Below are 125,085 nucleotides of genomic sequence, written 5' to 3' on the forward strand. Positions count from 1 at the left end.
GTCTCTTGAATTTTAAAAAGTGGGATATACATAAATCTTTGTATACATGGAACAATTCATTGTTATATCTTAATCTCCATCCATCCCTGTCTCTCACTGGTCCCCATATTCTTCTCAGAATTTTCCTTTCAAAAGTATCCAGGTCTATCTCAGATTTCTTATTGAACATCCAGCTCTCAGACAGTACAATGTGGTGTACAAAGCCCTTAACATATTGTATACAAAATTATCGCACCTAGAAACGACGATCTCAGAAGTTTTCCGACTCGTTCACAAATTACTTATTCTAGGTGACTTAAACGCAGATTTCCTTTTTCTCCATAAACCAGAAACAGTGTATTTAGAATCAAAAATCGACTCTTTCGACATGGTTCAGATCATTTACTGACCAACCAGAATAATGGCAACCACTCAATCACTCCTCGATGTAGTAGTAACGGATGACCCGGATCTTGTATGCTTATTTAACGTAACCACTCCTTTCGGAATGTCAGACCACTGTCTAGTAAATGCGACACTTGCTATCGAAAAAACAAAATTAATTAAACAGTTTATCAAATATCCAAACTTCTCTACCCTCGACAAAGAGATATGTGATAGGGATGTGCAACAAGTGAATGGATGCAAATAGATAGCTTTGACATTATCGACAATACAGTGCACTTCATTAGTCAAAAACTTAATAAATCTCTTCAACAAGCATGAGCCCCTTGAAATTAAATTAATAAAAACAAAAAACTGTAAACTGGGGGTATTATAAAGAACTGAGAAACTTTACCACCTCGGTCCAACGGCAGAAAAAGAAAGCCTATTTTAGTCATCACCTCCGCTGCAATAGTAAGAGCAAAGAGTTGTGGAAAAAATTAAAAACGTGGGGTGTAAAGAGTAAAAATATCAACAACGAGATACCATCCGTCTTGAGAAATGTGGATTCAATTAACTGATATTTTTCTAGCCTATGCAGCAAAACGGATGTTTCAGAAGATGCCGTTAACAAAACTTGAGACTTCTTTGATCGTAACACTTTTATCGAAAGTGCTCAAACTTTCCACCTGCAAGATATAAACAAAACCTAAACAATAAAAGCGATAAACGAAATATCATCCAATGCCTCTGGTAATGATGGAATATTCATAAAATTGATTAAACTATAATCACACATCTTACCTCCCCTGACACACATTGCAAATTTCTCATTCCAGACTGGAAAATACCTGGCCAGCTGGGAAACAGCAAGTGTTGTTCCAATACCAAATAAAAAAGTAATAATGTCCCTGAATGACCTTTGGCCAATATGTCTCCTACCTATATTTTCCAAAATCACTGAAAAAAACTGTTTACAAGCAAACTCGCAAGCACGTTAATAACCTAGATCTGCTTCCGAAATGTCAATCTGGTTTCCATCCATCAAACAGCATGGCAATGGCATCCCTTAATATCACCGACAATTTATTACAATCAATAGACAAGAGAATGACAGTAGCTTTAGTATTACTGGATCTCAGTAAAGCCTTTGACAGTGTTCATCATGACCTGTTCTTAAGCAAATTCAAATACTACAATTTTTCATCACCCGCTCTCCGATGGTTTAGATCGTATCTGAACAACAGACAACAGAGAGTATTTATAAACGCAGTCATGGCCCCTCCCTCTCTCACCCTGCCATTCGAAACTGGTGTCCCACAGGGATCCATTCTAGCCCCTCTCTTCTATACTATTTTTACAGCCTACACACCTACCATAATCAATCACAATACAGTTCATATTTACGCAAATGACACTCAACTACAAATTCTTTTTCCCTATATACAAGGATTGATTAAATGAAAAGGTACAAAACGACACTCTCGGTGTAAATGAATACTTTATTCAAAGTATCCTCCATAGGCCTGAGCACATTGACCCCATTGATGAACGAGCCGAATGATTCCTTTTTCCCAGAATTCTTTTGGCTGTGACGCGACCCAGTCCTTCACAGCGTCCTTGAGTTCATCATCCGAGGTGAAGCGCTTTCCTTTGAGATGCTTTTTCAGGGGACCAAACACGTGGAAGTCACAGTTGGATAAGTCCGGACTGTAGGGCGGATGGTCTAGCTGCTCCCACTTGAACCTGGCCAGTTCCGCGTGTGTGACCCTGGCCTAGTCTCGGGTCATCAAGCAAACTCTCACGGCCTGCACGAAAACGGGCACTCCATTTCCTCACTGATTTGCCAGACACACAGTCTTCCCTGTAAACGTTCACCATCCGGCGATGAATATCGGCCGGTTTAACAGATTCCGCTGTCAGAAAACTGATAACGCCTCGCTGCTCCTCAACAGTCGAATTTGCCAATGTTAACGCCATCCTGTCCGAACACGCACTGCAGCATCAATTGGACGGTGCTCTGTATCGGAGCCTCCGCTCTCTCGTGCGCATGCGCGTTCCCCTGCATGCTCTGATGCCACGTGGCGAACTCCAATCACACCCCTACATATCACGCTATGTTCTCCAATCACGGCATCGGTATTATATAAACGATTCCATTGTTACGACATTTCGTACCTTTTCATTCACCTTTCCTTGTATGAAAGAACAACGCAGCATGGCAGTATTGCATGCTTAAAGAATGCCTGAGGAAGGGGGCAGTTTCTTCCCTGAAACGTAGCTAACTTAAGGAGTAGACTCACAAATACAGAAGTAAAACAATTGTTATATGATATTTATATTGTGTTCATAATAGAAATATTTTTTAATATTCAATATTGTGAGTAATACACACCAAATCCAAAATGAATCCCTCAACAGTTGAAAGAATCCACAATTGTTCCTGTATTTAAAAAAGATGATAAAATTAAATGCAATAATTACCATGAAATTTCTCTACTCTCAACAACAAATAAAATATTATCTAACATTCTCTTAACAAGACTAACCCCATACGATAATGAAATTATAGGTTATTATCAATGTTCATTTAAAAGTAACAGATCAACTACAGATCAAATTTTTCAAATCAGACACTTGAGAAAGAGTGTGAATATAATCATAATGTCCATCAGCTTTTCATTGATTTCAAAAAAGCATATGATTCGGTCAAAGGATATAATTTATATAATATATTAGTTGAGTTTGGAATACCTAAGAAGCTTCATGATAAAAGCATGCACCAGTGAAACAGAAAGTAATGTTTCTGCCAAATTTACAATTCATGATGGAATAAAAAAAGTAGATGCATTATCTCCATTGCTCCTTAATTTTGCCCTAGATTATGCTGTTGGGAAGGTAAAAGAAACTAACAAAGGACTAAAATTAAATGGTGTGACTCAGTTGTTAGCATATGCAGATGATGTAGACTTATTAGGGGATGATATAAATACAATTAAGAATAATGCTAAAATATTTTTCAAAACAGGTAAACAGATAGGTTTGGAAGTTAGCAAAGAGAAAACTAAATATATGCTTACAGGCCAAAACCAAGTGTTATGTAATAATCAAAATATAATTATTGATAACAACTCATTTGAACCAGTTTCCAAATTCAAGTACTTAGGAATAATACTAACAAATGAAAATTATATTAAAGAGAAAATAAAAAGCAGGCTTAATTCAGGAAATGCATGTTACTTTTCCCTTCAGAAACTTTTCTCATCTCGTTTAATATCTGAGGAACTAAAAGTTAAAATATACAAAGAGTAATTTTGCCTGTAGTATTATATGGATGTCAAACTTGATCCCTTACATTGAAAGAGGAACATAAATTGAGAATATTTGAAAATAAGATCCTTAAGAGGGAGGTGGAGTTTGGCGAAGGTCGTCGTGGAAAGTGCTTAAATTTAACATGGGCTTTTTTGCATTTTGTTGAATATAACGTTTTAGGACAAAAATTTGCCGGAAAACACACAGTAGATGTGAACTTACTTTATGAAACTTTGAGTACATGACACATTTATGAAATTTCAGTTCGATAAATGTGCACAAATTCCATTATTTTTTTCAATTTCCCATAAGGAAATACGTAAATATGCACAGAATGGTAATACGATTTGTGGGTAGCACCAACGAAAATGGCCATTATGATGCATACTAACGTAATGCTCAATCCTTTTACGACTAAGCTGGGGAGGGCTTTTCTTTCAAAAGTCACTTGCACAGCCAAAAATGATTGTTTAAAAATGTCATGTATTATCGACGGCGAAAGATACGGCCGCTTCAGCCGAATTTCATTCATCATAGTTCGCCGCTTGGCCATTAGATGTCTCTGTTCGAATTGCCTCAGGCTGACGGTGAGAGCTAGTTCGCGCGGGTGTTTGAATCCTCTGCACAGCTGGGTTCCGTCCTCTCGTCAGAAGGTCCCGTAGCTGTCACAGCTTGATTTATTGCCTCTTTCCCAGGCAAGAAAGCAGGAAGGCCATGAGTTTGTGTATGTTTGAGTGTAGAGAAGCAGAGCATATTTACCGTGAATTGGAACCAGTGACACAGTAACTTTATCTCGACCCCTACCGCGGAGGACGTATTTAGGGGGTCCAGGTGTCCCAATCTTCCCCCGAAAGACTTACCAAGTACAAAAATTAAATAATGAAAATAATGAGATCACAAAATAACTTGAATTATGTAATGAAAATAAGGTTGTTGTTTAATCGCAAATTGTTTATTTCCACAAAAATATTGGTAAGCAATACGACTTTGAATGACAGTACCAAAGAAGATTTATGCAAGAATTATTACTACTTATAATAAAATGCAAAATATTACCAGGAATTTTACTTTCGTCAACTGAAAGTAACTTCATACTCAATAAATATTATATTCTTTATCTATTTGACATTAATTTCCTCGCCAGGGCAGTTTCTATTTTTTACAAATTTTGCCGACCTTAACTACGTGATGTAGTCACAAACTCATCCAAACTTCAACATATTGACCAATTTTCCCTACACAGGTATACATTCCATTATAGACTAGGTGTTGTGTCAACTAAGCAAGCTGATTTACAGGTTACTTCTGAAGTACAAAAATATCTTGCCAGCTGGGGAGGGCAGCGTGCATACTTTCTGTTGCCTATGAGTCTGTTTCTTGATTTTCAAGGATTTACCTGGAAGAAAAGCCAGTTTCTGTAAAAGTTTCAGAGAACCATATTGCTACCCAAACTTCGTTGGAGTAAGAAAAGGACTATAGAAGAGGAATGTAGATTTTTCAAGTGAAATGCTTACTTTTGTTGTGAAGTGAATACTGAAAAGCGTAGAAATTGTGTACCCTGATAAAGTAAAGATATTTTGAAGGAAGTGGAGGCCATTTTGCAAATTACAGTCTTTCGTTATATTAAAACTTTTTAATAAAGTTATAATTTGTCCTTCCCAACTTCTCAGGAATACCAGGAATGACAGGAATATTTGTCCACAGTAAAAATACTACGTGATGAAGTTGGAAACAGGTTTCAAGACTTCAGAGGGTGCGAAGGGCAATAATCTCTGCTCCCTTTTCTTTTGATGATGCGTGTGCAAGTCCTGACTTCGAATGGAACTTATTTAATTGCAGTGCAACTCGTAAAGGTGGGCTATCCTTGATTTTTCTTATATCTCCAATAGCAATATCCTCGAATAAGCTATTTTGCTGTAGAAATTTTATTAATTTTGGTTGCACTTGGCTTGGTGAAAAGTTGTTTTCCATAATTAAGATTAATGACACAGCCGAATGATCAAGAATGACTGACAAAACATTTGTTGTCTGCATTAAGAGTTTCATGCTAACAAAAAAACTTATTGCAGACTTTTGAGAAGCTTGTTAAAAAAAACAGTGAAATCTGTGCGAAACGAAACTATAATTGCAACAAACAGTTACAATTGTAACCAATTTATACTCGAAAGTAACATGTAAAATACTATAACCATGAAAAAATATGGGGGGAGGTCTATATAATTTACATATCGATGCTGCAATAATAATCACTGGAATCCCCCCCCCCTCGGCCCCATTGGGCCGAACCACTTAGTTCTGGATTTTAAGGTGTTGGGGTTCTAGATGTGTGGCCCGGATAGTTTTTAACATTATCGTTATGCGGCCCTACTCACGAATTGAGTTTGACATTGCTGGTCTATAGGACCTGTTGAGGAGATATGTGTGTGTGTGTGTGTGTGTGTCATAGAACATCACTACTTCCAAACAAACTTGATGTGGCTCTAACAGAAACATCTGTTTTTGGAGTGGAATGATTACGAAAAGGTTTACACTGGCCTCCCCGATGGTGCAGTGGTAGCGTCGTCGCCTTGTAATCAAGGGGTTCAAGGTTCGATACCCAGTGGAGGCACATAGTGGTTCGGATTCAACTTTAAACTGTAGGTCCAGTCCCGCTTAGCCTTACTGTGCATAAAGTGGACTTAGAACACTAAATCAATCAACCAACAAAAAGGTTTACTGTTTCTTTGCAAATCTTCAATTAATGTAAAATTTAGTATAAAAACATAATTTTTGCTGACTTTCTAACTTGAGATTTAAAGACAAATTATTACTTCGAATTCTTCATTAACAATAACAAAAGTGATATAAAATATTGGATAAAATTCTTGCCTTCGCTGAGAATCAAATTAGAGATGTACAGGTTAGGAAAGTGGAGGGAGAATTTCCTGGCGTCTTCCCCTTCAATGTGAACGGTGCCTCCTACGTTCTACATTCCATTCAAAATTTCTTCTTAGTTTCAGATATATTTTGCATCCCCTATAGCATAATGGTAAAGGTGACCCTTGTAATTTAAAATGTCCCGAGTTTGGTATCCGGTGGACGCCTAATAGTTAGTTCAATCGCACTATACATATAAATCCAGTCCCGATTAGTCTATCTGTATATAAAGTAGACTTAAAACAGAAACTCAAGATATTCAAACGATTATCATAAGGTTGGCGGCGGTTGGTGCAGTGAGAGAGCCCTCTCTGCTCAATCAAAATTGTGAAACATAAACTTTTCAGTCAGTAAAACCATCGTGGTACGAACATTAAAATTTTTGTTTCAATTACATATTCGACGTCGATCTTGTTCACCAGATTACCAATTGTGATAACTTTTCTCTGCTTTAAAAACTACACAAGGAAACAAGTTGAAAACGTGAATTGGACAAGGTTTCTTCTCTAGAACTGATTTTTAAAAGACCATGTCTTAGAGATGATCTGAAGGATATTCTATTCTTAAAACGCCAATCAGAATAAGGGATCAGCACTTATGTATATTTTCTCCCGCAGGCACGTGACCGGGGGGGGGGGGGGGGTGAGGCTGAAGACCGTTCCGAAATCCTACAAATATGTAATTAAAATAGGGTATAGCGGTGATTAATTTTACTTACATTAAACATCTTGTACAATAACTTGTAATATACTGAGAAATTCATCTTCAGGGGTTCTATTCCCCACTTTTTCGCCCTTAGATGGCAGCTGCTGATAAGGGATGAGCCTTCGCCCGCGAAATAAAATTCTGGCTACGGGCCTGCTGTTCTGCATTGTGACTGTATGGTCCGATGCATTATGCTTTGAGTTCCGTCTACGGGACGCGCGCAGGTTCGAGTCTCTTAGGGGAAACGTATCAACTTTTCTCCTGAGATTTCGGCCTGTGCATAGGACCGGTTGCCACCCACCATCGTGAGGAGATTGGGAAGCTATGGATGAGTCACGGAAACCTACAACAAAGATTAGGGGTTCGTCGTGCTGACCGCACATAACTGGTTGGACTGGAAGTGAGGCCGGCAGTCGGTAGGTGGGCTCTGGCCCTCAGGGGCTGTAGCACCACGGGTTTACTTACGTATATTGGCGTAGCCATGTGTGGGTCCACAGAGGCTCGGCCTCTCCTCAAAATTCTGTCACTTTATTTTGACCAATTCACTGCGATATTTTTAAGAGTACTTTGTAACACGTATAGTGCTGATCTTGAAGATCATACTATAATTAGTTGGACTGAAATTTCACTTGGGAAGCAATCAATTAACATTGGGAAAAATCACAATAGGAGAGAGCAACTAATGTGATGCAGGAACTGGTCATATGTTTCCACAGGGGATACCCATCACCACTGAGAGTTTGTCCCCACCCTTGGCCGATTAGCCGGCCCCGTGGCGGAGTACTTATCTCATTTCGTTACGACGCCAGTGGTCCCGGGTTCGAATCCGGTCTGGGCATACGTGTCCTTCGTGAGTGTCTCTTCATCGATTACATCATATCATCATTAGCCAAGAGTGGCAGAAAGGCGAAGTAAAATAAACAAAATCAATCAACCTTGGCCGATTAAAGCTGCTGTGAACTCCAACGATGAGAACTGTGCAAAGGGACTTAAGTCAGATCATAACAAAGAAAACTACTTCATCAAACTGTAAGTTCAACATTAAACTATTGTTTCCTGACATCTTTGTTACTACTGTACATTTTGTTACATTGTTTTGTCCGTATTTCTCCTTTTCAGTTTTTCCATATGTTATTACACATGTCCACGTTTCCCATTTTTAAATTCCAGGTAGTTTCGCTCCTGCCCATCTCTAATAGGGACTCGATTCGTTAATAGTTGAAATAATAATTGTTACTAATTCTTGCCTTACTATTATCATTATTATTATATATCGATTTTGTATAAAAAAACACCCCCTTCAAAAAAATACTTTCTTTCAACTGATATTCTCTACCTCCTTCTTTACTCTCAATTGATAATTCCAACCTCAACAAGAAAATTGAACAAAATTATAGTAGCCACTGTAATCAACCAAATTTATTCAATCAAAACTTCAGTGATGAAGGTTCTGTCTCTGGAGCCTGCCACTTCTCACTCCATGCAAGAGTCAGCCAGCAAGCAGTGAAATGCGAATTGCTTTGCCAGTGGAGAAATTTTAGCCTCCGAAACCAGAATGAAAAGAAACAGGTGGGTGTCCTTTTCCTGGAAACCTTACTGCGGGAGTCACGCGGAGGGGAGGGGGTGGTGAAGGGAGGAAGGTTCTCTTCCTAGTCCTCTGATATGTCGCTAGGTGTCTCTATATCGCATCGGGCCAGGAAACTACTTTCATGCCAACCTCCAGGCCACTCTTAAGAAAATATTTGGACCTAAAAGGGATGAGGAGACAGGTGAGTGGAGAAGGTTATATAATTATATAATTTGCATTCATGTCCAGATATTATTAGAATAATTAAATCTCAGAAGACTTAGGTGGGCAGGCCATGTTGCACGAATGGGAGAGGAAAGAGGAGTTTACAGGATTGTTGTTGGGAAACATGATGGTAAAAGACCTGTAGGAAGGCCAAGACGAAGATGGAGGGACAACGTTGAGATGGAACTAAAGGAAATGAGTAGGGATGGAAAAGAATATATAGATCTTGCTCAGAATAGGGACAGGTGGAAGGCCTGTGTTGCTGCAGCCATAAACCTTTAGGTTTAAGATGGCTAGAGAGTTAAAGTCAGTTAGTTAATACAATCATTGATCTTTCCTATACTAGACTACTGCAACGTAATTTACGGACCAAACCTATCTGTTCGAAACAAAACAAAAATTCATGTTTTAGTTTTGTGTACCATATAAGAAAATATGATCATATCCTTCTTCTTCTCTTCTCTTCCATTCCCTTATGCCGTTAAGCGTCGGGTACCTCGTTCTGTCCATCTCATCCACTCCGTCCGGTGTCGACTCATTCTTCTCATTTCGTTCTTAGTTTTTCCATATTTTAATCCTATCTTTTCTATTCTATCTTCCCATGTATTTCTTGGCCTGCCTCTTCCTACTCTACCCTCAACCCTCATCTCCATCACTTGCTTAGCTTTCCTATCTTCATTCATTCTATTTACATGTCCATACCACTTCAGCTGGCGTTCCTCTACTACTTCAGTCATTGTCTTCTTTTGTTTTACCTCTTCTCTTATTCTTTCATTTCTTATTCTGTCTCTTCGAGTTTTCCCCACTGTTCTTCTAAGATATTCATCTCTATTGCTTGAAATTTACTTAGATGTTTGTCTTGGAGTGCTAAGCTTTCTGTGCCATAGCCCATGATGGGAACTACAATTGAGTTGTAGAGTTGCATTTTTGTTTTTATACTGATCTCTCTTTTTCCCACTAAAGTATTACTCATTTGATAATATGCTGATGCTGCCTTCTTTGTCCTATTATCTCTTGATCAATTTTCCCACTGCTACTTATGATAGTTCCTAAGTATTCATATGTTTCTACTTTCTCTAGTTGCTTCCCTTCGCATATTATATTCAGGGCTTCATTTTCCTTGTCCTCTTTAGTCACCCGCATGGTGTTACTCTTTTCTATATTAATCTTCATGCCTTTCCTTTTAAGTTCTTCATACCATTCTTCCACTGCTTGCTGAAGTCTCTCAGGTGTATCTGATATCAGTACGATATCATCGGCATATAATAGTGCTTGGATATATACTGGCCTCAATCTCCACATACCTATCTTTGTTCTGTGTGTTCGTCGTTTGCATATTTTAGCAATTTTGTCTAAAAAGACATTAAGTAGGATTGGACTGAGGCTGTCTCCTTGTTTTATGCCTTTCTCAATGTCAAATTCACCTGAGTGTTCGCCATCTACTCTAATTGTTCCTACAGGATTATTATATACAATTTTTATTGCATTCAATAATCTTACTGGTACTTTCTTTGCCTCCAATGCTTCCCATACATATTGCCTAGGGACTGAATCAAAAGCAGCTTTTAGGTCTATAAAAGCTAGATATGTGTCCTTGTTCTTGGCAATTATTTTTTCCATAATCGTTCTTATGGTATATATATGATCTTGTGTTTGCCTTTTAGGGCGGAATGCTGCCTGCTCCTCCTCCATATCTTCCTCCACCACTTTTCTGAGACGTCGTTCTAGTATCCTTGTGTATAATTTATAAGCGACTGATGAGAGGCATATTGCTCTGTAGTTATTACAGTCATAGCTACTGCCCTTCTTATGTAGTGGGATAATGATATTTTTCCTCCATTCATTTGGTATTTTGTTTTCCTTCCATATTCTTTGAAACATCTTGGTTAGATTCTTAACTACTTCCATACCTCCATATTTTATTAATTCTGGATTTATTCCATCTGATCCTGCTGCTTTTCCTGTATTCATCAGTTCTATTGCTATTTGTACTTCATCTTCCTTTATTTCCCCTTCTATATCTGAGTCTTGTACCTCCATGTATGGTCCATATATCACCCCTACCTCCTCTGGGTTATTATTTTCTTTCTGGAATTTTTCACCATAGTGTTTCCGCCATACATCCAACACATCCTTTTTATCTGTGATCAATTTATCTCCATCTTTAATGGTTTTTATTGTTTTTCCATATTTTCCTCTCAAGTTCTTTACAGCTTTCCAAAATTGCCTTGTATTCTTTTCTCTAGCTTTTTCTTCAACCATATTTCCAAATTTTTCCCAGGATGTTATTTTAGCTTCCTTCACTATTTCCTTGACTTCATTTCTTTTTTCAATGTATATCCTTCTATGTTCTTCTGTCTGGGACATAATATATTTTTTCCATGCTTCCTTTTTGTTTTTTTACTTTTTGTTTCACTTCTTCATTCCACCAAGATGTTTTCTTTTTTCTTGTATCTACTATTTTCTTTCCGGACACTTCTTCTGCAGCTTTTATGAGTGCCTTTTTAATTCTCTTCCATATTTCTTCTATCTCTAGTTGTTCTACATCTGGTCCTTCTGTCAGTCTGGCTGTTACCTGTTCTTTATACTCTTCCTTCTTCTCTTTTTTCTGTAACTCATTTATCTTAATTGTTTGGTATTTTTTCATTCTGGGCTTTGGTGGTCTCGTGAAGCGTGTGTCCACTATTAGTAATCTATGGTCTGTACCCAGTTCAGCACCTCTTATAACTTTAACATCCATTATGTTTCTCCTAATACTACTGGTATATATTATGTAGTCTATTATGCTTTTAGCATTTCTTCCTTCCGCCTGGAAGGTTATTTTATGTGCCTCCTTATGTGGGAAGAAGGAGTTTCCAAGAAGCAACTGATTTTCTACACAAAACTCCAGTAATCTCTTGCCATTCACATTCAATGTCTTTTCTCCCCCATAGCTTCCCATACTACCATGGGCTACCTTCTTATCTTTACCTGTTCTTGCAATAAAGTCTCCCACTATCATTACATTTCGTCCCTCCATTACTTCTTTATCTACTGTCCTCTGGAGTTGTACATAAAATTCTTCCTTATCAAGCACAGAGGCATCTTCTGTTGGTGCATATACTTGGATATATGATATTTTATATTCTATATCAAATTTAACTACAATTATTCTTGAGTTAACTGGTTCCCAGCCACTGACCTTTGTTTCATATTCCTGACTTGTTACAATTCCTACCCCGTCTTTTGCTCTTCTTCCTTGTCCAACACCTGAATATCTCAAGGTATATCCCTCCTCAAGCCTTTGTATGCCATTTCCTTTCTTTCTTACTTCACTAATTCCCATTACGTCTATCTTACGTATCTTCATTTCCTGTTTTAATTCAACTTCTTTTCCTAATATAGCTTTAATGTTCCCATTCTCGTTTTCCTTTTCCAGTCCGGTCGTTGTTGTGTTGATCTGTCCATTCCGAGGCTCCTGTTTTTTCTCTGAATCCGTTAATACCCTTGTGTGGGGGATTGGCCCAACGCAGGGTGGATTTATTTAGGGTTTTCTCCCCTAGGGCAGATGGCTAGAGAGTTAAAGTCAGTTAGTTAATACAATCACTGATCTTTCCTATACTAGATACTGCAACGTAATTCAGAAAATTATTTAGATGTATTTGCCTGACACTTTCAACTAGTCACTATGTCCACTCCAATAAAATTTATTAGGAACAGATACGTGTTACCACTCCCCCTTCTCTTTCTTTACAATGCTTTCAAGATTGTAATTCCTTGGAGAATTACTTCTCTCTCATCTCTTTTCTTCCCTGTTCTTTCCTTTTTATTTTCTCTGAGAGAGAGAGATAGAGAGAGAGAGATTAGGAGAGAGAGAAAAAAGGGAGAGAGAGAGAGATTAGGAGAGAGAGAAAAAAGGGATAGAAAGAGAGAGAGAGAGAGATATCTTTCCTTCCCCCTTCTCTCTCTCTCTCTTTCGTCCTTCTTCTCTCCTCTTTCTCTCTCGAGAGAGAGACAGAAAGAGAGAGAGAGAGAGAAGAGAGTTAGAGAGAGAAAGAAAGAAAGAACCTCTACTCCTTTTGCTTTCTCTTTCCCCTCTCCTTGCTTCCTTCCTTCTTTCTTTCCTTTTTTCTTTCTTCTCTCTCTCTCTCTCTCTCTTCGGAGAGAAGAAGGAGACGGAGAAGAGAGAATGGAGAGAGAAAGAGAGAGAGAGAAGGGAGAAAAAAGTGAGAGAGAAAGAGATAGAGAGAAGAGAGAGAGAGAAAAGGGAGAGAGAGATAAGAGAGAAAGAAAAAAAGAGAGAGAAAGAGAGAGGAAGAGAGGGAGCAGAGAGAGAAAGAGAGAGGAAAAAGAGAGAGAGAGGGGGTAGGAGGGAGAGAGAGGGAGAAAGAAGAGAAACCTCTTCTTTTTTCCCTTTCTAGAGAGAGGATGAGAGGGAGAGAGAAAAGTAGAGAGATAGGGAGGCTCTCTCTCTCTCTCTCTCTCTCAGAGGGGGAGGAGAGAGAGAGAGAGCAAAAAAGAAAGAAGAAAGAAAGAAGAACGAAAAAAGAGTCCTTTTCTTTCACCTCTTTTCCTTTCTCTCTCTCTCGAGAGAGAGAAAGAGAGAGAGAAGAAAAACGAGAGAGAGAGAGAGAGTGGGAGAGAGAAGAAAAACGAGAGAGAGAGAGAGAGGGAGAGAGAGAAGGGAAATGAGAAGCGATGAGAGAGAGAGAGAGAGGGAGGGAGAGAGAGAGAGAGAGATAGATAGAGAGAGAGGGAGAGAGAGAGAGAGGGGAAGAAAAGAAGATATATATATATAGAGAGAGAGAGAGAGAAGAAGGAGGAAGGAGGAAAGATGAATGCCATACATATTACAAATTGCTTCTATAAATATTCTCTACATGTTTACAGATAAAATTAGAAAAACTCATTGTAGAAGTGCAAAATTCTTTTTAAAAATTCAACAATTAAAAAATGAAACTTCACATTTCAGGTTTTCTGAGTTTTCAACATGCCTGTACGTGCTCCTTATGTCCACTCCTCCCTCACTTCAAAATTCTGGATAAAGTATTGTGATATTTTAAATATTAGTGTAATTTTTTTTTTTTTAAAAAAAAAAAAGTCCTCAGTTTAGTGAAAAGATTATCAATCCATAAGTATCACATGTTTTTCTGGGCAATCTTAAAAATGGCCACCTCCGTAAGCTTACTCTTTTGTTATTACCTACTAGCAAATGCACTTGTCCTGCACTCTGGCTGTGTGGTCTAAGACATCAATCAGGCTTTGGGCTCCTGGGTAAGTGTAACAACTATTCTCATGAGATTTCCTCCAGTGAATGGGACCAAGGTCACCCAACATCGTGAGAAAATTAATGAGCTATGAGTGAGTAGCCTAACCCAGTCATCGAGACATGCAACAACGATTTGGGGTTTGTTGTGCTGACATATCATTCCGTAAGTGGTTGGATGATCACCCACCTCTGCTCAGGCATGTGGGAGTGAAGCAGGCAGTCATTATGTAGGCTCTGACCCTTACAGTCTGATGCACCACAAGTTGAGGAAAAAAAAGCAACTGCATTCAACGCAATTTTTATTGTTTAAATAAGCCAAAATTATATCATCTTTGAAGATATTATCAATGTACATTAAATTTTCTATTTGGTGTCTGTTGCCATTGAGAGTATCATGTTAATAAAAATTGAATCTATTATCTAGTAAGTACAAGTGCAAAGCGATTATTTTGAATACACATATGGTTTGTTTATTTCTTATGGAATAGTACTAAAGCAGCCTGTATCACATAGAACAAAGTGTCTTTTTGGTACATGAAGATGTAGCTACAACAAAGCTACATTAAATACGGAGAAACTAGTACTCACTTTTATCCGCGAAGCTGTTTTTTCTTCTTTTTCGATTAATTTCAGTGGCCACTGCCACCATCCTCGTTGGAACTTGCTGCGCTGTTGCTTGGCGTGCGTCTTTTGTTCGTAGTTCTCTGGCTGCCGTTAGGTGTGCTGCTAGGTGCGCTGTGCATCTTGGTGTGTCGTCTGCTATTTCCGGGCGATAACTGCTGCAGTAGTGGAATCCAAGCATGGTGCGCTTGCCCGCTATCGATGTTTAGTTCATGCGGGAAGTGCATTATGGCGTGCGTTTCCTTGATTTTGGTGTCTATGAGCATGTGGGCAGTGTGTTTGACTCGAACCTTTTGAATTTTATGGCTATTGTATTTGATATGTCTAGCAAGACCAGTAGTGGGTTGGGCTTTTTTCGCATCTGCTAGGTGCTGTTGGATTCTTTCATTGACAGATCTGATGGACCTGCCGACGTAATGAGCCTTGCATTCACACTCTGCATCATATACACCTGGGTTGTCAAGGGGGGAGAGGAAGTACCGTTTGTGCATGTTCAGTTTATCAGTTATTTTGGAGTTGGGTTTGTGCGCTACTTTGATGCCAAATGGGAGAAGGGCTTTGGCTATGCGGTTGGAAGTGGTGGGATGGTAGGGGAAGGCAAACCATTTATATTGGTCGCTGGGGGTTGGTTGTGGCTGGGTTGCTTGTGGCTGGGTTGATTGTGGTAGGTTAGGGTGTCTGACCTGTATTTCCGCCTTACTGCACCAAGTGGAAAGTTGTGATTCAGTGTAGCCATGTTTCAGGGCTATTTCTGTGATGGTGGCTATCTCCTCTCGTAGATCATCTTCTTTGCCACAGTAGGAGAAGGCTCTTCGATAAAAGTTTAGCCACACATTGGCTTTTTGCTTAGGGGGATGGCTAGAGAGAGCATGTATGTACTGGTTGCCTGCATCCGGTTTTCTGTAGACGGTGGTTGTGAATTTGTTAAGTGCACGGCTGATGGTGATGTCCAGGAAGTTGATTTTACCAAGTTTTTCATGCTCTACGGTGAAGTTGAGCCACCGTTTACAGAAAACCGGATGCAGGCAACCAGTACATACATGCTCACGCACCAAGATGCACAGCGCACCTAGCAGCACACCTAACGGCAGCCAGAGAACTACGAACAAAAGATTCACACCAAGCAACAGCGCAGCAAGTTCCAACGAGGATGGTGGCAGTGGCCACTGAAATTAATCGAAAAAGAAGAAAAAACAGATCGCGGATAAAAGTGAGTACTAGTTTCTCCGTATTTATATACTACTGCGTCTCTCTTTTCCCAATCATGAAAAGCTACATTTTTGGAAGATTAGCTGCAGTTGTAAAGAACCTACTCTTCAAGTGTAGCTTTCTGATTACTGCTAATATATTTGCTCAATACTGGTGCAGTACCAAAACAAAAATAGTAACAGGATAAAATTAAATGCTGTTTATTAATAAGATACAAATAAATTTTATAAAAATTCATAAAAATGAAAAGTGTGCTGCATTTGATGAAAGGATGAACCTAGATTTATAGCTCAGTGTAGGTGCGAGAACATAGAGCTTTACCCCCAACAGTGAAAATTGGAAAGGCCAGACTCCAGACTTATTACTGATCGTGAATGCTGAAACTAAAAAGCCTTGGAATCTTGCCACCTTTTGGTGTGGGGATACTCACCTTTGAAGTAAAGGAGTCGCTTGGTGGGGTTTATTGCCTCTGCGTTCTGTAAAAATTGTTCTTAATATGATGAACAGTAACATATGGTAAATTCCCAGTAAAAGCTGAGAAAGAAATGAAGACACATAAACTGGGAACCTTTTATCAAACAACAATATCATAAGACTTTATTGCTTAAGTCAAGACACAAAAGATTCAGAAAACGACAAAATCTTTAGTATGCTTCAAACAGCAGGGGTACCCATCCCCCAAGGCCTATGACAAACTCTTCCCAAAAATGGTAGAACATATCCTCCCTTTATGCCGAATCTCTTACTCAAATTATTTGGTAAGACAAATTTTTTTAAACAATGTAACACACACATTTAAGCATTATACCGTATGTTTACTTTAAGTATTGTTTACAATGAGTTTTCAATTTTACCATAAGGAAACATGCCCCACCGAACATATTCTATGGTCCTCAAAATTTAAACAGACTTCACTCGCAAGTGTAATGTGTTTTACATTGTTTCAAAAACAAATTAACTGAGCAGTATTGTTTCTCGATTTGTCACATGTTAAATTTTAAATTCCATTCAATCTTCTACATTTTCGGTAGAAAATGATTCTCATTGTGCATTTAGCAGAGCAACTTGTCAGTCATATGGAGAGCATTGTGTACAATACCTGCAAATTTGGAAAGGTCGAAAACTGGACAACAACACGGTATGGTTTAAGAAATCGATTCTTAACCTATTTCTGCTTATAAAAAATTTATTCAGAACCCGTCATGTCATCTGGACCAGAATTTTCTTTCTTTCTCAATCCCATCTTGCCAGCCCCCACGGTGGAGTGATTAACACATCGTGCTAAGATGCCAAGGACCCCAGGTTTGAACCCCGGCCTGGGCATGGATGTTTGTGAGTGTCCTTCATCAATTTCATCATATCATCACTCACAGGGTGACCAGACACACACATTCAAAAAAGAGGACAGAGCAGGCAAGAAAGGACGACAAAGTCATAAAAAAGAGGAAACTGCAAAAAATGGCAACACATTTGACATTACTCATAATTTAATCAGTATATAAAAATCTTAATAACACTTTGATTACAGAGACTTTTCAGGTGATCTCTTTCAATAACTTCCTCTTATCTTTAAGCAAAGAAAGCAATCTCCAAATCTGTCATTTAACAAATGACAAATAATATCTGAAATTTGAAGCACATATTTTTACTCCTTTTCTAATTCTTGGATATTACAATGAAATATCCCCACAAGTGAATACAAATGTAACAAGTAAGATTAGCTTTAACTTATTTCCAAACACAGAATTACAATTTTTAAGTTGTTAACACTGGGTAGAGAAATATGATTTTAATGCCATGAACATTTCTATCACTCTTTGAACAGCAGGGGAAAGTGACAGCCACTTTAGAGTTTACCTCATATTTGTTTCTTCCCCCATTCCTTTAAAAGCTGGATATTTTCTTGCAAGATAACTGTTGAATTTACACCTATGCTTCGTTATTTCATGAAAGTAAGCATTACTTAATCAAAATTCTCACTACGCGTTTCTGTATCGTGTATGTACAACTTGAAAAGGAACTGGCCGAACCCCCGTGGCAGAGTGGTTGGCACACCACGTCACAATGCCTGCAGTCACCGATTCGAATCCCAGCCTAGGCATCAGTTTTCTTTGTGAGTGCATGTTTCGAGACATATTCACTGCACAGTATTTCATAAATTGAATAAATATTATCGTAACCTTTCAATTTCTCCCATCATGCAGCAAATGCCGAATTCCAATTTGGTTTTTAAAAAATACAAGAACATTTTGATATGCAACTTACTTGCATATTAATAATTTTAAAAAATACAAAAAAGAGGATACGTCAAACGTTAAGGTAATAATTGTAAATAATTTGGAAATAATAATTAAGTAATTTGTAACCTTGTTCTCACACCTTCTTTTCATTTCGAACAGAAAATCAGAGAGCGACCGAAAAGACGTTTTGTTTTAATCACCTCAAAACTCTCAGCTAAAAACCAACTGACGTCAATGGTTTGTGGGACTAACGTCAATGTTTTTTGGGGCTAACGTCAATGGTTTAATAATTACTCTTTATGTCATAAATTGAACTTAATTCATGAAAAAAGCAAACTAGCACCTTGAAGAATCTTTCGCAATGCAGAATTGGTAAGTACAAATGTTATAAATGGCTAAATAAATGAGTGAGAGGCGTTGAGACGCTTTAGAAGTTCTATCGATTTAGGCTTTAGACAGGGATGGTGCGAGGAGGTGCTTGCGCAACCATTAATTTTCTTCTGCACCCCCTAAACAAAACCTATATTGTACCGAAAATATTACCTCTTACAGTGTCATATAATGTCATGTTGTTGTCATATTGAGGGACGAATGTTAGGGACTGAAGTGAGACTACTATCACTATTTACAACAGGCAAGCATTGATCCTACTCTCAATATAATTCGATATTGGGGACAGTGCGGTCCAAGGAATTATAACTAAGAAGTTGCTGTGCACTTATAGTCCTGACACCACAGTATCTGGGCAGACGAAAGGTAGGCAATGCATTATGTAAAACGAAAAGAGGGGTAACAAAGCAATGAAACCTTTTCAGAAAAGTGGGGAGAAAAAAAAAAGTGAATTTATAATTACATAAAAGTGACTACATGATTTCGTATGTGGCTCAGTCGGTAACGCGTCTGACTACCTTGCTAAAGGTCCCGGGTTCGATCCCTGGCTGGTTCAAATCCGGGAACATTTCTAACATTGGAAGCGGCCCAGGCGCCCACCCAGCGTCGAATAACATGGATACCTGGGGGAAACCCTGGGGGGTAAAGGCGGTCAGGGGCGTGATGCTGATCACATCACCCCCACTCACGACCAGATCAAGAAAGTGTGGGGTGTGACCCACACACCCCCTATACGCCTTCATGGCATGGTGCTATGCACAGGGGAGCACTTTACCTTTTTTTTGGTGTTATTTTAATTTTCAAATTGCAGAACTTTAGATTGCATACTACCGATTTCTTTCCATTACCCAAAGCAGGTAAACTGAACACTCAGCAGTTGTTGTTAATTATTTGACATTTGATTAATAACTGAATTGCGTACCTCAACTGCTTGAGCCATGTAATCAAGGGACACGGGGTTCGATTCGTGGTGGAGGCACATAGTGGTTCAGATCCCAATTTAAACTGTATGTCCACTCCCGATTAGTCTTATCAAGTGGACTTAAAACAATGGATGTCAATGTAAAGAGCAACGCTGTTGGGTGGGGGATATTCCTTTCGTGGAAAAAGGCTTTGCCTTGCTTGCCTTTCTATGAAAAAAATCCTCCAGTTCTCCATATATGCCATTGGCCTCCCTTGAAGATGCTGTTCTTTTCAAATTTCCAAATGTCGTCGTTGTGCTAAAATCAGGCAAAAATGAAGCAAGTCAGTAGCATTCTTCAGTTTCATTAGCATATTGTCATAGATGCTGCCTAATAAATGTTGATTATGTTTTCTTTATTTTCAATGCTGCACCACATACATTTCATTCTGTACCCCCTCAGCACACCCAGGTGATTAATCCTGGTGCTACCGCAGACTTTAGATTAGGGTTCCATACATCCTTGTTTTCGCAGGACAGTCCTTTGTTTAGACTGCTGTTCTGCAGTTCACAGTTCAACTCCAAAAACCAAAGAATGTCCTGCATAACATGACTTATGAGCTTGAAAAATTCCTTCTTTTCAGTAGGAAGTGCATTGTAAGTTTTAATGAAAATACAGTGTGAATATTTTACAGGAATTCTGTGAATTTGTAGAAAAAGAATATTCCAAATTATACAGTTACAGTAACAAGATTAGACTTGAGTGGAAATTTTTGAACACTTCCTTTTTAAAGAGGTTGGTTCTCACAATTGCTGAACTTAGTTTACGTTTACTAGACAAAGAACGGACGCAAGTGAGAGTCAGCCACAAATTCTCCCTTTTTTATGCTTCACCGTCTTATCGCAACTAAAATCCATTGTTGAGAGTGAATATTGTCCACACAATGCAGCCAGCTGATTGATTCTTTCGCCTAAATAACGGTTGCTTTACTGGCTATTTATAACAGAGTACATGTATTTTATTATATCAATTAATATGTTTTCGATATAGGCTTACATATATTTTAAGGAAGACTTTTAAAGGAAAAAATAGTTGTTACAAAAATAAAGAACCAGGGTGGTTCCAGGAGTTAAAGAAAAAAGTACCAGGGTGGCATCCTGGCACCACTAAACCCCTGTTTCTAGTGCCAATAAATCCGCACCCCATTAATGACTCAGTCGGGAAAGTGATCGTGTTGAGCTCCCACATGCTAGGTGAGCATTGCTCGAATACTTAACGCACCCCAACAGATATACCTTAAACGATGATCGTTACATGTAGAAGCATTCTCTAGGCAGCACATTGGCTACGGGCTTTGCTATAGCTACTCTTTCGAAAAAGGAAGACATTTACCAATTTCTGAAAAATCCACCCGGACGCCAGACAGACACCTAAAAAGGAGGACATCTCAGGACAAAAGAGGACGTCTGGTCACCCTATTCACTCATCCCGATCTTCGCAAATTAGCCAAAAGTAGCACAAAAAAGAAAAGTAAACACAAATCAAATCGATCAATCCCTTCTTCTCCATCACGATTAACCACAAGGTAGAAAAGCGATGTTAAATAACTCAGAGTGAATAATGTTTTCCATTGCAAAGCTTCAGAAACAGGATCCTCTCATTAGGCTGATTTTGTTAACCTGGTCCTTCAACCTGAACTTGAAGCACTTTCATCATTGGTGTGATTTTGCCAAGGCCCACTTCCAAATTTAAATTCCACAGTTTTGTACTTTATGGGAAGATTATTTTTAGTTTTATGCACATGTTTAAGTTCAGTGAGTTTCCACTTATCCTGGCGATGAATGGCATTACACATGCACTCCATACACATGTATTTGAACTGGCTTGCAAGACTCTTTGGAATGAATGTTCCCCTTTGAATTTACATAGTCAACAAAAAGTAAGCTTTAGACAACGAAAAGCCACATAGAAAACCCCAGACATTGTTTACGATTGGCCGAAAATGCCAACAATCGAAAGGCGCATGACACTTCAAACTTTTCATTGCAGTTCAAATTAAAAGACTAAATAAAGAAAAGCACACTCAATTTCATGTTTCCTAACATAAAACGTACAAAACTGCCTAGGCTCACTGCCATTCTTAGTGTACTTAACCGTATTTTTAACATTTTAACCTTGTATACATTGGCGGTGATTGAGTTCCAAAACTAGGAGGGCAAGGACAGTTTACTTTCCCTTCGTAGATCAGATTTAGTAGGACTGCGCAAGAAAAAGTTGCAAAAAGTGGGAGGTACTGCCCCCTCGCACCACTAATTGCCACCACTGCTTGTATAAATTGTGAAAAGCACACCCCCATTTCCAAACCGATTCTAAAGGCATAAGCGGTGGTGTTTCATTTTAACCCCATCGCAGCAATCACACACAGACAGGTAAAGAAAAACTACATAATATCCATAACAACAAATAAATAACAAGTCAATCAAATGAAACGATCCCCATTCTTGTGTGATTGCTAGCTAAACTATGAAATTTTGTCCCCCAAAAATTCCCATGATGCAGGCACATCATGAACTCCCCCTGTGGGCATCCCTGTCAAACACACAAGTACAGATCACCATCAGGATATGAATCTGTAATAACAGAATGCCTGTTATCAAGTGTTCTACACCTTCCAGAAGGAACTCCACTGGAACAAGTGTTCTCTTTTGGTTGTTTGTCTCAACCAAAGAACTAGAATGTCCATGGACTCACACTCCTTGGTTGACAGGCTGTCAGTGAGTGACCGTGAAAACATGCCGAACTCTTGAATACTATTGCCCTGACTGAAACATGACTCACTCCATCACCCCCATTCCATTAACAATTTTCTTCTTTGAAAAGGAAACTAACTGTATTTGTCTGTATTCAAGAAAAGATCGTTTTGCCTGTGGAAACCCACGTTTAGGGTACAGAATTGAAGAACAGGACTGATATTCAGAAATACATTATGTAAAAAAGTATGCATCTAATATGGTACTCCCTCCTTCACAATATAGGCAGAATGAAAATACAACTGATTAATATTAATCATACACTTCAAAGCTCATAGATCATTAAGAACATTTATCTCTGAACAATATCTGAGTAAAACCAAATTTCGAAAGGTGCAGTGCAGCTGGGTATTGGTAAAAATAAAATCTACTGGTGCAGATCTTGGTTCAAAAGTGATAAAGAGGAACTCTACTAGATCAATATACTAGGTGGTCACTCTAGGATCATGATAAAATTTAATATATATCCCAGTTTTGAAGGCAAACTTTCCAAAAATTCAAAGCTACAAGCTGATGCTTTCTCTATTTCAACCTTATGTATTACCACCTTTCACCACCCACACACAAACACATATATTAACAAACTAATGGGTTTGTGTGATTCCATTGAATCCAAAAATTCTAATTTAATTCAATGTAATGGTATGGTATATACAGTGTTTCATATTCAATTTAAGGTGTGGAGTTTTCATTTGCCGATTTTAGGCTCTAACTATTATCTTGAAAAAGTAAATTATGACACAATTAACATCAAAATGAAAAACCAAAACATCAATTTATGCATCAACGGTTAAAAATCTGGGAATTATTTTTGATCCAAATTTTTCCTGGTCAGCGCATATCTCAGCACAGTGCACAAAAGCACTAACAATAATGAGATCACTCTACAGGAGAAGATACTTTTTCACTAGAGAAACGAAATTATCTCTCATCGAAACTCTAATATATCCTATTTTTTATTACTGTGGTGTGGTGTACGGCATGAATTTACAACGTAAAATATCGAACAGAATGCAAAAAAATAAAGAATTCTTGCATTCGTTATGTTCTCTCGATCAGGAGAAATCAGCACATCCTACCCTTGCTTAATACATACAAAATTCTTAACATGTCTAGGTGACCTCTTCTACATCAATGTTCTACAATATATAAGGTATTAAAATTCCAAACACCTAGCTATCTCCACGAGAAACTGACATTTAGAAATTCCATACATTCATACAATACTAGAGGTCGGCGAAAAATCGACATTCCCTGCCACTCTGCTGTCAGTTTTGAAGGTTCCTTCTCCCTCTGGTCTGCAAAGGTTTGCAATGTTCTTCCCGATTATGTTCTTTTGCTACAACACCCCAAAACTTCAAACAAGTCGTATTATATTTATTGCAAAGACAACAATTGACCATTAGCTCATAGGGATAAGCAACAAGAATCAAGTAAAGTAAAAACATGTATTTTGCAAACACTTATCTGACACAACGAATATTTCAAACTGTGTGCATTCTATTTTAGTCTCAATTTGGAAATTGCGTATGTACACGTGTGTATGGGTGTGCGTTTGTGTGTGTTAATGTATGTCATTGCATTCTCTTAAAATTTTATTATTTTTCATTTATGTCAAATTCATTCATGTCATGTTATATATTTGATTCCAGTATTATAAATATATGTATTGTAACTTTTAATCACCAGAGTTACGTGATAGAACAGCCCAATACTGAATCTCGCTCTGTAGCAAATAAAAAGACTTTTCAATTCAATTCGATTCAATTTCCACATACTCAGGCTTCAAATACATCTACAAACAGAAGTAATAAATGTTACGGATTATTATATTCTACAAAAATTTGTTAATTATAGTAATTTCAAACTCAAATTTACACAATCAACTTCATGATATCTTGCAATAATAGATTTTTCTACAAAGGGCACTAACAAAGGAAACATATTGAGAGAGAATTCTGTTATATTTTCAACGTAGTTTTCTTTTCGTCCCTTCCTTGATAAACATAAAAGTTAAACTGTGAAAAACTTACCTCGGGGCATTTGTAAATGTATGAATTCATTTGGATTTTCAAAAGTTGCAATTGTTTACATAGAATTAACACATAATTAGCCACCCTGATTTAGTATAGTTGTTGCAGAAAACATATATTTCAGTATGTATAATGTATAAATGTTCTGAATGTGTATAATTGTTAAAGTATTGTACCATCACGATCAAGGGGGAGGAGGGACTATAAGATTATTGGAAGTAGTCTCAACTTTGTCCTAATTATGATATTCAATAAATCTGAGGCTCAAGTAAAGTATTCATTCATTCTGTTGAAACGTCATTACAGAAACTACACATGATGCTATAGAAAGATAAAATTGATAATTTTTGTATCATACTGCCCTTTCTCCTTGTGTGCAGGTCACATTTTTTCCATTTGAATTTATTTTCCTATGAAGTTGTAACCAGTGTTTTAAGCCAACCTCCTTGTGCAAAGAAATTTCTCCCCTCGGTGACAATGGATTGTTCGATCAACACTGGTTGGCAGTACGTTGAAAGATAAAAAAGAAAAAGAAGGAAGAAAACTGGCGGGAGAGCACCAATGGTTTCCTTAGTAAGTCCGCATGGTGAGCTTGCGCCGAATAAGTAATTGCGGTGTAGAGGTCTTTTATCGCGTGGACTTGAAATTGAACAAGACCTAGACAATTTAGTATTGTGTCTTGTTTCTAAGGTACTTTACAGACAAGATTACGTTCATAAAATATACTTTTGTGTGATCGTAATCACAAGAAGGAATCCGTATCAAGTTTACTACACAGTTAGTGAGGAACGGATCCAGCTTTAACACGTGTATAAAGCAAGAATAAATAATCTAATGAAGAGGAGAACAAGTACTTACCAGTGTTTAGTGTTAGTGTGAGTGCATGTGAAAGAAGAATAATACTTGATACATTAGAATGAAGTCGTAGTTTATTATTGTGAGTATACGCAGTAAAAATATTGTTTATTAATTGTAATCTTGAATTGTCTGATAACGATAAATAGCCAAAATTTCGGCTTAATCTACATATTTAGGAGGATCTCATAAACCGTAGAAAGCCGAGTATTAGGGTCCTTTATGTAAATAAATATTTGTAAGGGTATTATTTAAATATGTAAATATATAAAGAAACAAAATATACCTTTCTGCATTGTAAAGTCTCACATGTATACAAGGTAACCAAAAGAATTCTTGCCGATTTTGACGTCCCATTAATCATGCGCTCACAGAGAGGAAACGAAATTATGCACGTGCCTGCCAAGCGATCGGGAGATAGTCTGACCATCAACTGTCAGTAATACAGGCACGTTGCAACACACAGCAGTCATAGCTCATCCAGTGTCGAAGAGAAATGGAGGTATCGAAGCAGCATGTTCGCGTGTATTTGTTGTATGACTTTAAAGTGGCCCTGTCAGCTGCCGCATCAAGTCGCCGCATTTGCCAGGCATTTGGGGAGAATGCCGTGAACGAACGCACTGCCAGGCATTGGTTCCAGAAATTCTGTTCGAAAGATGTGAGCGTTTAACCTCGCAGTGGACGACCACATGTGTTGGATGACGAGGCCCTGAAAGCAGCCATCGAGGAGGTCAGTGGTCTAGCATGTGATGAACTTGCAGAAATGTTCCATGAACAGTCAGACTGCACCTGCATGGGATAGGGAAGTCAAACAAGTTAAGCAAGTGGGTAACCCACACATTGTAGGCACCCAACAAGGAACAACGAGTGACAGCCTGTTTGTCCATGCTCACTCCGCACCTGAACACAACCATATTTGATCCCTTGCTCACTGGTGACGAAAAGTGGGTCCTCTATGACACTCCCAAGCGTACCAGACATTGGTTGTCGCCACGTGACCCTGTTCCTCACATCTCAAGACCACCTCTGCACCCACGAAAGGTTATGCTCTCTGTATGGTGAAATTGTCGGCAAGTGGTGCATTATGAGCTCCTTCCACCTGGTCATACCATCACTACTAACCTCTACTCTCAACAGTTGCAAAGCGTGCACCATGCATTGCGGCAGAAGGAGCCGGCATAGGAGAATCGCAAGGGTGTGCTGTTCCTGCATGACAATGTCAAGCCATATGTGGCAAAGAGGACCCGGGAGACCCTTCAGCAACTTGGCTGGGAGACACTGTGCCATCCACCATACTCACCGGACCTTGCACCAACAGATTACCACCTGTTTCATTCCGTCGACAACCACTGGGAGATCCCTTGCAAATGAGGGAGACCTGCGGAACGCACTCACGGACTTCTTTGCATCCAAGCCCGCCGAGTTTTATCACCAGGGTATTGTGCAGATGCAGGAACATTGGCAAAAGGTGTTGGATGCTGATGGAGATTACTTCGAAACCTAAAGGTACCGCCCACTGTATTGCTCTTTGTTTATCACTGCTCTAGAACGACAAGAACTTTTCTTTGTTACCTTGTATTATGAATCTTCGTGAGTAAAATCTATCCTCAAAATAAAACAATTAAAAGGTGTCTAATTCATGTGAAACCTAATATGTAAATAATACGTGGAACTTTAAACTTGGGATTTAAAAGGGTTCTCATTGTGATGAATACTTAGAACTGTGTTTCAACATCAATCCTCTCAAGTATTCACAATACTACAAATAATACAATCATATATAGTGTTTTATTATAAAAAGACAGGATATTACATACAGAGTGCAAAATAGAAAACAAAACATATTTTTAAGGTTCTGCCAGTTCACATAAACCAGTGAAATTATATGGTGATTTCTCAAGAATGGAAATTTTTGAAATATACTCGTATTACATGTTATAACTTACAGAATTCTTCAACATGCATAAAACAATACACTAGCGTGCAAAAGTTTTTGCCCAAAGGTAATAACTGTCAAAAATGAACCCAATATATCGAAAAATGAGATAAACTTTATTTGAAATGTTATATTATATCACATTTGAACAAAATAGAAACGTAGAGGTTCATTAGTGTTCCGCTACACTCCACCCTTACCGGGCTGCTTCTGGCAGGAAAAACCCAAAGAAACAACTAAATAGGCTCGTTAGTCCTGGGTTCCCATCCCGTTCCTCACCAGAGCACTCGGAACAAAAGAATCAATCACAGGCAAGAACTTACTGACTTAATTTTGCAGGGTGATTGCTGAAAACTCGCAGAAATGGGCTTTATACATTTATTTACAATTTAACAAAACAAGGCTCGGATTCTTCCAATAATTCTCTAATTTACATTATTTACATTTCTCTAACTTCAGCCCCACGGCAGAAGTGCCAAGTGGAAGCTAAGCATCGGCAGAACTGCCTCGGGATGCTTTTTCTCAAGGAGGCCACTGGAGCCCGAAGATCGCTCTCCCTTCTGCTATCTAGTTAATAAACACATTCTCCCCTGTCCTCTGCCAGAGGCCATATTTATACTTCCTCCCTCGTCCCATGGGGGAGGGCTCAAAGTTCAAACCTTATTGGCTCTTTTAAACTACACAGAACCATGGAAGAAACCCAAGCATACACAATCATACACAAACAAAAAAAAAAAAGAAACAAAAAACAAATACTGTTTGTAACATTAGTTAACATAAACAACGTAAATAAACTTATATTTTGCTCTCATCGATATGACCCCTTTAGCACGTATCGTAGCTTGACATAACTTTGGCATTCGAGACACTAAATTTTGCAGTGTTTCGTGTCCAATATTTTTCCAGGTATCTTCTAAACACTGCCACAAAACTTTGAAGATTCGTTGGAGCCATCATACGAACCTTTCTGTCCAACTCGTCCCACAGTTTCTCAATCGGGTTGAGATCGGGTGATTGTGGAGGTCACGTCACTTTGAGAATTTTTTGCCTCTCCTTTGTTTTTAAATAGTTTGTACACAGTTTGGACATGTGTTTTGGGTCATTGTCCTGTTGAAATATAAATCCCTTTCCAATAGTCCGTTCCAGTTGGCACTGCATGACGTACTAAGATATTATGGTACAGGTTTTTGTCCATAGTTGACTTTATTTGCACCAAATCTCCAACTTTTCCTCCTCCAAAACCACCCCAGACCATGACATTACCTCCTCCATGTTTAGTAGTGTGACTCAAACAACTGTCAAGCATTCATTCTCTGACCTTTCTTCGAACGTATAATCGTCTTTTTGTTCCAAACAATTCAAACTTCGATTCATCAGTCCATAACACTTTGTTCCACTGTCTTAATGTCCATGGTTGATGTGTCAGCCCACTTCAGACGTTTTACTTTATTTTGAGGCCGCAAGAAAGGTTTTCGAAAGGATATTCGACCATTTAAACCTACGCTACGCAGTCTCCTCTTAACCGTATCAACCGAAATCAGAGTTTTTCTAATTCTGTTTATGTCTTCTACAATTGCAGTTGCTGGAATTCTTCGATTTTGCATGCTCATGACGATAATATGTTTATCTTCCATTTTTGTTGTGCTTTTGGGCTGTCCAGAACGTTTCTTCGTCATATTTGTCCCTGTTGCTTTCAGACGAGCTAACATATATATTCTCCTTGGAATATTCAAACGTTTTGCAATTTTCGCATGAGTAAAACCTTCTTCTGATAAAATTTGTATTTTACCACGAAATTCAGTTGAATATTCGTGTCTTTTCTTCATTTCGTGAATATTATATTATTTCACCTGGAATAAGAAAGATATAATTGCAAATCATATATTAAAATTACAAAATGTACATTAAAAGTAAATTAATGTTAAGCATATCTTTAAAAAAAGTGCAACATTCAGTATACACATACAGGTTCAACTCGTCGTCGTCATGACATCTGTCTGTCTGTCTGTGTTTTCATATAAAATAAGACTGTGTATGCTCCGAACTAAAATGTAGGCTGTTCTAACTTGTTGATATACATAAAGAACATCCCAGAATAGAGTCAAAACTGATATTTATTTGAGTTTCATAACATAAATCACAGATAATGACTTTGGGCAAAGACTTTCAACTTTACATCTTCAAATGGGAATAGGGGGCAGGTGACAGACACATCAAAATCATGTGAAATTTTCTGGCAAAGAGAATGGTGAAATCCATTTAACAATGTCTTTAATCATTATCAATTTATTCAATGTTAAGCATAAAACTGACATTGTTGTGTTGCATGCTATTCATAAATGTTTGTTCCTTGTTATGCAGTGAACCAAGATGACATTGATCAAAGAGCACATTGACACTAGCTTACAGTGTGGTGAACAGAGTGCAAGGAAAGTTGCACATTTCTTCAACTGCAGATACACTGAGAGGTGGCTGGCCAATTGTTCGTAGTGCAGTGGTGAAACTCGTCCACAAGTTAATGCAAAGGGAAAGTGTGTGTGGTCACTATCAAGCAGCACCATGATTCTGGCAATGTTTGTGAAAACAGTTCTGTAGGAATGCTGACATTGTTGATATTTAGCACATCTAAAAAGAAGTCAAAAGATGAAAATTAAATTCATCAATTTTAAGTTCAAATTAAATGTTACAATATTAATTTCTTTCAGTGAGAGAAACATCTACAACTACAATCAGTGGTTTATAAATATCATTTTAACATGTTGTATTATGTAATATGCTGAAACATGATCATGTGTACATACGTGACAATGTGCTCAGCTCAGGCCAATAAAATCCCTAGCCACAATGGTCACAACATACAGGGGAAAGTGCCTGCTATGACAACTTCCTTCTCTGTTTGGATTCTTGGATAAGGAATAGGCATAAGATATGGTTTGTCTGTTAAAAATCAAATATCGGTATTATCTTTCAACTACTGGTAACATGTTTGAAAGCATGGTTGAGATCCCTGCTGGATATAGAGACATTCCTCCTGATGTGCATACAATTGATTCTGATAATGCAGATCTCAAGATCCTAAAGCATGTGAGATGTGCACAGAGTCCAGAGATTTCTACTTAGAAATCCATTTAGAAACACAGAGGTATGATTTCTAAATATTCAATACAGATCATTGTTTGCAATACTACCTTAATGACTTCTGTTTGGTGTGTAATCTCCTCACATGCATAATAACTTTGTATTTGTAGACAAAATATTTGATTCAAATTAAACAATTTATAGATTTCCTTTTCTTGTGTGTGTCCCCGTATGTACTCTGAAGTATTTACAGGAAAATCTTGTCACAAATTTAGTTTCTCCTTTGAGATGAAACATCCTCATGTGCCTTTCCAGACAAAACAAATGTTACAAATTGAACAATTTAAAGGCTTCTGTTTAGCATGAATGTACATATACAAATTAAGACGTCCTTCATATCCAAAACATTTAATCAAATTAAACATTTAAAATATTACTCTTGACTGTCAAGCTTCATGTGTACATTAAGTGCACACCTCCAGACAAAACATCTTAGCAAATTCAACAATGGAAAAGCTTCTCCGTTTTATCAATGCTCACATGCTCATTAAGTTGGCCCTTAGGAGCAAAAACTTTGTTGTAAATTGAACAATTAAAAGGGTTCCCTTTTGACTGAACATTCATATGTACACTAAGATCTCTTCTACAGGCAAAATAGTTATTGCAAATTGAACCAATGGAAAGGCTTCCATCCAGTGTGAACCCTCACATGCCTATTCAGATGAACTTTACAGGCAAAATCTTTGTTGCAAATTGAACAATTGAAAAGCTTTTCTTTTGAGTGAACATTCAAATGTACACTAAGAACTTCCCTATGTGCAAAATCTTTGTTGCAAATTGAACAATTGAAAGGCTTCTCTTTTGAGTGAACACTCACATGCTGACTAAGATCTCCTTTACGGGCAAAATATTTATTGCAAATTGAACAACTGAAAGGCTTCTCTCCAGTGTAAACCCTCAGATCGTCATTAAGATGATATTTATGTGCAAAATCTTTGCTGCAAATTGAACAATTGAAAGGCTTCTCTGCAGTGTGAACCCTCACATGCACATTAAGATGAAATTTACAGGCAAAATCTTTGTTGCAAATTAAAAGGCTTCTCTTTTGAGTGAACATTCATATGTACACGAAGTTCTCCTTTACGGGCAAAATATTTATTGCAAATTGAACAATTAAAAGGCTTCTCTCCAGTGTGACCCCTCACATGCTTATTAAGATCTCCTTTACGGGCAAAATATTTATTGCAAATTGAACAATTGAAAGGCTTCTCATTAGTGTGAATTCTCACATGCTCATTAAGATGACTTTTACAGGCAAAATCCTTTTTGCAAATTGAACAACTGAAAGGTCTCTCTTTTGTGTGAACACTCATCAATGTTTTACGCTCAGCTTCATGGACAAAACTTTTCTTGGAAACTGAACAATTAAAAAGCATCTGTGGTTCATGGGTTATCAAATCTCCTTTGGCAGAGAAAGTGTTGTTGGAGATGGGACCAATACATTGATTTCTCCTGTTATTAGCTCTGGAACCATCAACATATGTCTTGCTTGGAAGGGTTTTTGGTGAAGGTTCAGACCCAAAATTTTCTTCTCTGCTGATACATTCTGCAATTTCTCTTGGCTGCTCTCGTTCACTTAACTTTCCTGCAGACACTGGCAAATGTGGAAGTGACCTTGGGACATCTTGTATCTGTTCCTCCACATAGTTCTTGATCAGGTAGCTGAAAAAAATATGATGCAAATGTAGTTTCACTTTCTGAGTAAATAATGAGAATGACTGACATGTGCAAATCAATCAAAAGAAAGGAGAATAAAATAGACTGTTGTTGGTGATGTACTCTTGAAAAAGTAAATACAAGTATATTATTATGTAGAACTTTCAGCAAAAAATGCAGGCTCCACCAGGACTCGAACCCAGGTCTCTGGCATTCCCTGCCATTGCTCTATCACTGAGCTACCGAGCCAGTCTGGTTTTGCCTGATTTTAACCTCAGTGGTCAAGGTCAAACTCTGGTCTTACACTCATAAGTCTCTTGCAGGCAGGGAACCAGTCTGGGGGTTGAACATTTGTAAGTAATTCATTCACAGTAGTTGGAATTGGGGGATGCTTGAAATAATTCAGAAAATGATGTATGTGTTGCATTCGCCTTACATATTCAGCTACACACTATGTCTGCTCCAATAACATTTATTAGGGACAAATAATTACCAAGATTTACCACCTCGGTACAATGGCAGAAAAATTAAGCCTATTCTAGTCATCACCTCAGCTGCAACAGTAACAGCAAAGAGTTGTGGAAGAAATTAAAAACGTGGGGTGTATATAGTAGAAAGTAGAAATATCAACAACGAGATACCATCCGACTTGAGAAACGTGGATTCAATTAACTGACATATTTCTAGCATATGCAGTAAAATGGATGTTTCAGAAGATGCCGTTAACAAAACTCGAGACTTCTTTGATCGTAATACTTTTAACGAAAGAGCTCAAACTTTCCACCTGCAAGAAATAAACGAAACCGAAACAACGAAAGCGATAAATGAAATATCATCCAATGCCTCTGGTAATGATGGAATATTCATAAAATTGATTAACTATTATTACCGCACATCTTACGTTCCCTGACACACATCGTAAATTTCTCATTCCGGACTGGACAATACCTGGCCAGCTGGAAAACAGCACGTGTTGTTCCGATACCAAAGGAAAAAGCAATAACACCCCTGAATGACCTTCGGCCAATAAGTCTCTTACCTAGATTATCCAAATCACTGAAAAAATTGTTTACAAGCAAACTCGCAAGCACGTTAGTGACCTAGATGTGCTTCTGAAATGTCAATCCGGTTACCGTCCTTCAAACAGCATGGCAACGGCATTACTTAAAATCACTGACGATATATTACATCAATAGAAGAGAATGACAGTAGCATTAGTATTACTGGATCTCACTAAAGCCTTTGACAGTGATCATCATGACCTGCTCTTAAGCAAATTCAAATACTACAATTTTTCACCTCCCGCACTCCGACGGACTAGATCATATCTGAACAACAGAGAGTATACATAAACGCTGCCATGCTCCCTCTCTCTCACACCCTGCCATTGGAAACTGGTGTCCCACAGGGATCCATTCTAGCTCCTCTCTTCTATACCATTTTTACAGCCGACATACCTACCATAAACAATCACAGTAAAGTTCATCTTTATGCAGATGACACTCATCTACAAATTACTTTTCCCTATATATATATATATATATATATATATATATATATATATATAGTTTTATCTGATAGCTTCTCCCCAATTCTACCCATTCAACCTTTCCTTGTATGAAAGAACGACGCGGCATGGTAGAATTGCATGCTTAAAGAATGCCTGAGGAAGGGAGCAGTTGCTTCCCCAAAACATAGCTAATTTAAGGAGTAGACTCACAAATACAGAAGTAAAACAGTTCTTATATGATATTTATATTGTGTTCATAATATAAATATTTTTTAATATTTAATATTGTGAGTAATACGCATGAAAATCCAAAATGAATCCCTCAACAGTGGAAAGAATCCATAATTGTTCCTGTATTTAAAAAAAAAGTGATAATATGAACTGCAATAATTACCGTGGAATTTCTCTACTCTCAACAACAAATAAAATATTATCTAACATTCTTTCAGCAAGACTAACCCCATATGCTAATGAAATTATAGGTGATTATCAATGTTGATTTAAACATAACAGATCAAATACAGATCAAATTTTTCACATCAGACAGACACTTGAGAAAAAGTGTGAATATAATCAAAATGTTCATCAGCTATTCATTGATTTCAAAAAAGCATATGATTCGAGTTTGGAATACCTAAGAAGCTTGATGATAAAAGTATGCACCAGTGAAACAGAAAGTAAAATTTGTGTGGGTATTAATGTGTCTGACAAATTTACAATTCATGATGGGTTAAAACAAGGAGATTCATTATCTCCATTGCTCCTTAATTTTGCCTTAGAATATGCTGTTAGGAAGGTAAAAGAAACTAACAAAGGACTAAAATTAAATGGTGTGACTCAGTTAACATATGCAGATGATGTAGACTTATTACGGGAATATATAAACACAATTAAGAATAATGCTAAAATATTTTTGAAAACAGGTAAAGAGATAGGTTTGGAAGTTAGCAAAGAGAAAACTAATTATATGCTTACAGGTCAAAACCAAATGTTAGGTAATAATCAAAGTCTAATTATTGATAACAACTCCTTTGAACCAGTTTCCAAACTCAAGTACTTAACAGTAATAATAACAAATGAAAATGATATTAAAGAGAAAATAAAAAGCAGGCTTAATTCAGGAAATGCATGTTACTTTTCCCTTCATAAACTTTTGTCTTCTTGTTTAATATCTAAGAAACTAAAAGTTAAAATATACAAAAAAGTAATTTTGCCTGTAGTATTATATGGATGTCAAACTTGGTCTCTTACATTGAAAGAGGAACATAAATTGAGAGTATTTGAAAATAAGATCCTTAGGAAAATATTTCGACCTGAAAGGGATGAGGAGACAGGTGAGTGGAGATGGTTACATAATTTACATTCATGTCCAGATATTGTTAGAATAATTAAATCAAGAAGACTTAGGTGGGCAGGCCATGTGGCACGAATGGGAGAGGAAAGAGGAGTTTACAGGATTGTTGTTGGGAAACATGATGGTAAAAGACCTGTAGGAATACCAAGACGAAGATGGAGGGACAACGTTGAGATGGACCTAAAGGAAATTGGTAGGGATCGAAAAGAGTATATAGATCTTGCTCAGGATAGAGACAGGTGGAAGGCCTGTGTTGCTGCAGTCAACAACCTTTGGGTTTAAGAAGCCTAGAGAGTTAGAGTTAGTTAGTTAATACAATCACTGATCTTTACTATACTAGACTACTGCGACGTAATTTATGGACCAAATCTATCCGTTCGAAACAAAAACAAAATTCATGTTTCCGTTTCATGTACCATATAAGAAAATATGATCATATCCTCCCAACCCTGAAAGGAAACAAAATTTTGAACATGACCAGATGACGAAAATTACATCTGTGTTGTTTTATTCATAATCTTTTAGAACCAAAACACCTAAAAACCTATTCCAGAAATTAAAATTCAGAAGGGAAACATATGATTACAAGACACGGGGAAAATCGAAACTTGAGCTTCCAATGCACACACTAGTGCTTTTCGAATCATTTACATATTTAGCTTCAAGAGCATGGAATGAACTTCCTCCTTCCATGACGTCCCTCACTAATTCCCTTTACCCCAAAAGGTTACACCTATGCTTATCTTCACACATAGTGAACAGAAATTTTGAATATTATACCTTAAAACATATTGTACTTCAGGCTTTGTGCTAAATACATAAGCATTTTTAATAAGATTAACTTTTAATGTCATTTGATGCAAATTATTTTTTATCACCCTGTCTCTGAACTGCCCATTCCAATTTTTTCATCAGGTATTAGTACACACTTTGAGCTACCTACATATAAAATTCGGGGCAAATTGAAGGGGGGGCATTACACGAAATTTGCTCTTGAAGTTAGTCATTTTTTCTTCTAAAAAAATACATGAAACTATACATAAAAATACATGGTTATTAATACAATCATCTGAAACCTTATTTAAGTGAAAGTTTACACTATTTTAAACAAAAGAAAAGAAACTTGAAGTTAATACGGCAAACCTGAAGGAAGATACCATCATTTATAACCTAATGCGTGTCATTCAAAGTGGAGCCGCAAGTGGCAAACACGGAGATTTTAAAAATTAAAAAAAAAATTAATAAAATTCATAAAAATTGGGGATGGTGGGAGACATTTTCACAAAATTCTGGATGATTTGACATGGAATGACCCTAATATCAGGGTTCCAGCACTCACAAATCTCTGAACCAACTTCCTAAAAACAAGTAATTTCATTTTCATTTTGCTTGTTTACTCCCCCCCCCCCCTACCATGTTGCCAATCCTTCATTCGAACCCAGGTCTCTGGCATTCCATGCCATTCCTTTGCCACTGAGCTACCAAGCCAGCCTGTTTTTGCTTGAATTTTCGCTTCCGCTTTTTTACCTGTGTGGAATTCATAGAATCCAGTCGAGTCTGCATTTTTCGCCTTAAGTTCTATGTAGTACATCTCCTGCATGTGCCTAATTTCATGTATATTATTCCTTCAAGAATGAATTCATAATATTTTTTTACCATTTAGTCAAAAAAATATTCATATTTTTGCTGTAATTCTTATTACATTGGTCATAAAGCTTTGTGCATATCAATAGTGTGACAATATGTTATCACTCCCTCTCACTTTTACATTCACTCATTCTACATTTTCTTCTTCTTTCTGTTGCAGGGTAAACATACATATCTACTTGTGACCAGTGATATAAATTTGACTAAGGGCTGCCACTGCACAGTGTCAAACTCAAGGTCAGCCTCCAGCATCACACCTCCTCAGCCTCTGAACTCCATTTAGGCCTGGTTGTCATTCTCAGTGCTCAAGGTCGACCCCTGGTCTTACATGGACTCACACTCATAAGTCTCATAAGGTTCTTGGGAACCAGTCTGAGGGTTGAATATTTGCAAGAGTAATTAATTCACAGTAGTCGGAATTGGGGGATGCCTCAAATAATTCAGAAAATTATTTAGATGTATTTGCCTGACATTTTAAACTACACACTATGTCCACTCCAATAAAATTTATTAGGCACAAATACCTGTTACCATTCACCCTTCTCTTTCTTTACAGTGCTCTCAAGATTGTAATTCCTTGGAAAGATGAATGCCATAGATATTACAAATTGCATCTATAAATATTCTCTACATGTTTACAGGTAAAATTAGAAAAACTCATTGTAGAAGGGCAAACTTCTTTTAAAAAATTTGACAACTAGAAAATGAAACTTCACATATTTCAGGTTTTCTGAGTTTTCAACATGCCTACGTGCTCCTTATGTCCACACCTCCCTCACTTCAAAATTCTGGATAAAGTATTCTGATATTTTAAATATTAGTGTGATATATATTTTTTTTTTTTTGAAAAAAAAATCTTAAGTTTAAAATGATTATCAATCCATAAGTATCACATGTTTTTCTGGCCAATCTTAAAAATGGCCATCTCCATAAGCTTCAGGATACTCCTTTGTTATTACCTACTAGCAAATGCATTGGTCCCACACTGTGGCTGTCAGGTCTAAAACATCAATCAGGCTTTGGGCTCCTGGGTAACCGTAACAACTTTTCTCATGAGATTTCAGCCAGCGAATGGGACCAAGGTCACCTAACATCGTGAGAAAATTGGGGAGCTATGAGTGAATAGCATAACCCAGTCATGGAGACATGCAACAACGACTGGGGGTTTGTTGTGCTGACAACACATCATTCCTTAAGGGGTTGGATGATCGCCCACCTCTGCTGAGGCATGTGGGAGTGAAGCAGGCAGTCATTATGTAGGCCCTGACCCTTACAGGCTGTTGCACCACAGTTTGAGAAAAAGAAGCAACTGCATTCAATGCAATTTGTATTGTATAAATAAGCCAAAATTATATCATCTTTGAAGATATTATCAATGTACATTAATATTTCTATTTGGTGTCTGTTGCCATTGAGAGTCTCATGTTAATAATAATGGAACCTATTATCTAGTAAGTACAAGTGCTAAGCGATTATTTTGAATATCCATATGGTTGGTTTATTTCTTATGCAAAAGTAGAAAAGTGGCCAATATCACATAGAACAAAGTGTCTACTTGGAAGATTAGCTGTAGCTGCAGGGAAGCTACTCTTAAAATGTAGCCATTTGATTACTGCTCATACATATATTTGATCAATACTGGTTCAGTACCAAAGCAAAAATAGTGACAGGATAAAATTAAATGTTGTCTATTAATTAGATACAACAAATTTTATAAAAATTCATAAAAATTAAAGTGTGCTGTATTTGATGAAAGATGAACCTAGATATATAGTTCAGTGTAGGTGCGAGAACATAGAGCATAACCCTTGACAGTCAAAATTGGACAGGACAGACTCCAGACTTATTAATGAATGTAAATGCTGAAAATTAAAAGCCTTGGAATCTTTCCACCTTTTGGTGTGGGGATACTCCAACTTTGAAGTAAAGGAGTCACTTGGTGGGGTTTATTGCCCCTGTGTTCTGTAAAAATTGTTCTTAATATGATGAACAGTGACATATGGTAAATTCCCAGTAAAAGGAGAAAGAAATGATGACATATAAACTGGGAACCTTTTATCAAACAACAATTTTAGAAGTCTTTATTGCTTAAGGCAAGAAACAAAAGATTCAGAAAACGACAAAATCTTTAGTATGCTTCAAACACACAAATACGGATCACCATCAGGATATGAATCTGTAATCACAGAATGCCAGTTCTCGAGTGTTCTACACCTTTCAGAAGGAACTCCACTGGAACAAGTGTTCTCTTTTGGTTCCTTGTCTCAACCAGAGAAGTAGAGTGTCCATGGACTCACACTCCTTGGCTGACAGGCTGTCAGTCAGTGACTGTGAAAACATGCCGAACTCTTGAATACTATTGCCCTGACTGAAACATGACTCACTCCATCACCCCCATTCCATTAACAATTTTCTTTTTTGAAAAGGAAACTAACTGTATTTGTCTGTATTCAAAAAAAGATCGTTTTGCCTGTGAAAACCCACGTTTAGGGTACAGAATTGAAGAACAGGAGTGATATTCAGAAATACATTATGTAAAAAAGTATGCATCTAATATGGTACTCCCTTCACAATATAGGCAGAATGAAATTACTATTGATTAATACTAATCGTGCACTTAATGCTCATGTAGCATTAAGAACTTTTATCTCTAAACAATATCTGAGTAAAATAAAATTCAGAAAGGTACAGTGCAGCTGGGTATTGGCAAAAATAAACTGTACTGGTGCAGATCTTGGTTCAAAAGTGTTAAAGACGAACTCGACTAGATCAATATTCTGGGTGGCCACTCTAGGATCATGATCAAATTCAAGTATAATTCCCAGTTTTGAAGGCAAACTTTCCAAAAATTCAAAGGTACAAGCTGATGCTTTCTCTATTTCAACCTTATGTATTACCACCTTTCACCACCCACACACGAACACATATATTAACGAATTAATGGGTCTGTGTGATTCCATTGAATCCAAAAATTCTAATTTAATTCAATGTAATGGTATGGTATATACACTGTTTAATATATTCAATTTAAGGTGTGGAGTTTAAATTTGCCATTTCACATACTCAGCCTTCAAATACATCTACAAACAGAAGTCATAAATGTTACGGAATATACTATTCTACAAAAAAATTGTTAATTGCATAAGAATTTCAAACTCAAATTTACACAATCAACTTCATGATATCTTGCAATAATAGATTGTTCTACAAAGCGCACTAATAAAGTAAACGTATTGAGAGAGAATTCTGTTACATTTTCAACGTAGTTTTCATTTCTTTCCTTCCTGGATAAAAATAAAAGTTAAACTGTGAAAAACTTACGTCTGGGCATTTGTAAATGTATGAATTCATTTGCATTTTCAAAAGTTGCAATTGTTTACATAGAATTCACACACAATTAGCCACCCTAATTTAGTATAGTTGCTGCAGAAAACATATATTTCAGTATGTATAAATGTTCTGAATGTGTATAATTGTTACAGTATTGTACCATCACGATTAAAGGGGGGCAGGCTGTAAGATTATTAGCATATCTGTCCCAATTATGATATTCAATAAATCTGAGGCTCAAGTATTCATTCATTTTGTTGAAACTTCTTTACAGAAACTACACAACACATGAATGCTATAGGAAGATAAAATTGATAAATTTTGTATCATGCTGCACTTTCTTCTTGTGTGCAGGTCACATTTTTTCCATTTGAATTTAATTTGCTATGAAGTCTCACATGGTTAAAATCTATGTTCAAAATTCAACAATTAAAAGGCTTCTCCTTCATGTGAAACCTAATATGTAAATAATATGTGGAACTTTAAAGTTGGGATTTAAAAGGGTTCTCATTGTGATGAATATTTAGAACTGTGTTTCAACACCAGTCTTCTGAAGTATTCATAATAAAATCATATATAGTGTTTTATTATAAAAAGACAGCATATTACATACATTTCTCAAGAATGGAAATTTTTGAAATATACTCGTATTACATGTTATAACTTACATAATTCCTCAACATGCATAAAAAAATATATTCATTCTCAATCACTCAGAGTAACTCAAAAACAAACCCAAAGAAAATGGTGAAATCCATTTAACAATGTCTTTAATCATTATTAATTTATTCAATGTTAAGGATAAAGACTGCCATTGTTGTGTGCATGCTATTCATCAATGTTTGTTCCTTGTTATGTAGTGAACAAAGATGCCATTGATCAAAGAGCACATTGACACTAGCTTACATTGTGGTGAACAGAGTGCAAGGAAAGTTGCACATCTCTTCAACTGCAGATACACTGAGAGGTGGCTGGCCAATTGTTCATAGTGCAGTGGTGAAATTCGTCCACAAGTTAATGCAAAGGGAAAGTGTGTGCGGTCACTATCAAGCAGCAACCATGGTTCTGGCAATGCTTGTGAAAACAGATCTGTAGGAATGCTGATATTGTTGATATTTACAAGCACATCTGGGACGAAGTCAAAAGATGAAAATTAAATTCATCAATTTTAAGTTCAAATTAATATATTGGTATTATCTTTCAACTATTGGTGACATGTTTGAAAGCATGGTTGAGATTCCTACTGGATATAGAGACATTCCTCCTGATGTGCAGACAATTGATTCTGATAATTCAGGGTTATTACAAATGATTTTTCCGATTACAAACTTGAATAACTCACGTTTAATACCACTCGGATACATGAAAATGGTATCAATAGAAAGGGAAATTCAAAAAGTCTTGTATTACATTTGGTATCACATCACATGTGCTCAATGTGAGCTCCCTGTGTCATGCGACACACATCGAGCCTGTAGTCCAATTCCTGCCATACACGTTGTAACATTGGACGATCCACTAATGCAATGGCGTCTGTGATGCAAACATGAAGATCCTGGATGGTAGGTGGTAAAGGTGGCCAATACACTTGTTGTTTGACAAAACCTCAGAGGAAAAAATCACAGTGTGTAAAATGGGGGGAACGTGGAGGCCAATGCAAATATTCACTATCATCATGCCCAGCATGTACAATGCATCTCTTTGGAAGTCGCCTATTCACTTCACGTCTGACATCTAAGTGGAAACGGGGTGGTGCCCCATCCTGTTGAAAAATTAAACATTCAATATCCTGTTCCAGTTGTGGAAGAAGCCATGGGCATAACATCTGTAGGTACGAAATCCCCGTGATTGTGTTCTCATCAAAAAAGAAAGGGCCATACACCTTGTCATGGATGATAGCACAAAAAACATTCAGCTTGGGGGAGTCGCGTACATGCTCCACATAACCTCTAGGATTTTCCAGACCCCAGATCCTGACATTATTTTTGTGCACTTTGTCCGACAGGTGGAAGGTTGCTTCATCACTGAACACCAATGATTCCGTGAAGCCATCAGTTTCCATTTCGATTTGCATATCCTCGCAGAAAGACAAGTCTCTTGGTTTGTCGACCAGTTTCAATGCCTGCAACAATTGCAGACGGTAAGGATGGAATCACAAACGTTTGTGTAAAATCTTCCACACAGTAAGTTGCAGGATGTCTAATTCTCTGCTGGCTGTGGTGGTGGATTTCTGTGGAATTCGTACGAAACTCTCTCTCACACGTTCCACAGTTGCCTCGCATACTGGTGAACGGCTGGTTGACTTTCACTTGCAGATGCATCCCCTTGCTTTAAGAATACCACTTACGGATACTGGTCCCACTAGGTGCATCTTCACCAAACATCCTTCTAAAATTACGTTGCACAGTGATAACAGACTGGCAGACGTAAAAATCCAGCACACAAAAGTCTTCCTGCCTTCGTTGGCAGCCATTTTCTCTCCTATTCTCCCTAGTGATGAAATCAATAACTACATGACAGTTGCACTAACCACTGAAACTTTTTGAGTTTCCCTTTCCATTGATAAACTTTCAGGTATCTGAGTGTTATTAAAAGTGAATTATTCAAGTTTGTAATCGGAAAGATTATTCGTAATAACACTGTACAGATGTCAAGATACTAAAGCATGTGAGATGTGGACAGTCAAGAGAAACATTTAGAAACACTGATGGTATGATTTCTAAATATTCAATACAGATCATTGTTTGCAATAATTACTTAATGACTTCTGTTTGGTGTGTAATCTCCACACATGCATAACAACTTTATGTTTGTAGAAAAAATATTTGATTCAGATTAAACAATTAATAGATTTCCATTTCATGTGTGTGTCCCCATATGTACTCTGAAGTAATCTTTACAGGAAAATCTTGACACAAATTCAGTTTCTCATTGAGATGAAACACTCTCACATGTCTGTTAAAGTTATCTTTCCAGACAAAACATTTCCTACAAATTGAACAACTAAAAGGCTTCTCTATAGCACGAATGCACATATGCGAATTAAAGTGTCTATAATTTCCAAAATCTTTGTTGCAAATTGAACATTTAAAATATTACTCTTCACTGTCAAACTTCATGTGTACATTAAGTATACACCTCCAGACAAAACATCTTAGCAAATTCAACAATGGAAAACCTTCTCCATTCTGTGAATGCTCACATGCATATATAGGAGCAAAAACATTGTAGTAAATTAAACAATTAAAAGGCTTCTCTTTTGAGTGAACATTCATATGTACACTAAGATCTCTTTTACAGGCAAAATATTTAGTGCAAATTGAACAATTGGAAAGCCTTCTCCTTAGTATGAACATTCACATGCATATTAAGATGATCTTTACAGGCAAAATCTTTGTTGCAAATTGAACAATTGAAAGTCTTCTCTTTTGAGTGAACATTCAAATGTACTCTAAGATCTCCTTTACGGGCAAAATGCTTATTGCAAATTGTACAATTAAAAGGCTTCTCTTTTGAGTGAACAATCATGTGTCCACTAAGATCTCTTTTACGGCCAAAATATTTATTGCAAATTGAACAATTAAAAGGCTTCTCTCCAGTGTGAACCCTCAGATGCTCATTAAGATTATATTTATGTGCAAAATCTTTGTTGCAAATTGAACAATTGAAAGGCTTCTCTCCAGTGTGAACCCTAACATGCTTATTAAGATGAACTTTACAGGCAAAATCTTTGTTGCAAATTGAACAATTGAAAGGCTTCTCTTTTAAGTGAACATTCATATGTACACTAAGATCTCTTTTACGGGCAAAACATTTATTGCAAATTGAACAATTAAAAGGCTTCTCTCCAGTGTGACCCCTCACATGCTCTTTAAGATGATATTTACGTGCAAAATCTTTGTTGCAAATTGAACAATTGAAAGGCTTCTCTCCATTGTGAACCGTAGCATGCGCATTAAGATGAACTTTACGGGCAAAATCCTTGTTGCAAATTGAACAACAAAAAGGTTTCTCTTTTGTGTGAACAATCATAAATGTATTAAGCTCAGCTTCATGGACAAAAGTTTTCTTCGAAACTGAACAATTAAAAAGCATCTGTGGTTCATGGGTTATCAAATCTCCATTGGCAGAGAAAGTGTTGTTGGAGATGGGTCCTATATATTGCTCTCTCCTGTTACTAGCTCTAGAACCATCAACATATGTCTTGCTTGGAAGGGTTTCTGGTGAAGGTTCAGACTCAAAATTTTCTTCTCTACTGATACATTCTGTAATTTCTCTTGGCTGCTCTTGTTCACTTAACTTTCCTGCAGACACTGGCAAATGTGGAACTGACCTTGGGACTCCTTGTATCTGTTCTTCCACATAGTTCTTGATCACGTAGCTGAAAAAAATATGATACAAATGTAGTTTCACTTACTGAGTAAATAATGAGAATGACTGACGTGCAAATCTATGAAAGGAAAGGAGAGTAGAATAGACTTGATGGGGACGTACTCATGAAAAGGTAAATACATGTATATTATTACGTGCAACATTCAGCAAAAAATGCAGACTCGATCATGACTCGAACCCAGGTCTCTGATGATCCTTGTCAGGATGCCATGTATTCCAGCAGAAACGAAAAATCAGGCGAAACCAGTTCAGCTTGATAGCTCATAGTAGTACATAGGCATAGCTACGAGGTGGCTGCTTTATCAAAGAGAATTAAAGACATATTTCAATAAGCATCTTTCTTTTTTCAGGACAAAATTATTAAAAGTAGAGATTATTTGAAATTTTGAACTCATTGAATTTATCCCCGAACCCCCCTCCCCTTTCTTCAATATTGGTCTAAAACTTACCTATATTTGTGGAAATGTGGAAACCGGTTCTTTTCTTTACTGAACGCTCGAAATTAAAAACTGATACAATACAGGGAAACAATATGTATAACAATAACAACAATGTCACAGTAACATATTTGCTGCCAACAATCACCTTCCCCTCCATTCTCACAATCAAATAATTATTGTATGCTTTCTGTGAGGCAGAAAGCTTATCAGTAAACATTTTGACAATGCAACTATATTGTTGGAAGTTTATTTATCAATGTCACTGGTGGCTGGTATTTAAATCTCTTTCCTGAACCGACTTGTTTACTTCGTTGTAACTGTCGTTGTACTTGGTTTTTTGGATTCTGTTGCAAATTCGTCTCTCGGAATGATCGAAGGAGCCATTATTTGATGGAAATTGCAGCTTGTGGACGTGATATTTCGTTCGTGTAAACTTACCGTACTTTTTTTAAATAGCGAGTTTATGCTCTAAAAGAAGATGGATCGTTTTGTCATAAGACTGAAAAGAAACTAAGGTGGTCCCGATCAAAAGCAGACAGTTGAAAGTTCAAATGCCTGTGATAGTGCCAGTTGTAGTGGTATCGTTGGACTTGTAAATAACAAACAATCCTGTTTTGATGCCACTGACGCTGAACAAACACCAGGTGGTCCTGATCGAAACCAGACAGTTGAAAGTTCAAGTGGTAGTGCCTGCGATAGTGCAAGTTGTAGTGATATTGGTGAACTTGTAAATAACAAATCATCCTGTTTCGATGCTCCTGACGCTGAACAAACACCAGGTAAGCCTATTGAGTAGTGGAAAGGTATTGTTTCACCGACCCTCCTTGTAGGTATGCCTAGTATTTAGCCTCAGTTGTGACATATTTTGATGATTTTGATGATTTTTTATGGATTTTATTGCGTTCGACCCTATTTTTTGCTCAATCTCATTTTTGAAGCCTCTTCTTTGTAGGTATGCCATGATCTTACGTGATATAACTTAACCTATTCACTTTTTTTACTGCCTTTTACGGGTTAAAATAACCTACAAAGTGTAAAATGATTGTTTCTATGCAACCCTTGTAGGTGGACCTAGTATTTAACCTCAGTTGTGACATATTTTGATGATTTTGATGATTTTTTTATGGATTTTATAGCATTTGACAATGTTCTAGCCCTATTTTTTGCTCAATCTTATTTTGGGACCTTTTTTGTAAGGTGGTGGGCCCTCAGCGTAAACGGCTACGAGCCCTCAGCGTAAACGGCTACGATGTGTGAGCCCCCCTTTTCACGATGTATGTCGTGGCCTTGGTTCAATGCCCCTACTACTACTTTTGGAGGGGGGCCCACAGTGGGGGGCTCGCAGTGTTGCCAACTTACTCCACAAAAATTTCACCATATGATATTTCACAGGCGAAGCTAACCTACAAATAGAAGTTGGCACTACTCAGTATTGTCATAAATTTCTATAGTATAGTGATTTTTTTTTTATGTGTGAAGAATGTTTGGATCTAAGATCGGTGTAATTTTTATAGAATTATCCATTTTTTTTTCTTGTATCTAAAACTGTTCAGTCACTCTTTCTTTCTTGACATCATACACAAAAGTTCTCTCTGCAATAAGAATAATGCTGCATAAAGTATCGGCAGGCAAGGCGTCATGGAACTCGCACACAAATTTGATGTTGGTAGAATCGTTAACAACCACCTGCTTTCTCTTCGATGTGTTAATGACGAACATGGGTCTGCGAGCTATGAACTCATTGGGGTTGTAGTACACGTCCACATTGCCGGAGGTCACTCTCTTGTAAGCTGTGTATGCCTCGTACAGTTTCAGGTAGTCGTTGTTTGCAATGTTCAGGTTGTAGTTCTCACGTGGGAATATCTCGTTCCTGCCATTTTTGAGGTAGATGTTCTTGATCTTGCAGTTGTCGAACTGACTCGAATCTTTTTCTTGGTTGTTGTCCTCCCCCGTCTCGAAGAGCATGACCACAAACTCTGGCATATCGTACTGGACGCTGTTAAACTGTGTGGTCACTTCAAATTCAAAATGGTTGCCGGAAGCAGGTTTCTGCACGCACTGGTAACCGTAAAATTGGATGGGTACTTGGGGATTCTTCAAAATGTCTGCTTTGTACTTGAGAGCGTAGTTAGTTTCGTATTCCACTACGGGCATGCGCAGCTCCATAGACTGGATGATGCACTTGGCAGGATCAGGTAGTGTGTTGGGAAGTGCTGAACCGTCTGCACTCAAAGTGCTGTAACGCATCAGCGCATTGTTGTCGTTGGCGCTTCTGCGAAAAGTGACGCGCAAACCACCCTTCCACATAATCTCTGTGTAGTCTGAGAAGAAGCCAGGAAGCAGACGCATGGGAAACAGTACTGTGTGACTTTGACTTTGAAGAAAACCTCAGCTGAACACGAATCCGATGACCTCCATCAGTTCTAGTTCCTGGCCTTTCACTCCATTCTCTCACATAGCTGAGATTTTTTCAGCTGTGGGTTTTCTTTAAGAGCATGATAAACTCAAGATCGTACAGTACTGATGTCTAACACATTCATCCCCATAATATTCCCTCAGTCTCAGATGAATGTCAATTTGTAGCACATTTTCTGCGGTTATAAACTCGATCACGGCACGCTACTTCAGGCGCTTCATCAACATTGCATGGTTACTTGCTGCCATTTTCCTCGCAATAGTTCAGCACCCCCTGGCGATAGAAGTTTGAAACCTTCAATTGAGAAGCGGGAAAGTCTTATAAGTGCAATGTATGGTTGCTCAAAATCCAAAATGCGTTTACAAGGTAACAAAGAAAATAAAAACATAGGAAGCGTTACTTTTCAGCACGCCCTCGTATATATACTTTATTGCAGAGCCATTTCAGGATTGTAATGTTGTTCAATGACATTCCAAATTACAGTTTGCAGAATTTCAACACAAAATGTTAATAAGAAATGAAATTAGGCATGCCTTATTTAATGCAAAATGTTGAATTTTTCACGAGTTTTGTATCTCCTAAACCAATTAAATCTCAAACTCAAAATTTTTAATGGAGTTACTTATCCTGAAGTACTGTATTGTGTACAAATTTCAGATTTTTAAACAACTGCCCACCAGAGATATTTAACCCTGAACTTGGATTTTTTTCACAAAAAGTACATGTTTATGACCCTGTAGAAAAACAAATATTAAAGTCTCAAGCTTCAAATAATTTTGACGTACTCTATTGGTACACAGGTACTTGCGCAAAAAAATTCAAGTGTCAAGCAAACTGCCTTCCCCCTCAAAAAAATGTCCGAAAATGTCATTTTGAGCGATTAAAATACACAATTTTAACCTTAAGATTTATTATGAAGGAATAATATTTAGAAAATTACACAGAAATATAAATGTAGCCAATAATGTGCTTAACATCACAGATTTTGTCTCATTACCAGAGCTGAGAAAAAAAAGTTGCCGCTGATGCTTACAAATGGAGAAAATTATGCGTGCCATGATAAAAAAATGCCCGCCATCTTCAAATCGGTGATAATAAAAATATATTAAGAGTGGTTCTGAACTGTCAATATATGAGGCTCACACCACTAAAAAAATAAACTTTTTTAAAAATGGTCAAGCAACCAGGTTGTATGATTTCATATGGATTGACCCCTATGCGATTATGAGATACAGGAAAGTATATCGGTGGGGAGGGTGTGTAGATAATTGGCTCCATGAACTCAGAGTTTGGTTTGAACGTAATACCTGTCTGCTTGTGACTCCCTGGGATGCCGTCCGAGGATTTGGTGATCATACCTTCTGCCACATTGCAATGTATGTTCAGTCTCGATAGCTAGAAATTTAGGAATGTTAGCACTGATGTGCTAGATGCCAGGTTCGAGCTTTGTGTTGTTCTCGAATCCCAAAAGCTCTCCGATAGTACCCAGGTCTACGGTTTCCGTGGCAGACACCAGTTCCACCCTGTGAGTTACAGAATTTTGCGACAGCAGTACACTTCTTGGCAATTGAGCCTGCAAGGTAGACAGATTGTACTGGCCAGGGGTGATGCTGATTATTTCGCTGCCAATTTTGATGGTATTGTTGTGTACCGTCACATTAGGTATCACGTACATGCTGTAGAATGCACGAAGAGCAATAGATTTAGGATAGATGATATCGTCATGCAATGGAACATCAACTTCAGGGGTCGGAATTGTTTTGGTCGCCATTTTGAAACCGGTCAGAGGATTACAAAATCATCTTCGCATCTTTTTCACGTTTTCTGTGACCTTTAAAAAGAGGTATTACTCGACCCCCTTGCCATTTGAAATTTTCGAGATCTTCCCTAACTTTAGACCCCCTTTTATGGGTAATGCAGTTTCATCCTTTTTTAGTCACACACTGATCATGTGGCATATCGTTGGAAAGCTTGAGTCCTGCACTTTCCGAAACTGTTATGGTGCTGTACTTATCTTAATTGTTAAGCTCGGCATACTCAATTTGGATCACCTTCCTTTTTTTGCAAAACCATTTTCTACACAGAAAACGGTAGGTGGTACAGACAAATGTTTCATATGACAATCATATTTTTTCCCTTTCCGAATCGGCATTCCAAACATACCCTTCCCATTTGAAAACCGCACGAACGGGGCATGTGCCCCCACTAAACCACAAAGGGTTTGAGCCAAAAAGACTAGGATGTCAAATCAGTCAATTCCCTTTGGCTTGAGCCAGTGTTGTTTGCTGGAGGATCTTTTCCAGAAACAGGGAATATTGAAGCCTAAAAATTACACAAAGGGGAAAAAGATGAAACACATAAAAATGAGCAAGTAAATCAGAAATACTAATTAGTGTTAGATATAACAGTAATATTAGTTATAATAATACTAATGTACTAAACATTTGCAAAAGTGGCATAAGGGTAAATGTAGTTAAAAAAAATTGAACATTTGTACAAAAAAATGGAGGAGGGAAGGGGTCGGAAGTATGGGGATAAATCGCTGACCACGCCTGTCCAAAAATGCAGAAATCAGTACAGCATGCAAAATGCTAGACAGAGGATTATCCAAAATTTTCCATCTGATGGGGTAAAAGTTTGAATTTGGGGGTAGGGGTAAAATGGTAAATTTAGAGCCAAAATGACCATAAATTAGGCCTCAGTAAAATTTTTTTAGGGAATGTGTGGTTAAATCACTGATGCTGAGCTTACAATGTTGGAAACGTGATAGATACTCCACCATTGGACTTAATATTTTGTTAAAAAGTCTAATTTTACAGTACTACATTAGAGCAAACTATGAATATGGACACTATTTAAAAACAAGGTACAAATATCTACATCAACTTATTAAATTTTATCAACATTGAAAAACGTAAAAACCACCCATTGAAAAATTTCTGTCCATGAACACTTATAATGTAACAAGAAAATTTCCCAAGTATACAGACTTAAAATTTGATTTGTATCTCTCGCAACATAAATTATCTACAGAGTTCTATAGCAATGCTGATTTTGTTGCTATTTATAGGCACACTTCAGGAAAAAGGTCAAAAGACAAAATTTAAGATTATCAATTTTAATTCAAATTAAATTATATAATATTAATTTATCTCAGTGCATCAGTAGACGAAGGAGCACAGCTTGAGTTCTATGTGGTGAGAGAAATATAGTTTCCAGGAGCTACATCAGTGGTTTTCAAAACACCATTTTAACATGCTGTATTATGTAATCAGCTCAATGAATCTTGTGTCACATAAGAACTACGACAATGAGTACATAAGAGACAGTACATGCAGCTTGATTAAATTCAAGTATAATTCCTGTTTTCAAGGCAAATTTTCAAAAAATTCAAGGCCACAAGCAGATGTTTTCTCTATTTCAACGTTGTGTATTACCGCCTCTCAACACCCACACACCTTGCGCCAGAGGTGCAACCATGAACCTTTGTCTGGGGGGGGGGGGGGGCAAGTATTAGGAAAAAAGTACCAATAATAATGACATTATTATGACTATTATTATTAGTAGTAGTAGTTGTGGTAGTGCCAAAAACATTATCATACTTGTAAATTACACAAAAAGAGGGGTAGAAGTCGGTGTTAAAGCATTTGTGTTGGAACAAACAATTTTAAACATTTTTTTTAAGAAACGTTCAATTTCACATTCATTAATAATAGAAAACAAGTACACAAAGTGTATTTTTGAATGACAGAAAATGCATGATAAATGCAGTCCGAATATTATTATTTTTGTATATATACGATATACAAGATAGCATCTGACTACCATGGGAGAGACAAGGGTTCATCCCCGGCGGGGGAGAACCGAGATTTTTTGCACCTGTTCAAGAGGTTCCGGCAACCACCCAGCATCATATAAAGTGGGTATCTGGAGGAAACTCTGTGGGGTAAAGGCAGCCAGTGGCATGGTGCTGATCACATCACCCCATCTTCGGCCATGATGAATAAAGTGGGGCCCTAACTCTACAACCCTTATGTGCCTTCATGGTGTGGTGCAAAGCACAGGGGAGCGCTTTACATTTTTTTTTTTTTGTATATATAAGATGTAAAACTTTCATGTACAACATATGTTTTACACATATTCAAAATGGAGTGATGTAAAATAAGAAAATACATGCCAACACTAAATTGTGCATGTATTCAACATTACTTTAATACATATATATATATATATACACACACACACAGCATATAGGACTATTATTTATATTTATTACATAATCAATTCATCCACCTCATAACAAACCAACTGCAAAAATTATATCAATTGTCTCTCAAATGTGCACGCTCCTTTTCCTACTAACAATTGTTCATGCATTTAAGACAAAATCAATTAAGAGAAGTCTTATTTCTCTCTATGGTAATTTACAATGCATTACAGAAAACAATCATATTGCGAGTGAAGCGAACAAGAACATTTTTAATCCATGTTCTTGCAAACTGAAAACAATATTGATTTAATAGAGCACAAATAATTTTTTAAGGTGCCATGGCACTCTCTCCTTTACAACTTTTATCATTTAGATTGTTTGGCGGCCAGGGCTCACTCCTGCCGCTCCCTAGCTATGGCTCTGAACTTGAGAAGACTAAGAAAAGCAGGCATGCGAGTGAGAAAATTTTATGAAATGTATTTTTATTTGCATAAAATTGAAATCGAGTGGGATAATTGCATCTCTGTGCTCTCTGAGGTGCCCTTGGCCATAAAGGTTTGCACCCTCGCCCTCCTTAGAACTGATTTCCATTCAAGGTTGAGGGGGGGGGGAAATGACACCCTGCCCCACTGTGATTGTGCCACTTATATGGACACAAGAATATAGTAACAATATGAAGTGCCTGTGTGATTCCAATGTATCCAAAAATTCTAATTTAATTTAATTAAACGGTACCGTATATTTAAAACATTTAAATTGAGGTCCTTAGTTTACATTTGTCATTTCACATACTCAGACTCCAAATACATCTACAAACACAAGTCAAAAAAATGTTACGGTGTATATTCTAACCTGCGAAAAATTGTAATTTGTGTAAGAATTTCAAACTCAAATCTACCTAATTATCTTCAAGAAATCTTATTTTGCAATAATCTTCCATTTGTCAGATTGCTCTACAAACGACAGAAAAAAAGTAAACAGATCAAGAGAATTCTGTTTTATTTTTCACACAACAATATTTTCCTTCTTCGGTAAAAAATAACTCAACTGTGAAAATCTCACCTCAGGGCATTTATCAATATGTATAAATTCAATAGGATTAGAATAATTAAAGTTGCAATTTTTTGCGTCTATGGAGAAAAATTCAACCAGAATTCACGCATAATTCCCAGAGCCAATAATTCATGCAAAATTCCTGGAATTCAAGGAATTTCCAGTGAGTAGCCACCCTGCTACCGATGTGTAGACATCAACAATTGATTTTGATAAAAGAGATGTTGAGATCCTAAAGCAAGTGAGATTTGTTGACAGTCAAAAGATCTCAATTTAGAAATCTACTTAGAAACACTAATAGTACGATTTCTAAAATTTCAAGAGATCACTGTTTGGCAAATCACTCCTTCCCGCATCCATACAGCCTTAATGACTTCTGTTTTATGTGTAATCTCCTCACGTGCATAATAATTTATATTTACAGACAAAATATTTTATGCAAATTGAACCATTACAAAGTTTATTTTTTGTGCATGTTCTCATATGCACACTGAAGAAACCTTAACAGGAAAGTCTTTGTCACAAATTCAACATTTAAGATGTTTCTCTTAGACATGAAACTTCCTCATATGTCTATTCAATTTATGTTTCCAGCCAAACATTTGCTGCAAATTGTACAATTGAAAGCTTTTCTTTAGTGTGAATGCACATATGCGAATTAAGACGTCCTTCATTGCAAAATCTTTGTTGCAAATTGAACACTTCAAAGATTTCTCTTGACTGTGTAGCTTCATATGTATATTGAGTGTATATCTCCAGACAAAACATTTATTGCAAATTGAACAATAGAAAGGCTTCTACTTAGTGTGAACGCTCAAATGTGCATTAAGTCGATCATTACGGGCAAAACCTTTGTTGCAAACCAAACAATTAAAAGGCTTCTCCTTGGAATGAACCCTCATATGCTGAATAAGATTACATTGACAGGCAAAATCTTTGTTGCAAATTGAACAACGAAAAGGCTTTTCTTGACTGTGAATTACCATGTGTGTATTAAGGATATATTTCCGGGCAAACGTTTTGTTGCATATTAAACAAATAAAAGGCTTCTCCTTGGTGTGAACTCTCATATGCACTCTAAGATCTCCTTTACGTGAAAAACTTTTGTTGCAAATGGAACATTGAAGAGCCATAAGTATATTAAGGTCAGCTTCATTGACAAAAATTTTCTTGGAAACTGAACAATTAGAAAGCACCTCTGGTGCATGGGATATCAAATCTCTCTTGTCAGAGAAAGTGGTGTTGTAGATGGGACCAATATATTGCTCTCTCCCGTTATTAGTCTTGGCATGGTCAATATGTGTCTTGCTTGCAAGGGTTTCTGGTGAAGGTTCAACCTCAAATCTTTCATCTCTACTGATACATTCTGCAATTTCTTTTGGATGCTCTTGTTCTCTTAACTTTCCTGCAGACACTGGCAAATGTGGAACTGACATTGGTACATCTTGGTACATCATCTTCGATCCTTGCATATAGTCTTTGTTCAGGTAGCTGAAAAAAATATGAGATAAAAATGTAGTTTCACTTTCGGAGTAAGTAACGAGAATGACTGATACTTTGAAAACATGGAAAAGAAAGGAGAATAGAAATGACTGTTAAGGACACATATGAATGAAAATATTAATATATTACTCGTTCAGCATTGAAAATTAAAACTTCCTTTGCAATAAAACTTAAACAAAAAATATTAAGGCCAGTCAATAAATATCCATATTGTTGCTGTAATTTTCATTAGGTTGGCCATAATGCTTTGAGTATGTGCAGATCAATAGTATGACAATTTGTTTTGATCATTTGATATTTATTATTCATTTATTTTCTTGTTGTTGCAGGGTAAACAAAAGTTACATTAATATCTACAAGTGACCAGAGATGTCCATTGAACTTAGGCCTGGCACTGGCACTGCCCAAACAAGCAGAAATGAAATTCCCTGACTTTTCCAGGTTATCCAGGACAAAATTTACATTTCTCCTTGACAATTACAAACTAAACTAAATCCTTGTTTTTGCAAATGGAAATAATAAACTCATACAGATCCAGGTATGGATTTGTTAAGTATGAAATTGACTTTATTTCTCTACTCTCTATGATTTGAATTCAAACTGCAAAATTGTGAATTTGGAAAATTATTGCAATTCACAAGGTAGGGAAGGTTTGTGGAATTTTATCATACGCAGTAAGTTTAAAAGTTCCACTGAGGTTTGGAACCCTCTACTTGCAAGATCCATGAGTGCGGACTCATTTTTCGATGCATAAAGCTATTTATCTCTTCTCTGTAAAGCAGTCAATTTAACTCTTGCATATAAGTGAAACAATTGAATTGTACAAAAGAAAGTGTCATATTTCCTTAATCAATGGGATTTCTGCTTCAGTATAGTATATCCAAGTGAAGTCTTGTGAAACTGACAACATGCAGTTATACCATTATTGCTGACGAAAAGGGTATGTAGGTATTAGATATTTAATGCAACCAATTTATAGAATTGCATTGTATAGGTACCTGATTTAGCTAACCAAATATTAAAACAGGACCACTCTGTTAATAACAGCATCTTAAAGTTCATATACGAGGGGCATCCTGAAAAAAAAGCTCCAATGGTGACTGTACGCAGCACTAGTGGCCAGAGAGTGGGCAGGAAGAAGTGGCTTATAGCTGTAATGTGGTACAGTCGCAATTCAGCAGTTTTAGGACAGTTCTAGGTTAAAGATTGCAGCTCTCATACAGTCTCCCACCGACTGCGATGTAGCCTACTTGTAGTAATCAGATTTTTTCATGCTCAGAATTTGGCACAGAGCCACCAGCAATGGTGTGAGGTGTGCAGACCGAAAGTCGTGAGTGATAGTACGGTCAGACAATGGTGCAGACAATTCACAGAAGGCCAATAGAATGTGCAAAATCCCATACGGCTGAGTACACGTGGGCCCTTTGCATCACTTCAGGTGAGAGATCTTGGATCACTCCGTGTACAGCCCTGGCCTTGCATGTACCGACTTTCATCTCCTTGTTCAATTAAAGAGGTTTCTGGCAGACAAGGATTTGACAGATACACTGCGGTAGAGATTGTTCCAGTCTTTGCTGTCAGACACATATGCCATTAGCATACAAAATTTAGTGCCATGCGACGACAAATGCCAGAACAAAGGTGGTGATTATGCCGAAAATTAGGTTAGGACTCACTGTTACTAATGCAATAAATTACAACTGATATTCTTGTTTTTTTTTTATGCCTAATCGGTAGGGACCTTGATTTTTGGGTTTTTATTTTTCAAATTGGTGTAATTTTTATTTTTTTTACTATTCGGTGTTATTTTCCCAAAATTCACAATTTCATTTTAGTGCATTTTCTGGCAAATACCTGAAATTATACCTTCATAGTGTTTTTAAACTACTGTTCCAAATTGTAAGTCACATGGCCTACTCCTCTTCATGAGAGTTTCATATCTTGGAAGTTATTTTAGGAAACTTATGTTCCATACCACCTTTTTAATTTTGTAAGGGTTTTAGATAATGGAATTTTCCCCATACATACTGAAGGGTGCATAATGACCATAATTGGCGACGCATCCAAAAATTTTGAATCAATCAATCTCAGGTGGCATTATCTTCTCTTGACTTGTTAGTGTTAAGTTTCCCAAAATTTGCGTTTTTGTTTTAGAACATTTTTCTGCCAAATATACCAAAACTTAATACTTCCATTGTGTTTTTAAACTATTATTTTAAATTGTAGATCACATGGTCTACGAATTTTCGTGACAGTTTGATATGTTAGAACAGATTTTTGAGGAAGTAAAAGTAAAGTGCTCCCCTGTGCTTAGCACCAAGTCATGAAGGCATCTAGGGGGTGTGGAGTTAGGGCCCCAAAACTTTCTTCATCACGGCAGAAATTGAGGGAGATGTGATCAGCACCATGTTCCTGGCTACCTTTACCTCCTCTCCCCCATTTCCTCCAGGTACTGGCTTGATACGACGCTAGGTGGGTACCGGAGCAGTTTGAACAGGTGGAAAAGATCCTGGTTCTTCCCCGCAGGGGATCGACCCCGGGTCTCTCGCATGGTAGTCAGTATTTCTCGCTCGACAAATGCCAATGGTGCCCACTTAGCTTGGTAATTCAAAACACATCTCGCGCGACAAATACTGAAGATGCAGGTCCCGTGTGATGGTAGATATGCACTCGATCTTCTGTTAGAACCCTGCCACTTTGATCTGTGATGCAAATTGTTTTCATAGAAGTTGAAAAAATCGTGGAAAATACATGATTTAATGTGGCTCTCTGAAGAATTCCATGCATAACAAACACTATAGTTTACTCTTGAATAAAATGTTGGAAAACTTGCACATTCTATGTACAAAAAATATGGCACATTTTGTTTCTTTAAGCCTAGAAAAAACAAGAATCTTGGATTTCACGGAATTTTTCATTGTTTTAGGACATTTAAAAAAAGTCGCTAAAAACGCAAAAAAAAAAAACATTTTATGCCAAATTTGCATTATTTCGATATTTTGAACAGGCGAAAAATGTGTCCAGACATCACAGTCATAAACACAACTTATCTTAATAATAAATTTTAAAAAAAAAGTCAATCAAGACTAAATTCCCTGACACCTCAAATTCCCTGACTTTTCCCAGTTTTCCAGGTCTCTTGCCACCCTGCCAATGTCAAAGCTAGCTCAAGGTCAGCCTCTGAGATCAAGGCCAGCTTCTAGTTTTGCATGGCCTCTGCTCAGACTCAGAACTCAAGGTCGACCTCTGGTCATACATGGTCTCACACTCATAAGTCTCTTGTAGGCTCGGTATCAGTCTCTGGAGGCTTAACATTTGTGTGAGAAATTCATTCACAGGAGTCGGAATGGGGGGATGCCTAATATTCAAAACATGATTCAGGTGTCGTATTTGCATGATATTTTCAGATACACACTATGTACATTCCAATAAAATTTATTAGGCACAAATACATAATACTGTAATTCCTTGTAAGCATGAATGCTACAGAAATTACAAAATGCTTTTGTAAATATTCTCAACATATTTACATGTAAAATTACAGAAAGTCATTCTAGAAGGTAACATTGGACAATTGGAAAATGGGAGCTCCACATTTAAGGTTTATGAGTTTTCATGTAAAGTGCTCCTTAATTTTTGCTCACCACTCTCCACCTGCATAAAGTATACTGATATTTAAAATGTAAGCATGACACTTCCTTCTTATTAAAATTCATATTTAAGTTAATTTATTTTTCAATCCACAATTAACACACGTTTCCTTCCAAACTTACAAATGGCTGTGAAAGGCATCAGGATTTGGGCTCGGGCTATGGGACGTATGCTGGTTCAAGTCTCCTGGGGGAAGTGTAACAACTTTTATCATGAGATTTCAACCCGTCCATGGGACTGTTGGCCACCCACAATTGTGAGAATATTTGGAAGCTAGGAATGAGTAGCATAACCCAGTCATGGAGACCTACAACAATGACTCGTCGTGCCCTCAAAACATCATCCTGTAACTGGTTGGATGATGGCCCACCTCTGCTGAGGCATGTGGAGTGAGGCCAGCAGTCAGTAAGTAGGCCCTCGACTTCACAGGTTGTTGCACCATGGGTTGAAATAAAAAGCAAGTGTATTCACTGCAATTGTATGTGCCGTGGTAGCTCAGTCGTTAGGGCATCTTTCTACCATGTGAGACACCCAGGTTCGATTCCCGGCAGGGGAGAACTGGGATTCTTTACACCTGTTCAAGCGGCTCTGGCACCCAACCAGCATCGTACAAAGTGGGTACCTGGAGGAAACTCTGGGGGGTAAAGGTGGTCAGGGGCATGGTGCTTATCACATCACCCACATCTTCGGCTGCGATCAAGAAAGTGTGGGGCCCTAACTCCACACCCCCTATATGCCTTCATGGCATGGTGCAAAGCACAGGGGAGCACTTTACCTTTTTACTTTTTTATTCACTGCAATTGATTGGCAATTTTTTATATAAAACTATAAGTAGCCAAAAGTAAATCATTTGTGAAGATTTTGTCAATGTACATTAAAATTTCTATTTGGTGAGGATTCTAAAGCCATGTTAAAGAATAGGCCCAAAATTCCCAGACACAACCGTAGCACTAATATAGATTCGGTAAGGAAGAAATTTTCTGATATGAAAGATTGTTTTATTCACTAGAACCTGGAATATCTATAATTTTGTTACAATTAAAGGCATTTAAGTAAATAAGAGAAAATATAATTTCTCCGTCAGGTTCAAACTGCTGCATACAGATGGTGTTGAAGTGGTAGTTCTTGTCAAGACTGGTGCATTTCTGTCTTTTATGACTAGTAAGGTAGATTTTGTTGTGAAACAACAAATCCAGTGTGTAGCCGCAAGTACCTGAAATACTATGTGAAAAGGTGAACACCTTTCATATCTTAAGAAAGTAGTGGTTATGTTCATGGTTTTTGAAGTGCCGTATCATCATGGTGCTAATTTTAACATACACTGTTGCCAAAATTTCACTCTGTGATTTCTAACGATATGATCAACTTTGTTATTCACTGCAATTGATTGACAATTTTTTATATAAAACTATAAGTAGCCAAAAGTAAATCATTTGTGAAGATTTTGTCAATGTACATTAAAATTTCTATTTGGTGAGGGTTCTAAAGCCATGTTAAAGAATAGGCCCAAAGTCCCAGACACAACCGTAGCACTAATATAGATTTGGTAAGGAAGAAATTTTCTGATATGAAACATTGTTTTATTCACAGAACCTGGAATACCTATAATTTTGTTACAATTAAAGGCATTTAAGTAAATAAGAGAAAGGTGAACACCTTTCATATCTTAAGAAAGCAGTGGTTATGTTCATGATGATCAATGCAAGTGCTCAAGTGCTTCATTGCCCGAAATTCAAACCAAGCTACCAGAGAATAACTAATGTAACTACCTCATATAGGAGAACAACAGGACAAATGTTTCAAGGAGTGAGAAAAATGGAACAACTTGAAAGTTAAGTCTTGTACTTAATTTCTTGTTGCTTGATATTATCCATTAAAAGCAAAACGTTTGTTATATGAAACAGATGAAGAATGTATATTTATTTAAAGTTGAGAAAATATGTGATCATTTCTGCAAGAATATCGCTTGAATGTATATGCACGCTTATTTTTTCTTCGAAACAAAAATAATAATTGATTGTATTTTAGGTTATACATGGTCCAGATATTTATCATGTTAGGATTCTTACTAGGGCAAGAAATATGCCTCTAATATGGATTACACATGTTATTATTAAATCAGTATTGCACGAAATTCTCCATCACCATTCTACCCATTCTATTTACATGTACATCGAATCATTTACAATTACAAATTAGGTGATTGTTTCACAATTTCATTTTGCCCTTGTACGTACATGGTTGAAAAAGTCGTTCTGACCTGTTTTCGACATTTTTTTCTTTCTATTTAGAAACTAGGAGGCAAATTATACAACTTGCAAATATTCATGTACACGTTAGTCTAAGAAAGATTGCATTCGAATAGATTTGGTACTAGATTTCTGAATGTTCTACAATTTATAGAAACCGTTCGGTTATCTTCTTTCACAGAAGCACGTCAAAAACTGGTTGTGGAAAGTGTATAACTCTGTTCTCTTGACCATTAAAAATTTAGGACAGCTCGTAGCAAAAATTTATCATAACTTCATGCTTTAAGTTTTATTCTTAAATTGTAAAATTACGACAGCTAAGAAACTAAAGTCTCACCATATACCAATCCATAGTTTTCATGTTTATGAAAAATTTACAAATTAGTATACTTGTATATTAGTCAATATTATTAGTTCTCATATTGTGGAAGTACAAGGGAAATTACATAATTGTGGATAGCATAGAGCATCCTGGAAATCATATTTTGTTTTGATCATGTACATTCATATCCTATTGAATTTAAGTAGTCGTTTGCACTTACAGTTTGCTTTGAATTACAGTTAGGTTTGAGTATGAAGCTTGACTACAACATTAAAATAATTATTGTCAAACCATCCTGCATTGCAAAAATGTTGTATTTCCAACTGTAAGGTACTTCTTGTTCTAAATAACAATGTAAATAAACTTGTGATTTTGCAAACTCGTTGCTAAAATATATTAATACAATTAAAAAAAACCAGTAGGAACTGAATGTTCATTTCATTACTTTTTTCGTTATTCTACCTCCATCTTCTACCTCTTGCGACAAAGAAGATGAATTATTAATTTATGAAATGAATGATGAGGATCAAGACAATGAAACCAGGGTTCGAACCTGGACGAACCTGACCCCATAAAGCATTGTACTTGCCACATCGTATGAAAACATATCCAACGATTATTTTGTATTTTTTTCTGAATGGCACAGTGGTAGCGTTGTCACCTTGTAATCAAGAGGTCCTGGGTTCGATACCTGGTGGAGGCACATGGTGGTTCGGATTCCACTTAAAACTGTAGGTCCAGTCCCGATTAGCCTTACTGTGCATAAAATGGACTTTTAACACCAAATCAATCAATCTATGAATGTAACAATAAGTGCTGCTATTATTTATTAATGCGCGTTCCTGTTAGGTACAAATTAATGTTTAACAAACATTATGAAGTTGGAACTGATGCACTGAAGTGATCACCTACCGTGTAGCAAACCAGTAACTGTTTAATTACAAGACGATATCGTCAACCGCTGTAGTACCATTTAGATCTATTATTTTCACGTCCATTTACAGAAGATACATAAGTTTTGTATTTCATTATTAATATTTAACTTATCTAAGGTTGTTATAAGTTGACTCATACACGATGTTAACTTTATTTTTATTCTTCTTTTTCAGAGAAGCATTTGAGAGTAACTTTTGTAAAAGAGGACAACAAAATTGACTGACAATGGCAGCTGTCCACCATCACAGCTTGCGGATAAGATGCTGTGAAATATGAGGCTTGTCCGGAAAGTAAAGATACAAACCAAAAATAAGATATAAAAGAAATGTATTGCTCGCAACTAAAGTTACACTTGATACACTGATACAGAGGCTATTTCTACACATAAGTGCCACCATTGTCCAAACATTTGTGCAGACGCGGAACAAGTTTTTGTATCCCTGAATCATAGAAATCCGCTGCCTGCATCTGGAACCAAGTTGTGACTTCCTCCCCGACTTCATCATCGTCGGCAAAGTGTTTTCCACCAAGATTTTTCTTGAGGTACAGGAACAGGTGGTAGTCGCTGGGTGCAAGGTCGGGGCTGTATAGCGGATGGTGAAGGACCTCCCATTGAAACTGTGCAAGCAGATCCTTGGTGACATTCGCTGCATGGGGGCGGGCGTTGTCATGAATAAAGCGGATTCCACTTGACAACATACCTCTCAGTTTGTTTTGAATTGCACGTCGAAGATGTTTCAAAGTCTGGCAGTAGGTTTCAGCATTAATCGTTCTTCCAGGCGGCATGAATTCCACCAGGAGGATGCCGTGACGATCCCAGAAAACGGTTGCCATCAGCTTGCGGGTTTAAATTGACATTTTGAATTTTTTGGCTTTTGGAGAATGAGTATGGCACCACTGCAGTGACTGCTGCTTGGATTCAGGCTAATGGTGGAACACCTATGTTTCATCACCTGTCGCAATAGAGTCCAGGAATGCATCTCCTCTTCTGCGTTAGCGAATAAGAAAGTCCAGTGCATATCCCAGTCGTTTGGTTTTGTGTTCGTCAGTCAAATGTTTTGGGAACCAGCATGCACACAACTTTCTGTACCCTAACCCACTCACAACTTCATGAATAGTGGTTTTCAAACTGTCAGAAAACATCACACACAATTCTCGAATTGTCACCTGCATGTTCGCATGCACCTCTGTTTCATATACACAATACGATTGCGAAGGTCGTCAGTTATCACGGACGGCCTCACACTTCTCTCTTCATCATGAACATCACGTCGACCTTCTGCGCATTTGGCGGGATTTGGTATCGCCACTGCCATTTCCAACGCGTGTTCCTCGCACAAGACTCAGTGCAGCACTGGCAACTCACTCCCGATCCTCGTCGTATGGATCACGGTTATTGCCAGTGTTGCCAACTTTGGTACACATTTTTCCCCTACCCTTACAAATGTGTTTGTATCTTTACTTTCTGGACAAACCTTGTACAAATCGTCAATGAGGATTGTGTGTAATTTACATAACAGAGTAATATACGCTATTTGGAGTGCATAGGCCTTCATTGTGTTTCGTTTCTCTAGACAACTTGGTGCAATAGAGATGATTTACTAGACATCAAGCTTATGATGTATACAGAAATTGTGAATTATATTCTAGAGCTACTAAAAAGGAACAGTTCCTGTGGTGTGATTTGTTTGTCTTGTGTATTAATGAATGGCAAATAATCATAGATATATTTTGGGTCCCGGGTTCGATCAATATCCGGTATTTCCGTAGGTATAAAGTGGACTTAAAACACGAACTCAAGCAAACTCATTGAGATATTTGTTAGTTGCAATTTTAAGGGATATTTTTTTTTCCCAAAACTTAGGACATTAAGTTCGTCCTGAACTAGATGAGTGTCGCACAGCAAGAAGCATACCTCTCAGAGAACCAGATAATGATTTACAGGTTACGAGGAGAAAAAGTATCAAGATACATTGAAACAAAATATTAACGTAAATTTTGATGATACCCTAAGTCTCTGTAAGCAGAATTTGTTGTACATACTTTTGACTTTTTGAACTAAGGACTATTGCATTGTATTTGATAAAACTAGTTAAATATGTTTCATAACAACGATAATACTTTTCACCGATGACCACCTTAAGTCACATAAAATTAAAATTTAGTTAATATATGTTTATACATAAAAATATATGTGCAATAACGTTTAAACTAAATCTCTGTTACTTAAAAAATGAAGATCAGGCTTTTATTTTTGTTTGGAAAAGTATATTTTTGTAGGAATGCTGATCAACCAAGAAGTTGTGTATTCCCAAGATAATTGTCGAAGATTGCATGTGTATGTACTCATGTCGTAGGTGTACTAATATAAATAAGGTAGGGACACGTGCAGTTCTTGGTTTTTGGTGATGAAAATAGGTTGTAGATATAGTTACAAATTAGCCTTTCTGTGCATAAAGTGGATTTAAAACAAAAAAAAATTAAAAATAATATATTAATTTATATAATTATTTAAATATTAATTATATAAAAATATATTTTTATTATTATTATTACAATTTTAATAATCATCCTTCTTTCAGTCTGTCATTTCCTTGAAAATATTGCGAATTTGCAGCTGAAGAAAATTAACATTAAGAGTGAATTCATGATGGTTGCGGTAAACGCGGTTTAAAATTACTTAGCCCGCTTCAAATGCCGTACTCTTTTGTGAATGAAGACAGTGGATCTTCGAAATTAATAGGATTGAACCATTAAATTGTGCAATGCGGAAGTACAAAATCTTCTAAAAATCACGTAAGTAATTAAGAGTGAATTTTAAGCATTTATTCAATAATGTTTTTATTTCTTTAGCACATTGTGCCACAACGCCAGCCTTCGGAGATTCGAATCCTGGCATTGGCATGGATGTTTGTGAGTGTCCATTCATCAATTTCACCAATTTAATCATATCATCACTCATCCCCATCTTTGCAAATTAGCCAAAAGTTGCACAAGAAGTGAAGTAAGATAAAGCAAATCAATCAATTTCCTTAGAAAGTAACATCTCTAGAAAATATATTGTGTCTGTGATTTCATTTTTTAATTTAAAAACTCTCAAAACATATATTACGAAACTAAAATGAATACATTACGTGGTTTCTAAAATACTCAACTCTCTTTTGTCTTTCTCTTGGAAAATGTTATCTATTTTGGAAATCATCTAAACCTGAAATGTATACCCAAGAAAATTTTGAGGTAATACTAGCAATCACCATCACATGCAAGCAAAAAATTCCTAAAACATATTTTACTGACTTCAATTGTGGACCCAGGACTCTTGCGTTTTATTTTTTTTTCCAAAATTTTGTATTTCTGTAAAATATTTTAAGAATAAACCATAAGTCCAGAAATAGTAAGTCCAAAGAACTCAATCTATAGTCACTTATAAGCAAAGGACTGGAGAATGACTAGAGAGTAACTATGAGAAATATTGATATATTGAAGACGGAACTTCCTCCTGCAAAGTTATGAAGAAAATATGGTAAAGAATTCTGATAAAAGCGAGAAATGTCATCAAGTAGTGTTACACAAAATGGGTTATCTGTAAGTACCTTCAATAGGTGGGTTTTATGTGATGTCAGGATGCGCACAGCAGCCATGTTTGTGGTCAATTTTATTTGTTGTTTGCACGGAAATATCTACCATGTAGTGTTCGTTACATCTGCACCAACTGCATATATGTTTTAAATCATGAATATCTGTGTTACTATCTTCAGCCTGCCTCCATCAATTCCATATGCTTACAAGAACTGGCCTCAATCATGGCTGCTCAAAGTCATAATTCAACAGTTTGTGACATAGGTGAAACACACCTATTATCTTGTAGTCAATGCAGCAGTTGTTACATAATTGTATTATACTTACTTGCTCTGTTTGGTGTATGAACTAACCACACAGTTGTTTTTATTTTTTGTTAATATTTTGGAATATTTTGGACTTTTACTACTTTTCATTGCTGATACACTCGTTCTGATAGAGTTTCTAACTGATCTCATAAAAATCAATAACATTGCTGCACCCCTACGAATTTTGTCTAAATTACACTAATTAATCTGACGTCATCTTCCATTAGTAAATAACCTGATTGACCAACCTGTCTGTACTTATCTTGATTATGCACATAGATCTGGCAACATGGCACTCAGTTGCCATGACAAACAGTACTGCCATCTGTTATCGAAAAATTACCGCAAAATCACCTTTAGTAAGGCCTTAATGTGTTTGGTTATGTTTTTAGTGACCATAAACAATCAAACAAGCAAAAAATGGTAGCATTTATTAAATTCAGTAATTTTTTACCAACATATTTAGTAACTTTAAACATATGTTTAACATTACTAACAGGGTTTGGCTCTGGTTAAGAATCATTCATTTGTCGACATCTCAAAAACTAGCAAAAACAAGTCACAGATGGTAACACTGCTATCAAAGTATATCAAATGACAAGTCTCAATCTAATAATGTAATAATGTGAATGCTCAATGGGCATCTTGCCACCTTCTGGTGAGGGAAAACTCATCTTTGGGCTAGGAAGAAGTATGAGTTGCTTGGTGGGGTTCATTGCCTCAGTATTCTGTAAAACTTCTTCTTAATATGCTGAACGGTGCTCAATGGTAAATTGCTCAGTAAAAGCAGAGAAAGAGATGATGTCAAATATAAATTGGGAACCTTTTATCAGACAACAACTTTATGTTAATCAGTTGTTACTGCTTAAATCAAGAAATAAAAGATTCAGAAAACAACAAATCAATCATATGTTTCGAACAGGCAGGTAAGGATCACCATCAAAATATGAGTATGTAATCACATAATGCCAGGTCTCGAGTGCTGGAACAAGTGTACCCTCTTAGTTCAAGGCATCACAAAAGAACAAGAGTGCCCATGTACTCACACTCCTTGGTTGACAGGCCGTCAAGCTGTGACTGTGAAAACACACTGCTCTCTTGAACACACTATTGCAATGATCAAAACACAACTCATTCCCCTTCCTCCACTACAACAGCACCTTTCTGTTTTGAAAATGGAAACTCACTGCATTTGTCTACCTACAAGAACACATCACTTTGCCTTGGCAAAACTCATGTTTAGGCTACAGAATTGATTCTGAAAATACATTAGAAAGAAAGAACGAATCTAATTATGACCACTCCCCCTTTTCCAATATATCCATCATAAAATTAGTATTCATTAATACTAATGATATATTTTAAAGTTCTTGTAGCAATAAAAGCATTTACCTCTGAACAATATCTGAGTCAAAGTAAATTCCAAAAGGTAAAAATATGTACCAGCTGGGCAATGGAAAAAATTAGTGGTATAGATCTGGGTACAAAAGAAATAAAGTGGCACTCTACTACATCGATATACTATAGTTGGAACAGAAAACATATATTTCGGTAATTATAAATATTCTGAACGATTATATTTGTTAGTGTTAAAACCGAATATTAGTAATAATATAGTAGACATTGAAAATTACACATTACTTCGATGTAGATTAAACAAATCTAGAGGTGGCGTGTGCTTATACATATCTAAATCGCTTAAATGGAAATTTTTAGACGGGTTTGTATATAATGATATCGGTGTAGAGTCACTTGTAATTTAATTAACTATCGACAGGAAAAAAATTGGAATTATGGATGCAAAAGAGTATATAGATCTTGGTCAGGATAGGGACAGATGGAAGGCCTGTGTTGCTGCAAAACATGAACCTTAGGGATTGAGAAGGCTAGAGAGTTAGTTAGTTATATCATCCTTTAATACTATGCTTACAGAAAACTAAAGGTAGACAATATGAAACATACAGAATTGTTCACTATTGTTTAGGCCCACCCTGAACGAGGTATTAGCATATATGTCCATGAATCAATACCATATCAGGAAGTACAATTATCCAAACATCATAAACTCTTCGGCGATTACAAAATAGAGGCATGGGCTATCCAAATCTCCATAGAAGGACAAAAAATAACAATAATCAATATTTATATTCCATCAAATTACAACTCTCAGAATATAAAAACCTTCAGAGTTAGAAGCATTGATACCCCTAGTCCATATGTTATTGCTGGTGACTTTAATAATCATCATGTCATTTGGGGGACACACTCATCAGATAGACTTGGGTCCAGCATTGCTGACTGGATAGAAAACAACTATTTATTGTCATAAATGATGGATCGCCCACACATATTCCATGCAATGGAAATAACCCCACATCAATGGACCTTCCAATAATATCAGAGTCATTATTCCCCAAATTACAGTGGACCACAGCAGAGGAACTTCATGGCAGTGATCATTTTCCCATTTATGTTAATGCCCAATTTTTATCATCACAACCAATCCCACACATTATATTTCCAATAATTCTCTTTACAATTAATAATCTATCATGGATCATATACAGTACTAATAGATACTCATATACTAAAAAACGAATAAATTCCTCTCAACCGATTACATACAATACATTACTCCAAATCATCCAAAAGTGTTAGACATTCTTAGTTCACAGAATCAATTTTTCGCAAACAATATTTCGAAAAATACATTGGTGGACCACAGAGTGCGAGATGGCAAAAACCAACCGAAAAAAGAGTGTGTTTCATCTTGTATCATACCCCACCTTTGAAAATTGTATATTATGGAAAAAGTCAATAGCACAAGCAAAGAAAATATTTCTGCAAGCCAAACGTCAAGTGTGGATTAAATATTGCAATTCAGTACACATGCAGGAATTATCCCGAAACGTGTGGCATAAATTTAATTCCTCACGTAAACCACATTCACCTCGTCAACAGCCAATAGATAATAGCTGGCAATACCAATTTTTAACGCAATTGATTCCACCATCGGTACATCTTCCATATGATAAAATGGAGGACAACAATTCAAATTTTACACAAGAATTCCCTCATGTTACTACAGAGGAACTAAAAAATATAATGAATGATGCTTAACTCACAGCACCAGGCTTGGATGGAATACCTTATGAAGCTATAAGATATTTACCGGAAGCAGGTTTAGATATACTTGCAACATATTACAACAACATATTCTGTACTGCTATAGTACCGAGGGAACGTAAAAATTACGTAGTTCTCCCAGATCTGAAAGCACATAAACAACCTCATTGCGCAACATCATACAGACCCATAATGCTAATTTCAGTCTTGGAAAAAATATTCGAGCGAAAAATCTATTTCAGAATTACCTGGACACTAGAACGTCACAGTTTTTTTATCCTACTCAACTTGGTTTTAGAATTAATTATGGCAGTCAAGATGCAATAGCAATCCTTAGTGCTCCAATTCAAAATAGTAAATTTAATCGATCATACTGTTATAGTCTTTTATAGATTTAGAAAAAGCACATGGTTCAATGAATATATTATGCTCTTCAATAAATTAGAAAACCTTCATATTCACCCCAACTATCGTTAATTGTATGGAACCTACGTATATTCCAACAGAAAGATGCATGGATGGTTCTCAGAACAACTTAGTGACCCTCGCTTTACTTCAAATGGAATTCTCAAGGTGCACCATAGAGTCCATTATTATTTAATATTTACACTAATGAAATGCATGCCTTAGCTCTTTATCCATTCCAGATAGTACAATATGCACATGATTTTTGTTTTTATAGTACTACAGATGATGCAACCCAAGGCATAATAAAAATGCAGAGATTAATCATCAACATACAAGAATGGTTCTACAATGCAGGATTAATCCTTAGTGAAAACTAATCCAAAATTCCGGCACATATCCCAATAATATTCTACAAATTTCCGACATTCCAGTGACAGATACTCACAAATATTTAGGTGTGTATTTTGATAAATGCTTTACATGGAATACACTCATTACGACATTTTACAAAAATTTACAGAAATTTTTAAATATACTCTGTAGTATGGCAACAACTAAATGGGGTGGGCACCCAAATAATTTTACTTCTCTTTTATAAAAATGGTTTTCGTTCATCTTTGGATTATGCAGCTTTCAGTTACCGGGGAGCAAGGTACAGTCTACTCGACAAAATAGACATATTACAAAGAAAAGCATTGCAAATTTCTTTAGGTCTCATGCAATCAAGCCCCAATGTAAAAGTTTATATGGAGAACAAAGAAACATGCTTGAGACACAGGTGGATTCAATTAACAATAAATTCCTCCTTAAATCTTGGGAAAATCATCCTCATCCATTTAATAAACTGTTTGAAATACAAACACAATGGACTGAAGCTGATGTTATAAATCCACAAACAACCTCATATTTCTTTGTATACTGCCATTACTTAGACCCAGAACTTCGGTCCAAGACTTTCACTTTCCTACATCCTTTGATTTATACCATTAACAGTGGCAAAGCGTAACATTTTTACGTAGTCATCGCAAGACTTGCCAAACGTCAGGAGGTGAGGGAGGGGTGATATTTCTCCAGGATAAACACCAAGGTCATCCGTTGTGTTGTACGATTCATATTCTAGTATCTGATTGATAATAATATCTGACGGTACTTAGCATGTCTAGATTATCTGAAGAAAACGAAAAATTTTGAGTCTGCTTACCATAAATTTTCATCAGATGAGAAGTTCCGAAAAATTGGGAGAGCAAATCCTATAGAAAATACAAAATTTCAGATAACCTGAAAAATGGAAAAATTGTTAAACCTCTTTCCCCGAAATTCGTATTGCCTCCAAAATCCGGTCACAGAAAGCCTACTGTGGTTGAAAACATGGGGACTGAAAAAAGGTATTTTATGACCAGACCTTCAAGAGCGGGAGAAACCAGCGGTCAAAGGGCTTTGGATTCGCAGACCTGCTGTGATGAATTGGGCCGCCTGACACCATTGTACTCAACAGGAAACATAGTGGAAAGGTTGGGCACGGGCGGTAGAACTGGGCTCCCATTTTGATGTGCTAAACTTGGCGAATCTCTTGCGTATTTCTAGCTGTATCATGGCATCATTTGACTAATTTCGCACAAAGATGTAAATAGGCTATTCTGACTCATTTTTACTTTTTCTCTAAAATATTTAAAACACAAAATTTTTATTATTTTGCTTCGTCTGACCATAAAAACACAATTTACAATACACTTCAGAGATCTAGGACTACATGCATTGTACAGAGAAAAATGGCCAACACACGTAATTATATACACTGATGGTTCAAAGGATAACCAAGGGGTAGGATGCACCTATTACATCCCAGAGAAAAAAAAAGTACAAGCAGTTTAGATTACCTATAGATTCATCAATTTTCACCACGGAAATTTAAGCATTATACTGAGCTGTACAAAGTAGAATATCCGATGGTTATAAAAAAAAAAATCTTATCCTTACAGATGCTTTGAATGTATTACAAGCTTTATCTACATCTTATCCTAAATTATGCCATCAGTTTATATTCAATATTCTAATAATTCAACAAGTTCAATTGGCTCGTAAAAGGAACATTGATATACAATTTAGTTATGTTAAAGCATATAATTATATATTAATGTGGGAAATGACACACATGGCACATGGAACATTTTAGACTTTTGGAGCATACTGTACCTCAGGTAATGTTCAGAGATATAATATTTTGTGTGCTACATAAGTCTTCAGGGGTATTTTAAATTTACCACAGAAAACAAGCATGCTTTTACATTAGAAAATATTTCTTTCTACAAAAGTATCAGCAACAAGCATGGGCGTCCGGAAGGGGGGGCAAGGGGGGGCCATGGCCACCCCCTGGAAAATGAAAGTCAACCAAAAAATATGTATTTCACACATATAATTTCATTTTAGCCACAATAATATGTGTTAATTATTGCATGAACACCATCAATTCAAATTTAAGCATTTTTTTTAGGGAAGAACACTATTTTTGGAGAAAACGTGCCTTGTTTGCCCCCTGGAAAAAAATACCTTCCTTGCCCCTCCCTGGAAAAAATCCTGAGGACGTCCATGGCAACAAGTGCAAAATTCTTGACATAAGAATGAAACAAATACTCGGGCAATATGTAGGTATCATTTTGAACACTCGCATCCTGCCGTTGCACGTGTGAAGATCCGACAAATTTCAGTTTTTGTATAAAAAATGTGTATTTACACACATATTTTTCTTCTTGGTAAATTAAAATTGTTTTTTCGACCATTGGCTTATAGCCTAGTCAGTACTGAAGAACACGTGGTATAATTTGGCTCTAGCATTCATGCAGTGCGTTTGAAAAGTCCCCGCACTCGTACTTTAAAAAAAAAGCTTCTAAGGCATTCATCTGAATTAGTTGTCAAGTCTGCCATTAGTGATTGGTATGATCTTGAAGAACGAGTTTATGTTATGCTTAGAGCAGTGCCGCTGCTACAGTCCTCGGTGTGAGACGTACAATCACAATTTGTCAACAATGCCTTTTAAGCACACCACCCACTGAGATGCGGAGAAACACTGAGTAATGTGGCAACAGGACTTCTGTTGTCTGCTTCCACTGAAATCGAATGGTGTAATGCCCACTACAGGGAAACGTGGGGAACAGAAGCACAAAACTTCCGTCCCAGAAATCTGCAGGTTATCTTGAAGGTTATGACCCACTGAGACGTCAGATATGCATCAGTTGGGTTCTGCTTCCATTTCTCTCCACGTCTCAGTGGGTGTTAAGCTTTACGCACACAGAGCGAATCACATGTTGGAAGCATATTTTCAGTACGTCATATGAAAGATGTGTGGAGAAATGGAGAAGTCTATTTGCTGATGATCCCGCACCAGGTAAAACTGCAATGGAGAATTGTTTCAAATTTAGTTTCCATATTCTTTTTGTGTATTTCATCGCACGGAAAGTGGTATGCCATCTTGTCAGTGTGTTACTGACATCAGAGATTGCAGTATTCCTCACACTTAGTTTACAAATTATTTTTTGTGTATTTCAAGATATGTATGTATTCAATACATTGCAAGTTCAATTAATTATAAGCAAAAAATTCTCAAACTTTGAGTGCGGGGACTTTTCGAATGCTCTGTAGTTTCTGAGACAAAGTGCAAATTTAAAAATAAAAATAAAACAAATTTAAAAAGTTTACTTTAGTCCTCCTCCTCCTCCTGCTCTTCTTGACAAATGGGAATTCATTTTTTTAGACCATAGATTTATAGCCTAGTTTGTACTGAAGAAAACAAGGTATAGTTTGTAACTCTAGGAATCACAGTTTTTGAAAACCTTGCAGAACTTTAAAATTCCAGCCGAAAACAAGCATAGCTTTCACATTAGAATGTTTTTCATCAGAAATTATCAATAACAAGTGTGCAATTCTTTCCCCAGAAGAATGGCACACATATCAGGCAATACACTGGTACCATTTTGAACCCCCCTCCCTCCTCGGTATTGCCTAAGTGGGGGTAAAATTAAATTCAAATTTCGTAACAAAAATAATTTTTTCACAATTTCTTCTTCTTCTACTTGATAAATTATTTTTTTTACCATAAGCTTATAGGCTAGTCTGCACTGAAGAAAACGACGTATAATTTGTAACTCTGGCATTCATAGGTTCCTACATATAAAATATTATAAAAACCTTGCGGCATTATAAAATTTTTCTCTGTAAAAGTATCAGCAGACAAGTACACAATTTTGTCATGAGAATGGAACACATATGAACCACCACCAGCATTGCCTGTACGTGGCAGCCAGACAAAGTAACAAATTTATTTATATATTTTTTTTAATTTTCTTCTTTTTCTTCTACTAGTTGAAAAAGGAAATAGAGCTTTTGAACATAACCTCATAGCCTAACCTGTACTGAACAAAATGAGCTAATATCTGTAACTCTAGCATTCATAGCTTCCAAGATATACATTGTTATTTAAAAAAACTAAATATGCTGACCAAGGCAGTAATTTATTTTATTAAAAACATAAACTAACGTAACGTTTCAACCTTCTAGCAAGGTCTTCTTCAGACTCTGTATCAAGTACAAAAGTAACCAGATACAACAAAAGGGCATTATATATACACAAACATTACTCCCTCCAGACTATTTAGAAAGTTGTTTGGAACTTTCTAGCAGATGACTTTCACTTGCCAACTTTACTTTCACCTAAAAGGCTAAACACAATTACTTCCATATAGAATGTGGTTGGACTTATAATCTCATGCACTTTTCCCTTCATTTCTCTTCCTTCTCCTCTCCTCTTTCTCTCTTGTCCTTTCCACTCTTTCCAACATCTTCTTCCATTCTTTGTTTAACTTCAGTCCCCATTCCAGTTCATTGTGTCTTCTTCACCTTTCTTCTCTATTTCCTTGGCTTCCTTCCATTTTCTCACTAGCATTCTCTTCTCCCTTCCTATCTGCTTAGCCTCATCCCACTCTATGTCATGTCCTGTTTCTCTCGTGTGTTTAAATATTGCATTTCTCTCTCTCTTAAGTCGTGCATCATCCCTATGTTGTTTCAACCTGTCTTTCAGCCTTTTTTTCCTTTCTCCTATATACACACTCTGACATTCTTTACATTTTACTTCGTAGATAATCCCTTCCTCTTCCTCTTCTCAGTTTTCCTTTTTCTTGTTAGCATTCCTCGCTATTCCTAAGATGCTTCTCCCTCCCTTCCTGTAAGTTTTAATTCCCGCTTTCCTAAGCACTTTGCATATCTTTTCTGTGGTCTTCCCCATACTCCTTATTCCAAACCTTCTCTCCTCTTTCTCTTTCTCTTCCAATTCTCCCCTCCCCATTTTCTTACTTCTTCTGTTTATGTCCAGTCTATCCTGCTTCTCATAGCCATTCTTTTCCAGCTGTTTCCATAGGCTATTTATTTTGCCTTCTTTTTCACATTCTTTCATGCATATTTTCTTGATTCTGTCCTCCATATCCTTTATAAAATAACGGTTAGAGTATAATGGGAGATAAAATAATGTTAATGAGTGAAGGACTAAATATAGGTTCCAGTCTAAGCCCAGCATTGGCTGAATTGGTTATGAATGAATGGGAAAAGAAAGTGATAGAAAAGGGAGGTGACAAAATAATTCTGTTTTGCAGATATGTGGACGACTGTTTCGGCATATGGAAGGGAACGAAGAGGCAGCTTGACATTTTTGCCAAAGAAATTCAAGATGAAGAAAGAGGGATATTATTGGAACTTGAAATAGAAGAAGACAAGTTAAGCTACCTAGATATATTGATGGAAAGGAAAAGAGGACAAGAAATTGAAACCGCTTGGCATCAGAAGAAGTGTGCAGCAGGGGTATTCTGCCACAAAAGAAGTGATGTAAGTGAGGTGACAAAAAGAAATTTTATAAAGAATATGGAGGACAGAATCAAGAAAATATGCATGAAAGAATGTGAAAAAGAAGGCAAAATAAATAGCCTATGGAAACAGCTGGAAAAGAATGGCTATGAGAAGCAGGATAGACTGGACATAAACAGAAGAAGTAAGAAAATGGGCAGGGGAGAATTGGAAGAGAAAGAAAAAGAGGAGAGAAGGTTTGGAATAAGGAGTATGGGGAAGACCACAGAAAAGATATGCAAAGTGCTTAGGAAAGCGGGAATTAAAACTTACAGGAAGGGAGGGAGAAGCATCTTAGGAATAGCGAGGAATGCTAACAAGAAAAAGGAAAACAGAAGAGAAAGAGGAAGGGATTATCTACGAAGTAAAATGTAAAGAATGTCAGAGTGTGTACATAGGAGAAAGGAAAAAAAGGCTGAAAGACAGGTTGAAACAACATAGGGATGATGTACGACTTAAGAGAGAGAGAAATGCAATATTTAAACACACGAGAGAAACAGGACATGACATAGAGTGGGATGAGGCTAAGCAGATAGGAAGGGAGAAGAGAATGCTAGTGAGAAAATGGAAGGAAGCCAAGGAAATAGAGAAGAAAGGTGAAGAAGACACAATGAACTGGAATGGGGGACTGAAGTTAAACAAAGAATGGAAGAAGATGTTGGAAAGAGTGGAAAGGACAAGAGAGAAAGAGGAGAGGAGAAGGAAGAAAAATGAAGGGAAAAGTGCGTGAGATTATAAGTCCAACCACATTCTATATGGAAGTAATTGTGTTTAGCCTTTTAGGTGAAAGTAAAGTTGGCAAGTGAAAGTCATCTGCTAGAAAGTTCCAAACAACTTTCTAAATAGTCTGGAGGGATTAATGTTTGTGTATATATAATGCCCTTTTGTTGTATCTGGTTACTTTTGTACTTGATACAGAGTCTGAAGAAGACCTTGCTAGAAGGTTGAAACGTTACGTTAGTTTATGTTTTTAATAAAATAAATTACTGCCTTGGTCAGCATATTTAGTTTTTCATAATCATGGAAACAAGGCTTAATGGTGTTATGTTATTTAAAGCTTTGCATAATTTTAAATTTCCAGTTGGAAAAAGGCTCGGTAATGTCTAACGAGGGAAAATCAGGCTCAGCATTTAGGGGTTATATCAGGATGCAGTCTCCTCAACATTTTATTTTTATTGAATAAAAATATGTCGCTATAAATCACGCACAAAATTCAGCATTGCAAAACTATGGAGGAGGAATAGTAAAAAGCCTACCTGGTAAAAGGTAAACAGTTGAATGCAGAAGTCCACATCCCATGCAGTGCTCAAATGCCGAAAACTGAGATTTTAAACCCATCATCCCGTACCAATTTATCCAATTTCATTACTACAGTTAAAACAGCATTACAGATACTGGTTTCTCTTCATAACCAACTGCATGCACACACAAAAATGATAATACAAAATACATACAAATATTTTCATGTAACTGAAATTATCAAATAAATTGGAAATCATATTATCACTTTTCACCTTATGACCTACCTTGGAATGCAATAAAGTAAGTTCATCAAACCCCCTGACAGCTGACAAGGGTGCATGCATCATTTCACCATTCTCGATGTTCCTGGGCCTTAGGCTGCAGTGCAGGTTAGTAGTGGGTAGAGTGCTGCAGCAAGGGCTATTTGTTCGAGTGTCTAATAGTTCGTAAGGATGACGCTAGACAGTGTACGTAATTGACAGGTGCTCGAACAGGCAAAATGAGTGGTATTCGCTCAAAGCCCAGTAGCACACATACAATAGTAATTTTCCTGTTGTAGTGGGCCTTCAAATATGAATCATCAAGTGAAAGACACAGTGAAATTGAAACTTAAGTAAACATAGTCATCATCTCCATGTTAAAATGTAATTTAATCTATCTTACAGTCGCACAGAATTAACTTGAGAGAAATGACTGCCGATGCCACTGCAGGAGTACCAACCTGCAGCGAACGCTTGACTCTCAAGCGAATCTCGGGCAATCAGCTGACAACGGGAGATGGGAGATTTGAAAAATAATTACATTGTGTAATTGAAATATCACTGTATTAAGAGGACATGCTAAGAAAATTATAAGCATTGTAAGTATTCTTTCTTACACAATAAATGGATAAACAGTTTATTCTTCACCTTTAATCCGTAATTTGAAAACACCTGAGGTCATCATCCTTGGAGTCTCCGTCAAGCTCTGTTATGTCGCAGTCGTCTTGTTCACTGTCTGAAGAAGAATTCGACAAAAGACTTGACTCCCGAATATTGATGATGAAATTGTCAATATTTTCTTCGATGATACAGTCCTTCTCCCAATAAAATTTTTCCCATTTACGCGCATTCTCAACCACTTTCCTCCAATCTTCAACTGATACTTATTGGAATCCCTCGTCAATGAGAATACGTACACTTCGTTGTGTGAATGTGCAGTTCTTTCTTTTCTGATTTGGCTTTTATCCATGTATCGCGCTGTCGAAAGAATTGCACACAGACACTCACTAATACAAGAAATAAAAAATCAGAAAGAAAGCTCTATGCACTGACACTTCGCTTGCTTCACAAGTCACTGCATGTGAGTCCTTTCAACAGTTGGTAACATTTCGCGTGCCCGAACATTAGAGTTTCCGTTGGCCCAATAAGTCTCCCGCTCTAGCCAATTCGAGTGCAGTTGCATCACTCACAGAGCAGCCATTTCTCTCAAGTTAATTCTGTGGGACTGTACCAATACATAACCATATATGAAAATGAAATAGTTGATTATGGGCTACAACTATCAGGGTCGATTTTACACATATATTTCTACGATTATTGTCTCATTGAAAAGATATTTGATTCCATACATTCTGAAGCGTGGGAGACTCAAATAACTATAAGGGAGGGAAAGTGGTCCTAAGCAGTACTTTAGTAGTGGTTAACTTGAAACCTAAAAGGTGGGTGGTGAAGTAACTGAAGTATCAGTCGTGAAGAACTTTTTGTTCTCAATTTTCTTTTTTTTTAAAAAAAAGACTTCTTTTTTTTGGCTTAAACATTAGCAATAAAAAGATGTTGAGATCAAAGTCAATGAACTGCATCTCTTATACAGCATAACACTAATCTTACTTATTTGTTTTTTTACAAATTATATAGAAAATATGATAAAGCCAATTGAATTACATCCTTTGTAAATACTTTGTGTACAACAAGGTACATGTACTAGGGTTGGCACACTATTTTGAGCCAATACCACTATTGCTCTCACCAACTGCTGCTGATATTGAGACATACCGGGTAATTCCGTAATTTAAAGATGTTCAAAATAGTTATTTGATTGAGAACCTACAGTTTAAAGTGGGATCCAAACTACTATGTGTATTCACCAAGTATCGAACCCAGGACCCCTTGATTACAAGGCAGCAACGCTACCACTGCAACATCGGGGAGGCCCTCAAAGTAGTTATTAAATGTGGTAATAAAAGTACAGCTATACCATTTCATTCTATTTCTTCCATATCCAAAAGTTAAAATATGATACTTAAGTTCTCACACTTGTATATTTCAGTCAAAAAAAACATATCTATGTACTTTGTATCCCATGATAATATCTAGAAAAATATTCATAATCTGTTTGCAAACAGACATGATCAACTGTTTGGGGTAGTGATAGATCAGTACTGATCATTGCTTGATGACTTGCCACCCACTACCCCAGATAACCCTGCACTGCAGCCACACCTGGAAATTCTATTCGCTCTTTTCAAGCTACACACATCAAACAAGAGACAAAAAAAACATAAGAAACTTCAAATGTCAGATTGTAAATGAACATGACAGTAATAATTTAGGTCAGCTTTTATATATCAAAAAGCTCTACTACTTTAGGAATGGTAGGTTGACATTACGGTGTAAAAACCTCACAAAATTTTGTCTTCCTGGTTTATGATGAAAGGATATCAAAAACTTCTCAGCAATGCTTGCTGGGACTGGAGTGGCAGAATTTGAACAAGAAACCCTGTGAAAGAGGAAGAAGGGGTCGAGATTTGATGGAAAATCCTTGAACAATCAAAAAGAATATTAACCGAGGATAATTGTAAAAGGTATTTTAACAATTGACATATTATTTTTATAATGAGGGACAGGGTGCAAATAATCATGAATTTTATTTCATTATCTTTTAGTAAATTTAATGCTGTCTTCAACGGCACTCAGCATTGGTCTGGATGGACTCAACACAGATTTTACCATATGGATTCTTTCATAGAAACCTAGCTCAAATAAAACTCCCCAAAAACCAAATTAAGAAGTGGGACTTGCCAGAAAGAGTTGTAAATTAGTGCTTTAAATATTTGTGACATCAACAATTGTAAACAGCTTAAGGGGAAGAGTTACAGTTTCAAACTGGTTGTACATTTATTTCAATATCGTCCGAATGAGCACTGCTACTACTACTAATACTACTAAAAGAAACACAGTGTATGAGGAAGTATGAATTTCTCCCAATGTATTTATTTATGTTGATTATTAAGCTAGACACAATATTTGAAAATATGATGAGAAAGTATGAATTTCTCCCAGTTTTTTTATGTTGATTATTAAGGTAGACACGATATTTGAAAATATGATTAATAACAATTTTCAGAATCCCATGTATTCCTCATGACAACTTCAAGTTACAGCTAATCAAATGGAAGTTTTGACTTTTCTGCTGTCAATTAGATCCTCAATCTGTTTTCCTTCTTTGATATCTTTTTCTATGCCATCCAAGTTTATTATTCCCAAGAGAAACAATAAAATAATACTCCCACAACTGCAATGCATTTCTCCTTGCCTTCTATGAAAATCGTGGCAGTGTTGCCAAAACTGATGTGCATAAAACAGCTAACCACCTTAAAGGGAGTTAAAACTGACTTTCAAGGAGCTAGTTTTACAAAGGTTGGATAAAGTGCCTCCTGCGGTAATTTTAGGTGTTAAAGGGGTGGGAGGCACATCTAGATCCGGTAACATCACCCATCAAATCCACCGATGGTCGTATGAAATCGAAAATAAATGATTCCAGGATAACAACATTATGTCATCTTCATGTCAGCTACAGCACAATAAAAAAGTAGCTGGAGAGGTAAGAAGGAGGTGGGGTAATGCAGCCAATTTAACAATATCACGTCACATGCAAAATGTATACTAAGGGCAAAAGTTGGTCTATGTGGGCCGGCGCAATAGGCATGAGGGTGGATGTCCCAGTTCACAGCCAAATGAGTGCACGAAAGAGACTTGTTGAAATAATTCCTCATGCTCTTAAGAAACATTCGGGGGGGGACTTAGTTGAGCTTACTACTCCCAATAATTCAATAGTCACTTTCACAAAATATGCAACACTGTCGGTAGTGGTATGCTGACTTCCCTCTGAAATCATTCTATAAATGGATTATTCTATATAAAAAAAAAAAGTATGTGGGTCATTCCATGTCAAATCAACAAGCCACACAACTTGACCATCACCAATTTCAACAAAATTCACAGAATGGATTATATCTATAGTGATACAAAAAAAAAAGATTTTCAGTTGCTCAGCTTTTTGTGAAGGATGTAAAAAAAGTCAAAAAAATTGCAAAAAGTAAGGTTTGTGTAATTACAAAAAATCATTTTTCTCAGCTCCTATAAGAGATAGAGAGTTCAATTTGGTTCCCTTTTAAAGCTCTTGGAATGGGCTTTCATATGATATGTCACTTGGCAAGGTTTTGTGACATTAATAATTCAAGGTCACCAAAAAAAAATTATGACGACCTTCTCCTACACCCAAAAGAGTATTTTTTTAAAAAAAAAATTGAAAAAATATATTTTGCTTACTAATGTGTTGTACATGTGGTAAACATTTCATAATGGGATTGCAATGGGATCATATTAAAAAATAATTTTGGAACAATTAGGTACAGCTGAATATTGCAATTTTTCCCCCTCTGTGGCAATTGTTAATTGAGATTCAATCAATGAAAATCCTCCCCTCCGAGTCTTCCTTTTAGTTCGACACAATATAAGAAATCAATATAATTAACATTTAGGATTTGATTGATTTGTTGTTTTAAGTCCACTTTAGGCACAGTAAGGCTAATCAGGACTGGACCTACAGTTTAAAGTGGGATCCGAACCACTTGTGCCTCCACTGGGTATTGAACCCGGGACCCCTTGATTACAAGGCGACCATGCTACCACTGCACCATCGGGGAGGCCTTTAACATTTAGGAGTGGGTGACACTGTCACTTGATGAGGTAGCATGTCATGACATGCACTCCTAGTGTCAGCAAAAGAATACATGTTTCATCCTGTTCAGACAAGCAACATTCCGTCTGTGATCATCTCTTGGAACAGAAGGTTCAGTAGTGTACTGCCCAAGAGGATCTTTGTTTTAGCTCTACCTTTCTGTTTACAGATTTGGAAAAAACAACTTAGTTTATCACTGCCTTGGACCAGAGTTCAGAGACCAGCATGGAACCATCAACTTCAACAGCTTCAAGTAAAATGTACTGTTGCAATCCATTTGAAAAGTCAAGTCATAATTCCTTCAAGAAAAACCTAAGAACTGTAACCAAGAACTTGGTGCAAACATTTACTTTTCTTAAACAAGGTTACAAAATTTGTGATACTGCCACAAACAGTTAGAAGAATCTGCAGAAAACAGACATAATTTAGAATCTAGTTCTGTTGAAGAATTTCAACAATTAGATCCTTTGTGTACCCCAGAAAAAGATGAAGCTCTAAATGTTCTGAACAAGTTTGATTGCTTTTAAAGAAACACCTATTCAGAAAAGATGTTTATGTGAGAAGAAATACCCTCAGGAAAAGCTTAGGAAAGCAGCAGCAGTGTTCAAAAGCAGAGTATTGAACATAGATTCAGATCCTGAACAAGATGCTATTCCTCTCTCCTCTGACCGTGAAATTATCAACCAATTGAAGGAAAAATGTAATACTACAGATGATAAGAGCATCAGGATGCAAATATTGACAACGCTCACTAAAAGCTGGACTTTGAAAGACATTTAAGATGAATTTGGAATATCAGACTACATTGCATATCAGACTACATTGCAAGGAAAGCTAAAAGCCTGGTTCAAGAAAAAGGTGTGATGTCATGTCCTGATCCTAAACCTGGTAAAACTTTAGATTTTGAAGCAGCAGAAACAGATATATCCACTGCTGAAAATAGGATTTTCCAAGTTTTGTGAACTCAGTCCTAAGTACTGTGTTCTTGCCAGTGCAAGTGGAACCCACAGTGTTTGTGTATGTACAATGCACCAAAACCCAAAACTTATGGTTATGCATTGTAGGATGAAAGAACTGATGGAAGGTGATAGACCAATCAAGTCTTACAAAGATATTATGATGTATGTAGTGTGTGCTAATCCAACTGAAACTTGCTAGTTTGGAGATTGCAAAATCTGTTCTGGGTTTGAAGAAGTCAAGGGAAGATTGAAGAAGCTTTCGAGCTCAACTGCATTCAAAACATCACCTACAAACAGTGGATACAAGTTGAAAAAAGAACATCTCTTGAGACATTAGTCAAATCTACTGAAGAATTCATCAGTATACTTTTTGAAAAACTGCCAAAACTTCTTCAATACTCATTTCTTGCTAGTCAACAGTCCAGTTACCTCACCCATCTGAAGCAATCTCTGAAAGAAGGTGGATTTCTTGTAATCTGCGACTTCGCTGAGAACTGTTCATTCATTCTCCAGGATGCAGCCCAAGGTTTCCACTGGAACAATGCACAGGCAACAGTTCACCCCTTCACAATCTATTTAGAAGATCTAACAATAAAAACATTGATGCATACAACTCTTGTCATCATTTCTGACTGCCTCACTCATTACACAATAGCGGTGCACCTTTTCCAGAAATACCTAATTGGTTTCATGCAGTCTCATTTTACCACAAAACCAAGCCTGATCTATTACTACGGTGATGGTGTTGCCTCTCCATATAAAAACAGGCTCAATTTTCTCAACCTCTGTTACCATGAATCAGACTTTGGGATCAAATCAGAGTGGCATCCTTTTGCCACACCACATGGCAGAAGTGCATGTGATAAGTGTGGGTGGGACTGTTAAAGGACTTGCAGCTAAAGCCAGTCTTCAAATGACCTACAATGACCAGATCATGACTCCACGACAGTTGTATGACTGGGCAAATGGACACATTGAGTCGATACGTTTCCAGTACAGTACAATTGAACAGCATAAAGGAGAAGAGGTTTTGAAACTCACGACAATGACAGCAAGAACTATACCAGGTACTCAGACAAGAAACCACACTCCTTTGTTCCACTGAACATGAATCAGCTGCAAGTGAGGGTGTTTTCATTCTTTAACAACTCAAGAGTAGAAAGCAAAACAACTTTTGATGGTGATCATGAAATCACAGAAATGGTTGGGTTCTAGATCTGCAGATATGATGGGACACTGGTGGTTAGGGTGTGTTTTAGACTCGGATGAGGAACATCAAACAGTGAAGATGTTCTTACATCCTCATGGACCTTCACCTTCCATCCGATAGGAGTGATGTTATTTCAATAGTAGACCCCAGGGTAAATCCAACAGGAAGAGTTTACAACCTTTCAAAGCAAGAAGTGGACAATGCTAACCAGAAGTTGTAAAAAAGAAGTGTACACTGTGTAATTCTTCTGTAAATATCCTCGGAAGCAATACAAATTGCAATCAAGTGGTGAGTAGGTTCAAGTTCATTATTTTATTTCACCATGATCCCATTGCAATACGATTATGAAATGTTTACCACATGTAAAACACATTAGTAAGCAATTTGTTTTCCAGATTTTTAAAAAATATACTTTTGGATATATACGGGGTCATATAATTTTTTTGGTGACATTGAACTATGAACTATTAATGTCACAAAACCTTGCCAAGTGACATATATGATAGCCCATTCCAAGAGCTTTAAAACGAAACCAAACTGAACTCTCTAGCTTTTATAGGAGCTGAGAAAAACGATTTCTTGTAATTACCTGAACCTTAATTTTTGCAATTTTTCGACTTTTTTTTAGGGGGCCTACACAAAATAACTGAGCAACTGAAAAATCTGAAAAAAATATTCATTGTCATCATTTCATGGGTAGAGACAATCATGTAAATTTTATTTGAATTACTTGACATGAATCTGAAAAGTGCATTTATTTTCGTCGATTTGATGTGGAATGACACATGTACATACTTCCAGAATATGGTTGAACAGGTGCTTCTACTTGTGCTTAGTAAAAACCATGCATTTCATTGTGTGGTTCACAATGGTCTATATTTTACAAACTTGAATATCTGTATAAACAGCAAACCACACAGTTGTATTTTGTTTATACAAAAAAGAGGCAAAATAGCCAACACTGATGGGAATTAGTCCAAGTTTGCAAAAATTAATAGAAAAGTTACAGAGGCAAATATGTGCATATTAAACACCACACTTTTTCACATTGCAAGCATTTGGAGATATATGATTACATTTTACGTGATATTTGAAATCCCCATAAAATTTTGATTAAGTATTATGACAAATTTCAAACTTTCATGTTAATAATTGGGTCTGAAACTTTTAAGCAATGTGAAGTAAGGTAAACGTCCCTAAGTTCGACAGGTTAAGGAAAATTTTTGCAGTTAATTGCTTGTAGTGGCTTTCGTATTTCATAAATGCGAGTATTTTTTTTTTTTTTGCCTGAAAGTTTAAAGATTCTACTTTAACCCAAAAAGTATTTTGCATTCCAACAGTTATGTTACATAATTATGAAAAAATCAAAAAGTGAATCCTACAATATGTCCCTAAGTTCGACACCCTGTCCTTAATTTCGACAGTTTGTGTACCGAAATTCGACACCCCCTTATATCTCAACATCAGACACTAAATATGCAGATGTTAATAATACCAATAACTGCACATGTCCTCCTATTGGCATTTCATTATATTCAACTAAATTTACAGATTTATCAGTGCATGAACTGAACAAAAAAAGATTTGTTGTTAACCCCCCTCTTTTATGCACAACAAAATTTAAAATATTAACATGAATTACTTACCATGCCAAAGGCTAGGTACATCAAAGCAAATAAAACACTGAAAATGTTGATTGTGTTTATATTACAACTTTGAAACATAGTTTTACAGGGTGATTCCCAATGGTGTATCAAAATCAAGGAAAAAATTTTGAGGACTAACTATAACATTTAGCTACTTAGCCAAGCCTAGATGCTAAGGAACAATTGCTGTTGGTATCTGTGATATTGATAACATTATATATAACACTAATAATTAATTAACATAAATTTTAAACAAATGCAAAACAACTTTCTGTCTGAAGTTAGGTGTGAGTCCTCAAAATCAAAGACCTAAGTCTTAGACATTTACTTTTTTTCTTGAAAACATATCTGACCCTTTCCCCCTTCATTACCAAATCTGGCAACTCAACAGGACCAATAATTTGAGGGTCTGATATGAATGAAACATTCCTTTCATTGGTGACAAATTCCTTCTTGGTCACATCAACACTCTTAAGTCCAATCACTTTTATTACATCTTCCAGGATCTCCTGAACAACACAGAGGTAAGTAAATTTTGATGCATTTCTTTTCCCCCCTAAAAAATCCACAAAAATGAAATCCCCTTTTACATCACTTTCATTGACAATCTCTAATGTCATTTCATCAGACTCCTCCTCTTGCCAGTGAGAATCACTTTTTTTTTTTCAATGACAGTGCACTTTCATCTGAAGATTCTGAGTCACTCACATCAAGCCATTTCTTTCCCTTTTTGCCTAAACTCTTTGTCTTCTAGTTCTGTGCAGCAAGTTTCTTCAGCTCTCTAGTTCTTTTGTCTCATCTGCTTGATGCTCTTTCTCCTTTGTTAGCAGTGGTAGCGTCATCGCCTTGTAATCAAGGGGTCCCTGGTTCGATCCCCGATGCAGGCACATAGTGGTTTGGATCCCACTTTAAGCTGCAGGTCCAGTCCCGATTAGCCTTACTGTGCATAAAGTGGACTTAAAACATGAAAACAATCCTCCTCCTTTGTATAGTATTTGATCACTTAAGGAGATGTAATCACAGCAGGCAGTCTTTCTCTTTGCTTTCTTGGAAGTTTTTGGACTTGGCCAAATGAAGCTAAAGTAAGGAACAAATTAGGCTGAGTTTAATGTAAATTAATTATCAAGCGGCTCCGGTGTACAACCTTTGTTCCTCAATGTTTCTGCATTGTAAATGGCTAGAACTTAACGAAAATTGTTCGTTTTTGTACCAGAAATGCAAAAACAATCACGTACAGTGAAAATGACATGTAGAATTTGAGATTTCCAGAGCTTTGGGAAATTTTGAACGTTTCCCACCCCGACCCAAAAAATTCTGTCCCACACACTCCTACATTTTTCACAAAATCGTAGAACAAGGAAAATCGTGTACTGTAAGAGGCCAAATTTAAGTTCTGTGTAATATTTATCATTAATCAGGCAAATTTTGCAACATTTTCACAATTGTTAAGAACATTAAAAAATCGTACACAAGACAAAATTTTCATCATTCGGCTATTTAATTTGCATGGAGTTTTAGTTCAGTTTATCACATTAAGCCAATATAAACACTTAATTATAACGTGACATTTTTTGGTATTATTATTGCAATTTTGTATAGTTCAGGTCCCTCACATTTAGTGACGCAGGAAGAACGAGTGATTTCATGGAAATAGCAATGACACAAGAGAGAAAAAGTATGCAAAATGCCCAGAAATGACGTTTCTGGGAATGTCCCAAAATTCGACATGCACGGCACCAAACTTCGACACCCCCTGTCGGATTAATGTTGCAATTGCCGTAGGGCAATGAAACTGGTATTTTCATGAATGGTAAACAACATGCCTTTCAATGCACATCAAAACCCAACATAGTGTATTTTCGAATAAATTTCGACGCTTGTCGAAATTTGGTGCACCATCCATTTTTGTGCTCATATGTTCGACACCCCCCTTATTTTGTTACATGAACAACCTTTGTCTTCCGCAACAGATTAGGAAGCTCAGAAAACAGCTCTAAAACAATAATAAAGTATTGAAATTTGTTTTGAAACAACACAAAACTGGTAAAAACCTTACGTAGAAAATTTACCTTCTTATGAAATCCACTAAAAATCAGTCGATTTTTCGCAGTTAACAAATAGTGCCGTCATAATTTCTCCCGCGCTGCTGCTGTGTCTCATCTGGTGCAACTGCCCTTTTCACGACGTGGGGTAAACCTGTACACTGTTGCATGATACATGCACGATTTTCTGCATTGCATAGTTTCCTTATCTTTTACGATTTTTCAAATACCCTTTTGAATTTAGGCACATTGTCGAAATTAGGGACGTTTACCTTAGAGCATATAAATTCACAAAAAATTCGATCAAATGGAAGAAAATTTTAAAGAACTATAAATTTCAAACTAGAGTTGATATTCCTAAAATGAAAAAAAATGGGTTATTATATTTATCCACAGACATTACACACCAAATTTCATCCAAATCTGAGATGGTGGGGTGGATACCTGGATGATCTTGTATGGAATAACCCACTACCAATGCAGGATTGGTGACAATATTCAATAAATTAATTGCATTGTAACTTGTACATAGTAAGGTCCAATTTTGAACTTTAGTACTGTCATGTTCACTTTCAATCCTTGTACTAAAATTTCCTGCACCTACCTTTCTCCAAGATCTGTCCCTTGGTCTTCCACTTCTTCGGTGATCACTGCATTCTTCTTCCTGTCCTCATCATCACTTAATACTAACGCATCATTGTCACTATCCTCAGTTGGCACTTTCTCCACAAATTGTTTACAGTCATACGGATAAAATCCTTCACTTTCAGAAACATTCTGTTCACTAGGAGCTTCCTCACTTGTGCCTTCAAAATGCATCAATTTTTCATCACTCTCACTTTCAACTTTATCAACTAAAGTTTCATTTATGTACTGACTGGATAAATTGATGTCAACATTAGGAGGATTTTCGAATGATTTGGTTTCAGTCTTGACACATGACTCGTCTGGAAGCCAAACATTCTCCAGAGATGATTGTTCACAAACTAATGAAACAACAGTTTCCATTTCAGACTTTATTGTTGTCACTTCTGGAGGAGGGAAACCCCTATCAGATACTGGAGCAGGCATAGTTTCTTCACTACCATGAGATGAGGATGCAGAACGCTTCTGAAATACAACCGTAAGGTACATAAATTTTATGATATTGTCTTTTCATATACGTATAAAACAACCCTTCCCTCTTCCTACAGAAATCACTATCCTAATTGTGCAGCTTAGAAGCCACCAACAAAGAAAGGCTGCTTCAGTGTTCCCAGGCACACCTCAACGGTGAATGAAGGATAACATTTATCCTCCACGACATAAGATTGCATCTGCACTCTTTATTTGTTTGCATTTGCTTGGTATGAAGGCTATCAGTCAGTATCATGACTCCTCAGTAATATTTTTTTCTACACCAGATGTTACAATGAACACACACGCTGATGTAGAAGTTGATATTTTGTCTGCTAGAGTACACCATCACGCAGCGCAATGTACTCTGGGAACCCATTCTCTGCAGCAATTATGGGACTGAGTTACAAGGGTGCATGGGTTGTTTTTACAGAAAGTGTAGTTGATTCCCGAAGTGAGTGATCTCAGGTGGAGTTTTCAAGCAACATCCCAGTTCCAATGATCACCCAATCTCTAATCAAAGAGTCTCTGGTGAATCTGGGGGAAGGAGTACTGGCTGGAGTCTCATGCTGATCACTTCACCTTGACTATGGCTACCTATTAGGCAGCAGATGTTGCCTATAGTGGATGTCAGTGTAGGAACCGAGCACTTCGATGTATCTAGGAATTTTGAGGGAGTCGCATTTCCACCCCTCGCAGGTCATAAACAGGCAGGGTTGGTGTCGCCATTGCATCCTAACAATGTTTCCAGCTTGTGTAGTTTGTGACCAGATTGAAGAATGACTGCTTGTGTGGCAGTAAACTGCATATATCCAAACAGTTATAACCAGACCCGAATCAGAGCCCAACACATGCTAAAATAAGTATAATGCAGGCGTGATGCCTATGTAGATTATCATATCTCTGGGCAAATAATATTATTTGCAACAAATAACTTTTACTTTTATACTATTGAGACAGCCTAAAACATGCAACGTGTTAAAAGTAATTATCTTCACAAACTGTACAATTTCTTCAGTCACACATTATTTTTCTTGATTTCGTGAAAACCGAATTTGAGAATCCCCCTTAACAAATGATGCCTCCCTGATGGCACAGCATTGTTGCCTTGTAATCAAAAGGTCCCAGGTTCGATACCCGGTGGAGGCATATAGGGGTTCGGATTCCATTTTAAACTGTAGGTTCAGTCCTGATTAGCCATACTGTGCATAAAGTGGACTTAAAACACAAACTAAACTCCTTAACAAACTTCTCAATGAATCAATTTAAACAAGTGAATACATTTTTGTCATTTTGAGGTAAATGTATTTTTTGGGGGGCTACTTTTGGTTCATATGAATCTGCCTCGCACAATAAGTTAATTTTATTGGGTCAAGTACAATAGCCAACCATTGCAATAATTTGATTTTTTAATTTTGATTTGTTGTTTTAAATCCACTTTATTCACAGTGAGGCTACTCGGGACTGGACCCATAGTTTAAAGTGGAATCCGAACCACGATGTGCCTCAACCCCTTGATTACAATGCGAGGACTCTACCACTGCGCCATCGAGGGGGCCCTACCAACCCTTGCAATAAGTCACTGGAAAGACATACATGTGTGGTTACAGAAGCAACGAAAGAATAATTATATTCTTGTAGAAAGGAGCCATTGTGATTTAACGAACATTATTGATTTATTCCATCAGCATTATTGAAAATATAGTCTCATGCTGAACTTATCAACTTAAGAATGGCACATTGATTGCTTAATGAGGCATTTTCCTTGTGTTGCAAAGCAGGTTCAGTTTTTGGAGTATTACAATGTTTTACACAGTCCCTTCGAATAATTTTGTGGATATTAATGTTTTATCAGAGGGACCATCCCTGAATAAATACCTGTGGATATTTTACAGGTTTCATCGTATTTTAGATGGTAATTTTCTGATGCAACTTTCCTCCTTATAACATGTACTTTGCCACTCAGGCTGAAGAGCCTGATGATGCTGACAAAGTTCTGATTCATAGGTGGCAACACTTACACGCAGGAATAACCTTAGCAGGAAAGAACTGATTGGCACCATGTTCACAGCTGACTCAAAAAGCCCCGCAACCGACAGAACTTGAAGCGCTCGGATCCTACGGTAACATACACTTTAGAGCACCATTCCACCCTTGCAAGTGGAGTTGGAGGGGAGAGGTGGAAGGTGCAACACGTGTAGGCTTTAATTCACTGGGGCCCTGCACCTGGCAGCCATAATGCAACTGCCACTTTGCAGAGGCAACATTTACTGAATAGATGACGTAAAACTCAGTGTTACTTTGATATTTTTTTGATAACACTGTATGTAGAAAAATATTAATTGAAGAAATCACATTTTTAATATGAAAAGTAAATAGGTAGAAATCATTGTGATGTTTACTTGGCATCTGCCTTCTGCTTCTGTACTGTGCACCTGCACCCCAGAGTGCAATGGGTAATAAAGTTTGAGCTGACACCTGGTGGGAAAAGTAGCAACCATACTACAAGGGGACATGTAGATTTGGACGATTTCGACAGCACACAAAAGCAACGGGAGAGAATGGGATCGAGCGCTTGCCAATTTGGACACGGCCTATGACAGACTGAAAATACTTGGGATGTACAGTACTTCTGCAACTTGAATCTGTGTCTGAAGTCATAATTGATATGTTTGTAATTTTTAACAATAGATGTCAGGGAAATTCAGTTATGTTTTATGTTTACTCTCGAACAGAGAGAGAGAGTGACGCTCAGTCGGTTCGCGAGACAATATGGCCGAGTGTGTGCGAGCATTTCATTCCGTCCATCACGTTGCATTGCAGCAAGTTTGTACATACATGTAATCTTTTGTTTTAGTCAATATATCTTCGTTATTATCAGTGAGTGTCATTTGCAATCATCCGAATCCTCCACTCCAGAGGTATGGGTTTATGATAGCGACACGCAGTAAGTACTTTCATTTTCTTTGGCGTGCATCGTACAAATTAGACAGACCCATCTCGGCCCAACAGGCAAGCACATTTTGGTTCATTAGTGGCCACACACAAAACATTTATTTTGGTCCAGTGACCGGACTCATTCATTTTTGGTCCTTACCGGCACGGATGTTTCAGCTACGTGACATTCTGTTCAAGTTCAAGGTCAAGTGCTAGTGCAGTGCGGAAACAACAGTTTTTTACAGCAGCCATATTGCCAACAATGCAGCTCCATTGTCGTTCGCAGCAAAGGAATGTAAACAGCTAGACGATACTTTTCATGCATCATTTTCTTCACGACAACGGCGCAGGAGGTCGGTAAGTATATTTTACTTTGTCTGGCTCATTTCCTTGCATTTATTTCCTTTAACCTTTCGTGTTCTTCATAAAAATGAGTGAGAGCGAAGTGCAGTAGCGTCTCGTCAGACAACGAGGGACAGTAAAAGGAAAAATCACTCGAATGGAAACTTTCGTCAATCAATTCAGTGAAAGTGAAGGAAACATTGAAGAAGTGCGTACTCGTTTCAATGCATTGTCTCCGATTTGGGTGGACATTGAGCAAGTGCAAGATCAGTTAGAAGCTGAAACTGTGACGTCAGAGACGAATTGGAAACGGCGTACTACAAGTTGAGTGCCCGAATGCAAGCTTTATTATCGCAGCATGATAAGGTTCAAGCGGAGCATGATGCTGTCAACACATCGCATGTCACAGCAACCCAGCTCAAACTTCCTACAATAGAATTGCCAACGTTTGAGGGTGATTATCGGCACTGGTTGTCCTATGAAGACACTTTCACGTCTTTAATACACAATAACAAAGACATCGCTTCCATAACAAAGACATCGCTTCCATTCAGAAGTTTCAGTATCTACGTTCGTCGCTCAAGGGTGAAGCCTTCAAGCTCATTCAGAACTTACCCATCACGGAGGCAAACTACACAGTTGCTTGGAAGTTGTTAGTGAGTAGATATTCAAACAAGAAACTAATCGCATCATCGTACATTCATGAAATATTGCACATTAAGGCAGTCAGCAAGGAAAGTGCTCAGGAATTGCGTTCCTTTGTGGGATGTGCGACAAGCAACTTGAATGCAGTAAATGCACTTTACACAGATGTACCTTTGGCAGACATGTTACTCACTCAGCATTTTGTGTCTAAGCTAGATTCAGGAACTAGGAAAGCGTGGGAACTGCAAAATAGTGAAACAGATTTTGTCAGCATAGATGATTTCTTTTCGGTTTTGGAAAGACGATGTCAAGCTCTGGAAAACATTCAGCCCGCACCAAGTGATGTAAATAAACAATCAATCAAACCTCAGCATTACAATGTAAGATCAAACAAGGGTCTTTCGAAATCTTTCATTAGTACAAATAATGCGAACTCTTGTTTCTTTTGTAAAGAGCCGCATGCTCTCCTTAGGTGTGCATCATTTATTGCCGCGACTAACAAACAGAAGTATGATTGTGTTAGAAGGAATAAACTCTGCACGAACTGCTTATCTCCAAATCACATACTGTGTCTTTGCAAGGCAGGTTCGTGTAAAAAATGTTCACGCAAGCATAACACATTGTTGCATAATGATGGTATATCAAGAACGTCATTTTCCAGCACAGAATCTACGGAAGAAAGCAAGAATGAAAATTCTCCAGCAACGCAAAACGAGAATCAAGATCAAACTCCACAAGCTTCTTATTGTGCACTGAAAGGGCAACATACATCACGCGTGTTACTTTCCATGGCAGTGGTAAAGGTCAAGAATCATGCAGGTCAATGGATATACTGTAGAGCCTTGCTAGACAGTGGATCCCAGAGCCACTTTGCATCTCAAGAGTTGGTTCAGTGTCTCGCACTGAAGAAACATCCTCAGCATTTACCGATTCAAGGCATAAACAATGTTGAGTCGCAAGCAAATTTCAAGGTGAATATTCAGTTGCAATCTAGAATAAGCACATGGCGTTCCAACATTGAATGCTCAATATTGCCGCGGCTCACAAGCAACTTACCTTCACATCGAGTCGACCGAGCATCAATCAAAATACCAAGACATGTAACATTGGCAGATCTGACATTTGATGTGCCAGCAAAGATAGATCTTTTAATATGCACCCAGATCTTCTTCGAAATTCTCAAGCCTGATCACATAACACGTTCAGCTGATTTGCCGATTCTACAAAACACTGAATTCGGGTGGATAGTCGCAGGACGCATTCCACAACAATGCAGTGGCAACAATTCATCGATATCATGCTTCCTTCGAATGGAAGAAAGTCTCCACCTACAGCATCAGCGATTTTGGGACCTTGAGGAGATATATACCAGGCATAGAACAAAGGAAGAAATCAGCTGTGAGCATCACTATTGTGAAAACACGGTGAAGGACGAAACAGGCAAATTCATCGTTCGACTTCCACTCAAAGAAAGCCGAGAAGCATTGGGCGATTCACTTCAACATGCCAGCAAGAGATTTCTCCAATTAGAGAAAAGACTTGAGCATCAACCGGAACTAAGGATTCCTTACACAGAATTCATGAATGAATATGAACAGCTAGGTCACATGGTACCTGTAGGACAATTACCGATATCTCATGACCATAGGGTAGCCTACTATTTGCCACATCCCGCAGTAATCAAACCACAAAGTTCCACAACCAAGGTTCGTGTTGTTTTCGACAGATCGGCCAAAACCACAAGTGGCAAGAGCCTCAATGACATATTGATGGTCGGGCCCACCATACAACAAGATTTATTCTCCATCATGACAAGATTTCGCACACATCCTATAGCATTCACAGGAGATGTAGAGAAAATGTATAGAATGATTAAGGTGCAAAAAGATGACAATCCATTGCAGCGAATATTGTGGAGAAGCTCCAACAAGCATCCAATTGAAGGTTTTGAGTTACGAACGCTTACATATGGCACAGCTTCGGCATCATTCCTAGCTACTAGATGCTTACAGCAACTGGCAGACAGCGAAATCAGCAGGCATCCTCGCATCAGTAGTATCATCAAGGAAGACATGTTAGTCGATGACGTAGTGAGCGGAGCACAAGACGTAGCTGAAGCATTGCAGATTCAGGCAGAATTAATTAACATTATGCAGCATGGAGGATTTACTTTGCGTAAATGGTGTTCGAACAGCACGACAGTGCTAGAAGCAGTTCCACAAGCCATGCGTGAAATGAAGCTTCCAGTCGAATTTCACGATTCAGAAGTGAAGACTTTAGGCTTATCTTGGGATCCTATTGCAGATAAACTACTGATCAACAGCAAAGTTTCTGAAGTAGCGAATAATGTCGAAATATCAAGCACTAAACGACAGGTAGCATCAGTCGTTGCGTCAATATTGACCCTTTAGGTCTCATCACTCCAATTGTTATTACATACAAATCATTTCTTCAACAATTGTGGACATGCAATGATCAGCGGGATGAAGAACTTCCACAAGACTTGAATCAGAAATTGCAACAGTTGCGCAGACAACTCCCTGCAATTAAACACATCAAAGTCAATCGTTTTGTTCTAATTAATGGAATAGTTAGAAATATCCAGATACATGGATTTGCAGATGCATCTCAATATGCTTACGGTGCATGTTTGTATGTGCATTCAACTAACCACAAAGGTGAAACAGCAGTAAATCTACTTTGTGCTAAATCACGAGTAGCGCCAGTCAAGAAGGTGACATTACCTCGTCTTGAATTATGTGCAGCATTACTCCTAGCAAGATTAGTCCACAAGGTATTACCAGTTTTACGTCTGAAGGTAGATGAGATACATCTCTGGTTGGACTCACAAATTGCATTGGCATGGTTAGCAGCACCATCCAACAGATGGAAAACCTTTGTAGCCAACAGGGTAGCAGAGATTCAAGACATTACGCAAAGCAGCAATTGGAAACACGTTCCTTCAGCAGATAACCCAGCAGACATAATCTCAAGAGGTATTGAACCCACTTCACTACAACATAACCATTTATGGTGGCATGGGCCACATTGGTTAACAGAAACAAAAGAGAACTGGCGACTTACGCAGCAGCCAAGGAAAGTTGAAATTCCGGAGGGAATAAGCATAACGGCAGTATCAATTTGCCAGAATTCGCTTGAGCAAACAATCGAACGATTCTCCAAATTATCGAAATTAACTCGAGTGATAGCTTTCTGTCAGCGATTCATACATAACTGCAGAAAGTCCAACAACAATATAAAAGCAAGTCTTTCAACAAAGGAAATGCAATCAGCATTGCATACATGCATCAAGACTGTTCAGCTATCAAGCTACAAATCTGAAATTCAGGATCTTCAACGGCACCAACAAGTTTCAGCCAACAGCACATTGAAGAGCCTGCACCCATTTTTGGACAGCAACAACCTTCTTCGCGTTGGAGGAAGACTCAAGAATAGCAATTTGACTTATGAAACAAAACATCAAATTATTCTACCTTCGAAAGGTTACCTGACACAGCTAATAATAGAAGCGGAACATTTGAGACAGCTTCATGCAGGATCACAGTAATTGTTGTCATCCCTCAGGCAACAATACTGGATTGTACGAGCAAGGCGTACAATCAAGCAAGTAATTCACAATTGCCTCGCATGTTACAAGTTGAAGGCAACCATGGCCAAGCAACTCATGGGTCAACTTCCGTCACCTAGAGTCACACCGTCAAGACCATTTCTCAACTCTGATGTAGACTATTGCGGACCTTTTCTGTTGAAATCGCATTCACCACGCAGCAAGGTTCATTGTAAATCATACGTGGCTTTATTCATTTGTCTAGCCACCAAGGCTATACATTTAGAGCTCGTCTCCGATCTCACCACAGATGCATTTATCGCAGCCCTGCGAAGATTTACATCTCGTAGAGGTAAATGTGCCAATCTGTACAGTGACAATGGCAAGAATTTCGTCGGGGCAAGAAACAAACTTAAAGAACTACATAACTTATTTTCGTCACAGGAATTTGCACAAAATATTCATGAGTATGCGAGTTCTGATTTAAGTGCTCTCACTCCTGGACATTTTCTCATTGGTTCAGCCCTTACTTCCTTTCCCGAGCCAGACCTCACTGACCTCCCAGGAAATCCACTGTCCAGATGGCAGAGACTCCAAAGCTTTCATCAAAACATTTGGCAGCGATGGTCCAAGGAGTATTTAAACGGTCTTCAGCAACGTTCCACGTAGATGTGAATCAAGCCTTAATGTAACAAAAAACAGTGAGCACTTAAAAAAAGTTATTAACTAAATGCCCACCACTTACCACTGGTAGCAACAATGAATCACGGAATCCGATAATGACTTTATACCTGCCTCTACACCTCAGAGTGACATGTGGTGGTAGCACTATCCTGACTGTAGCCTTATTGAATAGGCACTCTTAAATAATGTTCAAATGAAAACAACTAATTCTCTACATCAAAATTCAAATTGTATGTGGAAGAAATGCTGCAAGTGTCACAAAGGACTTGTGCAGGCTTGTGGTGATGAAGCACTTCGATAGGTTCACCACACTAATTTGCCAACACTGTGAAAGTTCTGACAAGCACCCACCAACATTTAGGTGGTGCATCTCGTTGCCTACAACTACAAGGTCATTCTCCTCTGTCACTGTGAACAGTGGGTATTACAGTAACTTTCTGGATATGTCCAGTGTTATGTCAGAAATGACAAAACTTCTTCGTAGACATCCGATTGTGCTGCACCATAGCCCAAGGAGTCATGGTGCAAATTTAGTGGGCCCACTGGTTGAGTAATGAGGTTTGGAAGTGCAAGAAGATCCACTACAGTGATGTCAATGACATAGTGCACATCATAGACTGGCTCTTCAGTGATATATAGAAAAATTAGGGATGAGTCGATATGAAAATTACGAATGCTGATAATCAATGTTCGACTGATCCCATATAAAATTTTAAATGATCTTCGAAGAATCTAAATGCTTCATTCATCTCCTTAATAAGTGTGTGTTACCACATGACTGCAATCCAAAAGAAGCTGCATATTTAGAGATTTACTTTCAACAGAAGTATGGAGATTGTATGTTTATATCCCATAAAAATTATAACAAAATGGCAGAATATAGCAATACATTATTAGATATTTATAGATACATTGGATGCAGTAAAATTATCGGTAATTTTATCGATAAACTGATATGCCTATATGGGCCAATACCAATAGTGTACCAATTAATCTGTCCCATTCCTAGAAAAAACGTTTCTGCTGACAGCATGAGATTATTGCCAAAACTTTTGGCAATATGTGCTACATTTGGCCAACGACTATGCAGTAATTTCATCCTACACAATAATATAAGTAGTCAGTTACTTTCTTAAAAATGATCTCACATATTTCACAATAGACAACTTTCTCAGGCACTGTGCAGAAATCTCAAGAAAAATGGCTAGTCGAAAATACATTTGCAGGTTCAAAAATATCCATTTAATAAGTGATTGTTCTGATTTATTTTACTTCACTTTCCTGTGGCTGATTGCGAAGATGGGGATGAATGATGATATAATGACATTGATGCCGATGCCTAGGACAGAATTCGAACCCAGGACACCTGGCATCACAGTACGATGTGCTAACCACTCTGCCACGGGGGCCAGCTATTCACATAATAGATGCGTTAATAGGATAAGAAAGAGCATGGGCTGGTCGACACATTAATTGGTTAATAACTTCTGTGGTTCATTGTGTCTGTGCCTTATATGAACTTTTCATGCTGCTCCAAGTCAGAAAATGCATAACAGTTATTGTATTTACAGTGTAACTTAGAATAAACATTCCTCGGGGGACAGTAGTACAGAACTTAAAAGGTGGGAAAAAATAAAATTAAGAAATTCAAATTAGGATTCCACTGTTTGCTATCCGATCTTGTTAAATAAAATGCAAGACATACTGGGAGTGATTCATAAAAAGAAAGTTCAGTGTTTAGATCTTCTAAACAAAGATCTCTATCAGGAAAGTTTTAACACAAAACTGCCTTTGTCCTTCTCCAACTTGGCCTTTTAATTTCCTCATTTTACAAAGTTCCTGGGGAAGACCCTTGTTAGAATATTGAACACTGAATATGGCATTTTTATTATCCACTCCAGGTATGACATTTATTACTATTTTATTATGATGAGTGCAGTGACACATACATTTTAAGTAAAATATTTATGCACGTCATTGAATTATAAATCATATTTTTAAATATTACAATATTTAGTTCAGGTTATTTATATATACCTAGTCATATCATAAATTCTGTTACAAAGTTTAGACAGGGATGGCAATACTGGTTGGCAAGGTAACCCCGCAATGTTGGATCAAACAACAACCAGTATCATTGTGTGTTTGGCTATGGTAGCGGAATGGTGAATTTCACTGGGAGTCGAATGGAGTGGGGTTTATACAAGAACCCTGTGGCAGTAATCGCACTGCACAAAGTTGGCAAATCACCATTGGACATTTTCAACACCCTGAAAAAGCTGAATATCAGCAGGATGTTAGTGCATCGGACCATCGGCCACTTTTGACACAGGGACAACTGAGGACTGCCCCAAGAAAGGTAGACCTTGCAGGCATGAGGAGCCAGAAATTTGTGAAAGCAGTGGTAGTGTGGATTCGACGAAATCCTGTCAGGAAACAAGCAGTGATGGCTCGAGAGCTGAACATTCCAAAAATGTTGATGTCGCTTATGCTCCGAAGTGACCTAGGACTCCGTGCTTATCGGCGAAGTACTGGTCACTTCCTCACTACACAGCTTAAGGTCCAGAGGGAGGAGAAAACAAAAGGACTCCTTCAGCGTTATGCAAATGGTAGCCACAGAAGAATCCTTTTCATGGACAAAAAATCTTCACGATTAAAGTGTCTTACAATTGTCAAAATAACCATGTTTATGTCTCGACATCCCAGGAAGCTCATGAAAACACGCCACGGATCCTCAGAGGCCATCATCCTGCCTCAGTGATGGTTTGGTGGGGGGTTTCGTACGATGGCACAACAACTGACCTCCACTTCTGTGAACATAGTGTGAAAACATCTGCAAAAGTGCACCAAGAGAAAGTGTTGGAGCCACTTTGTGAAATCGTTGACCCCACCATGTTCAACAATCAGCCGTGGAGTTTCCAGCAGGACTCAGCACCGGTCCAAAAGGCAAAGACCACACAGGAGTGGCTTCAGAGGAATGTACCTGATTTCATAGCTCCGGCTGATTGGCCCTCCAGCAGCCCCGACCTCAGCCCATTGGACTACAGGTTGTGGTCCATTTTGGTGGGCATGGTCTGTAGGAAGAGGCATCCAAACCTTGCAAGTCTCAAGCATTCTCTTGTAAAGACAGTGGTGGACTTTCCCCTCGAGACCATGCGTGCTGCGATCGATGACTGTCCTCCGAAACTTCGGGCCTGTGTGAAGGCCAGAGGTGGCCATTTTGAACAGTGATTGGTGCTCTGTGTTGACAAGACTTGTACCTTTGTAACATCCAAATATTAATACATTAGCTTGCTCACTGTGCCTGTAGTTCATTATTAACTTTGTAACAGAATTTATAATATGACTAGGTATATTTCATTCTGAATGTAATTTCAAATAGTTTACAATGAGGTCCATGTTGCGTACAAAAATGAATGAATGAAAGATTTGATTTATTTTACTTCAGGTTTCTGTCACTTTTGGTTAATTGCAAAGATGAGGATGAATGGTGATATGATGAAGTGGATGAAGAACATCGCAAACACACATCGACAACACAACGCAATTCCTACAGAGGATTATACTGACTACAGGTTCAAGTGCTATAGCCTCGTTAGTCTGCAACAATGCAGACCAGAGTCTGCCATGCGTAAGCAAGGTTGTAATTTGGATGTCTTTGGAAAGCGTCACCTCTTACATCCACAAAAATGCATTGCTATTCAAAACATTGAGAATAGAGTAATAAAAAAAACAATTTTATACACAAGAGCCCAGAAACCCACATACCACTTTCACTATGGGTCTTCACGAAAGAATACATGATTCCATTCTTACTAATAGCAGGTGTAAAAATTTTAAGTTTTAAAAATGCATCTATGTATTACCATGCCATGAACAAATAAAATATGACTTACTTTTACACATGCCACCATTTGTTCAAGTATAAAATTATCTTTACCTTAACACTCGACTTCCTCTTGCGCCCCTTTTCTACAGACGACAGGTATTCCTTGAGAAAGTCTTCAGATTCATGACACATGCTGTGGAAATCCTGGAAATCTTCTAGCTAGTCTACACACAAATAGCACACAAACTTTGGCAAACTGTCATCCTCTGTAACCTGAGATGGAGAAAATTGAATTCATAAGTAGGGTTGGAGCATGGGTATTTACAAATTGTGTAGGTAAATAATAGGTATTTATGAAAATGTTATTTGCCTACCCCAAAAGTAGATATTTATTACAAATTGCATATCAAATGTCCACCTTCGATACTCCAATTACTTGTGGTTACTTTTGCTATAGATAGGGTTATAGCAAATGGATATATCTGAAAATACAAAAGCAAATAAACCACCAAGTGAAAAATTTTGGTTTCACTATAAGAAAAATGTGACCTGGTTTCTATGTCATAGAATCTTACCGATTGATTACTTACTGCATATTTTCTGGAGAATGATTTTTCGCTTCCATATATTTCTATAGCCCCATCTAGTTGGCTGCACTTTTTGACTCGATTTGACTCTGTTTGCACCGTAGCATCTAGTTGGTTGCAGGGTGCAACACAGAGTCATCTAGTTCGTTGATTTGGAGTCAAGTAGTGTATTTGGTATCTGCATCGTCTGCACTACCTTTCGGACCGGTGTACGTTTGGTGTATGGTCACGTGGTGCGTGCTAACTAATCAAATGACCATTTAAAGCAGCAGACAGGCATTTGTTGAATCTTCTGAAATTGAACACAGCTTTCCATCTAGTAGGTTGAACGTTATATCCTTGCACCACCCTTACACGAACCTGACACTGGATACACCTGCACTGCACCGAGTGTCAAAAAGTGCAGCCAACTAGACAGAGCTTATGTGATTCTTTGTTTGAAAGCAACAATTTCATTACTGTCACCTTGGATACAGCAAAATAAGTAAAATAAACTAAATCAATAAATATAGTTTATTTTTTTAAAAAAAATATTCACATGGACAAAATTAATACCCAATTTAAAATTCATGTTTCTAATGCTTTTTCACCAGAAAAATAATTAGGATTATTATTAAAATGCTAAGGGAACTAAACTTGATCTCCCTAACCTAACTACAAAAGTGGTAACGGTTTCGATTGTTTTATGATTTTTATCAAATTCTCCTAGCAGAAAGACTAAGTATGGTAGAATTTTGAAAATCATTGTCACACGAAATTTGAACCTTCCTTTAAGTAATGAGCACTGTTCTAATTTGAAATATATATATATATATATTTATTTATGTTGAAAAAAAAAACTTAAAAATTGCCTTACGCAAGCATGCATGCTTCCCATGGACAAGGTATTCTCCATTGACAAGCAACAGTAAATATTGTAAACTAGTGGGAATGAATGTAGAAGTAAATCGGAACCTTAGTAGAATGCATTTAGGCACTTTATTTTAATGCTAATGGAACGAAACCTGACATGCCTAAAATAACTACGAAAGCATATATTGAACAAAATCTTAAGTAATCGCTAAAACTCTACAGTATGTGTTAACAGATGTAAATCGAAATCAAGCCATGCAAAAATTGCATTCGTAGCATGATGAAATTGCAATAAAACAAAAAGAACTTGGGCCCTCGAAATCACCAATCTGCAGTTAAAAATTGGCGGTAACGTTTAGAAAAGGTAATGGTTCCGATTGTTGGTAACAGTTCGTTATATCGGAGACACATTTGAATCGGATATTTTGGGTTTTGCATGGTTCAGTCTTATCAATTGTGTATTGCAAAACATAGTTCAAGGTGGCATTATGCTTTTTACACGAAAACAAACACAATTTTTCACATACAGTGATTTTTTTTATTCCTTTCTTCGCTTCCTGAACATACTATATGGCGGGCACATCTAGACTCATGTTGTGGGTATGCAGTGTTTCAACCTTCTTCACCGAAAAATACCTACTATCGTGTTCGTTACTGGTGGAAATTATACATTATACACGGGTAGCTGACGGATAGCCCCACGAACCATTTCCATAAGGTAAGGTTAGGTTAGGTTTGGTTGGGTTAGGCAAGCATAGTAAAAAAAAAAGAGTTTGAAACACTGACAGTGGGTTACGTAATCGAACGTGCAGAGCATGCAGTTCACGTACGGGAAGCATGGCAATTGTGCGTCGGTGGAATATTTCTCTTGAAAAATATCTGATTTGCTGGTCAAATAGATACCACGATGAAAGAAAATACCTCCACGAACGTTGGAAAGCTTGGAGAAACTCATTTCCATAAGTAGTTTCTTCTGTAAAAATGAAGAAATGTGTCTCCGATATAACGAACTGGGTAAACTTTCCGTATCCGGAAAACGGCAGGTGTGGATACGGGAAGTTTACCACGAACTGTTACCCGATTGTTTTATGATTTCTCCTAGCACAAAGACTAATTATAGTAGAATTTTGGAAATCATTGTCACACTAGATTTGAATCTTCCTTAAAGTAATGAGCACTGTTTGGACTAGAAAAAAATTATTTATGTTGAAAAAAAGCAACTTCAAAATTACCTTACACGCTTCTTATGGACAAGATATTTTCCGTCAACAAGCGACAGTAAATATCGTAGAAGCGTGGGAATGAATGTAGAAGTAAATCGGAAACTTAGTAGAATGCATTTAGGCACTTTATTTTAATGTTAAGGGAACCAAACCTAACCTGACTAACCTAACCATGTACGAATATATTGAACAAAACCTTAAGTAATCGCTAAAACTCTGCAGTATGTGTTCACAGATGTACATCAAAATCGAACCATGTAAAAATTGCATTCATAACATGATGAAATCGCAATAAAACAAATGGAACTTGGGCAGTAAATATGCGATATTGCCCGAACGAATTTATTCAAATTTACAGGAGAAACTACTCACTAAAATCACTTTCTGTAGCATTGTCGAAGTTCTTCAAGGTATTTTCTTTCCAGGAAACTAAAAACTTCACCATAGAACAAGAAATAATCAATTTTTATGTAAGAAACTTGCATTTTCTGTAACGCGACAACATTATGCCGTTTTCCATTATGTACCTGCAGATGGTGCAAGCGTCGAAAGTCACGCGGTCTCGCCAGTGTTTCCAAACGTGCCTTTTTTTACGAGAATTTTTTTTCTTTTTTTTATAAACTATGCTTACCTAACCTAGGTAACAGTTTCATACATCGGAGACACATTTCTTCATTTTTACAGAAGAAACTACTTACGGAAATGAGTTTCTCTAAGGTTTCCAATGTTAGTCGAGGTATTTTGTTTCATCATGGTATCTATTTGACCAGGACATCATGTCAGTGTTTCCAATATCTGTTTTTTAACTATGCTTGCCTAACCTCACCAAACCTAACCTAACCTTATCGGAAATGGTTTGTGGGGCTATTTGTCAGCTACCCGTGCATAATGTACAATTTGCACACTTGACGAACACGATAGTAGGTATTTTTCGGTGAAGAAGGTTGGAAACATTGACATTTGAAAACTAAAAAAGCAATATCCTTCACAAAAGTAAGCGATATCCCACTGTTATGTGCGTTCGGTAGCACTTAGAAAAATGTGTTATTTTAGTAGAAAAAGTGTTTTGTTTTCGTGTAAAAAGCGTAATGGCACCTTGAACTATGTTCCGCAATGCACATTTGGTAAGTACGAACCATGTGATACACAAAATATCCGATTTTAATGTGTCTCCGATCTATGTAACTATTATCCCTAACCTAACCCGACCTTGCCGGAAATGGTTCGTGGGGCTATCATGAATGGTTTTTGGGGCTATCCGTCAATGGTTTATGGGACTATCGTAAATGGTATTTTGGGGCTATCCGTCAATGGTTTGCGATGTCATAATGAACACGAAAGTAGATATTTTTCGGTGAAGAAGGCTCAAACACTGCATACCCACTCCAAATTGACAAAGCACAAGCACGACGTGCGATGATCCATGACGAGTGCACGCCATATTGTCTGTTACCCAAGCGGAACAAGACAAATAATGACTCGTAATATGAAAAGTTGACACTATTTTATGGAAAAACACATAACTTCACCTTAAAGAACCTTCCGCAATGCAGAATAGGTACGTATCAATGCTAAAATTAACGAAATAAATGAGTGAGAGGTGTTCGGGCGATATCGCATTATTACCCCTTGGGCCTAATGGATTCTTGTGTACCGAACCCCAAATATTGGCAAGGATAGATAAGGAAATGTTCCCCGTGCATTTAGCACCATGCCACAAAGGCAGGGCGCAGTGCCCTGCATATTCCAGATCTTGGTCATTTCGGATGTGATGTGATCAGCAACATACTCTGGCCGTCTTTATTCCGAAGGTATGCCAAAGGCTAGGTGAGCCCCCAGAATATTGGTAAAGGTATATATTATCCAGGGTAACGATTAGATAAGTCGGAAACACATTTCTTGAAATTTACAGAAGAAAAAAAGAGAAAGTACTTACGGAATTGAGTTCTTATGGACTTTCTGAAGCCGGGGATATCGTTTTTTTCTAATCGTGCAACTTATTTGGCCTGTAAGTAAGGTATTTTTCGTCATTCATACATCTCTGTTGCACGATAGCTCATGCCACCATTGCCGTCGACTACGTGATCAAATGTTTCGTGCGTTCGGTTATATAACCCCCTGTCAGTGTAGCAACCACGCGGTAGTTTGACAGGATGACGTGTCAAGGTTGCATTGTGAAAATGTTCCCGGATATTGAAGACCCACGAGATTTTTAATTGAACATGGAATCGTGAAGGAAGAAATAAAATGTCCTAAATGTTGTAGTATATGTAAGCTACACATTGCATTACACATATGTGTACGAAAGTTATTTTTTTTTTTTTTTGTTTAAATTAATTTTTCTAAATTTTCCTAACCTAACCTAACCTTCCGTGAATGGTTTGTGGAATAATTTTCGATTAAAAACGTTTTGTGAATAGCTTGTGCCGGATTTATAGGTTCATAGCATGCAATACATTTGGGTGTAGTGGAAGTTAATGTTCTTTTTTTTTTTTTTTAAATTTTTCTAAATTTTCCTAACCTAACCTTCCGTGAATGGTTTGTGGAACAATTTTCGATCCAAAACGTTTTGTGAATAGCTTGTGCGGCATTTATAGGTTCATAGGTTTGGAAACACTGCACATCAGCTGACGATACTGCATATCAGCTGACGACAGACAACGTGAGTGAAGATTTGGCCGCCGAATTAGCAACGACAAATAAATAATTATAATGTTAAAAATAACGCTTTTTTCATGGAAAAAAAGTGATCCAAACTTGAAAAATGTTCCGCTATGCATATGAGGTAAGTAGAAATGATTTTTATTTGAAAATAAACGAGTTAAATGTGTCTTAAAAGCTTCATGAACTAATAAATGAAAAGTAATGCTTACAAATAATAAAATATACTCACAATGAGGGATAGACAATTTAATATCTTCCCTTGAACATCTCGTCTTTGTCCTTCATCTAGGCAGATGTTCAGTTTCGAACTAGTGTTAGTCAAGCAAAGCCGACATAAATCATGGTAATCCTATCCGATTTCTGTGCGCTTATAAAAATTTCTATTCGGTAATTTTGGTCTCATCGTTTCGAACTAAACTATCACAAAAGTATCATATTTCACAGCGAAAAATATAAAACAAGGATTGCCTCATTAGAAGAAGAGAGAATGGTTTTGATTACAAGTTTGTATCAGTGTTGCCACAATCTGTGAGCACAATTTCCCTTTGCAAGGGGTAAAATTTCCCTTTTCGGCCATTTTTTCCCTTCATCTAAATGAATTATTATTATTAATATTAATAATAATAATAAATAATTATTATTATTAATATTAATAATAATTAAATATTATCGTTGACCCATGTTCGTATGTATAAAATGTTTAACTTTTAAATGCTACGACGCCAGGTGTCCCAGGTTCAAATCCCTGCCTGGCAGGGTTGGCAAAATTTGTGTTTTTTTTTAAAAAGAACAAAACAAACTGTTTTTTTTGTTTAAAACATGTTTTTTTTGTTTTAAACATAGTTTCAAACAGGAGTTTAAAAAACATGTTTTAAACATGTTTTAAACACGTTTTAAACAAAAGAAAGTCAACCTTTCCCCAGTAAATTATAGTTAAAGTCGTTAAAGATAAAATACTCATTTTTATGAGTACAGTGGCGGCAAGGACAGTTTATTTCCCTTTGGAGATAAGGTTTACCATACTGCGGGGCAGAATTTTTTGGGTCGGGGCGGGAAATTCTTCAAATCCCGACATTCGGGACGGGGAAAATTCTCAATTTCACGACAAAGTCGGGAAATTCTCGGAACGGGATATGTTCGAAATTTCCCAACGCTCTTGAAATCTCGAATTCTACACGTAATTTCCATCTTAAGTGCTTGTTTTTGCACTTCTGGTACAAATACTAACAATTTCCGATAAGTTCCAGACATTTACAATCCAGAAAACATCGAGAATTGACGACTTTTTAAAATGACCATTCGCATTTCTCCGACTGCTTGGGATCCCGAAAAATCGGGAAGTCATTTTTTTTTTCCGATCCCGACTTTTCGAGATCCCGCACACCTCTACTGCAGGGACAAAAGTTGTGGGTAATAGCCCCCCTTTTTTCCGCCACTGCTGAAGTAGGTTAGGATTCATATTCATCTAAATTTCAAGAAACTAAATATTATAGAATTACTATCCTCGTTCTGGAAAAATCAGAGTGAAATATTTCTCTCTGCCTGAACAGTTTATATAGCAGAAAACAACCTGCAATGTGATAATAGATTCTCCAGATCAATTTATCTTTCCAAGTACAAAATTATGTTACCAAAAGTAAGCATCTGCGCTTCATTCAGTTATACAAACCAATGAATCGTATCCCAAGAGAAAAAAATTCACGTCATGATCAAAATCACGCATTGTGTATTCAGATATTAGTTTCCAGCTTCCACCAGTCTCAAATTTATAGGACGGTACGAAACAAAGAACTGAGAAGTTTCGAATTCTACAGTAAAGCACGGGTCTTTCTTGTCGCGCAACAGTTTTGCTACCTTGTGCATACATAGCTAGCCTGCCTAACCTAGGGTTACCAGACTTCCGGTTTTTCCCGGACATGTCCTACATTGTAGCCTTATGTCCGGTGTCCGGGAGGAATTTGAAAAATATCATAAATGTCCTACATTTTGAGCATCATATAATATTAATTAAATTAGGGAAATACATAACAAAAAAAATCATGCAAGTTACAAGTCTATGGACTGCGCTTCCAAACTCATTAGTGAAATTTATTTTGATTCAGTCATTGCCCAAAAAGAAAAGAAAGAAAAGTTTGTCCTGCTAGAAAACAAACGATAAAATGGAAGCAATTAATGAACAAAGTTTTCGGACCACTTTCTGATGATGTTACTATTCAATGCCTAAGCGGAATTTCTTGTCTTTGGGTATATACTGATGAAATAAGGTGCTTCCCATTCTTATTCAATATTTTGATTGTAAAGCAAGGGTATAGAGAACAAAGTTATTCAGGGTGCCTGCCAGTCAAGAGAGTAATGGAAGTCAAGAAAAAGTAAAGAAATCAATAAAACGGCAATAAATTATTCTTGTGGTGAAGAGTTTTATCACAATGACTGATTTAGTTTATTTTACTTCACTTTTTCTACCCCTTTGGTTAATCGCGAAGATGAGGATGAACGGTGTTAAGATAAGATGGATGAAGGGACAGTCACAAACATATAGGGACAACAGACACAAACCCCACATAAGATTATACCCGGTGGAGAATCATAATGGTTCGGATCCCACTTGAAACTGTAGGTCCAGTCCCGATTAGCCTTACTGTGCACAAAGTGAACTTAAAACACCAACTCGATCAATCAATCCAGATGCCAAAGCATCGCTAGTCTGCCAAAAACAGTCCAGGATGCATTTATAAAGCAGATCTAATTCTCTTCTTAAATAGTTACAGCTTCAGTTTTCATCTAGGGGGTTTCATTAAATAAATATTTATTTTCTTAATTACGAATTTCCAACTTTACCTAAGTAGGGGTCGAATAAATAAATGTTAAGAAAAACGGGAAAAGTCTAGAAAAGTCCAGAAAATGTCAAGAATTCTGGATGTGTTATTTTGGTAGACACCCTGTTATTGAACTAAAAACTATCCAAGATGAAACTTTTGGAACCATTTCAAATTACGGTAATTGGATGAATATTTTTTGCCATTACAGGTCATAGTGCAAATGTTGAGAGTGTGCTTTCATTACTATCTTAGACTCACAAGAGAAATGCTTTCTTTCATAAAGTCTGTAAAATGTTTGGTACTGGTCTCTATAATTTCAAGAGTTTGACTGTCCACTCTAACCTAAATATATTTTGACCATGATTTTGACTAAACCTGAAATTTTGAGAAAAATTGGCTCCTCTGAGAAGTATTATTTAAATCTTGTAGTAAGAGGTGCATTGTTTAGTATGATTGCAAGTTTTGAAAATTTGCTTTTAAGAATTCATTTTTTAAAGCTGAAGTGTCATTTTTCAATTATTTTCTAACATGTTCTATAGACATATGTATTATTTATTGAAAATATTTTGTGTCCTACATTTTGGGACAGCATGTCCTACATTTCCCTTATAGCGATCTCCTGCGACGTCAGAACATAAGGTTGCTCAAGTGTTGTGCGATAAGTGAAACCCGTAAAGCACGGTTTAATTGACACAGATTCAATGAAAATACAGGGTTGCCAAACAAAAAAATTAACACAGACTATGAAATATCAAGTACCAAAATGTGTTTTAAACACTTCTAAAAAAAACATGTTTAAAACACATTGTTTTAAACGTTTAAAACAATTGTAAAAAAAACAAAGCCCTGTGTTTTAAACGTTTAAAACAAAGTGTTTTAAACACTTTTGTTTTAAACATGCCAACCCTGCTGCCTGGGCATGGCTGTTTGTGAGTGTCCATTCGTAAATTTCATCATATCATCACTCATCCCCATCTTCGCAATTAGCCAAAAGTGGTACAAAAGCGAAGTAAAATAAACCAAATCAATAAACAATAAAATCAATAACTTTTAAACTTTTTTTTTCGGAAGATTAAGGGCCGTTTTTTCAATGTTCAGTTAAGGTTCATGTTAGCACGTAACTGGAAGTTAGTGAAAATTTCTGTTTTTCAATGTACAGTTAGCTCGTAACTGGAACTCTGGTGGCGATTATCTTTACTGGTGCTTCTTCTTGCAGTTACCAGCCTAACTGGAAGTTACGATGCAACATGGACGCCTCGTGCAGCTATCGAAGTTCCACACTCGCAACTTCACTGTCAGATTAAACAAGATATGATTCATAAAACTTTTAAATTGGTACAGAAAAATACTCGTTTTGTTTGGCAGAGCTTACCAACGTCCGTGCAAATATGGAAATTAAGCAGCATAGTTGCTAGAAATCGTTTCCTTAGGTTGTGTTGGAGAATTTGTGGTCACGATATCTGGTCTACTAGGCGGGACAATCTCCAATCGGTAATTTGGTGTAGTGGTTAGCGGTACCACCTTTCGGAGCGTGTTGTGTTTTGTAATATGAGTTCGAGTTCTGATCACGGGTATTTTTTTTCTTGTCAATTATTTATTACGTGTTTTGCATTTAATTCACGCTTTATTATTGAATGATCTTCTCGGATTAATATTAGAGTAAATTTTATAATTATTTTTACTCGTACCTTCATATTTTTAGAAGTCTAGAAAGCATGCTTACTATTAACATCATGTTTTTTCGCTCAACAACATGCATAGAGAGGTACAAAGCATGCAGTCAAATGTACAATATTTACATATTCATAATAATAATAGTGTTTATATCAACAAACCGTTATTATTAATGTCTCGACTTTCGAGTTCTTCACGCTTCTTCTACAAGAAAGTATCTGCGCTTGCGCCTAATAACATGATTTCCCCCACGTGGAATTTGCCTTTATTAGAAGAAAACCAAATTTGTAGTGCTGTCTTTCGTTAATTTATTTCGTAAGCATACAAAATGGATGCGCAGCCATTGTTCCTATCGTTTCACAATGCAATAACGTGCTTTCGAGCGCGGCGTGCTTGTAGTTCTATATTTAAACGCCAGGCTGTGTGCCAGTAGACGCGGTTTGAAACTATACTAAAGCCCCTATCACACGGAACTGGATTTCAAGTTGGAATGCCCTAGTTGGCGATGAACTGACTTTCTGGCTAGTAATCATGGCCGCCTGGCTGACTGCTTGACTGGTTTTGAGGAATAGGACATGTTCTAATTGCTACTAACTTCTTCGACTAGATTCTGTGGAACAGCCAATCAGAGCAAAGTTTGGCCATGTGAAGATATTCTGTGAGTTTGTAAAGTAGCCTTTTCTTGTCTGTGGCTTCCGAGTGCATACAACACGAAAGGCATATTTACAATTGAAAAATTTAAAATATTCTTCCATACGTGTATAGTAAACGTTCTAAAGTACGTATTTTATCAGCGCCGTTCTTCTCTACCTAAAACCATTTAATGCGATGCGATATTCCTCTCGGTTGGATAGTTATCGTATTTTAAAAGTGTGAAGTGATACGTTGTTTACATCTCGCGCGGCCGCCATTATGGGAACGAAAGACTATCGACAAGTACGGTATAACAAGTACCGTGTGAGGCGAAAACTAGCAAATGGGTAGCCAGTCCAGCGTCAACTAGAGCATTCCAAATAGAAATCCAGTTCCGTGTGATAGGGGCTTTACAGATGGCGCGCAGATCGATTTCCTGTAATTTCCGTGCTTCAGAATTGCCAACACACTGTTTCGGAGAACGAACCATGGTTTAGTTAATTGGCAGTTACTTTCACATTGAAAAACCCGGTGCTGGTTAAGACTGGCTGTTATCTCCAACTGGCAGTTAGTTAACAGAAAGATTAACAGGACATTGAAAAACTGGCCCTTAGATTTTATTGCTAAACCAAGCCAATTGTTTCGTTCTGAGATGAAAGCTCAAACTATGTTAAAGTTGGCAACTGAAGATTTTGATCAGTAAAAAGCAAAACACACAAACATAGATTAAATTTAGGGAGGCCAATGCTCCTTGTCTTCATCACACCATCAGAATAAAATGAAAAAAATATTCTACACATAATCAAAATGCTGTTCTAATAGCACAAACAAATTTGTCTGTGGTTCTAGAAAGGCGCAGATATGAAGAGTTTGTGTGGAAAATCACATTTTTGGCTCCCCATCAAAATTTTTAAGTTCGACGCATGGGTATACACGTTTTATTAATATATATATATATATATATATATATATATATGTATGTATATAGTACATACCTGAGCAAATGTTCCATTCTGGTAAATTTCACATATTAGGTGGAAACTTCTAAAACACAGCAAGTTTTTTATTAAAATTTAATCCATTGAGTCTGAGAGGTATTATTGGTCACTTCTTACCACTCCGCACGGAATTTTTAAACTTGTTCCCGCGGTGTTTTTTATCTTCCGATAATTCTCCACAACGTTTTCTAATATATTATGGAATTGCAGATCGTTTCCTTTGCTTCCCTTGTTCTTCCATCGTCCAAGACGGGTACAACCTTCCACACTCGCACACGACGAATAACCCATATCAGTATCCATGGAATACTGAAGTAAAGATAGTTTGCGACAAATATAACTTTATTGTTTGCACGTGTAGTGTTTGAGGCAAAATTCAGAGAACCGCGGAAAGCTTTCCATAAACAATACCCTCGGACTCTCACTCCCAATGGGTGAATGGTCAATGGCCTCCGCCCCAAATGGTAGCCAGATGTAGATCAACCCAAATTCCATCCTTCCTCTCAGAAAAAAGTATACGACAAAATAAAAAAAAGTTCTCACTTTCAAAACTGGAATCTCTTATAATGTTTAATATAATTAATGTTGAGTTTGTCTTAAAATTTCCCTGAAAATTCGCTATTTTTCATCGAATTTCCCTTTTCCCTTTTACCTTAACATTAGCTCCAAATTTCCCTTCATGTGGCAACACTGGTTTGTATACGACGGGTCTTCCTTGTCGCACAACAGTCTTGGTACCTTGTGTACTGACGTCAGACGAGGATTGCGTACGATGTTAGGTTAGGCCTGTTAGTTTAGGTTCCATTAGCATAAACGCAATTAAAAAATATTATTTAGGCTAAGAGAACTAAGCATAGCTGGCCTAATCTAACAACGTAGGAATTTAGGCTAAAATAGAAACGTTTCTCCCGCGACGTCAGAACACAATGTTGCTCAAGTGTTGAGCGATAAGTGCAACCCGTGTAGAATATATCCACAGATTCACGAAGGTCAGTATATGTTCGTTTCTTTGTGCTGTACCAGTGTTGCCACAATCTGTACACACAATTTTCCTTTGCAAGGGATAAAATTTCCCTTTTTCGCCCATTTTTTCCCTTCATCTAAAGAATTAATAATAATAATAAATGTTATCGTTAACCCATGTTCGTATGTATGTATAAAATGTTAAACAATTTAACTTTTAAATGCTACGACGCCAGTGGTCCCGGGTTCGAATCCCAGCCTGGGCATGGCTGTTTGTCAGTGTCCATTCATAAACTTCATCATATCATCACTCATCCCCATCTTTGCAATTAGCCAAAAGTGGCAGAAAAGTGAAGTAAAATAAATCAAATCAATAACTTTAAAGGTTTTGTTTTTTGGAAGATTTAGATTTTATTGCTAAACCAAACCATTTTTTTCGTTTTGAGATGAAAGATAAAACTACATTAAAGTTGGAAACTGAAGATTTCTTAAGTAAAAAGCAAAGCACACAAACAGAGGTATCATTTATGGAGGCCAATACCCCTTGTCTTCACTACACCATGAGAAGAAAATTAAAAATATTATAGTAAGGCTGTTCTAGTAAAGCGCAGATGAAACGTCACTTCCTTTAGATATGAAGAGTTAGTGTGGAAAATCACATTTTTGCCTCCCCGTCAAAATTTTTAAATTCGGCGCATGTGTATACACGTTTTACTTTTTAAAAAATTATAGTACATTTGGACGGAAATGAGTTCAAGGGGGGGCAAACGTTGACGGCCCAGTGTACTTTCAGGGGGCAATTACCGCCCACAACTTCAAATTTTATGCAAATAAAAATTCTTTTATCGTAAAATTTTCTTGCTCGTTTCGCTCGCAATGCCTGCTTTTCTTGGTCTTATCAAGTTCAGAACCGTAGCTAGGAGAGGCGGGAGTCGGCTCTGGGAGCCGAACGATCTAGACGAAAATAAGTTTTAAAATTATTTGATTGATTTGTGGTTTTAAGTCCGCTTTACGCACAGAAAGGTTAATCGGGAATATACCTACAGTTTAAAGTGTATCCGAACCATTGTGCCATGTGCCTCCACCGGGTATCGAACCCAGGACCCTTTGATCTCAAGGCGACGATGTTGCCACTACACCAAAAGTTGGATAAGAGAGAATACATGGCGTCCCGTGAAATTATTTGCACCCTATTAAATCAATATTGATTTCAGCCTGCAAAAAAAATGGATCCAAAAATCCTTCTTCTATGTAAATGCATTGGAAATTACCAGACAGAGAAATAACATTTGTCTTCATTGATTTTGTTTTAAATGCATGAATAAAATTGTTTTTGAGGAAAGGGAAGGAAAGGGAGCGTGCACATTTGAGAGACAATTTATGCATTTGTTCTGTTAGTTTATTGTGAAATGGATGAATTGGTTGTGTAATGTATTTAAATAATATATGTTGTACATAATATGCACCTAGTATCATGCTGGTATTAAGGGAACTTTGAAAACGTACATATTTTAGTGTCCACGTCCCTCCATGTTGCATATATGTGAAAAGTTATACTTGTTAATGTAAAAAATAATTATATTTAGAATGGATTTGTCAAGCATTTTCTGTCTTTGAAAATAGTTTGTGTGCTTTAGCACCAACTTCTACCCCCTTTTTGCATAATTTACAAGGGTAATAATGTCTTTGATACTACCACTACCACTGCTAACACTACTACTACTATTACTAATAATAATAATAATAATGTTGGTGCCGGTCCCGGGTTCGAATACCCTGCTTGGGGATGAATGTTTGTGAGTGTCCATTCTTAATTTCATCATCCCCATCTTCGCAAATTAGTCAAAAGTGGCACAAGAAGCGAATTAAAATAAAGCAAATCAATAATAGCATTACATACATTCGCATTGTAAATGTATACTTCGAAGTTATAATGATATGGGACAACAGGTTAGGATCGGCCGAAATCCTTTTAGATTAATGACGCCTGCCTATTGGACATGCATTTGTCACTGTTGACACATATGTTTTCATTCTTATGGACAAGTGTTATAATTTCAGATCTTCGAATTTTATTTTGGTCTTCTTCGAAATTTATTCAACATCGATTTACTTGGGCAAGGAAGCTAACTTAGACATGTAGTGCAATGTCTTCCGTTTTAATAGACAATGTCGTGTATCTTTATGCAGAGCTCAGCCTACTAACGTTTTTCAATCCCAAGTAACCAGTAGAGTTCATAACTTTCATATCAGCATAAATCTTGCCCATATGGAAATCTAGTCATGATGTATTTTTGTCGCAAAACTGTAGGAAGGGGCACGTACGTAAGTTTTTGTTTGTTACTGAATGGTAACCCGTAAGCTTTGTCTTCAGGGACAAAAATGACAGGGTTCTCTTCCCTGGTACGGCTTCCTCCTGGCGAAACACATACATGTAGCAACTTCCTGCACATACTTTCGGATTTTTCTCTGGCGACATGCAGCAAATTAGCGTTCTGGTTCATCGAATATAATATTCACAAATGGGGAATTCTGTATTTTGGATAAGGATATTTCTGGACTGTAAATTGTAACTGAGTGTAAGAGACGTTTGTATGTATGGAAATAAACCATCTTCTGGATTAAAATGAACTAATAGAAATGTCCAAGTAACCTCCCAGAGGATGCAGTTACTTATTATTAAAAGAAAAGGGTCGTTGATTTATTTCATGTTTTGACAACACTTCCCTAAATGTCTTTAGTAGTGTATTCACTGCCCGTACCTGAGAGGGGTTGGAGTATCCCATTAAGCCGTCTGAGGATAAAAAAAAGTAATGTATTGGAAGTCAACGGCAGTCTGGGATTATCATAATTTGCAGCTGAGTGTGTTATTGAATGAATACAGTAAAGAGTGAAATAATATACCGGGTGGTCCAAAAGTCCCGGAACGGTCACACATCGTGAGAAATACACATCGAATCGGAAAACGAAAAAATACATGTTTAATAAGTGAAAGAAAGCTATTCAATGATAGCACGCTTCATTCCCCACCCCCGCCCCCTGTGGGTTGGGCGGAGGCAACTGTGAAATTTTAAATGGAAACACCTATTTTGTGTTATAGAATCGGAAAGAGGACTTTATTCCGAGTCCAAACGCTCTGCCATTGATTGAGCTAGAGTGAAAGCGGTTGCAGATTGGGAATCTGCACGTCAAGACCTTTCAATAGAGTATATGGTAGACCCCCTTCCATTAAACACTTATTAATCACGTATTTTATCGTTTTCCGATTCGGATTCAATGTGTATTTCTCACGATATGTGACCGTTCCAGGACTTTTGGACCACCCGGTATATCATTCTGTAGCTTCCGTGCGACCGAAGCGGTTGTGCATTACCTGGAAATTCATTTTTCCAGGGTGTAGTTTTGAAACTTGCTGTAAACAAATTGAGTAGAAATGTCCATTGTATAAGGACTGTTGTGGCTCGTTTCATGAACATGCATTAGCCAGTCTACGTCCAGTGGCGGCAATACTGACTCTGTGGTCCCTTGTCATAGTTTCAATATAGTTGATATATATATATATATATATATAATCCTCTTCAGGCCCGTGCTCATGGGAGGGGGAATGGGGGCCATGCCCTTTCCCCCTCGAACTATGAATTATTTAAATGTGAACCTATATGAAGTTACAAAACAACATCGACGATTTTTCAACTATGTAATAATTTCAATTTTGTCCTTGCATGAATGCGTTTGTTGTGTAGAGAGGCAGGTTCTAGAAGTCTGCAGTCTGCATTATTGGGTAGTTTTAGTTTTATAACTATGGATGCGAGGCTACCAGACGTCCCGATTTACCGATTTAGGTCCATTACTTTTAATCCCTGTCCGGACGCATTTCGAACTGCGGTCGTGATCATAGGCGTGCGCACGGGGGGAAGGTTGTTGCCCCCCTAAAACTCTCACTTAGAAATGAACTGAAGAGAATTTTTATCACCGTTATTAATATTATTCTCTTTAAAAATTAAGCATTTTTAAGCCGACGAAAGTTTCAAGCAGCTAAGGGTGGGGAGGAAAGTACGTATTTCCTACGTTACTGAACCACCCCTCTTCGTTCTCTAGCAAATTTCTTGTCATTAACACTCCCATACACTTTGTTCGTTAGTTGTGTTACCTCTATGCGTTTGCAAAATACATTGGAAATCAGTAGCGGCGATTGGGTGACCAAAGAAGGGGGGGCAAGACAGTTTACTTTTTCTGGTAGACAAAGCTTAGCATTAAGAGGCCATAGTGCGGGGCAACTAGTGCATAGTGTGGGTTAGCAACTGCCCTACACGCCCCCTATTCTCAGTCACTGTTGAAAATTAATAAATTATATGTAGTTGCTTTGAATCTGCTGTACAAAACCATGTTTATGTGTAAAATAGTCTCTCGTCTGAACCACAAAGAGGGGTGCAAAGAACATTAGTGTCAGAAATTTGAATTCTTCTGAAACTGATTTTCGGCAGCACACTCTGTACGCGCCCCTGTTTCGTACCCATAAATACAATAAAACTGATATGAAATGAGGTTTCTCTTTCTCCGATTGATCTTTCATCATGGCTTTTGCCATAATAAATTTATTATTATCATGAACGTTCAATGGTGCTGGTATAAGAAAATTAAAGGAAATATGAAAACATTGTTAATTTCCGGAACACAGAAATTATTCGAATACTTCGGAGAATTGAATGTAAATAATAAGCACTAAATTGTACGCCGTGTGACACCTTTGACTGTAAGCGACTGTGTGGCTGATTGTTAGGAATGGTGACGCCAGAGGTGCCGGATTCGAATCCCAGCCTGGACATAGGTGATCTTTGTAAGTGCGTTCTTTCATCAATTTCATCATATCTTCGCTCGTCCTCTTCGTCGCGATTAGACAAACTTGGCAAATGAGCAACGCAACGACGTTCTCACAAAGAGTAATTTTAAATACCAAATAGTATTGGACGCTATTTCCACAGATAAACGTATATAGGTTTATGTCTCTAGGTTTATAAGTTTATCTGTGCTATTTCTATGGGGTAAACAACTTGTCTATTCTGCCCCTTCCCCTTTCCAAAGTTAATCCCCAAGTTCGATTTTGCCTCCCCCAACCAAGTTTCGCCATGCATTTCTGCCTAAGGCTCAAGCCGTACGGCCTCCCCTTTAGACAGAAATCTGTGACTTTGATGAATCATTCACATTCCTTCCATATCTGCAACAATAGTTAACAGCTTCCAAGTTTGGTGAACGAAGGGGAGTTTCATTGCTTCGGCCGGAGTGTAATGTACAGTATGCACTAGAATTCAATACTGCACATTTTTCTTGAATGATATACGCGTAGATATCTGTATCATCAAAAGTGGTCTGGAGTGTGTAGTAAGGGATGATGTCAGTTGATTTTGCATTGCTTCTATTCATGCAAATATTAATTATTTTGTTGTAAATGCACTGAAAATACTATCTGCTTGCCAATAATAAAATTAAGGAAGTTGAAAAAAGTTTAAATTAATTCCATTTCACAGGTTTTAAGCTTCAGGATATTTACAACGATTTTTGTAACCTTTCTTAGTAAACTATTCCTGCATCAAAGAACTGCGAAGATGCCTGATGTGAACATTTTTTGAATTGACAACATTCGCAAGGATATTACGCATGAAATCAAAACCAGATCACATCTTCCGAAAATAAGAATTCGTTTGAGTAGGCAGTTGCCCACCCGCGTCCACACCTGACGCCGATATAACATGAACAGCGGTTTGTGGAGGCTGAGGTTGATCCTTTATGAAATGATAATAAGTTACACATTCGCTATATTTCTGAATGCTTGCGCCTGTGTTCAGCAGAGCCCATCGCTTTATCTCAAGCACAATAGAGCCTATCTTAAGACATGAAGGTGTATTCTGTATGCAGGGATAATTCATTGGCTGAATCTAATGAATGTATGCCAGTGATCAGTGGCGTAGCGCAGTTCTCTGGAGCCCCCCCCCTTCAAGTATAATATTGGGGCCCCTTAGTGAAAAAAATAAATAGACGTGCAATAACAATAGTTAGGTACCCCTTCCCCCGCCGTTTAAATCAAATTAACTTTTACCGCAAATACCCTGCCTTCCCATTTTTTGTGATCGACATAGGCTATATATCAGTGTTTCTCGGAACTAAATCAAGATGGTCTAAATCTCTGATCAATAACTTTATAACGAATTTAGAAATATTTTATCTTGCAGTGGCACAGACAGGATCAATTTTCGGGAGACTTCACACAGCCAAATATTTTACTCGTGATCATTTGTATTTTTGGCTCGAAACATTTTTAAAAAGAAACAATTAGGTTACATATAATACACATGTATAAATACTGTTTGTGGAAAGTGATTAATAGGTAGTAAGCCCAGAAGCCCTCCTTTTGGACTTTGAGGTGGATGCGCCTTCAGCCCCCAAAGCCTGTCTGCGCCAGGCTAAGCGTCTATGTCAGAACCGCTCACATTAAGCTTCTTATACAAATAGTTATATACTCAAGAAAACTTATGATTTCAGTTTTGGGGGTTGAACCGGACCTCTAGATTGTCGATGGTGACCTAGCGCCACAAGGTCAATTGCAGTCTGCTACGAGAAAATAGCAACGGACTCCAGTCTTGAGAGATAGATAATAAAGCGGCGATGGGACTTTATTCACTGTCAATTTGTCACTCAATGAAATGATGATTGGAAAGACTGGGCCACTTACAAAAAAAAGTTGTTGCCGCACGGGCACGGTGTTTAATTTTGATGTTATTTTGTCATATATTATTATTCATAGTTTTAACGATGCCATTTCTTTCCGATAGACCACTCATATTTCTTTGAGACGTTTTCATGAAACAAGAACCATTTTGTTATTAGATCATCAGTGTTCGAAGAGCGTGTGTAACGGGGAGTGTAAAGGACGCAGGGGGTGCTATCCCCCAGCTCAGGAAAAAAATCATAAAACATCTCCCAGCTAGTGTTGCCCACGGGACGAGACGAGACAGGCTTTTAAAAATTCGAGACGAGACGAGATTGACCATGTGTTATAAGACAAACGAATATTTTCGAGACGAGACAGCATTTCCACGAGGCTCCACGAGACGAGACAGGCCAAAGTCTCGTCTCGTGGGCAACACTACCCAGCTAGGAAAATTTGCATAAGCATCCTCCTCCACCTTCTGCATTGTCTTCACGTTGATCCATGTGAGGATCCTTCCTTCTATCCTCTAACTCGAACAAGCAAATTCGCGGGACTTTTCACTTCGAACACTATATACACCCTTGGCGAAATAAGGGCAACTGGGCCTCAGAGCAAAAGGGATAATTGCCCCCGGGCTCCACATCCTGATTTTTTAGGCCCCTTTGAAGTAAAACATAAGGGGTGTGGACAATGTGCGTTATTTATCTCTGATCTTATTTCAATTTCATATTGAGGCTACGTTTACGATAAACTTTGTAACTATAAAGGTACGAGACGAGAGAATTTTCCTACCGATTGCCATATGTGAGTAAGTTCATTCGGAACTTCGGTAGAGACCCATATGTCAAGTTGCCCGGGTTCCTCAGGCTGACAGTACCGCAGACGTCGTCATATCATATATTAATGGGAACCAGATTTCTCTTTCTTAAAACCATTTTTTTAAAAATAAACGACACAACCTGCTGAATTTTAGGGATTATATAAAATTTCAGAAGCACAGAGAGAGAACATAGCGGGCCCCTACAATTTAGCGCTCCCGACATTGCGGGGGCGGCCGTTACGCCACAGTCAGTGATGGACAAGTTCAATCTGACATGTCGATAGTTCATTTGACATTGCTTTTGGAAGATACTAATACGCTTATTTATGTATTTCTAATTTATTCCATTTGCGTTGGCTTTCTTCACCATTTAGTTAACAGCGACGATGAGGATGAGATAGGTTCTGATTTCCAGCGAACCAGTTATTGTGTGTGTCAAGGCCCGGGCCGCCGTTAGGGGTGTGCGACGCGTGCCACCGCGTAAAACATAATTGTTGTGAAAAGAAAAATTGCGTCATAACAAAGTTGTATTTCTGGTAACGGACAACTATGTCCCCTTTTGTCAAGCCACCAGTGAAAATTCACCGACCCATTTGTGACTCCAACTTTCCCTGATTTCGTGGCTAATGTTCGACCAAGGACAGGCATCATAAAATGGTTATTTGTCTGCAAACTGAGGCCCACCAAAATTCAGGGTGTGCCGTTCTGCGAAAAGACGAAAACAAGAGTCGGCATCAAAGCCTTGAAGGTCCGCTGAGCTCTTTACTACAACCTCTCGTGTTTACAACCGCAGCGGCAAGATGAAACCATCTACCGAGTGTGTAATAAATAATAAACAATAAATACTCCATTAGTGCAAAGCATGTAACGCTCTTGTTTTCGAGAATAATGGGTAGGGGTGAGGATTTGTATTCTTCAAAAACCTCTGAATCAAATAGGCAAATAGGCACCCAAAGGATAAAAATGAATTTCTCTGTTTTCTGGCCTGATCGTGGCGACGATGATGAATGATGATTAAATGAAATTAGGATAACGTTATTTTATATTAAGGAAATACATTCAAGCGTACCTATTACTGTGAAGAGGGCTCCCGCGAAGTCTACTGGTTAGCGCTCTAGATTTTGGTGCGAGTGGTCCCGGGTTCGATTCCCAGTACGAACTCTCAAAATTTCGGTGTCAACCAGCGTCGTGAGAACAATTAAGGAGCTACTTGAAAAGAAACAGTAGCGGGCTCCAGTCTGGAAAGCCAGAAAATAGCGGCGATGGGATTCGATGGGCTCACCACGGGTCACCCAAAGAAAAGCTGATTGGCTGGCTGTGCTCTTAAGACGGCTCTTGCGACACGGAGTTGCTTGTAGCAGCATTACTGTGAAGAATTTCGATATTAAAGATAAGTTCAGTTCGTTTGCTTCACTCTTATCATCCCATTTTTTAATTCCTACTATTCAAATATCTAATTCTCAAAAAATGCACTCGTTCGAATCCTGACGTGGGCTTGGATGTTCCTTTGTGAGTGCCCAGTCTTCAATTCTATATATGCGTCATTCGTGCTCATCGTTACGATTTAACTGAGGCAGAGAAGTGGCGTAAAATAGGAAAGTAGCAATGAATATAGTTTGATTTGCTTTATTTTACTTCGCCTTTTGTGCCACTTTTGGCTAATTTGCGAAGATGGGGATGAGTGATGATATGATGAAATTGATGAATAAACACTCACAAACATCCACGTCCAGGCCAGGATTCGAACCCGGGACCCCTAGCGTCACAGCGCGATGTGCTAACCACTCCGCCACAGGGGCCGGCAATCAATATTTTGCCTGCGTGTTCGCGATATAGTCCAAGTCGTATGTATCAGTAGCTTGTCTGTGAACCAGATGCCAAACTACTTGTACCCGAGGAGGAGAGGGGGGGGGGTATGCTTCATGTCATCTTCTGAGCCAGGTGACAGATCGCCTCTGCTTTTAGATCCAGGTGAGTGAACCTCAGTTTTAAGCATGTCCGAATTTGATTCAATCATTCAAAAGGACCCTATTCTCATCATAAATCATGATTACCCAATTAATGGTGATAATTTACACTTTTCACCTGGACACTATAAGCGTGTTATGCAAAATGGGGAAACGGTCGATAGAAGGGTTGGTGTACTCGAAGAGGAAAGATAAAATTTTATCTCCTTTTTGTTGTAAGCTGTTTGGGGAGAAGGGTGGGGGCATGCTGGCAAATGAAGGCTGCGATGATTGAAGGCATTTAAGCTATCGACTAAAAAAACATGAAATATCAGAAAGCCAAACTCAGTGCCTTAAAACATGGACCGAATGTGAATTTAGAATGCCGAAAAAGATAACTATTGATGAGCAACAGGGACTGTTGATTTTACAGGAACTAGTGTTAGATCTTCAAACGAATACTGTATGTCCTTAAGTATTTGGCAGAACATAATCTTGAACATAATCTCCCTTATAACCAAGGGGTCCCGGGTTTGATACCAGGTAGAGGCAAATGGCATAGTGATTAGGATTCCACCACTTTAAACTGTAGGTCCAGTCTCGATTAGCCTATCTGGGCATAAAGTGAACTTAAAACAACAAATCGATCACTCAATCAATCTCATGTACCCCTAGTACATATTTAATTACAAAACCGGGAAAGCTCAATATCATATTGTTACTTTAACTAAAAAAGTAGCAATATTTATTCATATCCAATCACATAATTGTTTTCTTTACTCTTCATTGAATTTTGATACTGTGGTGAATTTGCATTGTTTCCATAAAATAATACTTTCATATATTTAATTCTATAAGTAAACAACAATATATGTTATGTATTTTTGATACAAACATTTGGAACACTATCTTTATGTAGTAGCTACTTTGTTTATGATTTTAGTAATTTTGGAAATGTTTAAGTATGTCAAAATAACATACGAATGCAGGCTATATCAGATTAGTTACTTAATTGGAAACACCAGCATCCTATAAACTCGTAAAAAACTCACACAAACTATTATTTTTATCTAGCGCGGTGTCCCCTGGAGGCCGGGGCTTCGGGTGAGCGCCCGAGTTGCCACACTCTGGGGCTGGCTCTTGCTGTCATGTTCCCCTTTCCGTACTTAGTGCGTTTTCTGGCAGAAAAAATACATATCAACAACAAGGGTAAATTTACAATACATGGCTGCGAACACACAGGATAACATATTTTTTTTTCTAGGGCATGTATCGCTAAAACAAGGTCTCAATCAGCAGTCATTAAGAAAAGCTGGTTGCCAAATTTTAAATGTTATTACTGCTAAAAGGCGATACTGCGAAAGGTAATAACCAGGTTGGCGCTAGAGAAGAATTTTACGAGAAACGGTTGTTATCGATATTTTAACATTACATAACACAAAGGCCTCGCGGATATAATTCGCACAGGGCCTTGTGTTCCCTAATGGCGGCATAGGCGTGTGTACAGGCGGCAATTGCCCTCCAACTAATCATGGACGTCTGCAGATTTTTTTTTCCACGGAGACAAGCAGGATAATTTTCCATGGGGGCATATTACCCCGATAATAGTGTTGTCCCCTCAAAAGACACTACTTGAATTTGAAGCTATCGCATTAATGTATGTAAATTACTGTGACTGAAATCAAATTATACGTGTGAAATATATACTTTTTAGGATGACATTCGATTTCTAAGGGGGAGGTGTGGCCATCCTTGCCCCCCTCCTTCCAGACGTCCATGTTTCTACATTATTATACTTTCACCTAGAAATTTCCAATTTCCCACACCCGTACAAAATCCACAGAAATGGCTCCCTTGCGAAGAATGTGTAGCTTGCATAATGAATGGTTAGAGTGGGGCGTACACTTGGACATATTTGCTAAATTTTCTGAGTAACACTCTTACTTAATTTTATATTTTCTGTTTTCTTTCTTTACCTGCTTTATGTGTGTGTATTTATACACACATACATATAGAACAAAGTATGGTCGCCGGTCATGTAGAAGAGCTCCTGAAAAATCGTTAACTAAAAGGTAAAAGCATAGAATAGTTAACTATTCTATGGTAAAAGGCTGTAAAGAAGCTGTTCGTAAGTGCACAGACATTGCGAAAGCTACAATGTAACGGGTTTGTCCTCGTAGCCGGAAGACCGAAGTCCCCAGTTCGAGGTGCCAAACAACTCTACCGCTGGTCAGTTGGTTCAGGGTTCCGCGGCCGCCCGATTGGACGGTCGTCGGTCCTTGGTTCGCGTCTCCGGTTAAGGAAACACGATTCCTACCACCAGCTAACGGTTTAATTCCAGGTTCATGTCACCGGGTCGGTTATTTACACCTCCGGCGGTAAGCCACGTCGTGCATAAAGTGGTGCTGTTATTCATTTTTATTGCAATAATAATAATTGTTGTAATAATAGAAAAAGCTATAACCCTTCTGGTCAATGGAGACAAGCTATGCAGCTTCAAACTCAGGACTAAAACCAAAAATATCGACCATACGAGGATATACATCTATACATACATATAAATGAATCAAGAACACCTGTAGGATAACGAATATATACGTGTATTCGGCAAATATAAACACAACAATGATAATGTAACCATTACATATCCCCTCACTCTCATTCTATCATGCACTCACACACACACGCTGCAGGGGTGAACACAATATACCATTACATGATAAAATATCTAACCGCCTCTTTGGTTTATTTTCCGTGTACCTTCGAATTTGAGATTTCTATTAGCCCCTTAGGCTTGCTTTCAATGTAAATAAGCGCGGCCAGCGCTCTGTCACGTATGAGACGCGATTAGCTAGGCGTCATAGTTACCAAAAGTAAATAATAATTGACATTACACTTGTTGAGGCACTATGCAAAAGGAATAAGCATACACTAAATGAATGACAAGAGGAAATTAACTTGATTACAAGTACACGAGTGCTGATAATACAAACGACCGTAATATAAACTAGGATATATTCAAAATGATTAACTCAGCTATACTATTGAGTACCTAGTTTTCTAATACCTATATATATCAAAGAGCACGGTAAAAATCAAATAATTAATTATATAAATACTCGGCGCGAGAATAGGAAAACAATAACAAATAGTAGGTCTTTTACATTTATAGAATTTCGAAGGGTGAGCGAAATAGGTTCTTAATTTATGAAGATTTACAGTACTTTCGATTTGATTGGCCTAAATAATTAGTAGTTGCAGGCAACATTGTTCGATTTCATCTCGCTTTGTGTTATGACAAACCAGTGGCGACGTAGGTGGACAAATGTTCACTCTCACACATAAAGAGAAAACTGGAGGATACTATACCGACTCAATGGCGGCGCGGTCCTCGCTGATGTCAACTGTCCTCGTTGCGGCGTCCCGACGATACTCGTGGCTATGCCAGTCTGTCCTCCTGGCGGGCAAAAACTGTCTCTTCGACTTAGACGTAACATTCATTTTTCTTCCTATTTTCCATCGCGGCGACGAAG

At 37.4% G+C, this 125,085-nt stretch overlaps 1 protein-coding gene across 6 annotated transcripts; it reads right to left on the minus strand.

Moving 5' to 3' along the window:
* Positions 1–43,186: 43,186 nt before the first annotated feature.
* LOC145996605 (uncharacterized) lies at positions 43,187–105,461 on the minus strand. Of its 6 annotated transcripts, XM_083133177.1 has the most exons (5): positions 105,223–105,461; positions 99,779–99,940; positions 87,151–87,656; positions 53,462–53,969; positions 44,197–44,348 (listed from the first exon to the last, which is right to left on the minus strand). In XM_083133177.1, exons 2-5 carry the CDS (start codon positions 99,857–99,859, stop codon positions 44,259–44,261), a joined length of 1,185 nt encoding a protein of 394 aa, XP_082989303.1. In that variant the 5' UTR covers positions 99,860–99,940; positions 105,223–105,461; the 3' UTR covers positions 44,197–44,258. The 6 variants fall into 6 exon arrangements, with proteins under 6 accessions (XP_082989301.1, XP_082989297.1, XP_082989298.1 ...); XM_083133175.1 differs by lacking the exon at positions 53,462–53,969 and having other exon boundaries at positions 43,187–44,348; positions 87,151–87,653; XM_083133171.1 differs by lacking the exon at positions 53,462–53,969 and having other exon boundaries at positions 43,187–44,348.
* Between the last annotated feature and the right edge of the window lie 19,624 nt (positions 105,462–125,085).

This window comes from Lepisma saccharinum, chromosome 12, assembly GCF_977018435.1.
Source record: "Lepisma saccharinum chromosome 12, izLepSacc3.1, whole genome shotgun sequence".
Classification (NCBI taxonomy): Eukaryota; Metazoa; Arthropoda; class Insecta; order Zygentoma; family Lepismatidae; genus Lepisma; species Lepisma saccharinum.

What these genes read in the sequence shown, in the direction of transcription:
- LOC145996605 (XM_083133171.1), bottom strand. Translation starts at nt 99,859, where the DNA reads ATGTGTCATGAATCTGAAGACTTTCTCAAGGAATACCTGTCGTCTGTA. An exon ending in AGAGGAAGTCGAGTGTTAAG is followed by an intron (nt 87,657 to 99,778) that starts GTAAAGATAATT and finishes GTTGTATTTCAG; the next exon opens with AAGCGTTCTGCATCCTCATC. An exon ending in GGGACAGATCTTGGAGAAAG is followed by an intron (nt 44,349 to 87,150) that starts GTAGGTGCAGGA and finishes TATTTTTTTCAG; the next exon opens with CTACGTGATCAAGAACTATG.